This window comes from Oncorhynchus keta, chromosome 23, assembly GCF_023373465.1.
Source record: "Oncorhynchus keta strain PuntledgeMale-10-30-2019 chromosome 23, Oket_V2, whole genome shotgun sequence".
In the NCBI taxonomy this organism is placed as follows: Eukaryota; Metazoa; Chordata; class Actinopteri; order Salmoniformes; family Salmonidae; genus Oncorhynchus; species Oncorhynchus keta.
Window position 1 is genome coordinate 36151541 of NC_068443.1, and position 115429 is coordinate 36266969.

At 42.8% G+C, this 115429-nt stretch overlaps 4 protein-coding genes across 10 annotated transcripts; 2 read left to right on the forward strand and 2 right to left on the reverse strand.

Moving 5' to 3' along the window:
• Nucleotides 1–7026: 7026 nt before the first annotated feature.
• On the reverse strand, nucleotides 7027–94980 carry LOC118402252 (rab effector MyRIP). Of its 6 annotated transcripts, XM_052477112.1 has the most exons (17): nucleotides 60882–61055; nucleotides 60015–60078; nucleotides 55495–55675; nucleotides 42177–42398; nucleotides 34999–35135; nucleotides 23793–23870; nucleotides 18862–18959; nucleotides 18696–18776; nucleotides 18464–18619; nucleotides 18083–18230; nucleotides 15360–15973; nucleotides 13029–15239; nucleotides 12392–12577; nucleotides 10747–10908; nucleotides 10567–10629; nucleotides 10235–10330; nucleotides 7027–8180 (listed from the first exon to the last, which is right to left on the reverse strand). In XM_052477112.1, exons 3-17 carry the CDS (start codon nucleotides 55602–55604, stop codon nucleotides 8157–8159), a joined length of 4386 nt encoding a protein of 1461 aa, XP_052333072.1. In that variant the 5' UTR covers nucleotides 55605–55675; nucleotides 60015–60078; nucleotides 60882–61055; the 3' UTR covers nucleotides 7027–8156. The 6 variants fall into 6 exon arrangements, with proteins under 6 accessions (XP_052333072.1, XP_052333073.1, XP_035656191.1 ...); XM_052477113.1 differs by lacking the exons at nucleotides 60015–60078; nucleotides 60882–61055 and adding an exon at nucleotides 94775–94980; XM_035800298.2 differs by lacking the exon at nucleotides 60015–60078.
• LOC118402254 (uncharacterized) lies at nucleotides 61658–73168 on the forward strand. Its single transcript, XM_035800302.2, has 10 exons — nucleotides 61658–61807; nucleotides 62092–62284; nucleotides 64002–64115; nucleotides 64603–64749; nucleotides 65405–65519; nucleotides 68856–71008; nucleotides 71370–71408; nucleotides 71531–71602; nucleotides 72117–72212; nucleotides 72341–73168. The coding sequence occupies exons 1-6, from the start codon at nucleotides 61692–61694 to the stop codon at nucleotides 68975–68977; spliced, it is 807 nt and encodes a 268-aa protein (XP_035656195.2). The 5' UTR covers nucleotides 61658–61691; the 3' UTR covers nucleotides 68978–71008; nucleotides 71370–71408; nucleotides 71531–71602; nucleotides 72117–72212; nucleotides 72341–73168.
• Nucleotides 94094–102746, forward strand: LOC118402255 (atypical chemokine receptor 4-like). Its single transcript, XM_035800303.2, has 2 exons — nucleotides 94094–94341; nucleotides 98376–102746. The coding sequence occupies exons 1-2, from the start codon at nucleotides 94259–94261 to the stop codon at nucleotides 99499–99501; spliced, it is 1209 nt and encodes a 402-aa protein (XP_035656196.1). The 5' UTR covers nucleotides 94094–94258; the 3' UTR covers nucleotides 99502–102746.
• A 208-nt stretch (nucleotides 102747–102954) lies between these two features.
• Nucleotides 102955–108283, reverse strand: e2f5 (E2F transcription factor 5). Of its 2 annotated transcripts, none has more exons than XM_035800307.2 (8): nucleotides 107881–108283; nucleotides 106754–106863; nucleotides 106424–106585; nucleotides 105804–105912; nucleotides 105239–105548; nucleotides 104786–104965; nucleotides 104511–104549; nucleotides 102955–104349 (listed from the first exon to the last, which is right to left on the reverse strand). In XM_035800307.2, exons 1-8 carry the CDS (start codon nucleotides 108016–108018, stop codon nucleotides 104273–104275), a joined length of 1125 nt encoding a protein of 374 aa, XP_035656200.1. In that variant the 5' UTR covers nucleotides 108019–108283; the 3' UTR covers nucleotides 102955–104272. The 2 variants fall into 2 exon arrangements, with proteins under 2 accessions (XP_035656200.1, XP_035656199.1); XM_035800306.2 differs by having other exon boundaries at nucleotides 102955–104382; nucleotides 107881–108280.
• Nucleotides 108284–115429: the final 7146 nt, after the last annotated feature.

Genomic DNA, 115429 nt, shown 5'->3' on the forward strand with positions numbered 1-115429 from the left:
ACAAAAAACGTTTAACAATGCCAAATAAATAGTCCATCTTCAAAACACTAGCTTCCTGGGGATTGTTTCTTAATTCAGTACACTATCTATAGCCATCTATCATCTATTTAGATGCTATTTATGAACATTGTATAAAAATGACACAGCAGCTAATGGTCATCCTCAATAAATACAAATAGCCTAACAATGAGGAAAAATGTAGTTGGCTCGAGGATAAAAGAAGCAACTATTTATTGTTTTCTGGCTAATAGCCTACACAAATGGCCTGCAATATTCAAGGTAAATTAAATTAAATCCAACTTCAGAGAATCCCCTGGGAAAAAAATTCACCATGGCCTGTCTGTCCAGGTTGCGGGCCGACTGTTTTCAATACCGAGTATTGCCAACCCAGACAGTCTTTCCTGAAACATGGTGCATTGTATGCCTATGTCCACTGTGATGCACACAATTTAAACTTAGTTTTGAATGGTGCGTGCCAAGACATACCAGAGGTAAAGGACTGCTGATATTTACAACCACACAACACAAACGGCGGTTCACCAGAATGAACAAAATCGCAACCCTCTTTTTTTTTTGTCCACTAAACGTGATCATCTGTTTGCGTCTGCCAATGTATTGGCTGTCCAGTATCCAGACGACCTGTACAGTTAATCTCTTTCCGTAACCTGTCGAGGCCGGCAATTAAGGAGAATGAGCGGCTCAATTAAAGATGTTGCAGAGCTGCTCTATTTGAAGCCCAACTCCCGTCGGCCCAGTTTCCCTGATGTTTCCCAAGGTAATAAAGCAGTTTTTTTTACCATGCTGTAACTGTCGCTTCTGCGGAGAGATTGTTTTCTAAACTAAAACTCATGAAGAACTACCTCAGAAGCATTAGGCTCTTGTTCTGATATGCCTTTTGAGCACCTGTGTAAGCTCCACTCATTACACAGGCGTAGCCTTGACCACGGCATATGTCAACCGATATCCTCTTATGTGTTCAATCAGTATTTTATTTTTTATTTGTCAAGACCCGAGTCACTTTTTCAGTCATATTCCTAAAGCCCAAGAAACAAACACTTAGCCTCCTACAGCAGTACATACATATGGAAAGGAAAAAGGTTCATATGAATGACATTTTGAAGGGTTACTAGAAAATACATATCTATGACAGGCGCATGGGCCCCCAGAGCTGCGAGGGTGTCTGGTATGCCAGTGGCAAGACATTGGCACATCATTCTTAGAAAAAAAAGGGTTCCAAAAGGGTTCTGCGGCAGTCCTCATAGTGGACAGAAGTATTTTGGGTTCCAAGTAGAACCTCAAGCTGTGAGGGGAAAATGATTGTTTGTGTGCACAGGCACATTTACTGTAGGTTGTCTGCCTCTGAAACTAGCTGAGGATCAAAGACGTGGGTTTCTTTATTACTGTACATTGATCCACGTGTATTTGACGGGGGGCTTGTACCACGATGAAATAATACACACCATAAACACGTGATAGAAAACCACAGCTACTGTTAGTGTGTATTAATCCATTTGTGGTATAGACTTCCGGGGTGAACACAGTCCTTGGCAGTGTGATATTCAGTGGCGTGTTGCTTAGTCTAGTCAACCGATGCTTATTTATCATGTGGCTACTGTTAATGGTGCAGTAGAAGCACAACCATATCTGTTTCTCATTCATCACCACAGACCAAGTGGGAAATATACAGAATCACAACAACAACAATACTCTCAATGATAACTCCAATGTAGTAACCTGGGTAACCGAGAGTTGACATATTGATGTCTTTTATTTCATCTTGAAAGCTACAGTATTATGCCAAGGCTCACTAGTACACAACAGTATAAGGCCGGCATTCAGTATTAATGAGATACAGTATAGTGAAGAGGTCCTGTGTTTGGCTGTGGGAGGAAGTACAGTATGATCCATCTCTCTCTCTCTCACGCACGCACGCACGCACGCACGCACACACACACACACACACACACACACACACACACACACACACACACACACACACACACACACACACACACACACACACACACACACACACACACACACACACACACACAAAATAGTACAGAAAGAGACGGTCCTATGTACTCAGCAAGGCCACAGACTCACTGTTTTGGGACGTGTGCACATGGAGTTTCCAGCGCTTACAGACAGGCTCCAGTCTCTTATTTTTTTATATATATTTTTCACCTTTGCTTAACCAGGCAAGTCAGTTAAGAACAAATTCTTATTTTCAATGACGGCCTAGGAACAGTGGGTTAACTGCCTGTTCAGGGGCAGAACGACAGATTTGTACCTTGTCAGCTCGGGAATTTGAACTTGCAACCTTCCGGTTACGAGTCCAACGCCCTAACCACTAGGCTACCCTGCCGATTGTACCAGTCAAGTGGATCTGAAGTATTTAATGGTCTAAGTATTTGACTTACAGTTCCGTGATAAAGTATTTGCCCCCTTTCTGATGTTCTGTTCTTTTGCTTACTTTTTATACTGAATGTCATCAGATCTTCAACCAAAATATTAGCTCATGGGAACCTGACTGAACAAATAGCACAACAACGGGATACTTATTTCACAAACAAAGTTATGTAGCACTCAATGCCCCTGTGTGAAAAGTAGTTGCCCCCTTACACTCAATAACTGGTTGTGCCACTTTAGCTGCAATGACTCCGACCAAATGCTTCCTGTAATTGTTGTTCAGTCTCTCACGTCACTGTGGTTGATGTTTGGCCCACTCTTCCATGCAGAACTGCTGTAACTCAGCGACGTGTGGGTTTTCCAGCATGAACTGCTCCTTTCAAGTCCTGCCACAACATCTCAATGGGGATTAGGTCTGCACTTCCACTAAGCCATTCCAAAACATAAAATGTGTGGCTTTTTAGCCATTTTCATGTAGACTTGATTGCGTGTTTTGGATCATTGTCGTTTTTGCATGACCCAGCTGCGCTTCAGCTCGCAGACCGATGGCCTGACATTCTCCCGTAGAAGTATCTGATTACAGAGCAGAATTCATGGTTCCTTCTATTAAAACAAGTCGTCCAGGTCCTGAGGCAGCAAAGCATCTTCAAACCGTCACACCACCACCATGCTTGACCGTTGGTATGAGGTTCTTTCTGTGGAATGCGGTGTTTGGTTTTCGCCAGGCATAATGGGACCCATGCGTTGTGAGATCTTATCATCTGTGCAGCTGCATCAGTACTAAAAAAAAGGACAACCTGGAACCTTACATGTGTGGTTGGGTGTGCTAGTGTATGGTTATAACCAGCTTTGTCTCTGTGTGTGTCTGTCCACTAGGCACAGCCTTGGTGGTCCAGCGGGACCAGGTTCACCCGTGTAGTGTCTTAACACTTAGTACTTATTTATGTAATAAGAAAGACTCGGAATACAAGCAATTGAACTGGAGCTTCACATTTACTCAAACGAGTTAGTACCAGAATAACATAGAACAACACTGTGCATGACCAAGGGTGCTCCATCCTTAAAAGGGACATCAGTAATTAACAAAACATAACAACCTGCACGACAGTGTCAGTCAGTGCCGGTTCACCTTCCAGACCTCTATGCACAGTGACGGAAGCATCGTCTTCGCCTACAAGGAGGTGAATTCCCCTCTGGCAGTCATACATATAGACTGACGTTGGTGTGCTTGTTCTTGTGTTTAGGTTCCTATTGACATCAGTAAGGTCAGAGCAGTGAACCACCCAGTCGAAGTGGGCGTCTCTGACGCGCTTGTGGTGCTTCATGAGACTGAGCAGACACCCAGTGAGTATCAACGTACTTTACTAATCTACTGTCTCTGTGTGTCTCTTCTCCCTGCATCCCTGGTCCTCCATTATGATTAGAACACTATGCCTGACCGCAGTCTGACCACCATTGACCACCTAAGTCATTATGACAGATGTCCGCAGGAGGACCGTCTATGAGTACCACAAAGTGGGCATCCTTAAAAGTCCAAGATCTCCAACTCCACTGCGGTCGAGGTTGCTTCCTCTGCCCAGTAAGTCAAAGTCTGCCAAGCTCTTTACGGTAATATCCATATGGTTATTGTTTGTGCTGGGTTGGAACGAAAATGTTACATTTTTGGGGTACTCCAGGGCTGTATTAATTTGGCACAAAACAGACTGAAACGGGGCGGACTAGTTGAACTTATGCAATAAGAAGCATTTTAGTTTTCCTTTGCAAAACATTTTGCTCCAGTGTGTTCTAATGAATATTGCTCTGGCCTAGGGTTCAGGAGATGCTGTTCTATTGGAAATGCCTTCTTCCTTCGTCTCTCCTTTTGTCTCTTCTGAGATCGGCTTCAACTGCAGCTCGTATAGTGGACTGCAGAGGTAAATAGTGAAGTCCAAGTAAAGGTTGTTGCCATTTGTAGGTAGAGAATACACTGGAATGTTGCTGTGAAGAACCCAAAAGAAAAAAGACCAACATATCTCTCCCATATCAGCTCTGTGTTTTCTCATAGTTGCTGTTCTCTCCTAATCAGGTGCTCCAGTGGCTACGACAGACATCGCCAGGACTGGGTAGACGGAGGCTGCCCTGAAAAGAAGCTTGAACGATTCACTATTCAATTCATTAGTTTTCTTCTGCTTCACTCCGTCTCCGTCTTGATTTCACAGGGGGGGGGGACAGAGCTGAGTTCAGATGGTTCACACCAGCACCACGCCACCTTACATTGTTACTCTCACTCACACTACAACCACTCCAGTTGCTACGACAACCACAGTGAGACAACGGACCGCCACTTTCGTCGCCACGACTACCTCCACCACCACCACTACTACTGCAACCAGACCCAGCACCACGGTCTCCACCGCCCTGCCCTTCACCAGTGCTCCTCCAGTGTGTTAGTAGCACTACATATCTGGCACACTTTCTGACCAAAGGCATTCTCCCCAAAGCGTGCACTAGTTATATTCCTCCTCGTGGATTCACTGTAAAAAGGACTGAATTGCGTGAAAATCACACTTGTGTGAAAATGTGTCCATGCTTGCCAAAGCCAATCCAAAGCTTCTAAACCCATGATGTGGAGTGAAAGAGTGCTCACTCCAGGGAGACGGGTATAGAATGGGAGTTGTGCTGAGGTTTGTGTTTAGCTCTGGCTGCTCAAGGATGTAGTGATGGTGAGGGTATGCATCTATATGTGACTCTGGTGTGAACATTGACTGCAGCCCTCTGACTTGCCATGAAATGATCACTAGGTGTCCAAACAAATCCTTTACCCATCTGTATGTTGTTTTGTTCTTTCAGATCACACAAAGAAGTGGTTGCCAATCTTATTCTACTGAATAATACATATGATCACGATAGGCAGGGCGTGCACTTTTGGGACTGTTCCATCGGTTCCATTAGGCTGGGCAAGCAATTAGCGAGCGCACCGAAAGTACTTGAATGAACGCCAATATTATTTTGACCCAGATCTGAGCGGCAGCCCAGCAAACTGAACATTCCGACAATGTTAGGTAGTAACGTCCCAGCTTGTCCCCCTCCACAACACATATAATTTTATATTATTTATGCTAAACACATTGTGACATTTAGGACCTTCATCAGACAGAACATCAGATATTGTTTATGCCTACATGGAGTAGTTACACATTTTAAGGATGCTTCTCTTACACAGTTGTTTGTGCACAAACCTCCTTTCAGTTCTGTGCTTCCCCCAGAGGCGGCTGGTAGGCTGGCCTGCTATAAAGCTGACATCCCGTCAGAGCTCGCGGAACCCTGCGTACTCCGAGGTGATACGCAGGGCGCTGGAGAAGGGTGGTGTGGTGATCATCGACCCCAAACAAGGGTTCATCATCTCTGACCGAGACCTCAGGGAGAGCTTCATGGACGGCAAGGACAGTTTCAATGACCCCGACCAGAGAATACGCTTCGTGTCAGACCAGTGCTGACTGGAACTAACCGGATCTGACCAGAACTAACCAGACCTGACCATTCAGGGGGCTTTGGGGAGGAACTAGTATTTTATACTGTGGAAGGAGAATGTATGCTTCCGCTACCTCACAGTCCAACCAAGGTGTAAGAAACTGGTACTTTCTACCGTGGAAATGAGATTGTATGCTATCGCTACCTCGCAGTCTAGTGAAGGTGCATGAATAGAGGAACAGACGGAGTTTGTGAGACAATTCAGACACTTGGAGGACAAATTGAAGTTTGTGAGAGAATAAAAACACGCTTTGGCCTTCTTCAGTTCTTCCGTGGAATTTATTCAATGACCTTTTATTCAGCATATGACAACCTCCAGGTTGATTTAAAAAGCAATGAACGATATAAACTAAGAATGTCATCAGCATGATGACCAGGTTTTGTTTTCCTGGTGGTCTACGCTACTATAGTCTGCTGGAGATGGAAATGGCGGTGCCACAGGAGAGTCTCATGCCTATGCAGAGTTGACTGAACTCAACTACAGTGACAGAAAAAGCTGGAACAATGTACTAATGATTCTCTACTGTAAATATGCTTAACCCATTGTCATTTTCATGACATTTGTAACATTGCTAATTTGTGTGAGAATGCTGTGATTGCAGAGGACTGGACACAAAATAAATTAAACGGGACAGATGAATTGACCCTTTCCTCTCCGGTCATTAAGTGATGTTTACTGTAATGCACACCTTAGTGAAGGTAGGATGCTGTCGAGTGTCTATGGAAAACAAAGACAGGAGCACTGCTTGAGCGAAACAAGTAGATGTTAAAGGAAGAACCCATTGGAACATAAACTGTTGTATGTTTGTTTCCATAAAGATGGATTTTATTTCGCCAGAAGCCCTGTGTGCAGATCCCCGGCTCCATCAACACCGGTGGTGCCACTTCCTCCTCTCAAGAACCCAAACCAAAAACCCAAACAAATGTCTTTCCTCATCTCTTTAACCTAAAAGGTTAGGCAAGCTCTGTGTGCGGATGAATCTCAAGATTGATTACTTCAAAGGCTTTAGTTCATGACTTTGTTTCCACACTTGTAATAGTGGAAGACAAGTAGCTAGCCTTCACATTGAAAGGTCTGTCTGTAGCACAATGATAAGCCACAAGTTACTTGAATAATTTTTTTATTGTGCACTATAATTTACAGTGTAAAATCAAACATAAAATGTACAAGGTTAGAAAGAACTAACGACCACAGCCCTTTATTGTGGGACTTTCTGTTTACCTGAAAATACAAAATGACGTATTACGCATATTCAACAGATACTTAACATTAGAAAAATCATTGATGATTAAGGATGTAATTTGGCACTTTTTGCAATAACTAACTCATGTGTAATTGTTCCCATAACAATGATAAACTATTAAACATGTTAAAGGCCCAGTGCAGTCAAAAAAGTGATTTTTCCTGTATTTTATATATGCATTTCCACACTGAGGTTGGGATAATACTGTGAAAATAATGATAATGTGCTTTTAGTGGAAAGGCTGTTTAAAAAGAACACCTGCAATTTCTGCCTGTTTTTGTGGGATGGAGTTTAGGCCTGCCTGGTGGCGTCACCAGGTGGTAAATTAGTTAATAGACCAATAGGAAATGTCAGTTAGTTATTAACAGCTGCCAATAACAGCTAGTTTTCAGTTTTCCCCCCTCCACTCCCACACAGTCCTAGCTAAATTCTTGCTTGAGAAATTGCTATTCGCTAAGAAGATGTTTTGTTTGTTTTAAATTCAAATGGTAAAAAAAAATCACAGTTAGCTACTTAAATGTTTCCCAGAAATGATTTTACATTGAGATAAAAATGGCTACATTTGACCTTTAACTGTTAAAACATGTTAAAACAATCAGTAGTATTAATCACAGCTTTCAGCCAGGAGCAACACAGCTTGTTAGTGTCCGTTCTCTTCATTACCTTATTTGGCTATATGGTTACTGATTGGTTAAAAGGTCCAATAATAAAGAAATTATTGACATGTCACTCAACAACATGATATTTACGACAAATATTCTATACGAAACCAGCTTTGTTTTTAACTTCATCCATTTTTTTTTACATAAAGTATTTACTATTTTTTTTAAATCTCATTATAAAATCTACAGCTCTCGTCTATGTCCACAGTGCCCAAATGAGTGGTAATACTGTCAGTCTGTACTCGGCATTGTCCTGATGGTTGGTTAAAGGCAGGTAGCACTGGTGTGAGGGGAAGCTAGAGGTCATGACAGGGATCAACATGCCTGATCAGTCTGGCTGAGGTTTCTTTATCTGAAAAAAGATAAGGTATGTGGGTCAAAATACAGAACATATACAGTATGAGACCACACACTATTGAATACAAGAACTAATGTGTTTGTAGTACATGTGTGACTATCATGGCATGCAGCATATATATATACTGGTAGTGTGTGTGTGTGTGTGTGTGTGTGTGTGTGTGTGTGTGTGTGTGTGTGTGTGTGTGTGTGTGTGTGTGTGTGTGTGTGTGTGTGTGTGTGTGTGTGTGTGTGTGTGTGTGTGTATATGTGTGTGTGTGTGTGTGTGTGTGTGTGTGTATATACAGTACCAGTCCAAAGTTTGGACACACCTGCTAATTCAAGGGGTTTTTATTTGTACTATTTTCTACATTGTAGATTATGGCATCATGTAGTTACCAAAAAAAGTGTTAAACAAATCGAAATATATTTATATTTGAGATTATTCAAAGTAGCCACAATTTGCCTTGATGACAGATTTGCACACTCTTGGCATTCTGTCAACCAGCTTTATCAGGTAGTCACCTGGAATGCATTTAAATTAACAGGTGTGCCTGGTTAAAAGTTAATTTGTGGAATTTCTTTCCTGTCAAGTTTCTTCAAGTGCAGTTCCAAAAACCATCAAGGGCTATGATGAAACTGTCTCTCATGAGGACCGACACAGGAAAGGAAGACCCAGAGTTACCTCTGCTGCAGAGGACAAGTTCATTAGAGTTAACAGCCTCAGAAATTGCAACCTAAATAAATGCTTCAGAGTTCAAGTAACAGACACATCTCAACATCAACTGTTTAGATGAGACTGCCTGAATCGGGCCTTGGTCGAATTGCACCAAAGAAACCACTTCTAAAGGACAACAATAAGAAGAAGAAAACATGAGCAATGGATATTAGACTGGTGGAAATCTGCCCTTTGGTCTGATGAGTCCAAATTTGAGATTTGTGGTTCCAACCACCGTGTCATTGTGAGATGCAGAGTAGGTGAACGGATGATCTCCGCATGTGTGGTTCCCACCGTGAAGCATGGAGGAAGTGATGTGAGGATGCTTTGTTGGTAACACTGTCAGTAATTTATTTAGAATTCAAGGCACTCTCTCTTCTATTATTCTACAATAGAACAAAAAGTAGTTAAAAAAATGTAAAAATAAAGGAAAACCCTTGAATGAGTAGTTGTTTCTAAACTTTTGACTGGATTATGGTTCATTGTTTACCTAGCTAGCTAGCTAATGTTAGCTAATGTTAGCTGGCTAGCTAACGTTACATGTATGATATTATTATTCGTATCTCAGAGTAATTTGCTTGGCTAGCTATAGCCAATGTTAGCTAGCTAACATTGAACCTGGTTGGTTAGCTACTTGCATATTTGCGCTCTGAATGCTCCAAGAGCGAAACGCTCTGAATTAACGAACGGACAATCTGACAGCACAGTTGCAGTCACCAACGCTCTGGATAACATAACAGCCTAACCAGCTCTGCTCGGGCAAGTAATGTGAAGTGAGCTGTTCTCTCATTTGTGTCTGGAAGTAGTTACCAAGTTAGCTTGGGTGCTTGGCTGCTGTTGTTTCCACAGAATGCTCAGATTAATCCTTAAAGAGATGGGTGGGGGCTAAAGCTTAAGAGGGTGTGAACGATGCTAAATGGGTGTAGACAAAGAGGAGCTCTCCAGTAGTAGTACCAAAACATTCAAAGGCCATTTTCTCAAAAGTGAGTTTACAAGTTTATCAATGATCAAAGCAGAATGACTTTCCCAATGTTCTCAACTGTAATGTATGATATACCATTTTGTAGCTCTGAGTCTCTACTTTAATCCAGTGTAAAAATTTGCTTCATAAGACCGATTTGAGCTGGTTGGTCACATATCTCTAACCCTTCAAGAGTGGAGCAGGTGACGAGACCAACATTTGTGGCTGCAGAGAGTCACGTGACACTTGATAAGTTGTTGTTCGAAAATCACAAGATATGTTTATAATTGCTAGTGAGTGACAAGTAGGGCCAGGAGTTGTTCCTGACCACATGACCTGACCAGGTAAAACTCCTGGTCCTAGTGCTAAGTGACCTGGTCTGGTCCAGTACCTTAGGCAGTTTCTTGGGCTTAGTGAAGCGGTTCTGTGGGACCACGTTGAGACCTGCATTCTTCAGAGCTGTGATCCTGGCTGCAATGTCCGACACCTACAACAAAGTGCGTAACGTTAACATGAATATTCTCTCACTCAGATCAACTTAAAAGGACTTAAAAACACCATTGAATGTATATGTTTGTATGTTTTCAGGCAAATATCCACATTATGGACATCTTTCTAATTCTTTCTTTCAATCATTTTATTTTTTCTAGTTTCATTATGTGACAATCACCAACATTCAAACATACAATAACATACAATTTTCTAGTTCTAATGTCATCATACCCGAGGTAAAACCAGAGGTAAAATCCCCCGCTTTCTCCTTTTTTCCAAAGCAAAAGTCTGCGTCTGAAATGCCACAAAGGGCTCGGGTCAAAAGTCGTGCACTACATGGAGAATAGGGTGCCATTTTGGACACTAACTAGCTAGCTATGAGACACAGAGGGCATCCAGACTTGAACACACCTGGAGGTCAGACTGATGCACCTGGGCGGCAGCTGATGCTACCTGCTCCTCCAGGTAGGACAGCTCCAGGTCAGAGGTGGAATTGTCGATGGCCCGGGCACACTCCTCCAGGTCGTCCAGCTCCGCCTCCAGGCCGTACGCCGTGCCCGCCGCCACATACACCTGAATGGCACAATTAATTTGGTACAGACAGATAGACTGACTGTTGGCATTTCAGTTTTATAACATTAACAGAGGTTAGCATCACAGTGTTCTTGAACCCACAGGGAATGTGAAATATAGTGCCTTTGGAAAATATTCAGAACCCTTGATTTTGTGACGTAACGGCAATCTTCTAAAATTGATTAAATAAATATAAAATCCTTAGCAATCTATACACAGTACCCCATAATGACAAAGACAAAACCATTTTTTTTAAAGAAAGTTTGCTAATTTATAAAAGATTTCAAACAAATACCTTATTTACATAAGTATTCCGACCCTTTGCTATAAGACATGAAATTGAGCTGAGGTGAATCCTGTTTCCATTGGTAGATTCCATTAATTGGACATGATTTGGAAAGGCAAACACCTGTCTATATAAGGTCCCACAGTTGACAGTGCATGTCAACGCAAAAACCAAGCCATGAGGTCAAAGGAATTGTCCGTAGAGCGCCAAGACAGGATTGTGTCGAGGCACAGATCTGGGGAAGGGTACCAAAAAATGTCTGCAGGATTGAAGGTCCCCAAGAACACAGTGGCCTCCATCATTCTTAAATGGAAGAAGTTTGGAACTACCAAGACACTTCCCGAGAGCTGTCCGCCTGGCCAAACTGAGCAATCAGGAGAGAAGGGCCTTGGTCAGGGAGGTGACAAAGACCCCGATGGTCACTCTGACAGAGTTCTAGAGTTCCTCTGTGGAGATGGGAGAACCTTCCAGAAGGACAACCATCTATGTAGCACTCTCAGTCCTTTATGGTAGAGTAAAAGACACATGCCAAAAGCTACCTTAAGACTCTCAGACCATAAGAAACAAGCTTCACGTCTGGAGGAACCCTGGCACCATCCCTATGGTGAAGCATGGGGGTGGCAGCATCATGCTGTAGAGATGTTTTTCAACGACAGAGACTGGGAGACTAGTCTGGATCGAGGTAAAGATGAACGGAGCAAAGTACAGAGAGATTCTTGATCAAAACATGCTCCAGAGCCCGGACTTGAACCTGATCGAACATCTCTGGAGAGACATGAAAATAGCTCTGCAGCAAACGCTCCCCATTCAACCTGACAGTGGTTGAGAGGATCTGTAGAGAAGAATGGGAGAAACTCCCCAAATACAGGTGTGCCAAGCTTGTAGCTTAATACCTAAGACTCAAAGCTGTAATAGCTGCCAAAGGTGATTGAACAAAGTACTGAGTAAAGGGTCAGAATACTTATGTAAATGTAATATTTCAGTTTTTTTATTTGTAATAAATCTGCAAAAATGTATTTATGATTTGTCATTATGGGATATTGTGTGTAGATTGATGACAGGGGAATTATATTTTTTAATACATTAGAATAAGGCTGTATTCTAACAAAATGTGTAACAAAAGTTAAGGGATCGGAATACTTTCCAAAGGCACTGTGTGTTAAAGGTTATACAGACACAAAGACAGACAGGTCTTACATTCTCCTCCAGTCTGCTGAGCTGTTCACCCAGCCTCTTGGTGTCAGTGTTGAGGGGTAGTGAAGGAGTGTAGGGAGGAGAACAAGCGTAGTCATCCCCTTCCACCCCCTGGAGTAGGTCCTCTGTCGCATTCAACACCGTCAGCACCTCAGTGGTGATACTGCGCAGTGACATCGCCGAGTACCTCTGCACACACGCAATTGGATTTACACAAGTTTTATGCAATCCCTAAAAGCCTATGGTCTCTGTGTGGAACACATCCATTCAAAGTGCAGCCAAAGTGTCAAGAGAAAGAAAGAGTGTTTGACTGGTTGACTGCATATGGTGCTACCCCTGTTGCCCAAAGCACGGTCAAGTTTTCAGTTTGTGATCGCACCTGCTGTAGCAAAGCGGAAAGGATCTAGAGTGTGTTTTCTAGGTCCTAATTGATATGACTATCCTAACACAGAGTAATGGGAGGCAGGACAGAGGGGGGGGAAAGAAAGGCAAAGTAGTATGGTATAGAGGAGCAAGCACAGAGTTAGTGTTACAGCTGTTAGTTGCTTTGAGGTTAGAAATGTCGAAAGGGTAGATCCACAGAATTACATCGCATTTTAGGCATCTCTATGGGTAAAGCCAGGTGCTTTTCGTTTCTTACATTCTGGATCTCCTCTGAAGACAGTATCTCCTCCTGAACACAGGGGGCGCTCTCTTCTGGGTCCTTAGTTCGGTTGCTCTCAGTTTCTTTCTCGTCTGTATTCTTCTCAAAATTCTCCCCTTCTCTTTCCCCAAAATCATCCATCTCCTTCTCGCTTGTTTGCTCCTCTACCTCCCCACCTTCATATCCCCCTCTTTCTATTCCCTTGCTTTCTTCTTCCAGGTCTCGGGAAGTCTCGCTCTTTGTCTGGTCTGATACTTGTTCCTTTCTCTCATCTAAATGCTGTGGTCGGATGCTTTTATGGGTCTCTGTTTCAGCCTGCTCATCTTTCTCTCGGGCCTCTTTCTCACCTCGCTCCACGACACACTCTACTGTCTTATCCAAACTGTCCCTTTCTCTTTCCTTCCCTCCAGCCTTCTCTTGAGGTTTGACTCCAGTCTTATCTAAAGTGCCAAACCTGTCTGACAGCTGTTGTAACATTAGCATCTCATTAATTAGATATTCATCTATCTCTTCTTCTTTCTTAAACTTGCTTTCTCCAACCTTTGTTTGGTTCTTATCCTCTTCTCTCCCTTCTCTTTCGGGGTTCGCCACCATCTCTCCATCCATCTCTACCTCCATCCCACCCAGTGTGTGCTCTAGGTTGCTGATTATTTTGTCAAACATCACCTCTCCCTCCACAGTGTCCACACTTTCTGTTGTTTCTCGCTCTCTTTCTCCCACTTCTGCCTCTCCCATCCCTCCTTCCACCTTTCTCTCTGCTTCCCCTGCCCTCTTTCCTTCCTTCCCTCCTTCAAACATCCTCTCCATCATCCTCTGTACCTTCATGACTCCCTCTTCCTCTACCTTTGTGTCCATCTCTTCGCTTTGCAACTCTCCCTCTTTCTCACTTTCATCCTCAAAGTCAAAGAGTCTGACGTCTAGTTCTCCGATGCTATCTCTCCTCTCCTTGTTCATCCTCCTCCCTTCCACCTCCATCCCCCCCAGGTACCAGGGCTTCTCTCTCACCCTCTCCACCTGTACCCTCCTCCTCTCTCCCTCCATCTCTCCCCATCTCTCTCCATGCCACTTTCCCTCCTTCTCTCCACATCTCTCTCTGACCCAGTCCGCCACTCTATTGGACAACTTCATTCGGTCTCCTTTTCTCCCCTCTTCCCTCTCTCCCTCGTTCCTTCCCACTCTATCCAGTTCATCTTCCGTAGAGGAGAATTGGGACGCGCTAACGAGACTGGCCAGATCTCTCAACTTGGAGGTCAGTTCCTCTTTATCTCCCTCCATCTCCCACAGTGCCTCAGCGTCAATCTCCTCCCGCTCTCCACCCCCTTCTCCTCCTCTCTCCTCCCTCCCTTTCTCCATCTCTTCATCATAGAGATCCACTCTATCCAGCTCGTCCTCTGTTGATGATAACAGCGCGTCATTGACCTGTCTAGCCAGTCTGCACCCTTCGTATGTCAGCTCTTCCTTCTCTCCCTCCCTCTCTCCTTCTCTCTGCTCCTCCATCTCTCCATCGCTGACACCCACTCGGTCAAGCTCTTCCTCTGTTGATGAGAAATGTGTGACTTGGCTAGCCAGCATACGCAACTTTACGGTGTGTTCCTCTCTTCCTTCTCTCTCCCTCTTTTTTGTCCTCTCCTCCACCCGCTCTCTCTCCCATTCTCGCTCAACCCTACCCACTCTGTCCAACTCATCTTCAGTGGATGAGAATTCTGTGCCTCTGACCTGACTAGCTAGCTTGATTAGTGTTGACTTCAGCTCTCCTCCTCCATCTCCCTCCCTTTCTTTGATCCTCTTCTCCTCCTCACCCTCTCCCACTCTCCCTCCTTCCATCTCGATTTCTATATGCCATAACCGCTCCTCCTCCTGAGTTCCTTCTCTCCTTCCCTCCCTTCCTCCCTCGTCCTCTCCCGATCTGTGCAGTTCGTCCTCAGATGATGAGAGGTGTGCAAGGCCGACTTGGCTGGCCAGCTCTCTCAGTCTGATGGTCAGTTCCTGCTCAAGATTGATGGTCACTCCCATGGTCCCTCCTCCCTGGCCTTTAGGAGCCCCGCAGCCGGGGGCCTCCCCCTCAGGACCCCGGGGTTCAGGGGTCAGCGACCTGGAGGTCAAGCCTCCATCCAAAGTCAGAGTGTCTGGGGTGACTGCGCCAGATTGGCTGGTCTTTTTCACACTTAGTTTCTTGGCCAGGGCATCCAGTAGCGTGTTGCTATACTCCTGTTAACAGCAGATAGAAGACATAGAAGCTATCAGAGAAATAAAATGGATGTCCAACATGATAAGGGAAATAAGTATGATTGAGGTCATAAGTGAAAGTGACAGACTGTCTCGCTTTACCTCTCCTCTTCCCTCCCCCTGATCCCTCTTAGTCCTCTTCCTCCTTCGCGTCCTCCTGACTTTGCCCCCCTCCTCCAGCTCATCAGCCCCACTGCTCTCAGCCTCCATCCCCTCAGGGTTAAAGTTCACGTCGAAGATGCCCGGGCGGGATGACCGACGTGAAGAGGGGGTGCACCGGTGCTCCACAGGCACCTTTCTCTTCAGGATGGCGAGCAGAGCCTTCTGGGGCTTCGGCCCTTGACCTCGAATCTGATCTTCTCCTACCTCAGATTCCGAGTTGAGGGTGTCCGTGCTGGCGTGGTGGTCCAGCAAGGGTGAGGGGAGGCTGTGCTGCTGGTCGTCAGAGGCCTGAGAATCTGGTGCCTCTGACCCCTGGTTGTTGTTGGCGTTTGTCATTTTCCTGCGTATCTCCAGCAGGGCGGCGCCCCAGGCCCCCTCTCCCCCCTCGGCGTCGTCTGAGCCCATCTCATCGTAGGCGGAGATCACACCGGACTCCTTCTCCAAAACACTGAATACCAGTGACTTCCTCTTGGTCAGCAGGCTGGGCCGAGACAGCTGTGTGCTCTGCTGGGCGATCCAGTTCCCGTCTGGGCTCTTCAGCACTGAGGACGCACCTCCGGACACACACACATCAGGGTAGACAGTTGCCACACACACACACACACACACACACACACACACACACACACACACACACACACACACACACACACACACACACACACACACACACACACACACACACACACACACAGACAGACACACACACACACACACACAGACACAGGCAGACACACACACACACACACACACACACACCCACACACACAGACACACAAACACAGGGGAGGATGCATTTATCCACCAGTCTTTTACTACAGTACATCAACAATAGGTCATTCTGTTTGTTTGTTTTCCCCCTATTGAACTGTACAAAGTTGCATGAATGTACAGTGCCTTGCAAAAGTATTCATCCCCCTTGGCGTTTTTCCTATTTTGTTGCGTTTTTCCTATTTTGTTTATTTCGATTTCATGTAATGGACATACACAAAATAGTCCAAATTGGTGAAGTGAAATGAAAAAAAAAAGAAAAAAAAAGAAAAGTGGTGCGTGCATATGTATTCACCCCCTTTGCTGTGAATCCCGTAAATAAGATCTGGTGCAACCAATTACCTTCAGAAGTCACATAATTACTTCAATAAAGTCCACCTGTGTGCAATCTAAGTGTCACATGATCTGTCACATGATCTCAGTATATATACACCTGTTCTGAAAGGCCCCAGAGTCTGCAACACCACTAAGCAAGCGGCACCACCAAGCAAGCGGCACCATGGAGACCAAGGAGCTCTCCAAACAGGTCAGGGACAAAGTTGTGGAGAAGTACAGATCAGGGTTGAGTTCTAAAAAAAATATCCAAAACTTTGAACACCCCACGGAGCACCATTTAAATTATTTAAAAAAGGAAAGAATAGGGCACCACAACAAACCTGCCAAGAGAGGGCCGCCCACCAAAACTCACGGACCAGGCAAGGAGGGCATTTATCAGAGAGGCAACAAAGAGACCAAAGATAACCCTGAAGGAGCTGCAAAGCTTCACAGCTGAGGCTAGAGTATCTGTCCATAGGACCACTTTAAGCTGTACACTCCACAGAGCTGGGCTTTACGGAAGAGTGGCCAGAAAAAAAGCCATTGCTTAAAGAAAAAAAATAAGCAAACACGTTTGGTGTTAGCTAAAAGGCATGTGGGAGACTCCCCAAACATATGGAAGAAGGTACTCTGGTCAGATGAGACTAAAATTGAGCTTTTTGGTCATCAAGGAAAACGCTATGTCTGGCGCAAAGCCGACACCTCTCATCACTCCGAGAATACCATCCCCACAGTGAAGCATGGTGGTGGCAGCAGCATGCTGTGGGGATGTTTTTCATCGGCAGGGACTGGGAAACTGGTCAGAATTGAAGGAATGATGGATGGTGCTAAATGCAGGGAAATTCTTGAGGGAAACCTGTTTCAGTCTTCTAGAGATTTGAGACTGGGACGGAGGTTCGCCTTCCAGCAGGACAATGACCGTAAGCATACTGCTAAAGCAATACTTGAGTGGTTTAAGGGGAAACACTTAAATGTCTTGGAATGGCCTAGTCAAAGCCTAGACCTCAATCTAATTGAGAATCTGTGGTATGACTTAAAGATTGCTGTAAATCAGCAGAACCCATCCAACTTGAAGCAGCTGGGGCAGTTTTTGCTAGAAGAATGGGTAAAAATCCCAGTTGCTAGATGTGCCAGGCTTATAGGGACATACCCCAAGAGACTTGCAGCTGTAATTGCTGCAAAGGATGGCTCTACAAATTATTGACTTTGTGGGGGTGAATATTTATGCACGCTCAGGTGTTCTGTTTTTTGTCTTATTTCTCCTTTGTTTCACAATTAAAAATATTTTTCATCTTCAAAGTGGTAGGCATGTTGTGTAAGTTAAATGATACAAACCCCCCAAAAATCTATTTTAATTCCAGGTTGTAAAGGCAACAAAATAGGAATAATTCCAAGGCGAGTGAATACTTTTTTGTATCTTGAAACTGTAATTGTCTAGGACATGGAAGACAAGCGAATAAATAATTGAAAAAATAAGTGTAATTTTGAAAATGATTAAGCTATGTGTGTGGAAAGACCATTGTAATGGTGCATGTGAATAATGACTAGCAGAGTTGCGGTGGCCAGCAGGGTCTTACTGGAGTTGTCCAGGCGGTCAACACTCTTCCAGTTGGCCAATCCTGCCGCTCCTCCCTCCTTTTTCAGCCCATGCTGAGAGTCCTGGGAAACCCCAGAGCACTGCATCATAACGTTGTCATCCAGCAGCGAGAAGGCAGAGTGAGACCGCTGAGACAAATACAAATAATGAAATCGTTGAATCTCTAAAGAGAGGTAAATATAATCAACATAGGCCACACTGTATATACTGTATATATAAACATGTTCTGTACTGGTCTTATGTGACAGACTGGGTTTTGAACCTGGGTCGACTGCATGCCGCAGTCAGCCCTCTGAGCTAAAGCCTAGGCAAGGCTACTGATCACGTTAGGTGATCAGTAGCCGTTACACTCCGTACTAACCCATATAGAGGCCTTGGCGCGGGCTGATGTGGTGCGGGAGATCTTGCAGCTGGGGGAGCTTGAAGCCAAGGGCAGGTCACCACTCTGGTTGTCGGGGAGCCAGTCCAGGTCATAGTCTGGCTTCATCTCAGCTAGATTCTTCCTCCGCCGGATGATCTAGCATGAAATAAACTGAGTTGAATTAAATTGTATTGAAATGAATTGAAATTAAATTAAATTAAATTGGACATACTTTCTGCACAATGGTTGTGGCCAGTTCCTCAATCAGCTCTTCTCTGTGGTCTCGCAGATACCTTGCCTCGCTCTGCTTGTCCTAGTCAGAACAACAACGAAGTCAGCCAGACAGTCAATAAGATGTTTACTCTTTTTAGACAACTCCATCCTGCAGAATATGTTACCTGACTGTCGGTGTGTCCCTCTGCCTTGGCGATGGCCTCGTCGATGGCCTCCTCTGCCACCCTCAGTGCCACCGTCAGGGTCTCTGCCATGCTGTGCTCTGAAAAGGGATGGGGACATAACCAAGAGGTTTCTTTAGATTAAAGTATGTCTTGCTATACACTCACCAGCCAGCAGAGGGGGGTAGTCTGTCTTGCTAGTGGTTTGTTTGTCTTTTTGGAATACTTTTTTATTTTATTTTATTTTTGTAATTGTTATTTTTCAGAGGGGGGTTACATGTACAACAAAACAAAACATGAAGGTAACCCCGATTCATTGATCCATTATAGAGATCAGTCCTTTCTGGAGCCCAGATAATTTATTTATAAATCCCATCATTAGATGATTCGGTAGCTGACCTAAGTTGTAAATATGGGAGAAAAAAAGAAGGAATTACCCGGTAATGTGAATGTATTTTTCAAATCTTGGAAAGTTCTCAAACCATTACTGTCCATGATATCAGTAAGGGTTCGGATTCCACATTTGCATTACTAGGGGGATGCAAAAGGCCGCCCTCCAGATCTCAAGGCATTATTGTGAAATATTGGAGTACGGGCATGACATTTTGATTTCCAGTTACATTGTTTTTCAATTTTGCACCAAATAGAATGTGTGAGCAATAGTAGCACCAAATCGTAATTTACATTAAGGGATAGATCAGTGAAGATCACCTCTTCCGGGGCAATCTCTATGTACTCAACCAGGAGGCAGAATAATAATGTCTGGAACAATTTAAGATGGGGCAAAATGCTAGAGCCTGGAAATACAATTGAAAGTTTGGTAAAATATAGTCCTCCTACGTCTTTCCCTCTTTGTAAATGTACAAATTGTATCCAGGATCGTTAACCTTTGCCATATACATTTTTATACCGCACTATGAATTTTATCCCAATAGCCAGAAGGGGGAGCCACGGGATGCATTTAATTACAGAAATTCAGCCATGGCAATATTCATTTTGAATATAGATATTCAGCCAGTGAAAGCAACTGGGATATTATTCCATCTACTGATGTCGGATTGAATTGATTTGAGCGTTCTGTTAAAGTTTTTTTTGGCAATGGTTTAATCTAAAGAAGGAAATATATCTACTCCCAAATATTTAAAATGGGGAACGATTTGGGATTCCATAAGTAGAGATGGAGTCCTCCATCAGGTTCCATAAGTAGAGATGGAGTCCTCCATCGGGTTCCATAAGTAGAGATGGAGTCCTCCATCGGGTTCCATAAGTAGAGATGGAGTCCTCCATCGGGTTCCATAAGTAGAGATGGAGTCCTCCATCGGGTTCCATAAGTAGAGATGGAGTCCTCCATCGGGTTCCATAAGTAGAGATGGAGTCCTCCATCGGGTTCCATGTCAGTGTTAGAGGCGTCACTACAGACCCTGGTTCAATTACAGGCTGTATCACAACCGGCCATGATTGGGAATCCCATAAGACAGTGCACAATTGACCCAGCATCGTCCGGGTTAGGGGTTGGCCTACAGTCTTAGTAAATAAGAATTTGTTCTTATTATTGAAAAAAAATAAAACATGGCTGAGGAATTGGCATATGGTATTTTAATCATATTACTGAAATTGTTGTCAATTCCAATATGTTCCAAGACTGACCATTCTAGTCTATCAAAAGCTTTTTCTGCATCAATAAATAATACAGCCCAAAGAGCTGTTGTTTCTGATGATATAGTCGATGTAAGGTTATCCGAGATTAAAAGCTTTTTAACAAACCCACTTTGGACCGTGTGGATTAATTTAGGTAAATTACATGCTGACCATACCGCCTGCATTGTGTGCCCAAGCGTTGCAAAATACATTTACACATACATGTTATTCAATCAATGCATCCACACTGCTCGCTCACTTCCACGAGTCTGTGTAGCCAGGCGGTAAAGTAGAACTTGCGTCTATTTGTGAGGCTTGATGCACTGCAAGTCCTGCCTCTCCCATCTCCTCATTGTTTTTTTAGGAGTATATAGCCACATGGGTGATTGAAAGATGAACTGAGGTCCACACTCCAGTCCAGTTGGAGGCAGTAATGCACATTAAAGTTGGTTGTCAACTGCCATATAAAGTCCAAAGAAGAAGACTGAAAGAGGAGAGATTACTAACTCATTATCTGTGGATTAATTGTCGGAGTAGAGGACCTTATGCATTTCAGGTAAAATAACAACCTAATGTTTGTATCCCAGGACAAATTAGCTAGCAACAGCAAGCTAGCTAGCTAAATTGCCATGACTGTTTAATGCTTTTCGACCAGTCCCCAAATTAATATAGTTGGTTCAGAGTTCGTTTTGATATTTCAACCTGGGTGTCCTGATCGAGTCTGGTGTGGATGGTGTAGTCAGCATGTGAGCCTTGAGACGCGACGCCAATATTTTATAAAAGTTTAAAATCTGTGATTATCAAAGATAGAGGACTATAGTGAAACACTGGGTGGCATCCTTACCTTTTTTTAGTAAGAGCGAAATTAGTTCCATGTTCACATCTCTCCCAAATTAACATTTAAGAACGGCTGTATTAATAATTTAATAGTGGACCTAATTGATTCCAACATTTTAAATAGACTTCAGTTGGAATACTTTCCCATCCAAGTGATTTGCCTATGTTCATGGTTTCCAATGCCCCTTTGATTCCATTGAGACAGATTTGGGCTCCCAACAAGGTGGCTTCCTTCCTGTTGAGAAGAGTTCTTAAAAGGTGCAATATGCAGAAATCGCTCCCAGAGTCACCTCTTTACTGTTGACTTTGAGACTGGTGTTTTGTGGGTACTATTTAATGCTGCCAGTTGAGGACTTGTGAGGTGTCTGTTTCTCAAACTAGACACACTAATGTGCTTGTCCCCTTGCTCAGTTGTGCACCGGGGCCTCCAACTCTTTCTATTCTGGTTAGAGACAGTTTGGACTGTTCTGTGAAGGGGGTAGTACACAGCTTTGTACGAGATCTTCAGTTTCTTGGCAATTTCTCACATTGAATAGCCTTCATTTCTAAGAACAAGAATAGACTGACGGGTTTCAGAAGAAATTTCTTTGTTTCTGGCCATTTTGAGCCTGTAATCGAACCCCTAAATGCTGATGCTCCAGATACTCAACTAGTCTAAAGGCCAGTTTTATTGCTTCTTTAATCCGAACAACAGTTTTCAGCTGTGCTAACATAATTGCAAAAGGATTTTCTAATTATCAATTGGCCTTTTAATATGATAAACTTGGATTAGCGAACACAACTTGCCATTGGAACACCGGAGTGATGGTTGCTGATAATGGGCCTCTGTACGCCTATGTAGATATTCCATAAAACAATCTGTCGTTTCCAGCTACAATAGTCATTTACAACATTAACAATGTGTACACTGAATTTCTTATCAATTTTCAAAAACAAGGACATTTCTATGTGACCCCAAACGTTTGAACGGTAGTGTATATACATACAAAAACATTCATACATATACACACACATATATACACTTTTTTCAGAATATACCTTTATTATTCCCCGCAAACACACTAACACTGGTCCTTCTGTAGCTCAGTTGGTAGAGCATGGCGCTTGTAACGCCAGGGTAGTGGGTTCGATCCCTGGGACCACCCATACGTAGAATGTATGCACACATGACTGTAAGTCGCTTTGGATAAAAGCGTCTGATAAATGGCATATATTATTATTTTATTATATTATATATATTATTATATTATTATTATATTATTATATTATTTATTATTATATATACTACCACCCTTCCCCCAATTGAAGTAAACTAATAAACAATAACACTTCAGCTTCTACCTTCAGTTTATACATACTATACACATTTTACAGACACAACCTATTTTACAATAGTTATATTTTGTTTGTTTTTAGTCCTTCCTCTATTTCTGATAAAAATTATTATAAATTAAAGATAAAAAATGTTGCTAAAATCATAATTATATTATTGATCGATTGACTTTGACTTTTCAAATCACCCAGTGTTGCTATCTGCAGTGTTAGTTCTAGGTAAATGTTGCAATTCTTCAGCCATTCCTGGACCTGTGACCCAAAACAAACTACATATGGACAGTACCAAAATAAATGATCTAATGACTCTGCCTCCTTGCAGCAAAATCTGCAGAGCTGGGAAGATTGTATCCCCCATATATATAACATTCTATTAGTTGCAAGAATTTTGGACAATAATTTCAAATGAAAAAATCAAAGTTTTGAATCTGGTGTTGTTTTGCGTGTCAATTCAAAAACCATGTGCCATGGAATCGGTACACCGAAAATCTCTTCCCAACTATTTTGCAATTTAAATGGCACCGCTGTCAATTTTTTGGTCCTTAAATAGTTATCACAATTTTCTTTAACCATTTTTGGTCTTTAATGCAGGGCAGACAGACAAGTTCCTTATCTTTTCCCCCTAGACCTGCTATTGTTACTTGCCATACAGTAAACGTCCCACACCTTAATGTGATGTTATATGTTGACAATAATTTGAAAATAAGTAAATGTATAGTTATTTTTCAAAAGAAAAGCCACGAGATAGCCACCATTTATGATGCATGCCACCGGAACCGGAAGTTATTTTATGAACAAAATGATAATAATGATTGGGGTGCTTATATTTGTTAACAAAAGTATGTAATTATGTTAACAGAAGTATGTAATGGAAATAGTTATTTTTGTATATCTCCTTGAGATACCTCAGATAGGTCACAGCCAGGGATCAGCCATTATGGACAACAACCAGGGTTAAGTGCCTTGCTCAAGGGAAGATTTTTTTCACCTAGTAGACTCAGGGATTCAAACCAGCAACCTTTCAGTTACTATCCCAACATTCTAACCACTAGGCTACCTACGGCACCCCTATCTGTTCTTTCAGTAAAGACATGAAATGCTTTTGAAGGGGAAAGCCAGAAGCCTACCTTCACTCTGTCTGTAGAAGGCGTTTTCACTACAGACGCTGCCCTCGTTGCCGATGCTCTCCTCATACGTGCTACCCTCTGCAAAAAGATACAACACACAGGGCATGGGTCATGTTCAGTAGGTCACAATGTAGCAAAAAGGTGTGAACAGGAAAATAAAATGGGTATTGGAAAACTTTGTCTGTTTCAAATAATTGTCTCCTGTTATGTGCGTAAACCTCTACTGGATTGGTGGGTCCCCCGCGGGACGGTTGAGCTAACGTAGGCTAATGTGATTAGCATGAGGTTGTAAGTAACAAGAACATTTCCCAGGATATAGACATATCTGATTTTGCCAGAAAGCTTACAATCTTGTTAATCTAACTGCACTGTCCAATTTACAGTAGCTATTACAGTGAAATAATACCATGCTATTGTTTGAGGAGATAGCACAGTTATGAACAAATTAGGCACATTTGGGCAGTCTTGATACAAAATGTTGAACAGAAATGCAATGGTTCATTGGATCCGTCTAAAGCATTGCACATACACTGCTGCCATCTAGTGTCCAAAATCTAAATTGCGCCTGGGCTGGAATAATACCTTTTGGCCATTCTTTTGCATTTCAAAGATGATGGTTTAAAAGAAAAAAATGTAAACGCATGTTAGTCTGGGACAGTTGTGGGATGCGCTAGCTGCCAAATTAATACAACCACTAGCATCAAAAAACCTTTAAGCAATGAGCCTGACGCAACAGATGAGAATGTTTAGCTTTAAATATTGATCAACTTTTAGGATATTTCTACACCGTATAAGCGTAGCAATTCGCATATGGCAGTAGCTATAAGCGCAAATGTTCCACTAGCAGGAAAACACAGTTCTCAAAAGTGACCACAATTACGATTGTGCATGCATTGCTTTTATTATTATTAATGTGCATTTTTATGGTGAAAATGATCTTCCCCAAACTTGAAACTTACATGTTTCATTTGGCCACTTCAGTTGTGATACACACCTTATCAAAACATATAGGCCTATGGGCTAGGCTACATGAAAAAGGAACTAAAAAAGACATGCGCCGTTTCTTCCCTTAAGCCAGGCATCATTCACAATCACACATCACACTATCCTTGATTTAATCTTGTCTTTACATATACTAAATAATATATGTGTGAAATTTGATTGGATTTAGAATGGACCATTATCATGCACCGGTCTCGAAACAGGGGCAGCGGAAAAATACATGTAATCTATGCACTTACAGTAAATAGTGAATGGTTCATTTTCACGCCAGCCAGGTAGGCTATACTCCTGGTGTATAGAGAAGCAATGTGCAAGTTGAAAAATAAATATTGTAAGCCTATAGAAAGCTGATGGGATCCTCCTCTTTTTAATAGAGGCCATGTTTTCTCACGCAATTGCATGACCTATTGAAATGTTGGGCAACATGGGCTCAAGAAGTCATTGATTAGATTTTCGATTACATTTGCATTAATAGAGTGCTGAGTGGCATCAGAGATTGCAGAAACCTAATTACCATGACTAAATGTGAAGTGGAATTTGACTGCCATCATGACTGGTGACCGTCGGTGTGGCGGTATTACAGTCACCATAACAGCCCAAGTCATGCATTCTCATTCTGCTTTGAGCTCTATTCAGGTCCTCTAAATATGCACATAAAGCTGAGGTTATTTGTTGTTATGTAACTGCATTACTGGGTCTTGTGTGAGGCATTATCAACCTTATCCCTGGAGTGCGTGTGCCCAGTGTTCATGTAGTTCAGATGTGAATTGGGGAAGTGGATATGGTCATTTCCAGTCCTTTTAAAGAGGAAGGCAGTGAATGACATGAACTAGATTTGAGAACAAAGCCTCATTCTGTTTTCTTTGCGACTCTATTGCTAACTGGCTGTGTATTGGGGGTCCACAGGCACGCACAAGAACGCACGCACGCACGCACGCACGCACGCACGCACGCACACACACACACACACACACACACACACACACACACACACACACACACACACACACACACACACACACACACACACACACACACACACACACACACACACACACACAGAGCTTTATGACTATGGCATTAAGTAGAATGTAATCCACACACTAATAATAGTCACACAATTGAGGTATTCACATTGCATTCTACTATTACATTCATATAACACATATACACAGATTTTGGCTTCTGTTCCTAAACTCAGTGTGGCCTACACGTTGCCCGTCTCAGGATGTGTACAGTAATCTGGTGAACTTGTTATATGAAATTAAAGCCTGCAGGCGCTTAGTCCTGTTTCCTTCTCCCTCCACAGTCCTGCTGCACAACACACACACACACACACACACACACACACACACACACACACACACACACACACACACACACACACACACACACACACACACACACACACACACACACAGAGCTTTATGACTATGGCATTAAGTAGAATGTAATCCACACACTAATAATAGTCACACAATTGAGGTATTCACATTGCATTCTACTATTACATTCATATAACACATATACACAGATTTTGGCTTCTGTTCCTAAACTCGGTGTGGCCTACACATTGCCCGTCTCAGGATGTGTACAGTAATCTGGTGAACTTGTTATATGAAATTAAAGCCTGCAGGCGCTTAGTCCTGTTTCCGTCTCCCTCCACAGTCCTGCTGCACAACACACACACACACACACACACACACACACACACACACACACACACACACACACACACACACACACACACACACACACACACACACACACACACACACACACACACACACACACACACACACACACACACACACACACACACACACACAGAGCTTTATGACTATGGCATTAAGTAGAATGTAATCCACACACTAATAATAGTCACACAATTGAGGTATTCACATTGCATTCTACTATTACATTCATATAACACATATACACAGATTTTGGCTTCTGTTCCTAAACTCGGTGTGGCCTACACATTGCCCGTCTCAGGATGTGTACAGTAATCTGGTGAACTTGTTATATGAAATTAAAGCCTGCAGGCGCTTAGTCCTGTTTCCTTCTCCCTCCACAGTCCTGCTGCACAACACACACACACACACACACACACACACACACACACACACACACACACACACACACACACACACACACACACACACACACACACACACACACACACACACACACACACACACACACACACACACACACACACACACACACACACACACACACACACACACACCTCTTGCCCTGAATGCAATCGGACCTCTCTAATTCCCAAACGTTTTGGGACACTGTCCATGGAGAATAAGAGCACCTCCTCACAGCTGCCCACAGCACTGAGGCTAGGAAACACTGTCACCACCGATAAATCCACGATAATCAAGAATTTCAACAAGCATTCCTCTACGGCTGGCCATGCTTTCCACCTGGCTACCCCAACCCCGCAAAACAGCTCTGCACCCCGCACAGCAACTGGCCCAAGCCTCCCCCCGCTTATCCTTCACCCAAATCCAGACAGCTGATGTTCTGAAAGAGCTGACAAATCTGGATCCCTATAAATCAGCTGGGATAGACAATCTGGATCCTCTCTTCCTAAAATTATCCACTGCCATTGTTGCAATTACTAGTCTGTTCAACCTCTATTAAGTATCGTCTGAGATTCCTAAAGATTGGAAAGCAGCCGTGGTCATCCCCCTCTTCAAAGGGGGAGACACTCTAGACCCAAACTGTTACAGACCTATATCCATCCTGTCCTGCCTTTCCAAGGTCTTTTAGATCCAAGTTAACAAACAGATCACCGACCATTTCGAATCCTACCGTACCTTCTCCGATATGCAATCCGGTTTCCGAGCTGATCACAGGTGCACCTCCTAAACGATATGATAACCGCCATCGATAAAAGACAGTACTGTGCAGCCATCTTCATTGACATGGCCAAGGCTTTCGACTCTGTCAATCACCGTATTCTTATCGGCAGACTCAACAGCCTTTGATTCTCTAATGACTGCCTTGCCTAGTTCACCAACTACTTCTAAGATTCTTTGGACACTGTGTTAACAAACCTCCAAAACGAGCTTCATTGCCATACAACACTCCTTCCGTGGCCTCCAATGGCTCTTAAATGCTAGTAAAACTAAATGCATGCTCTTCAACCGATCGCTGCCCGCACCTGCCTGCCCGAAAAGCATCACTACTCTGGACGGTTCTGACTTAGAATATGTGGACAACTATAAATACCTAGGTGTCTGGCTAGACTGTAAACTTTCCTTCCAGACTCACATTAAGCATCTCCAATCCAAAATTAAATCTAGAATCAGCTTCCTATTTCGCAACAAAGCCTCCACTCATTCTGCCAAACATACCCTCGTAAAACTGACTAACCTACCAATGCTTGACTTTGGGGATGTCACTTACAAACTAACTAACTTCACTGGTCATCCCCAAAGCCAACACCGCCTTTGGCCGCCTTTCCTTCCAGGTCTCTGCTGCCAATGACTGGAACGAATTGCAAAAATCACTGAAGTTGGAGACTTATATCTCCATCACTAACTTTAAGCATCAGCTGTCAGAGCAGCTTTCCGATCGCTCCACAATGAAATAGGGTGCAGGCCAGGCAGCAGGCTGTAAGCCAGCCTGCCAGCATAGTGGAGTCTGCCACAGTCAGTGTAGTCAGCTCAGCTATCACCATTGAGACCGTGTCTGTGCCTCGACCTAGGTTGAGCAAAACTAAACATGGCGGTGTTCGCCTTAGCAATCTCACTAGGATAAAGACCACCTCCATTCCTGTCATTATTGAAAGAGATCATGATACCTCACATCTCAAAATAGGGCTACTTAATGTTAGATCCCTTACTTCAAAGGCAATTATAGTCAATGAACTAATCACTGATCATAATCTTGATGTGATTGGCCTGACTGAAACATGGCTTAAGCCTGATGAATTTATTGAGTTAAATGAGGCCTCACCTCCTGGCCACACTAGTGACCATATCCCCTGTGCATCCCACAAAGGCGGAGGTGTTGCTAACATTTACGATAGCAAATTTCAATTTACAAAAAAAAAATACATTTTCGTCTTTTGAGCTTCTAGTCATGAAATCTATGCAGCCTACTCAATCACTTTTTATAGCTACTGTTTACAGGCCTCCTGGGCCATATACAGCATTCCTCATTGAGTTCCCTGAATTCCTATCTGACCTTGTAGTCATAGCAGATAATATTCTAATCTTTGGTGACTTTAATATTCACATGGAAAAGTCCACAGACCCACTCCAAAAGGCATTCGGAGCCATCATCGACTCAGTGGGTTTTGTCCAACATGTCTCTGGACCCACTCACTGTCACAGTCATACTCTGGACCTAGTTTTGTCCCATGGAATAAATGTTGTGGATCTTAATGTTTTTCCTCATAATCCTGGCCTATCGGACCACCATTTTGTTATGTTTGCAATCTCAACAAATAATCTGCTCAGACCCCAACCAAGGAACATCAAAAGTCGTGCTATAAATTCACAGACAACACAAAGATTCCTTGATGTCCTTCCAGATTCCCTCTGTCTACCCAAGGACTCCAGAGGACAAAAATCAGTTAACCACCTAACTGAGGAACTCAATTTAACCTTGCGCAATACCCTAGATGCAGTTGCACCCCTAAAAACTAAAAACATTTCTCATAAGAAACTAGCTTTCCAGAAAATTGGAACGGAAATGGCGCCACACCAGACTGGAAGTCTTCAGACTAGCTTGGAAAGACAGTACCGTGCAGTACCGGAGAGCCCTTACTGCTGCTCGATCATCCTATTTTTCTAACTTAATTGAGGAAAATAAGAACAATCCAAAATTCCTTTTTGATACTGTCGCAAAGCTAACTAAAAAGCAGCATTCCCCAAGAGAGGATGGCTTTCACTTTAGCAGTGATAAATTCATGAACTTCTTTGAGGAAAAGATTATGATTATTAGAAAGCAAATTACGGACTCCTCTTTAAATCTATCTAAATCTAAATCTTCCTTCAAAGCTCAGTTGTCCTGAGTCTGCACAACTCTGCCAGGACCTAGGATCAAGAGAGACGCTCAAGTGTTTAGTACTATATCTCTTGACACAATGATGAAAATAATCATGGCCTCTAAACCTTCAAGCTGCATACTGGACCCTATTCCAACTAAACTACTGAAAGAGCTGCTTCCTGTGCTTGGCCCTCCTATGTTGAACATAATAAACGTCTCTCTATCCACCGGATGTGTACCAAACTCACTAAACGTGGCAGTAAAAAAACCTCTCTTGAACAAGCCAAACCTTGACCCAGAAAATATAACAAACTATCGGCCTATATCGAATCTTTCATTCCTCTCAAACATTTTAGAAAAGGCTGTTGCGCAGCAACTCACTGCCTTCCTGAAGACAAACAATGTATACGAAATGCTTCAGTCTGGTTTTAGAACCCATCATAGCACTGAGACTGCACTTGTGAAGGTGGTAAATGACATTTTAATGGCATCAGACCGAGGCTCTGCATCTGTCCTCGTGCTCCTAGACCTTAGTGCTGCTTTTGATACCATCGATCACCAGATTCTTTTGGAGAGATTGGAAACCCAAATTGGTCTACACGGACAAGTTCTGGCCTGGTTTAGATCTTATCTGTCGGAAAGATATCAGTTTGTCTCTGTGAATGGTTTGTCCTCTGACAAATCAACTGTACATTTCGGTGTTCCTCAAGGTTCCGTTTTATGACCACTATTGTTTTCACTATATATTTTACCTCTTGGGGATGTCATTCGGAAACATAATGTTAACTTTCACTGCTATGCGGATGACACACAGCTGTACATTTCAATGAAACATGGTGAAGCCCCAAAATTGCCCTTGCTAGAAGCATGTGTTTCAGACATAAGGAAGTGGATGGCTGCAAACTTTCTACTTTCAAATTCGGACAAAACAGATATGCTTGTTCTAGGTCCCAAGAAACAAAGAGATATTCTGTTGAATCTGACAATTAATCTTAATGGTTGTACAGTCGTCTCAAATAAAACTGTGAAGGACCTCGGCGTTACTCTGGACCCTGATCTCTCTTTTGAAGAACATATCAAGACCATTTCAAGGACAGCTTTTTTCCATCTACGTAACATTGCAAAAATCAGAAACTTTCTGTCCAAAAATGATGCAGAAAAATTAATCCATGCTTTTGTCACTTCTAGGTTTGACTACTGCAATGCTCTACTTTCCGGCTACCCGGATAAAGCACTAAATAAACTTCAGTTAGTGCTAAATACGGCTGCTAGAACCCTGACTAGAACCAAAACATTTGATCATATTACTCCAGTGCTAGCCTCCCTACACTGGCTTCCTGTCAAAGCAAGGGCTGATTTCAAGGTTTTACTGCTAACCTACAAAGCATTACATGGGCTTGCTCCTACCTATCTCTCTGATTTGGTCCTGCCGTACATACCTACACGTACCCTACGGTCACAAGACTCAGGCCTCCTAATTGTCCCTAGAATTTCTAAGCAAACAGCTGGAGGCAGGCTTTCTCCTATAGAGCTCCATTTTTAGGGAACGGTCTGCCTACCCATGTCAGAGACGCAAACTCGGTCTCAACCTTTAAGTCTTTACTGAAGACTCATCTCTTCAGTGGGTCATATGATTGAGTGTAGTCTGGCCCAGGAGTGGGAAGGTGAACGGAAAGGCTCTGGAGCAACGAACCGCCCTTGCTGTCTCTCTGCCTGGCCTGTTCCCCTTTTCCACTGGGATTCTCTGCCTCTAACCCTATTATAGGGGCTGAGTCACTGGCTTTACTGGGGCTCTCTCATGCCGTCCCTGGAAGGGGTGCGTCACCTGAGTGGGTTGATTCACTGATGTGGTCATCCTGTCTGGGTTGGCGCCCCCCCCTTGTGTTGTGCCATGGCGGAGATCTTTGTGGGCTATACTCGGCCTTGTCTCAGGATGGTAGGTTGGTGGTTGAAGATATCCCTCTAGTGGTGTGGGGGGTGTCCTCGGATGGGGCCACAGTGTCTCCTGACCCCTCCTGTCTCAGCCTCCAGTATTTATGCTGCAGTAGTTTATGTGTCGGGGGGCTAGGGTCAGTTTGTTATATCTGGAGTACTTCACCTGTCCTATTCGGTGTCCTGTGTGAATTTAAGTGTGCTTTCTCTAATTCTCTCTTTCTCTCTTTCTTTCTCTCTCTCGGAGGACCTGAGCCCTAGGACCATGCCCCAGGACTACCTGACATGATGACTCCTTGCTGTCCCCAGTCCACCTGGCCGTGCTGCTGCTCCAGTTTCTACTGTTCTGCCTTATTATTATTCGACCATGCTGGTCATTTATGAACATTTGAACATCTTGGCCATGTTCTGTTATAATCTCCACCCGGCACAGCCAGAAGAGGACTGGCCACCCCACATAGCCCGGTTCCTCTCTAGGTTTCGGCCTTTTCTAGGGAGTTTTTCCTAGCCACCGTGCTTCTACACCTGCATTGCTTGCTGTTTGGGGTTTTAGGCTGGGTTTCTGTACATCACTTTGAGATATCAGCTGATGTACAAAGGGCTATATAAAATAAATTTGATTTGATTTGATCTGTACACAGCCCATCTGTAAATAGCCCATCCAACTACCTACCTCATCCCCATATTTGTTTTGTTTTTCTGATCTTATGCACACCAGTATTTCTACTTGCACATCCTCATCTGCACATCTATCACTCTAGTGTTAATTGCTAAATTGTAATTACTTTGCCACTATGGCCTATTTATTGCCTTGCCTCCCTCCTTACTTCATTTGCACACACTGTATACATATTTTTCTATTGCGTTATCGACTGTACGTTTGTTTATGTGTAACTCTGTGTTGTTGTTTTTGTCGCACTGCTTTGCTTTATCTTGGCCAGGTCGCAGTTGTAAACGAGAACTTGTTCTCAACTGGCCTACCTGGTTAAATAAAGGTAAAATTAAATTAAAATAAATAATCAAATGAAAATGGATGGCCCTCCCTTCAGCAATATATGTAGTATTTTACCTAAATCCTCCCTGAACGCTTAAAATGTGTCCTTTAAGCATGATATGACATTAGAGGTATTTTGAAAGTTGTGGGTTTGCAGACCACTGTGGAAAAGAGTAGGGGTGTAGGAAAAGCATTGCATGACTCTCATTGTATTTGCCGGTCAGAGAAAAAATGCCCTTTTATAAACATTTCATGCAATTCCAATTAATTTGACATATTAGCATCATATTTTTTATGCCACACAGATTACCAAAATTACAGGCTATGAATGGACAGACAGATAGGCCTATGCGTTAATCTTATTATATTTCTCTAATGCCAAATCGGTGTGTTTTGTTTCCAACAAAACTGTCCCTGTTTGCAAATAATTAGGAATCTGAGCATGTTACTTTCAAAAGTTAGGCCTACCCTTCCACCCTAGAAAGAGTAGGCCTACCAACGTAGAAAAATGTAAGCTTTAACTGCTGGCTACTCTTCTTCCATGGCTTAACTCAATGAGAGGTTCCATTTTTTCTCCTCCAAAATCTTACGCTAACAAGCGGTAGGCCTGTGCTTCTTGGCCATTTTCTTCAATAAAAGGTAGACATACCCCCTCAATTTGAGTCTTGGTTTTAATGTAACTGTCATACCCAAATCTTTTTCACCTGTCCTTGTGATTGTCTCCACTCCCCTCCAGGTGTTGCCCATCTTCCCCATTATCCCCTGTGCATTTATACCTGTGTTCTCTGTTTGTCTGTTTCCAGTTCGTCTTGTTTGTCAAGACAACCAGAGTTTTTGTATCAGCTCCTGCTTTTCCCGTCTCTCTTTTCTCGTCCTCCTGGATTTGATCCTTGCCTGTCCTGACCCTGAGCCCGCCCGCCTGACCACTCTACCTGCCCTTGAGCCTGCCTGCTGTCCTGTACCTTTGCCCCACCTCTGGATTGCCGACCACTGCCTGACCTGACCCTGAGCCTGCCTGCCGTCCTGTACCTTTGCCCCTGATGCTGTAATAAACATTGTTACTTCGACATGGACTGCATCTGGGTCTTACCTTTATTCGGATAGTAACAAACCTTCACTGACAAGGAGGTAGGTTATTTAAAGAGTGCATGGTGGGTGGAGGAATTGACCAACAAATATATGGATATAGCAGCCTATAGCCTAATTTAATCTGTAAAACAGGAAGGCATGCCTCTTATTTCTTAAATAGGAAGAAATAGGCTCCAACACAAAGTCTTGTTGTTGTTGGTAAAGTCTAATTCAAATGAAGACGGTTGCCTACTCGAATTTGCCTACTTTCAGCAACATTAGCTGTCCGTTTCTGATTGATTGTGCTGTGGCTGCTGCGTCAAGTTTTAGCAGCACAACGTTCCTTGAATCTGGCTTATTGAGAGGTCAATAACTCTGATAAATACATCATGGGTAGAAAAAAATATTGTTTTTAATAAAATCAATTATTGTATTAGAAAGCTATCAAAGTTGGCCTTCTCATCTTTGCACTCTTCCTTCTCAAACGGAACAGAACATAAAGTATAGGCTAGTCCACGTGTAATATTTTTTTGACTAGGCCTAATTTTTGGGGATTAAGCCTTTCACTCCTCCTGAACTGCCACTGTAGGCTTACACGGCGCAGCCATTGGATGGCAGCACACAAAATGGGTTTTGATCAGCAAGAGCAGAGCAGCCCGGGGCTCAGGGTTGGAATATCCATTGCAGTGTGTAATGCAGTTGTATTTACACCATCCACCAGCAGCTTTCTTAGAAATATATCATTTTGCTCTGTGCTTTGCTTCCCAGAGCATACACTTCGTAGCCCATAGCCTAGGCTATGGATCATTTGACTTGAGACAACACTAAATAGCCTATAGGCACATTTGATATTAAGCGGAGAATCAGATATGAGGGACGGCATCGGGCACATATCTATTTAATATCTCGCAATTAATTCTAAAACACTAAGAAATATTGGCATTTTATCAATTACAAATTACATGACCCTCCCCTGGACTAGATTATAAAAAGACTACACCTTCCCCTTGACTGAAATTGAAAAAGCATGACCCTCCCCATTTTCCTCCATGTAACCATTCTGTAAATGTTGATCCATCCCTAAGATGCTGGAAGATTTGACACAAGCAGAGAGTCTCTGCACTCGTACGGTCGATGCAAACGTTCGATTAAAGTAGTGGCAGCAGTAAAAAAAAAAACTGTCCAGTCCAGTACCTGTGAGTTCTCCCAGCGTCCCATGCTCCGCCAGGTGTTTTCTGTATAGTGTCTTCAGCACCTTGGCACTACCAAACCTCTTGAAGCGACACTTCACATTGTTGTAGTACCACTCCAGGGACTGGGTCTTCAGAAGCCTGGCACGATGACAACAGAGAGGAGAGAGAAAGGAGGACTGATTAGATGTGGTGATATTACAGTGCTTCAGGAAAATATTCACACCCCTTGATGTTTTCCCTGATGTTGTGTTACAGCCTGAATTTTAAATGGATTAAATTGAGATATTTTGGGGGGTCACTGACTTACACACAATACACCATAATGTCAAAGTGGAATTATGTATTTAGAACATTTTACAAATAAATGAAAAACTGAAATGTCTTGAGTCAATATGTTTTCAACCCCTTTGTTATGGCAAGCCTAAATTAGTCCAGGAGTACAAGTGTGCTTAACAAGTCACATAATAAGTTGCATGGACTCTGTGTGCAATAAAAATGTTTTACATGATTTTTGAACGACTTCCTCATCTCTGTACACCACACAAACAATTATCTGTAAGGTCCCTCAGTCAAGCAATGAATTTCAAACACAGATTCTATTCAGGGACTATTTTTTTGGGGGGGTTGTAACTTTTAGGACGATTCCATTCCATTCCATTGTTCTGGGTAAGGGCTAAGGCATTCTGTGACCTCTACTGTCATAAGTTTGTAGGGTGTGTATGGGCTTTGCGTGTGTGACCACATATACTGTACCTCTGAATCAAGGGGACCATGGCCAACACACACACACACACAGATCCCTTGTCCTCATCTCACTATGTTGAACATCTGCCAACTTATTCTAGGTAGGAAATCTCTGATTGTAGACATATTTATTTCCCTTGAATCGATTGTCTATTTCTTCCCCAAAGGACACTGGGTTAGGGTTAACCCTAACCCTATTTCCCTAACCCTAAACATAACCCAAACCTTAAACCTTAAACCTAACCTTAACACCTAACTCTAAACCTAATCCTAACCCTAATTGTAACCCTAACCCCTAAACCTAACCCCTAACCTTAAAATAGCCTTTGTCTTTTTGGGGACTTGAGAAATGTCACCAACGAGGGAGAATTTTCCTTTGTTTTACTCTCCTTTTTGGGATTTCAGGTCCTCATGAGGATAGAAGAACAAGATCACACACAGACCCACACACACACCTTGTCTGCCAGGGAAATCATCTTAATTCTAGCTGCGTATGTAGGTAAACAGTCCACAGGTCTAAATCCTACAGTGGAACAGCTGGTCCAGATTTTACATGCCTTCTGTCTCCTCCTGTACAATCACAGTTAATGACCTGCCAATGACCTGCTCAAATCCAATTATTAGTCACATACACATGTTTAACAGATGTCGTGAAATGCTTGTGCTTCTAGCCCCGACAGTGCAGTAATATGTAACAAGTAATATCTAACAATTACACAACATATACCCAATACACACAAATCTAGTAAAGGAATGGAATTAAGAATGCTAATTCCGGAACACTGTCAACCAATGACACACTGACTGATATACAAATAATAATGAGTATTTATTTATGATGCAAGGTTCTTTGTCGATCAGTCAGTCAGCAGTCAGTCGTCAGTCGGCTCTATTGTCTCTTGAACCCTCTCAGCCAAAAGCCTGCTTTTCTCTGTATACTCTCAGCCAGAGGTCTTCACGGATTCAGTTGTACCCGAATACCCGAGAGGGTCCGGATTCTGAATTGAAAATAATGTCACAGGTCTGGGTCGGATCTGATATGATTGTCACGGGTCTCGTTATGTGTCATTTTAAATGACTTGTCTGTCATAGAGCCTCCTTGTGGGGCAAAAGTTAGGAGATATCTAATCAATGGAAGATGTAATGAAGATGACGGAGTTAAAAGTTAAATGATGACTAAATGATAGTCTACAATGACCAAGAGCCAACAGACTGCTGCTTTATATTCTGAATGGAGTTGTTATTTGTAACTATGAGAAAGTGCATGCACTACAGCCTTTTCTGCTGCTTCCCTCATTCGGATCGGACCGGGTCTGGATCTGAACAGGCCTACACGGAATGGGTCTAGTGTTCCTCGGGTACTTTCGGAACGGATCTCTCTATAAAAAATAATTGAAAAATTATGCATATCGGGTCCGGCTGGGAAAGCCCCAGGTCCACTTTCGGAACAGATCCAACTTATTTGACATGTGAAGACCTCTACTCTCAGCTAAATTAGGCTACCCTTCACCTGTTGCTTCCTGAACCCAGTCAGCCAATGACACACAGTCTCTTGAACACTCTCAGCCAATAGGCTGCTTTCCACTGCACACTCACACAATCAGTCTTCACCTGCTGCCTCATATAGACTCTTAGTCAATGAACTACGAACCCCTGTACACTCTCAGACAATCAGACTTCACATATTACTCCCAGCCAACCGTTGCCAAGGTTGACTCACTTACAAAGGTCCCGTTTACACCTGGTAACATGCGAACTTTGTTCTGATTGTGCCCACATTTCTAAACAGGTGTAGACAATCAAATGACAGGTTGTGATCAGATTGAGATCAGATCTTCCTGCCCACCTCCGGAGGTAGTCAGATACACACTTGTTCTGGATAGCTTACAAGTGTATATGAATCTGGACAGTGAATTCTATAAATCACCATTAGACTGGCGCTAGTGTCAAACGCACATTCGTTGGCAATTTCGACTTGTAAAAGCCAGCAATCCGCTATTTTACAACATTTGCACCAGAGTTGGTAATGTATCTGTCTAACATCAGCTCCATTGCGCTGAGGTGGGAGGGGTGGAAATATTTGAGCATGCGCCAATATGACAATTTCAGTCAGCACAACTAGACTGACCAAAAGCTGGTTTCAGTGGTGACACAATTGTTGAAGGCATTGATTTTGCCAATGGAGGCACACACAAGTAGCCTTATCAGTAGCCTACATCACCAATGTTTTATGAAAATTTCACGAACAGCAAAACAGTCAACAGATATTCCCCTTTTTAATTTATATTGGACATACAGTATATACATGTACACACTGTATATTTGTCCAGATTCTGTGAAAAGTTTGGACTCATTTGCGCGATGCCCATTGCATGAAGGATGTCAGTGACTGTAGGAACCCTGTTTAGGAGCATCAATTAATTTTATTAAAAAGACTGATATTGTTTTTTTGTTTATTATCTTCAACTTTACTCTGAGGGACGTAACTGTCAAATCGCGGGGATTTCGATTGCTGTCCATGCTGCTGAATCCGCTTGTAGGCTGTTCATTTACCTGGCAAAGTCACTATTGGCCATATCAACGGCGATGATAGTCATATCAAAGCTCCATAGTCTATGCTGTCTTATTATTATATGCCCATGGGGCGCAATTATGGTTCCTGTAGCCTAACTCTATTTAGACATACTGTAGCTTATTTAAAACAAGTCGTTTTTTTTGTTTTATTAGAATTTTATTCAAATTATTCACTCTCTTTTTAGGTCTAATCAATGGTGACTTATCTTGCTAATTGGCGATGTTTGGCCCATGGCTCATGATGCGTTTTATAGTTGGCCTACATAAGTGTGAATGTTATGTTTAACAATATATTTCCATATTAAAGCCATGCAATTACTTAGAACAATGTGGACTGTTCAATGTATTAAAAAAATATGGGATAGCCTTACATTTGGCATTTTGTTTATGTAGGCTATTTAACAAACTAGGCTATAATGGACTAACATTGGAGCTGATAACAGAAGACTGTAAATAACCAACTTGAATCAACCACATATTTAGCCAGGGTAGGACCAGGACATCTATTCACAATGCGGACACAGAGGACAGATAAGAGGCACATTTTGGTACTATGTATAGACACATGTCTGAAAATGTGGGCACAATCAGAATGTGGACAAGATCAAGACACAGAACCCATGTTAGCGCCAGGTATAAACAAGGCCAGAGAGATGCCGGACAAGTCATGCAGGGCAGCTAGCATAGCCTACACAGTTCTTCTGCATCCTGCCTCGTTGAACAGACTCACTAAGACATGAAAGCACCACCTGTAGTGCAGCTGCTAGTCTCTCATGACAGTCAAAATCAACTTACTGGGCAGACCATGCAATAATTCATTCTGGGTGCCAAAATGATGCACCTGCATTAATTTGATTACTCTGTTGTCGCATATATTTTTCCTGTGCAGCAGGACATTTTAATTGTAATGTATTTTAGATTTTAAAAGGCTTCTAAAGTTCGTAATTTTCACTTTTAAATGTCAAAGCATTTACCAACCCCTACAAAAATGTCCATGAATTATAATCCACATAATAATTCACATTTCCTGTTGTTGAAGTAATATTTTCCTGCTGTGAGAAACTGGTCAAATTAACATATGTAGAGGCATTGAGTTCTGGAGGAGCACCAACCCACTTCAGCCACAGTTGATGCATTTAATACAGTTGGTCCACAGAGAATCAGAAGTGTTCGACATCTTCAGAGTGCAGTAGCCAATTGTGAGGATGAGATTTTAAAATGGATTAAATCGAGATTGTTTGCCATAAGCCTACACACAATTCCCCATAATTTCAAAGTAGAATCATGTTTTTAGAAATGTACATTTTAAGCATTCAACCCCTTTGTTCAGGAGTACAAATGTGCTTAACTAGTCACATAATAAGTTGCATGGACCCACTCTGTGTCCAATAATAACTCATCTCTGTACCCCACACATACAATTATCTGTAAGGTCCCTCAATCACGCAGTGAATTTCAGACACAGATTCAACCACAAAGACCAGGGAGTTTTTCCAATGCCTCACAAATAAAGGAGACATTGAAAATCTCTTTGCGCTTGGTGAATTTATTAATTACACTTTGGATGGTGTATCAATACACCCAGTCACTACAAAGATACAGGCGTCCTTCCTAACTCATTTGCCGGAGAGGAAGGAAATCGTTCAGGGATTTCACCATGAGGCCAATGGTGACTTTAAAACAGTTACAGAGTTTAATGGCTTTGATAGGAGAAAACTGAGGATGGATCAACAACATTGCAGTTACTCCACAAAACTAACCTAAATGACAGAGTGAAAAGAAAAGCCTGTATAGAATAAAAATATTCCAAAACATGCATCCTGTTTGCAACAAGGCACTAAAGTAATACTGCAAAAAATGTGGCAAAGCCATTCACTTTTTGTCTTGAATACAAAGTGTTATGTTTGGGGCAAATACAATACAATACATTACTGAGTACCACTCTCCATATTTTCAAGCGTAGTCGTGGCTGCATCACGTTATGTGTATGCTTGTAATCCTAAGAACTGGGGAGTTTTTCAGGATAAAAAAGAAACGGAATGGAGCTAAGCACAGGCTAAATCCTAGAGGAAAATCTGGTTCAGTCTGCTTTCCACCAGACACTGGGAGATTAATTCACCTTAATTCACCTTTCAATAACCAAATCTACACTTTAATTTCTTATCAAGATGACAGTGAATGTTCCCGAGTTACAGTGTTTACTTAAATCTACTTGAAAATCTATGGCATGACCTGAAAATGGTTGTCTAGCAATGACCAACAACTAATTTGACAAAGCTTGAAGAATTTTGATAAGAATAATGGACAAATGTTGCACAATCCAGGTGTGGAAGCTCTTAGAGACTTACCCGGAAAAACTCGCTGCCAAAGGTGCTTCTACAAAGTATTGATTCGGGTATGTGAATACTTATGTATTTTATTTTCAATCAATTTGCTAAAATTACAACAACAACAAAAATGTACTTTGTTATTATGGGGTATGGTGTGTAGCTGGGTAAAATAATGTATTTTTGAATTCAGGCTGTAACACAACAAAATGTGGAATAAGTCAAGGGGTATGAATACTTTCTGATGATATCTATGAGTGTCTGATACACAGTGTGAATACGAGCCTATATCATAAGCTTTTTTTATTACAAAAGAGACCAACCATTGGCTTAGTATTTACAATTTCTAGATGAGCGTGTCTTAAGATATTTACGGTATGCAAAGCAGTATGGCTCATGAATAATAAATTAGGTTAATGAGTGCTTCAACACAACACAGAGGTTGTGGTCCCTGTGGAATAATGTGATTTAACCTAACCATTACTGGACAACCCAGGGTAAGTTCAATTAACTGGTCAACATTAATATGCACATAGTAGCTTGCCCATGAACAGTACTGCATGACCACAATATGTCTTGAACAGAACGAAATATCAAATCAATGGGGAGAAGTGTGGTTTTAGTTAAAACCTTTACCAAAGATCAGTGTTACCTAAAGCAAACAAACTGCAACACTTCTAGTCAGAGAGACTTATAGGGTCATAACTATATGACCCTATTTTGCGTTTGCTTAAAATATGTGTCTCCAGGCCTACACGGGTGATAAACTTAGTAAATGTGTGTCTCTAGGCCTACACGGGTGATAAACTTAGTAAATGTGTGTCTCTAGGCCTACACGGGTGATAAACTTAGTAAATATGTGTCTCCAGGCCTACACGGGTGATAAAGCTAGTAAACTTGTAAATGTGTGTCTCTAGGCCTACACGGGTGATAAACTTAGTAAATGTGTGGCTCTAGGCCTACACGGGTGATACACTTAGTAAATGTGTGTCTCTATTAGTAAATGTGTGTCTCTAGGCCTACACGGGGGATGAACTTAGTAAATGTGTGAGTGGTAGTTGCCATGTTGAGGTGCGACAGTGTGTGTGCATGTACAGTATGTTGCATAATGAATATAAACTTGACACAGGCGGTGTACAGGTGTCATAGACAGTGACGTCTGAGAGAGGAGACTGTGGAGATTACATGTGTTTATGACAGTGTGGCTACCTGACATCTCCAGTACTAAATACATGTTAGTCACTGAGGTCGAAAGGCTCAACACAATCTCACACAGCCGATGAAGACTGTCACTGTCATTCACCATTGGCAAATAGGCTAACTACAAAATGCACACACACATAGACACACCCACACACATAGACACACCCACACACATTGATACACCCAAACACATAGACACACCCACACACATGGACAATTCTATGACAGTCTTCTATTTCATCTCCAATCCACCATCCTATGACACCTCCTCCCACTTTCATCCCCGCTTATACCTGTACACAGAATCACACATTCCTCCATCCCTACTGACCTCCCTTTCTGACACGCAGAGCAGACCCAGGCTTTGTCCTTCTTGCTGTAGGAGCGGCAGGTCTTGCAGACATTGTACTTGCAGTCCAGACATGGGCGCTTGGGGTTGACCAGGAAGGTGAATGGAGAGCAGCAGCGGATGCAGCAGCGCTCGTTGAAGCGATGCTGCCGGGAGAGGAGGGAGCAGCGACTTCCCTCCTCATCCAGCTCCTGCTTCAGCTCACTGAGGGAGGATGATGGAGGGGGGTTTACGGGGAAGAGAGGATGAGGGGAGAGAGGATGAGTGAGAGGGGGAGGGTGATTTCCACCAACTGAAGTTATCTATTAGGATTTGGGGGGGGGGGAATAATAGTGTAAAATTATCAGCTGTACAGGAAGACTTGTGTAAGGGCCAAATTGTAGAGGAGGAACTTCTTGATGCAATTAAAGCATTTTTTTCCAGGGAAAACTCCAGGGCTGGATGGCATACCAGTTGAAGTATATTAAACCTTTTATAGTCTACTCAATGATACATTATTAGCATGTTTTAACCACTCCTATACAAGTTGTCAATGATCAGGTACTCAGCAAGGTTCCGTTTTGGGACCACTATTGTTTTCACTATATATTTGACCTCTTCGTGATGTCATTCGGAAACATAATGTTAACTTTCACTGCTGTGCAGATGACACACAGCTGTACATTTCAATGAAACATGGTGAAGCCCCAAAATTGCCCTCACTGGAAGCCTGTGTTTCAGACATAAGGAAGTGGATGGCTGCAAATGTTTTACTTTTAAACTTGGACAAAACAGAGATGCTTGTTCTAGGTCCCAAGAAACAAAGAGATATTCTGTTAAATCTGACAATTATTCTTGATGGTTGTACAGTCGTCTCAAATAAAACTGTGAAGGACCTCGGCGTTACTCTGGACCCTGATCTCTCTTTTGACGAACATATCAAGTCTGATTCAAGTACAGCTTTTTTTCCATCTACGTAACAGTGCAAAAATCAGAAACTTTCTGTCCAAAAATGATGCAGAAAAATGTATCCATGCTTTTGTCACTTCTAGGTTAGACCACTGCAATGATCTACTTTCCGGCTACCCAGATAAAGCACTAAATAAACTTCAGTTAGTGCTATACACGGCTGCTAGAATCTTGACTAGAACCCAAAAAATGTATCATATTACTCCAGTACTAGCCTCTCTACACTGGCTTCCTGTTAAGGCAAGGGCAGATTTCAAGATTCTACTGCTAACCTACAAAGCATTTGGTCCTGCCGTACATACCTACACGTACGCTATGCTCACAAGACGCAGGCCTCCTAATTGTCGTTAGAATTTCTGGAGACTGCTGGAGGCAGGCCTTTCTCCTATAGAGCTCAATTTTTATGGAATGGTCTGCCTACCCATGTGAGAGACGCAGACTTGGTCTCATCCTTTAAGTCTTTATCGAAGACTCATCTGTTCAATATGTCCTATGATTGAGTGTAGTCTTGCCCAGGAGTGTGAGGGTGTACAGAAAGGCACTGGAGCAACAAACCGCCCTTGCCGTCTCTGCCTGGCCGGTTCCCCTTTCTCCACTGGGAATCTCTGCCTCTAACCCTATTATGGAGGCTGAGTCACTGGCTTACTGGTGCTCTTCCATGCCGCCCCTAGGAGGAAGGTTCCCTCTTGCCCCTCTCTCTCTCTCTCTCTCTTTTCAACTCTCTAGAGACAACAGGAGCGGTAGAGATCCGCTGAATGTGATCGGCTACGAAAAGCCAACTGACATTTACTCCTGAGGAGCTGACCTGTTGCACCCTCGACAACTACTGTGATTATTATTATTAGACCCTGTTGGTCATCTATGAACATTTGAACATCTTGGCCATGTTCTGTTATAATCTCCACCCGGCACAGCCAGAGGAGGACTGGCCACCCCTCATAGCCTGGTTCCTCTCTAGGTTTCTTCCTAGGTTTTGGCCTTTCTTGGGAGTTGTTCCTAGCCACCGTGCTTCTACACCTGCATTGCTTGCTTTTTGGGGTTTTAGGCTGGTTTTCTGTACAGCACTTTGAGATATCAGCTTATGTAAGAAGGGCTTTATAAATACATTTGATTTGATTTGTTATGAGAAGTTCTGATTTCACTATGACTGAAAAAGAAACCAGGTAGTAAGTACAAAGATGCAGTCTATCTAAAAAACTGGAGGCCCCTTACACTTCAGTGCTGTGATGCAAAAATCCTAGCAAAGGTGTTGTTGGATATTATTCATCCTGATTAGACAGGTATTTTAAATGAACGATACATTTGAGATAAGACAAGTACTTAAAAAAATAGAACACTTTAATCTAGGAAACCAGATCTGGTATTCATGTGTCACGCCCTGACCCTAGAGAGCCTTTTTATGTCTCTATTTTGGTTTGGTCAGGATGTGATTTGGGTGGGCATTCTACGTTCTGATTTTCTATGTTTTCTATTTCTTTGTGGTATGGTTCTCAATCAGAGACAGCTGTCTATCGTTGTGTCTGATTGGGAATCATACTTAGGCAGCCTTTTCCCCTGTTGGTTTTGTGGGAGGTTATCTTTGTTAGGGGCACGATAGCCCTGTTAAGCTTCACGGCCGGTTTCTATTGTTTAATGTTTTTGTTGGCGACATTTATCTTAAATATAAAGAAATGTACGCTCACCACACTGCGCTTTGGTCTACTTCCCATGACGATCGTGACAGAACTTCCCACCTCCAAAGGACCAAGCAGTGTGGTAAAGAGGACTCCTGGACATGGGAGGAGATCCTGGACGGTAAGGGACCCTGGAGGCAGGCTGGGGAATATCGCCGTCCAAAGGAGGAGAAAAAGGCAGCGCAGGAGGAGCGGCGGCGATATGAGGAGGCAAGTCATAGTAGCAGGCACGAGAGGCAGCCCCAAGGGGCACACAGGGAGATTGGCGGAGTCAGGGGTAAGACCTGAGCCAACTCCCCGTGCTTACAGTAAAGAGCATGATACTGGCCAGGCACCGCGTTATGCGGTAAAGCGCACGGTGTCTCCAGTGCGCTCTCATAGCCTGGTGCGCTATATGCCAGCTCTCCGCAGTTGTCGTTCTAGAGTTGGCATTCAGCCAGGAGGGATTTTGCCGGCTCAGCGCTCCTGGTCTCCAGTGCATCTCTTCGGCCCAGGTTATCCTGCGCCAGCTCTACGCACGGTATACCCAGTTCGCCAGGAGAACCCAGTGCAGCCTGTTCCAGCTCCCCGCACGTGCCGGGCTAAAGTGGGCATTCAGCCAAGAGGAGAGGTGCAAGTGTCAAGCACCTGATGTCCAGTGCTCCCCCACAGCCCGGTTCGACCTGGGCCTGCGCTCTGAAGGTGCGCTCTGAAGGTGCCGGGCTAAAGTGGGCATTCAGCCGGGAAGAGTGGTGCCAGGAATATGCACCAGATCTCCAGTGCTGCCCCACAGCCCGGTGCCTCCTCCAAGGACCAGGCCTCCAGTAGGTCTCCGCAGCCTGGTCCATCCTGTGCCTCCTCCAAGGACCAGGCCTCCAGCGACGGTCCCCAGTCCAGAGCCTCCAGCGACGGTCCCCAGTCCGGAGCCTCCAGCGACGGTCCCCAGTCCGGAGCCTGATTGGGAATCATACTTAGGCAGCCTTTTTAGGCAGCCTTTTCCCTGTTGGTTTTGTGGGAGGTTCTTTGTTAGGGGCACGATAGCCCTGTTAAGCTTCACGGTCGTTTTGTATTGTTTAATGTTTTTGTTGGCGAATGAAAAGAAATGTACGCTCACCACGCTGCGCTTTGGTCTACTTCCCATGACGATCGTGACAACATGGAAGATTTTGAAAAGGTATGATAAAGTAATTTTGATAAAGTATGACTAGAATTGATATATACAGTAAATGCTTGGACTATTTTAATTTTGGTGAATGTCTTATACAATAGGTTAAAGTTATGTATAGAACTCCAGGTGTAAAATAATAAAAATTGGCTACTTCTCAGAAAGTATTAAACTGTCAAAGGGAGTAAAACAAGGTTGTACCCTGTCTGCATATCTATTTATTGTGCTTAATATGTAATATGTAATATGGTATACTTATAATTTTAATAGCTAACATTTTGCAAAGAAATACAACACTTACATTAGCGTGTAGTTTACCAATAAAATGGTCTGATGATGAAATGGACATACATGGTATTCATATCCCTACAGAAATAAAGGAACTACCTTACTCTGCCTATCTTAATCGGTGCACGGTCAAAATGGAAGTAAGCATATGCCAATTAAAACACCTGGTTTTTTTTAGCAATCGATTGAATTATTAGGACATGTAAACACCTTAATTGGTGTTCCAGAGGTGTACTTGATCTGTGCATGTGCTAGCACCAGCCAAGTGAGCCTCCCTCTATAGTGTGTGTGAAGTGTGTCTGGAACAACTGAATGTATGCATCTTAGAAGTAGTTTTCACATACAAACTTTATGTTCGAAGTCAGAATCAAATATGCTTCCCAAAAATAACGTTCTCCGTGGTAGAACTTATATTTTGATTGGCGATTTGATTTTTCTGCCATCAGATAGCCTCATTTCAGAAGTGTCCACGTAAACAGTATTATTAGGGAATCACTCTTCTTGCAAAGCATGTAAACATTTTAATTGAACTATTATATTAATCAGACTATCCACAATAATCACATTATTGTGTGCATGTAACCATAATCATTGATGAGGGACTAGTATGATGAACTGTAAAAATTTAATAAAATCAAACCCAACTACCTTACCGTGAAATGCTTACTTATACAAGCCCTTAACCAACAATGAAGTTCAAAAAAGAGTTAAGAATATTTTTACCAAATAAACTAAAGTAAAAAAGAATAAAAAATTAACACAAAAAAATAACGACGCTATATACAGGGGGTACTGGTACCGAGTCAATGTGCGGGGGAACAGGTTAGTCGAGATATTTTTTACATGTAGGTCGTGGTAAAGTGACTAATCATAGATAATAAACAACGGGTAGCAGCAGTGTAAAAACAAATGGGGGGGTCTGGGAGGCCATTTGATTAATTCTTCAGCAGTCTTATGGCTTGGGGTTAGAAGTTGTTAAGGAGCCTTCTGGTCCCAGATTTGGCGCTCTGGTACTGCTTGCCGTGCGGTAGCAGTAAGAACCGTTTATGATTTGGGTGACTGAATTTTTTGGGCCTTCCTCTGACACTGCCTCATAAGTCCTGGATGGCAGGAAGCTAGCCACAGTGATGTACTAGGCCGTATGCACTACCCTCTGTAGCGCCATACGGTCAGATGCTGAGCAGTTACCATACCAGGCGGTGATGCAACCGTTCAGGATGCTCTCAATGGTGCAGCTGTAGAACGTTTTTAGGATTTGGGGACCCAGGCCAAATTATTTCAGTCTCCTGAGGGGGAAAAGGTGTCGTCATGCCCTCTTCACGACTGTCTTGGTGTGACCATGATAGTTCGTTGGTGATGCGGACACCAAGGAAGTTGAAACTCTCGACCCGCTCCACTACAGCCCCATCGATGTCAATGGGGGCCTTTTAGGCCCGCCTTTCCCTGTGGTCCATGATCAGCTCCTTTGTCTTGCTCACATTGAGGGAGAGGTTGTTGTCCTAACACCACACTGCCAGGCCTCTGACCTCCTCCCTATAGCCTGTTTCATTGTTGTCGGTAATCTGTTGTGTCGTCAGCAAACGTAATGATGGTGTTGTAGTCATGTTTTGCCATGCAGTCGTGGGTGAACAGGGAGTACAGGAGGGGACTAAGCACGCACCCCTGAGGGGCCACAGTGTTGAGGATCAGCATGGCAGACGTGTTGTTAACTATCCTTACAACCTGTGGAGGCCAATCAGGAAGTTCAGAAACCAGTTGCAGAGGGAGGTGTTTAGTCCCAGGGTCTTTAGCTAAGTGATGAGCTTTGTGGCACTATGGTATTGAACGCTGAGCTGTAGTCAATGAACAGTATTCTGGCATTGGTGTTCCAGGTGGGAATGGGCAGTGTGGAGTGCAATTGAGATTGCATCATCTGTGGATCTGTTGGGACGGTATGCGAATTTGAGTGGATCTAGGGTATCCAGGATAATGCTGTTGATGTGAGCCATGACCAGCCTTTAAATGTACTTCATGGCTACCAACGTGATTGCTACGGGGCAGTAAATATTGAGGCATAATGTTGTATAATGATGAAACAATATATTTTTTTATAGAACGTTTCTTTGGGACCATCCCAATGACTGATACACAGGAATGTTCTTGCAACGTTCTCATGAAACGTGTCTAGAACATTAATATCTTATCATTTGAGAACATGGCAACCATGTTCTGTGTATTTTTGGTGGGACGTTGAATGAATATTCTCCTAACCCTCAGAAAACTGGACACGTGAATGTCCTTGCAGCATTCCCATGAAACGTGTCTAAAACATTCATATTTTAATTGGGACATGGCAACCATGTTCTGTGTATGTTTGATGGAACATTGATGGAATATTCTCCGAACTCTCAGAAAACTGGACACATGAATGTTCTTGCAACATTCCCATGAAACGTGTCTAGAACATTCATATCTTATATTCTGAGAAGATGGCAACCATGTTGGCACTCTTTTACCAGGTACTGCAGGAATGTGAAAATAAAAGAGAGCCGCACACTCTAGGAGCTCAGATGCAAAAATGTAATTACCAACGTTTCGACAGCCAAGCTGTCTTCATCAGGGTATGAACTGCAGGAATGTGAGAATAGAATGGCAACACCTCAGTGGTATTGGGTAACATAAAACTCAGCAAAAAAATAAACGTCACCCTGTCTTTCAAAGATAATTCGTAAAAGGGTTTGAACACTGTTCCCCATGATTGTTCAATGAACCATAAACAATTAATGAACATACACCTGTGGAACGGTCGTTAAGACACTAACAGCTTACAGACAGTAGGCAATTAAGGTCACAGTTATGAAAACTCAGGACACTAAAAGAGGCCTTTCTACTGACTCTGAAAAACACCAAAAGAAAGATGCCCAGGGTCCCTGCTCATCTGCAAGGAGGCATGATGATTGAAGATGTGGCCAGGGCAAAAATTGCAATGTCCGTACAGTGAGATGCCTAAGACAGCGCTACGGTACGGAGAGCTGATCGTCCTTGCAGTGGCAGACTACGTGTAAAAACACCTGCACAGGATCGGTACATCCAAACATCACACCTGAGGGACAGGATGGCAACAACAACTGCCGGAGTTACACCAGGAATGCACAATCCCTTCATCAATGCTCAGACTGTCTGCAATAGGCTGAAAGAGGCTGACCTGAGGGCTTGTAGGCCTGTTGTAAGGCAGGTCCTCACCAGATATCACCGGCAACAATGTCGCCTATGGGCATAATCCCACCGTCAGTGTTCTGCCATGGCCAGCAAAGAGTCCGGATCTCAATCCCATTGAGCACGTCTGGGACCTGTTGGATCGGAGGGTGAGGGCTAGGGCCATTCCCCCCAGAAATGTCCAGGAACTTGCAGGTGCCTTGGTGGAAGAGTGGGGTAACATCTCACAGCAAGACCTGGCAAATCTGGTGCGGTCCATGAGGAGGAGATGCACTGCAGTACTTGATGCAGCTGGTTCTTTTGATTTTGCCCCCCTCCCCCCCTTTGTTCAGGGACACATTATTCAATTTCTGTTAGTTACATGTCTGTGGAACTTGTTCAGTTTATGTCTCAGTTGTTGAATGTTGTTATGTTCATACAAATATATACACAAGTTTGCTGAAAATAAACGCAGTTGACAGTGAGAGGACATTTCTTTTTTTGCTGAGTTTATATAGTTTCTCCCTCTTAACTCAGATCTCTGAGACCACACTGAGTGTGATGTGTCTTTCAGTGCCTCCGGGCTCTCACTCATCCCTATATGATATTGTGTGATGCTCCTGCATGTCAAAGGAGAAATTGAAAAGCAGGATGCATAGAGCAAGCACTTGGAGACAGATGGGTAGAGCGAGAGAGAGAAAGCCTTAGCCAAGGTACACTGGCTGTATGGAATGGGAGTTTAGCCTCTCGATGCAATAACAACCGAAAAGGGCGGTGTGTGTGTGTGTGTGTGTGTGTGTGTGTGTGTGTGTGTGTGTGTGTGTGTGTGTGTGTGTGTGTGTGTGTGTGTGTGTGTGTGTGTGTGTGTGTGTGTGTGTGTGTGTGTGTGTGTGTGTGTGTGTGTGTGTGTGTGTGCAGTTAACAAATTACAGCTCAATGTCATTAAGCCATTGTGTCATTAATAGACAGTAACTAAAGTACCAGTCAAAAGTTTGGACACACCTACTCATTCCATGGGTTTTCTTTAGTTTTTACTATTTTCTACATTGTAGAATAATAGAGAAGACATCAAAACTATGAAATAACACATATGGAATCATGTAGTCACCAAAGTAGCCACCCTTTGCCTTGATGACAGCTCTTGGCATTCTCTCAACCAGCTTCATGAGGTAGTCACCTGGAATGCATTTCAATTAACAGCTGTGCCTTGTTAAAAGTTTTGGCCAATATGATTTCCTTCTTAATGCATTTGAGCCAATCAGTTGTGTTGTGACAAGGTAGGGGGTATACAGAAGATAGCCCTATTTGGTAAAAGACCATGTCCATATTATAGCAAGAACAGCTCAAATAAACAAAGAGAAACAACAGTCCATCATTACTTTTTTACCTTTATTTAACTAGGCAAGTCAGTTAAGAACAAATTCTTATTTTTAATGACGGCTTAGGAACAGTGGGTTAACCTGCCTTGTTCAGGGGCAGAACGACATATTTTTACCTTATCAGCTCAGGGATTGGATCTTGCAGCCTTTCGGTAACTAGTTCAACACTCTAACCACTAGGCTACTTGCATGATGGTCCGTTAATCAGGGAAATTTCAAGAACTTTGAAAGTATCTTCAAGTGCAGACGCAAAAACCATCAAGTGCTTTGTGAAACTGGCTGTCATGAGGACCGCCACAGGAAAAGAAGACCCAGAGTTATCTCTGCTGCAGAGGATAAATTCATTAGAGTTAACTGCAGCTCAGATTGTAGCCCTAATAAATGCTTCATAGAGTTCAAGTAACAGACACATCTCAACATCAACTGTTCAGAGGAGACTACATGAATCAGGCCTTCATGGTCATTTTTTTTCTGCAAAGAAACCACTTCTAAAGGACACCAATAAAAAGAAGAGACTTGCTTGGGCCAAGAAACAATGGACATTAGACTGGTGGAAATCTGTCCTTTGGATCTGATGAGTCCAAATATGAGATTTTTAGTTCCAACTGCCATGTCTTTGTGAGACGCAGAGAACGGATGATCTGTGCATGTGTGGTTCCCACCGTGAAGCATGGAGAAGGAGGTGTGATGGAGTGTGGGTGCTTTGCTGGTGACACTGTCTGTGATTTATTTAGAATTCAAGTCACACTTAACCAGCATGGCTACCACAGCATTTTGCAGCGATACGCCATCCCATCTGGTTTGCGCTTATTTATTTTATTTTATTTCACCTTTATTTTAACCAGGTAGGCCAGTTGAGAACTAGTTTTAATTTACAACTGCGACCTGGCCAAGATAAAGCAAAGCAGTGTGACAAAAACAACAACAGAGTTACACATGGGATCAACAACCATACAGTCAATAACACAATAGAAAAATATATATACAGTTAGTGCAAATGTAGTAAGATTAGGGAGGTAAGGCAATAAATAGGCCATAGTGGCGAAATAATTAAAATGTAGTATTAACACTGGAGTGATAGCTGTGCAGATGATGATATGCAAGTAGAGATACTGGGGTGCAAAAGAGCAAAATAATAACAATATGGGGATGAGTTAATTGGGTGGGCTATTTACAGATGGCTTGTGTACAGGTGCATTGATCAGTAGCTGCTCTGACCGCTGATGCTTAAAGTTAGTGTGGGAGATATAATCAGCTTAGTGGGAGTATCATTTGTTTTTCAAATGGACAATTACCCAAAACACACCTCCAGGTTGCATAAGGGCTATTTAACCAATAATTGATGGAGTGCTGCATCAGATGACCTGGCATCCACAATCATCCGACCTCAACCAAATTGAGATGGTTTGGGATGAGTTGGACCACAGAGTGGAGGAAAATCAGCCAACAAGTGCTCAGCATGTGGGAACTTCTTCAAGACTGTTGGAAAAGCATTCCTCATGAATCTGGTCGTGAGAATGCCAGGTGTATAAGTGTACAAAGCTATCATTAAGGCAAAGGGTGGCTACTTTGAAGGTTTCTAAAATATAAAATACATTTTGAATTGTTTAACACTTGTTTGGTTACTACATGATTCCATATGTGTTATTTCCTAGTTTTGATGTCTTCACTATTATTCTACGATGTAGATAATAGTAAATATAAATAAACACCCTTGAATGAGTAGGTGTGTCCAACCGTTTGACTTGTACTGTAACGATCGTCTGTGGAAGAAGGTGTGGACCAAAGCGCAGCGTGGTAAATGTTCATACTTTTAATTCAACTGAATCAACTCAATAACAAAAATAACACAGAGAATGAACGGAAACCGGAACAGTCCTGTCAGGTGCAGAAACACAAAACAGAAGATAACTACCCACAAAAACCCTGTGGGAAAAAGTTAAGTATGGTTCCCAATCAGAGACAACAATAGACAGCTGTCCCTGATTGAGAACCATACCCTGCCAAAACAAAGAAATACAAAAACATAGAAAAGGGAACATAGAATGCCCACCCAAATCACACCCTGACCAAACCAAAATAGAGACATAAAAAGCTCTAAGGTCAGGGCGTGACTGGTACTGTATATCACCAACATTTGATTAAAACAGGATCACAGGATCTGACGCTAACTAAACCATCCAGTGTCTTATTACATTTACATTTAAGTCATTTAGCAGACGCTCTTATCCAGAGCGACTTACAAATTGGTGCATACACCTTATGACATCCAGTGGAACAGCCACTTACAATAGTGCATCTAAATCTTATCTCTGAAACTACCTCTAAATCAAGGAGGACATTCTGAATAATAATCAATCTGATGATGAATACAGCTGAAATTCAATCAAGCCACACTTCAGAAAACCAGCAGTGCGTTATGCTGTGTAGAAACTGCACCATCAAGCTCGCCCAATCTCCCCAGCCTGACTGTACAAATCCAGACATAAATGGAAAACAACAAGATTAGTTGATGGTAAGCGCCTGCCCTGTTTACGAGAATCAAACACAGCAGCAGCAGCGAAACTCACTTCCTAATCACTGGGGAAGTGAAGGGTCAAACGTCTGGTTGGAAGATAGAGCGGTGAAGACCGCCAACAAGAGTATGCTGGTTATGCGAAGGTTGTACAGCTGTGATATAAACTAAGTGAAGCCTTGGTCTTTACAAACGGGTCATCCTCTGGTCAGTTGCCACTATCTTGAGATCAGTCAAGGAGGAATGAAAAAAAGGTTCAGCTTAAGCTAAGCCTAGTTAGAGTCTCCAAGGACTGAGCACACACTCCTTATGCGGTTTCTACATTCCAGGTTGTAAGGGCCAGCACATCTCTACTACTCTTAGTCAAGTGGATCAAGCATCCGTGGTAGCTACATCTCCATAATGTTGACACGTACCTTATTGCACTGAATGTTGCAATAGATCACGAGTGAATGCTGGCCAGACACCAAAGATTCAGTCCCAAACAATCTAATAATCTTGGCCAAATCCCCATGTTTCAGTTACCACTAAATCGACAACAGCCTCGTGAACCAGCCTGGTTGCGTGATAGCTCACCACTTTAACACAGCTCTCAGACTGGTTCTGGGAGGCTAGATCAACTCTGTGCCCATTAGGACAGAATAACTCACTGTGGTTTTCAACAGGGAAAGAGATACAATCTCACCCTGTACATAAGCATGCATTAGAGAGAGAGAGCGAACGAGAGAGAGAGAGAGAGAGAGAGAGAGAGAGAGAGAGAGAGAGAGAGAGAGAGAGAGAGAGAGAGAGAGAGAGAACTGTCCCTGAAGGTTCTGGAGATCATGATAGAGAGATAGAACAGAAGTTGTGACATTCTAATGTTATTTTAACCCTCTGAAGGCTCACTCAGCAGGGCTAAGGAAAGGTGAGACTGCTTCTCACTGCTCACTACCTCACCAAGCATAACTCAGTACATGAATGCATTTAATTCATTGCGATTGTGGGTATTCAGAACCAACCAAGGACACCTTTTAGTTTCATTCAGTTATAGTATCCAATTATCACACTGTGGTGTTGACGCTTGTATCTAAGGACCTTCAATAGCTGTCATTTGAATTCATACACCCCTACCTAGTTATGCAAATCTGAAAGGACTGGTAATGACTGGATGGGTATAAGCAATATAGTACTGTACAGTAATGACTCTATTTCCCCCTTGATAGGCCATATTGATTATCCCCATCCAATCCTCTCAGATCTCCCCAGGTCCCTTGGGGGTTTGAGATTGGGTGTATACCAGTTTCCATGGTGATTTAGGCAGGAGGTGAGTCATAGTCAAACAGGAAAGGGCAGGCTCTTCCTGTCTCTTGTTTTGGAGACACAGTGGGCCAGAGGCAGGATGGGAAATCTCCTGTGATATCCAATGCCTGGACTCCAGCCACCCATGTCATAGACTGTTCTCTCTGCTACCGCACGGCAAACAACAAGTCTGGAAACAACAGGAGCCTAAAGAGCTTTTACCCCCAAGACATAAGACTGCTAAATAGTTAGTTAAATAGTTAACCAATAGTTATCCGGACTATCTGCATTGACCCTTTTTGCACTAACTCTTTTGACTCATTACATACGCTGCTGTTACTGTTAATGATCTATCTTGTTTCCCAGTCACGTTATCCCTACCTACAGTATATGTACATACCTAACGTTCCAGTCAAAAGTTTGGACAAACCTACTCATTCAAGGGTTTTTCTTTATTTGTACTATTTTCTACATTGTAGAATAAGAGTGAAGACATAAAAACTATGAAATAACACATATGGAATCACGTGGTAACCAAAAAAAGTGTTAAACAAATCAAAATATATGTTATATTTGAGATTCTTCAAAATTGCCACCCTTTGCCTTGATGACAGATTTGCACTCTCTATTATTCTAGTTTTTTTTCTCTCTGCGTTGTTGGGAAGGACCAGTAAATCAGCATTTCACCGTTAGTCTACACCTGTTGTTTACGAAGCATGTGACAAATACAGTGTGATTTTATTTGACCTAGATGGAAATCTGTGATCCTCCATAACCCATAGCAAGTCCCAACAAGTTGATTACTATATTGAAAGCCTTCAATGGCACTACCCATGCTAAAACAGGCTTTGTGGCAAGTGTGCCCTCCATCCAACTCTATGATCCAAAGGTCCAAACTTACCTGAGGCGCTCGTCCTCTTTCTTCCGGAGCTTCATGTCCCGCTGCACCACTTGTAGAACGTGCTCTGCCTCATCGTCCGTCAGTCCCGACATGTCCAGCTTCCGCCTCATGGCTGACTCAGGTACCACTGTCAATCCAACCCCCTGCCCCAATCTGTTGTCTCCACTGAGCTCAGGACAGACTGTAAGTGGATGACAGACATTGGGAAAAGGTCAAAGGGGGACGTTTCTCTTAGATTATGATATAAGGACAGTTTGGGTTGTTTCTTCTAATGGTTAAGGTTTGGATTTGAGTGGGTTAAGCTTGTCTTAAGTGTGTGCCTAACGTAGATCAACACAGCACAACAGAGAACTATGCTCAGTGTCGTCTCCTCCTTTAGCAAAAGTCATTTTCAGTGAGCACACTTAGATAAAAGGGTTATTTGCTGAGGAATAGGGTTCCACCAAGAACTGTTTTCGTCTGAAGAACCCTTTTTGATAAACAACGGTTCATTGAAAGACAAAGGGTTCTACCTAAAACCTTTAACATTCTATGTTTCTTTATTTTATATAGTGCCTGAGCATTAGTGTTGACCTAAGTATTTCAACTTTAAAATCAGGAGTTTTAATAATCTGATAGATATAAATAGATGTGTGAGGATGCTTTAAAATTTATATGGAAATATTGTGAATTGGTAGAATAGGTGAATTGAAGGGAGTATGAGTGAACCAGCAGTGTCCCCATGGGGACAAACCGAATAACCATATATGGTTCTACTTTGCACCTTTTTTCAAAGACTGTATCACACACCTCACTGCTGTATCTATCACTAACAACTAGCTACATCAAGATTCAACAAAAACAAATATACAGTTGAAGTGAATGTGAAATGTCAGAATAATAGTAGAGAGAACTATTTATTTCAGCTTTTATTTCTTTCATCACATTCCCAGTGGGTCAGAAGTTTACATACACTCAATTAGTATTTGGTAGCATTGTCTTTAAATTGTTTAACTTGGGTCAAACGTTTTGTGTAGCCTTCCACAAGCCTCCCACAATAAGTTGGGTGAATTTTGGCCCAATCCTCCTGACAGAGCTGGTTTAACTGAGTCAGGTTTGCAGGCCTCTTTGCTCGCACACGCTTTTTCAGTTCTGCCCAGACATTTTCTATAGGATTGAGGTCAGGGCTTTGTAATGTCCACTGTAATACATTGACTTTGTTGCCATTTTGCCACAACTTTGAAAGTATGCTTTGGGTCATTGTCCATTTGGAAGACCCATTTGCAACCAAGCTTTAACTTCCTGACTGATGCCTTGAGATGTTGCTTCAATATATCCACATCAGTTTTCCTCCTCATGATGCCATCTATTTTGTGAAGTGCATCAGTCCCTCCTGCAGCAAAGCAACACCACAACATGATGCTGCCACCCCCCATGCTTCACGGTTGGGATGGTATTCTTCGGCTTGCAAGCCTCCCCCAAACATAACGATGGTCATTATGGCCAAACAGTTCTATTTCTGTTTCATCAGACCAGAGGACATTTCTCCAAAAAGTACAATCTTTGTCCCCATGTGCAGATGCAAACCGTAGTCTGGCTTTTTTATGGCGGTTTTGGAGCAGTGGCTTCTTCCTTGCTGAGCAGCCTTTCAGGGTATGTTGATATAGGACTTGTTTACTGTGGATATAGATACTTTTGTACTTGTTACCTCCAGCATCTTCATAAGGTCCTTTGCTGCTGTTCTGGGATTGATCTGCACTGTTTGCACCAAAGTACGTTCATCTCTAGGAAACAGAATGCGTCTCCTTCCTGAGCGGTATGATGGCTGCGTGGTTCCATGGTGTTTATACTTGTGTGTACTATTGTTTGTACAGATGAACGTGGTACGTTCAGGCGTTTGGAAATTGCTCCCAAGGATGAACCAGATTTGTGGAGGTCTACAATTTTTTTCTGAGGTCTTGGCTGATTTCTTTTGATTTTCCCATGATGTCAAGCAAAGAGGCACTGAGTTTGAAGGTAGGCCTTGAAATATATCCACGGGTACACCTCCAATTGACTCCAATGATGTCAATTTGCCTATCAGAAGCTTCTAAAGCCATGACATCATTTTCTGGAATTTTCCAAGCTGTTTAAAGGCACAGTCAACTTAGTGTATGTAAACATCTGACCCACTGGAATTGTGATACAGTGAATTATAAGTGAAATAATCTGTCTGTAAACAATTGTAGGAAAAAATGACTTGTGTCATGCGCAAAGTAGATGTCCTAACTGACTTGCCAAAACTATAGTTTGTTAACAAGACATTTGTGGAGTAGTTGAAAAGCAAGTTTTAATGACTCCAACCTAAGTGTATGTAAACTTCCGACTTCAATTGTACAAATTAAACCTTTTTTACTTCATAGGTCTAATGAAATGCTGTGTCTGTGTTGATTTCACAATATAGAGCATGCACCAGGAAGGAATACATGGTGGCTCTGCAGTCTTTTGTCAGTGTGTGAGTTTTCTGGTATGCAGGTCGGGCAGAAAGACCTTCCTATTCAATCCTTACATAGCATCATTTTTCTTCCTGTGTACAAACAATGCAGTAGGAGAACCATAAGCATTCCCGAAATGCACACTTCTTTACAAAATGTTATAAAAATGATCTGCTTTTACAGAAGACTGAATTGTAATTAGTCCCTTTTCACTCAGCAATGAGATGCCTTTATTTGAGTGAATTAATATAACCTAATCATTCATTCATTGAAATATTACTGTAGGCTCTGACTCTCTCTTAAATCAAGATACCATTGTCTAGATTGGTTCCAAGTCCTTCATTTCCTCGACGACAAAAGACAAATCATGGTTGGTATTTTGTGTGTACGGGAAACACAAAGCTAAATATTTCAGATGAACAATGATGAATGAAAAGCTCAACTAACGCTCTGTGCTGAAAAACAAGACTGAACACAAGATTACAAGTGTGACTGATTGAAGGAAAACCTTGGTGGGCTACACTGTGCTAGACACTTGTACTCTCAGATTGAACAACACCTTGAGCTGTCTGACTCTTCAGGAGCAGCCAAACACCCCCCCCCAGACCTGGGTTCAATACAATTTGAAAACCTTCAAATACTTTTAGCATTTGCTTCAGCCTCCCTGAAGTGCCAGATTGGTGGGGTTTGCACTTTTTCAACTGTTGTATTGGATCCATTGCACCGGGCAAGGTCAATCAAGCCTAGATAAAGTATTTGGAATGATGAAAATAGTATTTGAACCCAGGTATGACACGTATCACTGGCTTGTTAATAACTCCTGATTAAGGTACTAACTACAGCAGGTGATTAGGACTGCTCTCAGCACAGCAGCACCCTAAACCCCCATGGTGAGAGAACACACATTTCAATCTGCTAAGCTACAACAATCAAGCCGTTTTGTAAGGAGAATTAGTACTCATGACCTGAATTACATTTCCCAAGTGTTTCCTTTTCTCTCATTCTGACTCACAGAGCAACATTTCAAACAACGTTTAACTGTATATGGTCTAGACCAGACCCGATTGGACCCGAGTGACAAAAAAAAAGAACATCAGCCAAGTTGCCATTCTGGTAAACAATTAGGTTTATATGTTGGCTAGGCCTTCTATAAATGAATAGATTCACCTTATTAGTGTAAAATAAATATGCTATAGGCTATGCAGAGCTGTGGTCGGGTCCATTCGGGTCTATTAGCTGTAGTTGACTCGAGACCCGATGACAATCAAACACACCCGACCCGGACCCGAGGGAAAAGTTTTAATGTGTGTGTGTGTGTGTGTGTGTGTGTGTGTGTGTGTGTGTGTGTGTGTGTGTGTGTGTGTGTGTGTGTTTGTGTGTGTGTGTGCTTGCGTGTGTGTGCTTGTGTGTGTGTGTGCTTGTGTGTGTGTGTGTGTGTGTGTGTGTGTGTGTGTGTGCTTGCGTGTGTGTGTGTGTGTGTGTGCTTGTGTGTGTGTGTGCTTGTGTGTGTGTGTGTGTGTGTGTGTGTGTGTGTGTGTGTGTGTGTGTGTGTGTGTGTGTGTGTGTGTGTGTGTGTGTGTGTGTGTGTGTGTGTGTGTGTGTGTGTGTGTGTGTGTGTGTGTGTGTGTGTGTAGGCAGTCCAAAAGCTGATGTCTCACTCCAACTCTGACATAATAGCGTATGATTACTGATTTACAATCTGTTGAGCTGATGTGAGGAGCAACACAGGAGTCCATTTTCCTGGAGTTAACATGAAACATTGCCTGCATCCGTACAATCATGTTAATCCATTCAGTATCTCTTTTGGAGGGGGAGAGAGAGATAGAGAGAGAGCTTGAATGTACATTTGTGAATAATTCGTTATTATACCAGCACTACCTTGTGATGATAGTGATGAACAGTGAAATAAAATTCATATTAATGATTTGGCTATTACTTTTAGGATATTCTGCTTCATCAGTATAGTATTACCATAACTTTGACGGGGTGTAATAATAACATCTTAATTTGTCACTTAAAACGTAGCTTATATCGAAACATTAAAATATAGACAAATAAGTAACTCACCGGGTCTGTGCCCTAGGCTTCTTCTTCTCAGTTCCACACCAGTACAGTAAGCAAATCCCGGTCTCTGGCCAGCGCGCATTAACACGATTTATAAAAACCAGAAACACTCTAGCCTACATGATCATATCCGTGTAAGTCAAGTCCATTTCATTCTCATTTCATGTTAGACTCTTCAGAATTTCGACTGACTTTTTAGGCAACTCATGCATAAAGCTAGTAACCTATGTTTCAGTCTCTGTACAGTACGGAAAGGGCGGCATCTGGACTACTAACAAGCGCAATTGAAGTTGCAAACACCTGCTAGCGAAAGAGCCTATCAGACCGCGACATGTAAACCGTTATTTTACTGTTTGGAATGAACGCAGCACAGTAGGCTAAACTGTAAATTCATTTGTACAGCCCTTCAGTAATATCACAAAGCCTATGCCACAGTAGTTACATTCATCGACGACAAAAGTGAATATAATTGAGCAATACATTTTCCATTAAATGTTTTTAACTGAATGAGAATAAAGTCATCATATTCTAAGCTTCCATCATCTATTTCTAAGGAGCAACTACAGCTGGATTTGAGGGTAACTTTTCATGGAACAAAGTTTAATACTCCATAATCACATCGGCCTACTAAACCTGAAATGCAATGAAATAATACACTTGTAAATACAAGTTTGTTCGTGGGCACATTTGATCACATTTTAATATAAGTCATGATCAACCGAATGCTCACTGGAGTTTTTATCCTGGCATCCCTTTCCCATTCAGATAGCCTTGCTCCTCACACCCTTACTGAACCCAACCTTAAAACAATGGATTCTATACACGCATCAGCCCAGCATGAAAAAATAGAGAGAAAAACAGGTACTCAACTGCAAGAGATGGTGAAATAAATACAAACTAATAACCAGGAAACTCCACAGCCTGTGACTATATCCCAGAAAAGAAAAGCAAGCTCCTGCTGGAACAGTGAACAGTCACACAGTGAGGTTTCCTGGGGTAAGGAGGCTTTTTGTAGCCTGGTCCCAGATCTGTTTGTGCTGTCTTGCCAACGTGAATGGTCATTCGTGTGACACAGATCTGAGTCCAGGCTTTTTGAGGGAGCCAGTAAAGTGATTCTTTGGAGAATGAAGCTGGACTAATGATTGCTTCATGTGAAACCCAGTCACATGAGGATCCAGTCAGCTGGGGCTGCTGCCAGGGCTTTGGTGTGGTGTGGTGTGGTGTGGGAGCGCAAAGTTCACTGGGGGCCTCTGCTGCTCCATGGTATGTCTCTAATCTCTGATGCTTGTAGTAGACTCGGTATCAGAGCGCAGAATCACACCGTAATGCGCAGAATTAGCCTAGTGGTTAGAGCGTTGAGCCAGTAACCGAAAGGCTGCAAGATTGAATCCCCGAGCTGACAATGTAAAAATCTGTCGTTCTGCCTCTGAACAAGGCAGTTAAAACCCACTATTCCTAGGCCGTCATTGAAAATAAGAATTTGTTCTTAACTGACCTGCCTGGTTAAATGAAGTAAAAAATATATACTGCACGAAGTAGTACACTATACCGGTAGTTGAATTGAAAGAGAGAGGGAGAGCAAAGTGGGTGTGTTGCATGCATGCATGAGTGTGCGTTGTGCACCCGTGTGATAAAAGTACAAAAGGGAGTTCAGTGTGTAGCAGGTTCTAGTGTATCAGCATGAAGCAAACTATGTGGCTGCTGGGTGTCCTGTGTCTGCAGGTCTGTCTGCTCTCCACCACAGCCTTTTCTGACCAGACAGATGAACAGCAGCCTTACAAACCAACCAAGCCATGGTAAGCCATCCAATCCTCTGTTCTTTACTGGTCAGAATGAACTGTGTTTTTCTACCCACAGAGTTAAATAGAACACAAATATAAATGTGTCTCCATGGGTCTAACAACCTTTGGGGTCGGGGAACATTGTGAGTCAGTGAGGGTTTGTCCAAATAAAGTAATCAGTATGGTACATGTTTTAGGCAAATCGTGTCTTCAGATCACATCAATGATATTACTGTGTGCATGTGCGGCTTCAACTATGTGGGCTGACACACATCATATGTTTTCACTCAATTATCCAGGACCTCTGCCATTCAGGACCTCCACACCAGGCGGTGTCAGAAGAAGGCCCTAAACATTGTCAAAGACTCCAGCCACCCGAGTCACAGACTGTTCTATCTGCTGTCGCATGGCAAGCGGTACCGATGCTCCAAGTCTGGAACCAACAGGGCCTTGAACAGCTTCTACCCCCAAGCCATAAGACCGCTAAATACGGTAAAACTTCAATTAGTAGCTCGGGCGTTTATCACTGAACACCAACGGCGCTTATTAGACTCTATGTCCTTAATACACACAGCTTTTGCTCAATAAAATGTTGAAAAGACTACCGCACTGTTTACTGTGACCAGTATGACCTGTATAAACATTATAATACCAAATCCATCGCAGATCAGACTTGCAAAGACTAGGCTGCCTATCATACGCCCCCGATTTCGTGCTTCAGCACCATTCTCTCACCAGTTTGACCTTGTTGAGCTTTGTATCCCCCGTAGTTCCAATCACACCAGATAGAATTCACTATTCAACGTTTGTTCAGGTCCCCAGGACATCGTGAGATGACTTCAATACTGTCCACTTGGGGCAACTCAACCGTCAAAGTTAATTATGATTGACAGTCAATTTTTTTTCTTCTGTTTTAACAGCCTTACCTACTTTCTCTTCGCCCACAGACATTCATCTACCCCTGGACAAATGTTGAATACTGAAGTGAGACCGTGAGATCGTGTTGCTATTTGAGCTAACCATGTCAAACCACACTTCTGTTTCATCCATGGCAAGGATGTGGCTCTCCTTTCTCTTTGTTTGCGCAATCTTTGCGTCTACTCGCTGTAGTTCACTCCTAAACAAGAGAATTAGACCCGGCGTTTATTTGAAACAGGCGCTCATTTGCTGATACTGTATGTGTGTCGATGCCCGGTTATTAAAAGGAACAGGCAGCTATTTGAGACTGTGTTTATCTGAAGTTTTACGGTAGTTAGTTAAGTAGTTAACCAATAGCTACCCGGACCATCTGCATTGACTCTTTTTCTGCTCCTCACATATGCTGCTGCTACTGTTTTTATATCTATCCTGTTGCATTGTCACTTTATTCCTAGTTATACGTACATCATTACCTCAATTACCTCGTACCCCTGCACATCAACTCGGTACTGGTACCTTGTGTATATGGCCAAGTTATCGTTACTCATTGTGTATTTGTTATTGCTTTTGTTATTAAGTGTTATTACTTTTCTATTATTTCTCTATTTTCTTTCTCTCTGCGTTGTTGGGAAGGGCCTATAAGTAAGCATTTCACTGTTAGTCTACACCTGTTCTTGCCAAAGCATGTGAATAATAATATTTGATTTGAATTGAATTATAGTAATTATAGTCATGGAGAATGGAAATGTACGAATAGATGAATTGCTATCATATTCATATTTCTGTGAGGCTTATGTTCAGAAGGTTTGTTTACTTCCGATGTTCGTTTCTCAATAACTAATTCCTGTTAACAATGAGGATGCGATTGTTGTATTGGGTAATATCCTGCTGATGTTGTATGGTGTCAAAGATAATACCAACTCCTTCTCTTATCTGAGGGTACAGTTCCAGTGCTAGAGAAGTTACATTGCGCCATTGGGGTTGTCGAAGCAATTGTCATGGTAACATGGTGCTGTCCTCTCTCTACCAAGAACCCATGTCATGTTATTCATCCACACATACAAGAGAGCTTTAGTCCACTTTAGTGAAAAGACGTGTTATATAATAGGTGAACTCCACTAACATCACTAAGGTATGAAAATATATGCAGTCAACGGGAAGGCTCATGTCCAATCGTACTGTGAGCACCACCTCAGATGAGAAACAATTAACCCACAACTTCAGAAAATGAATTTGATAAGAACCACTGCACTTGTCTCCACTGTCTGATTCCTCTCTCATCTGGCCTCAGAGTTCAAGGACTAAGAGGCAGACCGAGGCTGAAGGCCAATGCAAGAACGTTTGTCTCTCTCTCATAGGAGAGATGAGTGGACTCTCCGGAATGCCTGGGCCTCCTACCGGTTGGGTAAGACTCGATGATCCGATTGGATGAGTTTATTAAGCCACATTCACAGGGTCGCAGATGTAATTGCAGGGTACAGTGAAATTCTTAAGCTCAGAGCTCCAACAGTGAAGGTCAAAAAGAGAAGGGGATTAGAAAATATTAAATAATAATATATACATATTTACAACTGTAACGATGATAAATGTCCATTAGGGGTTGAGGGCAGGGTATATGTCCATGTGTGTGGGGGGAGCAGGTAACTGCCTAGTGGTGGCTATTCAGCAGCCTGATGTTCTGTGGGTAAAAGCTATTGGTCAGTCTGACAGTTTTTGATATGATGCTCATATACTACCCGCATCTGAGGGATGGAAGCAGGGAGAAAAGGTCGTGGCATGGGTGGCTTTGGTCCTTGACAACCAAACAAAGATTTGAAGAATCAAAGTGGTTGAGTGGTCAAGAACCACTGTTCTTGTTTCAACTGTCTGAACCCTCTCTCCTCCATCCTCAGAGTTTAAGGATTAAGAGGCAGAAGAAATTCAGGAGTGCATGCAAGAAAAACCTGGAAATGTGTCGCTCCCGCCTAGGAGCCTTGACACCCATGAGTCATCCTGGGGGCAGTTGGGTAAAACACCACCAAACACCAACCAAAGAGGTTGTAAGTAAAGCAGATGCTGAGAAAAGTGACATTTTCTTATGGTATGACAATATGTATCACGTTTCAGGTAAGACCCAGATGCAGACCATGTTGAATTAACAACAGTTTATTAATCTAACAGGGGCAGGCAAAAGACAGGTCAAGGCAGGCAGGGGTCAGCAATCCAGATAGACGGGGCAAAGGTACAGGACGGCAGGCAGGCTCAGGGTAGGCAGGTAGGCTCAAGGTAGTCAGAGGTCAGAAATCCATATTGGTGGGGCAAAGGTACAGGAAGGCAAGCAGGCAGGCTCAAGGCAGGCACAAAAGGTCAAAACCAGGAAAACAAGAAAACAGGAACAATCAAGAGCCAGGAACAGAGGGAAAACCTCTGGTGGGCTAGACGAAACAAAACAACCTGGCAACAGACTAACAGAGAACACAGGTATAAAAACACAGGGGATAATGGGGAAGATGGGCAGCACCTGGATGGGAGTGGAGACAATCACAAAGACATGTGAAACAGATCAGGGTGTGACAATATGTAATAACTCTCAACAGAGAGACTTACCCCTATTACCTCCTATACCTCTATCGCAGGTGAGAAACTAACTAATTAACACATTTGACAGAGCCAATGTTGTTTCCAATCACTGATTGTTCTCTCCTCTCACGTCAGAGTTCATCGATTAAGAGTCGGGAGAAAGTCAAGAGCCAAAGTCAGCCAGTAAAAGCCATGAATCTGTCACTCCCGCTTAGGAGAGGAGCGCTCCTTCCATTCACCTCCCCATTGGGTAAGAGACAGCTAAACAGATATGAAGAACTGAAGAGGTTGTTAGTAAAGCAGAGGCTGAAAAAAGGGAGTTGGGAGTTGGCTTGGTCACCTGACAGATTCAAATAAACATTTTGTTATCTTCTCTTATGATATAACAGTATGCAGGGTAGAGTGGGGTAAGTTGAGCCACCCCTTATTTCTGGGAAACCATACACAAAAATGTGACCAAATATTTAGGAAGAGGTTATCGTTTCAAGGAGTCTGTGAAGGAAGGAACCACATGAAAAAGTGGTGAGCAAGTTAGGTCTAAAAAAACTGATTTTCACCAAGTCAAATAATTGTATTGTGTTATAGGTTTCATGATGCTTGTATCTAAACCAAAGTAGATTTTTTTTTTAAAGATTGTTTTGTACATCAGTTGGGGTCTCTATACGCTCCAATATGAGGTTCTAAACCAAGCATTAAAGTGCATCCTTGTAGGTGTGTGGGCTAATATAGTCAAAATGTTTGCATTGGGGTAAGTTGAGCCGAATGGCCACCATATCCCATCCCAGTGGTGGAAAAAGTACCCAATTGTCATACTTCAGTAAAAATAAAGACACGTCAATAGAAAATTACTCAAGTAAAAGTGAGTCACCCAGTAAAATACTTCTTGTCTAAAATACTTTATTTTTTAAATATACTTAAGTATCAAAACTAAATGTAATCGCTCAAATGTACTTAAGTATCAAGAGTAAAAGTAATATTAAGCAAACCAGATAGCACAATTTTCTTGTTTTTAATTCTTTATAGATAGCCAGGGGCACACTCCAACACTAAGACATCATTTACAAATGGAGCATTTGTATGAAGCCCCCCTTTAGGTTCAAATTATGCAAATTGGCATCATTTGAGTCAATTGGAGGTGTATCTGCGGATGTATTTCAAGGCCTACCTTCAAACTCAGTGCCTCTTTGCTTGACATCATGGGAAAATTAAAAGAAATCATCCAAGACCTCAGAAAAATTGTAGACCTCCACAAGTCTGGTTCATCCTTGGGAGCAATTTCCAAACGCCTGAAGGTACCACGTTCATCTGTACAAACAATAGTACGCAAGTATAAACACCACATGGGATCACGCAGCCGTCATACCGCTCAGGAAGGAGACGCGTTCTGTCTCCTAGACACAAACGTACTTTGGTGCGAAAAGTGCAAATCAATCCCAGAACAACAGCAAAGGACCGTGTGACGATGCTGGAGGAAACAGGTACAAAAGCATCGATATCCACAGTAAGACGAGTCCTATATCGACATAACCTGAAAGACCACTCAAAGAAAAGGAAAAAGCCACTGCTCCAAAACTGCCATTTAAAAAGTCAGACTACGGTTTGCATCTGCACATGGGGACAAATATCGTATTTTTTGGAGAAATATCGTCTGGTCTGATGAACCAAAAATAGAACTGTTTGGCCATAATGACCATCGTTATGTTTGGGGGGAAAAGGGGGAGGCTTGCAAGCCGAAAAATATCAATCCCAACAGTGAAGCGCGGGGGTTGCAGCATCATGTTGTGGGGGTGCTTTGCTACAGGAGGGACTGGTGCACTTCACAAAATAGATGGCTTCATGAGGAAGAAAAATGATGTGGATATATTGAAGCAACATCTCCAGACATCGGTCAAGGAGGTTAAAGCTTGGTCGCAAATCGGTCATCCAAATGGACAACGACCCCAAGTACACTTCCAAAGTTGTGGCAAAATGGCTTAAGGACAACAAAGTCAAGGTATTGGAGTGGCCATCACAAAGCCCTGACCTCAATCCTATGGAAAATGTGTGGGCAGAACTGAAAAAACGTGTACGAGCAAGGAGGCCTACAAACCTTACTCAGTTACACCAGCTCTGTCAGGAGGAATGGGCCAAAATTCACCCAACTTATTGTGGGAAGCTTGTGGAAGGCTACCCAAATTATTTGACCCAAGTTTAAGAATTTAAAGGCAATGCTACCAAATACTAATTGAGTGTATGTAAACTTCTGGCCCACTGGGAAGGTGATGAAATAAATAAATGCTGAAGTAATTAATTATCTCTACTATTATTCTGACATTTCGCATCCTTAAAATAAAGTGGTGATCCTAACTGACCTAAAACAGGGAATATTTACTAGGATTAAATGTCAGGAATTGTGAAAAACTGAGTTTAAATGTATTTAGCTAAGGTGCATGTCAACTTCCAACTTCAACTGTACCTGTGTGAAAGAGAGGCTATGATAGAGAAGCAGAGGAACACAAGATATTATCTGATGACATGGAGTCTGAGCTTGATAAACATATCAAGAATCTCGCGGACAGGTTTCATGGGCTTAGTTACCTCAAATGCAGAGACGTTGCCTACAAATTGGCACATCAAAACAACATTCAAAAGTTTGGGGTCACTTAGAAATGTCCTTGTTTTTAAAATAAAAAAGCACATTTGTTGTCCATTAAGATAACATCAAATTGATCAGAAATACAGTGTCGACATTGTTAATGTTGTGAATGACTGTTGTAGCTGGAAACGGCAGATTTTTTATGGAATATCTAGATAGATGTACAGAGTCCCATTATCAGCAACCATCATTCCTGTGTTCCAATGGCACGTTGTGTTAGCGAATCCAAGTTTATAATTTTATAAGGCTAATTGATCATTAGAAAACCCTTTTGGAATTATGTTAGCATAGCTGAAAGTGGTTGTGCTGATTAAAGAAGTAAGAAAACTGGCCTTCTTTAGACTAGTTGAGAATCTGCAGCATCAGCATTTGTGGGTTCTATTACAGGCTCAAAATGGCTAGAAACAAAGCTATTTCTTCTGAAACTTGTCAGTCTATTCTTGTTCTGACAAATGAAGGCTATTCCATTCGAGGAATTGCTAAGAAACTGAAGATGTTTTCAAAACTAGAATGTTGACATGAATTCTGATTATTTACAGGGATACACAACATCCTGAGATATGTAGATATTTTTGTTAGAAAGAATACTATATTTCCCTTGATGTAGTGATGCTGAATATTACATATCTCAACATACCCCACTCTCCCTTAATCACAATCAACAGGAATGCGTATCCCCTTTCCTGCATCATAGACCTCGTCCTCCTCCACTCCACCTTAGCTGAGAAACAAACAAATGAAGACATTACATTTACATTTAAGTCATTTAGCAGACGCTCTTATCCAGAGCGACTTACAAATTGGTGCATACACCTTATGACAACCAGTGGAACAGCCACTTGCATCTAAATCTTGTTGGGGGGGGGGGGAGAAGGATTACCTACCCTTACTTACCCTATCCAAGCCATTGGGCTTGTTTCCATATCTGATCGTTCTCTCATCTCGTCTTAGTGGTCCAGGACTTAAAGGCAGGAGAGGCAGAAGAAAGCCAAGAACAAGAACAAACAAGAACATACCACAAAGTGGGTGGTGTCGCAATTGGCTTGGGTTCCATCTTGAAGGCAGCCCAATAGCTGCTGAAGACATAATCATCTATTCGCTACTGGATTATCAATACCAATAATAACTACAGTGTATGTTGGTATTTTATTTCTCTGTATACATTTAGACTGCAAAACTATGTAAAAAGGTCTTTGCAAATGAAATTGACTGTTGTTATTATTGTATTACTATAATCATTAGTAGTAGTTGTCATGGTCGCCTCTGTATGTTACAAAATCACATATTAAACCAAACCAACAGCCAGGGAAGCCAAGATCAACTCCCTCTTGTCTGACAAGCTGTTCCAATAAGAAAGTATATTACTCAATCTAATGGAGGCTCCTCAGATGAGGAAGGAGGGGACCATCCTCCTCAGTGAATTTCATAAAAATAAAATTGGTGAAACATTTAAAAAGTGATACTTGTTTTTTAGGTACAACTATACTAAATATATTCACATCACCAAATAATTGATTAAAACACACTGTTTAGAAATGAAGGTCTACAGTAGCCAATAGCACTCTGTAGGGTTGCACCATGGTGTTGCTGGAGGACAACTAGTTTCCTCCTCTGGATACGTTGACTTCGATACAAAACCTAGGAGGCTCATGGTTCTTAACCCTTCGCATAGACTTCCACATTAATTATGAGAACTTTCGGAGGGAAATCCTCCAACCTATCAGAGCTCTTGTAGCATGAACTGACATGTTGTCCACCCAAACAAAGGATCAGAGAATTAATCTAGTACTGAAAGCATAAGCTACAGCTAGCTAACACTGCAGTGCATAAAATGTGTTGAGTAGTTGACTCAGAAAGAGAAAGACAATAGTTCAACAGTTTTGAACAAATCATTTTCTTCAAAAATTAAGAAGCAAAAGAGGGAGCGAGAGAGAGCTGGCTAAACTTCATAGTGTTTTTTTCCACTTACTTAGCTAGCGAATGCAGCTAGTTAGTTTAGCCTACTCAAACACCCGGCTCAAACAGAAAGGAATGCTATGTTAGCTAGCTGGCTATGGCTATCCAACACTGGATCTCTTCCAAGTCAAGGTAAGCTTTTTTTTTTTTTCATGCTGTTTGTATATGGCTGCTATGAAATGGAACTGTGTTTGCGTGTGATCAGGGTGTATTCATTCCACCGATTCTGTTGAAAAACTTTTCTTAAATGGAAACAAATGGAACGAAGCGTGGATAAACATACCTGAAACTATACAATAGAAACTCTTGTTTGCAACTGTTAGACAAATGATTACACCCTAGATCAGCTAGATGCAGCCAAGAGTGTGCAAGGCGGTATTGAATGTGTCTGTCACCTTGATTACAATTTTTTTTTATCTCGCCCTGTGCACCTACGTTGTAAGCTTTAATTCATAGGCTAGGTTGTAGCAACCTCATGATGGGTACAGGGTAAATTAAAGTATCATGTAGTAGCCTATACCTATCGATGTTACATTGAACTGGGTGAATGGAACATGAATGAGCCATCCAATATGCTGTAATATAAATAAGGCCATGCTCATAAAAAATATATAATCCTTCCTCATTTTAAATGGCACCCACCGCCACTGACTCACAGTTTGCTGTAACATGGAATCCTCCCAAAGCCCCCTTTCCTAATACAGTCCATACCTCCTCCCTCTTGTTCATACACAGTTAAAAAATTGCCCTGTCTCTCTCTGTGTGTGTGTGTGTGTGTGTGTGTGTGTGTGTGTGTGTGTGTGTGTGTGTGTGTGTGTGTGTGTGTGTGTGTGTGTGTGTGTGTGTGTGTGTGTGTGTGTGTGTGTGTGTGTGTGTGTGTGTGTGTGTGTGTGTGTGTGTGTGTGTGTGTGTGTGTGTGTGTGTGTGTTATTGTTGGAATTCCTCAGTGTTCCCTCTCTACATCTGGTAATCATTAGCCATGTCAGTATATAAAGAGGATGTTGTGCGTAGTCAGGATCCAGTGTATCAGCATGGAGCAGGCTGTGTGGCTGCTGTGTGTCCTGTTTCTGCAGGTCTGTCTGCTCTCCACCACGGCCCTCCCTGGACAAGACAGACGGACAGCAGCTTTTCAAACCAACCAAGCCATGGTGAGACATTCCTCTGGATTCTACTAGGTTTATTCCCTGTCCTATAATCTATGATTCCAACCCTATTCCTGGAGAGCTACCCTCCTGTAGATTTTCACTCCAACCCCAGTTGTAACTAATTAGCCTGATTCTAATTATTAGAATCAAGTGCGCTAGAGGGGGAGGTTTTCGGGGGTGACTGTGGGGGGGGGGGGATCTTGGATGGTAGAAGGGCGGTTTTCATGGGGGGACCTACAGGACCGTAACTCTCCAGGAACAGAGTTGGGGAGCCCTGCTCGAGACTGACACACAGTTAGAATATGCACATTGGTATAGGAGTCACTCTGGCACTATCACGATCATTCTGCACCACTCTCAACAGGGAGGCTCTTCCCCATTCCTCCCAGGACCTCCACCTCAGGTAAGAAACTATTTTATCACATATTACCACATTACATTTCCACATCATTTCTACTTAACAATTTCTACTTTACTTGCTTTGAACCATGATTGATTCTAATTGTGTCATCATTTGGACATCAGGTAGACATGAAGCCACTGGTTGTGCAGCTCAGAGCAAAGGGACATGAGGAGGGGTTCCCCGACCGAAACAGGGTAGGGGCATGCAGCAGCCAGCGTCCAGGGAGTTGTTCAGTGTTGTCAGTCCTGAAGAATGCTGTTGGACCTCCACCGCCACCCGAGGTTAGAGAGAGAGAGAAACAGAGAGAGAGACGCTGTAGTGTTGAAACATGTGAAGGATATGTAGACTTACACTCGATTTTAAGTAAGGTGCTACATCTCCGTCGAGGGAATAAGTAACCTTAAATGTATCAAAACTACACTCTTAGAAAAAAGGGTTCCAAAAGGGTTCCACCTGCATAAAAAAAAAAGTTATTGAAAACGTTCTCCAAAGGGGACAGCCGAAGAACCCTTTAAGGTTCTAGATAGCACTTTTTTTCTTAAGAGGGTATAAACTGGCTGATAGAGTGGACAGCCCATATCATAACAATGCTATTGTACTGTCATACTGCAAGGCTGATATTAAATCTCTTGAATTCATTTAATATTATATGCAGTTCTCAAGGAAACCCACTCTTAATCCTTTCCACTCTTAATCCTTTCACCTCAGAGTTCCAGGACTAAGAGGCATGAGAGTACTAAGGGCAGACGCAAAAGACCCTATCATCCTGGAGCCTTGGCTGCATTTTCCGAACTAGCTGTTCCTGTAAGTGACGTGTACCCGACAACCGTCCATATAATGGAACGCTAGAGGTTTACATGATAGTATATGTATCTGATTGTTTTAATCCTTTGCTGCCATACGTACAAAAAAAAATGTATCTGTGCATTCAGCCTTACAGATCCTCAGCATAGAAGAAGACGGTACTGAGACACAGGACAGGCCATGGAGAGAAACCAACCGCTGAAACTTGCTTTATTTTGGGTCATAAGTGAAATAAGCATGAAAAAAACATGTCGTATCGACAGTAAAACACTCAGTCCTGCTTTATTTGAAGTGCATCTTGAGAAAGCTTTTTTAAAAATGGTCATATAGGCTTCATAAGCACTGCATAAATAGGTCACAAATAATCTAACTCATTTCATGCTCGATAAAATATTTCCAAATATGATTTCTAAATCTGAACAAATAAATGCATGGTTATGTCACACAGTTATACCACATTATGAATCTTTATAGAACAAGATATAAGGTTATAGATGATATGTGAAGCATCTATGTGGGGCTTTATGAAGCCTTCATAAGATGCATTTCAAATAAAGCGGGACTAAGCTTTCATTGACTTTTTTTCCCCAGTTTTCTAGCAATGCAATTATAAATAAAACTCTACCGCGCTCTGGACTGGACTAAGCCATTCACTCATTTCTGAATGTTCTGTAAGACAAATCACATTGGGGTCACCAAACTTGTAGGTGATGTTATGTTCTTGGAATCGACTCTGTATTTGAATGTTATTCCCAGCCTTAAATCACAGTTAAAACAAAGGAAACAAAAATGTCAAGACACGCATTCAATGTATTTGCTTCAGTAGTCAATCTTTTCACAATTTCTCGATATTCTCTGTCAAATGCTCAATGTTACTGCATATTTTACCATAGCAAACCTTTCAACAGTTGTATATGTCTGTTCTACTGAATAAAAATGTTAGGACATGAACACAATCCAGTTTATTCCTACTGTTGTTATTACTAGAGATTTGACTCAATCCAGAAGACATTAAAACCCCAGATGTTTTGATTTTTGAAAAGGTCATCATGACGTTTGCAATGTCTCCACAAGTTCCAATCAACAGTTGAAACTTAGATGGATTTAGGGAGGCAGTGAGAGAATATACACATGTTGAAAACAGAGTTAGAAGACCAGCTGTCTGCAACTTTTAACAGAGTAGCTAGTAGTCAGTTAGCCACTGGTAGTCTGCACAGCGCAATATCAACCCAGAGTACATCGGACAGCTTTTTCTCTACCACATCTCCGGATTCCTATCTCAAGATCTGAGCTGATGTAATCATAGGAGGTGGTTTCAACAGGCTCTTCTGTTGCGACATCGCCAGAGGCCCATCTGCTATCCCCGGCCCGCTAGCTGTCTGAATCGCCGTGTCTCCAGCTCGCCTAGCATAGTAGCGACTACTGAATCGACATCCTGGCTCATCTATTGCTACTCTTTGGACCCTATTATCACTTGGCTACACATGCCTCTCCCTAATGTCAATATGCTTTGTCTATTGCTGTTTTGGTTAGTGATTATTCTCTTATTTCACTGTAGAGCCCCCAGCCCTGCCCAACATGCCTTAGATAGCCCTTTTGTTCATCCCCCCCACACATGCGGTGACCTCACCTGGCTTAACTGGTGCCTCTAGAGACAAAACCTCTCCCATTGTCACTCATCATCCGACCATACCTTTGTCTGTACATTGCCTTGAATCTATTCTTCCATGCCCAGAAATCTGCTCCTTTTACTCTCTGTTCAGAACGCACTAGATGACCAGTTCTAATAGCCTTTAGCCGTACCCTTATCCTACTCCTCTGTTCCGCTGGTGATGTGGAGGTTAACCCAGGCCCTGCAGCTCCCTGCACCACTCCCATTCCCCAGGCGCTCTCATTTGTTGACGTCTATAACTGTAAAAGCCTTGGTTTCATGCATGTTGACATTAGATGCCTCCTCCCTAAGTTTGATTTATTCACTGCTTTAGCACACTCCGCCAACCTTAATGTCCGAGCCATGTCTGAATCCTGGCTTAGGAAGACCACCAAAAATCCAGAAATTTCCATCCTCAACTACAACATTTTCCGACAAGATAGAACTGCCAAAGGGGACGGAGTTGCAATCTATTGCAGAGATAGGCTGCAGAGTTCTGTCTACTATCCCGATCTGTGCCCAAACAATTCAAGCTTCTACTTTTAAAAATCCATCTTTCCAGAAATAAGTCTATCACTGTTGCCGCTTGTTATAGACCCCATCAGCCCCCAGCTGTGCCCTTGACACCATATGTGAACTGATATCCCCCCATCTATCTTCAGATTTCGCACTGTTAGGTCACCTAAACTGGGAAATGCTTAACACCCTGGCCGTCCTACAATCTAATCTAAATGCCCTCAATCTCACACAAATGATCAAGGAACCTACCAGGTACAATCCTAAATCCGTAATCATGGGCACCCTCTTAGATATCATCCTGACCAACTTGCCCTCTAAATACACCTCTGCTGTCTTCAACCAGGATCTCAGCGATCACTGCCTCATTGCCTGCGTCCGTAATGGTTCTGCGGTCAAACGACCACCCCTCATCACTGTCAAACACTCCCGAAAACACTTCAATGAGCAGGCCTTTCTAATCGACCTGGCCCGGGTATCCTGGAAAGTTATTGACCTCATCCCGTCAGTAGAGGATGCCTGGTTGCACTTTAAAAGGTTTTTCCTCACCATCTTAAATAAGTATGCCCCATTCAAAAAATGTAGAACTAAGAACAGATACAGCCCTTGGTTCACCCCAGACTTGACTGCCCTTGACCAGCACAAAACCATCCTGTGGTGTTCTGCATTAGCATCGAATAGCCCCCGCGATATGCAACTTTTCAGGGAAGTCAAGAGGCAATATATTAAGTCAATTAGGAAAGCTAAGGCTAGATTTTTCAAACAGAAATTTGCATCCTGTAGCACTAATTCCAAAAAGTTTTGGGACACTGTAAAGTCCATGGAGAATAAGAGCACCTCCTCCCAGTTGCCCACTGCACTGAGGCTAGGAAACACTATCACCACCGATAAATCTACGATAATCAATCATTTCAATAAGCATTTTTCTACGGCTGGCCATGCGTTCCACCTAGCTACCCCTACACCGGCCAACAGTTCTGCACCCCCTGCAGCAACTTTCCCAAGCCCCCAAGACACTCTAGACCCAAACTGTTATAGACCTATATCCATCCTGCCTGCCTTTCTAAAATCTTTGAAAGCCAAGTTATCAAACAGATCACCAAACATTTTGAATCCCACCGTACCTTCTCCACTGTGCAATCTGGTTTCTGAGCTGGTCATGGGTGCACCTCAGCCACGCTCAAGGTCCTAAACGATATCATAACCGCCATCAATAGAAGACACACTGTGCAGCCGTTTTCATCGACCTGGCCAAGGCTTTCGACTCTTGTCAATCACTGCATTCTTATTGGCAGTTGAAAATGAGAACTTGTTCTCAACTGGCCTTCCTGGTTAAATAAACATTACATTTTTAAAAAACATCAAAAGTTATTGATAAGACTGAACTAGATCAATGATAATTCAATAATCACTATTATGTTGCATCTTTAACCAGTAGCCTAACATACATAAGGGAACATTTTGACATTTGCTGTATGGTTAGTGAGAAAGTCCATATTGCAAATGTACGGTCCCTTACTAGATGTCCGAAAACTTTTGTAAAATTCGCGGACGGCGTCGAGCCGGGAAGTCATCAAATGAACTTTGTCGGACATTCGGTTTCCGTTTGATAAAATAATCCAATTTTGGTCATTTTTCCGCTGTCCCGGAAAATCCCACAAGAGGGCATAAGCAATCATATTGTTATTGGACAAAACATCACGAATAACGACGGAGCCTTATCTCGAAAACTGAAAATATTTCGAAGCCGAAACTTGGTGAGCGTAGGTTTGGCATAATGGGCAGTTGGCCCCAAACAAGATGGCGTCTAGACCTCAACGGTTTTTGAGTTATGGCCATTTCTCTGGGATTAAAGGTCCAAAATGAAAATAGAGAAATTATTTTTCCACTTCACATCAAAGTCAAGGAGCCTCCGGTGTCAATAAAAAAACGGACCAGCCATTTCTCTATCGTCATTTAAGAGAAATCGTACAATGACAGATTGGTTCTGTTCAAAGATAGGTGTTTTTTTTCAACGTTTACAGATCCAGTTGCAGGGTGTTCATACGAATCTTTTTAAAGTGTGCTGCAGAGCTCTGCGAGATTTCTGTGATTTTCTATGATTTTCTGAAATAACACACACTCACTACACCCTCTGTAAATAACTCAGTTCTTAACGTAAAGACTTAAAACTCAGGATTCTGTAAAGGCATACCCCAATCAGGATATGAGTTTATTTATAGCTTCCTGTGCCAACCGGAAGTGCCTTAAATGGTGTCACAGTGGCAGTTTCCAAGGGTTAAAAAGGTCAGGTCTTTTCAAAACTTCATTTGTGTGATTAGGCAACCCCCATAAACTGTAAGTCAGTCATTTCTCCCAACAGATGTCAAAGAAAAGCTCTCTCTCACACACACACACACACACACACACACACACACACACACACACACAGAAACACACACACAGCAAGGATGGAGTGACAAAGTGCGGTGCTTAAAGACACACAAAGCCTACAATGGCATTTCCATATTCTCTAGGCCGTGCCGAGTTCAACGAGATGGCCCGCTTGACCGTAGCTCGCTCGGTCTAAGCACAGCGACCATTAGAAAAGTAGGCCCAAAATGAAGCCTGCCCCACAACGTCATTTGCTTTTGGGTGACAGTGAGAGAACCATTAGGGTGAGAAGCACAATTTGACCTCAGGTACGTTCCTAAGGTCCTCCCGATCTGTGCAAGCCTAACCTTGACCGTGTAGCATTAACCCTTAACAGTAAAACAGGGTTTTTTGATCTCACAGAATACAATGACTTCTCTCCCCATAGGAATACATTGCCTGCACCCCTAAATTCAACCTGAAGCCTATATGGGTTATGAATGCGTATGAACCTTTCTTCGGTAACAGTCCATCAGGCCAGTATGAGGTCTACCTGTGTTGATTCTAAGCTTCCTGGACCAACCGGAAGTGGTTCAAATCACCCTAAAAGTGTATATCCATACCCTGCCTGCAGTTTGATAGACATAGTGCATTCAACCCTGTGTAAATCAATCAATTCTTAATGTAAAGACTTAAAACTCAGGATTCTGTAAAAGCATACCCCAATGAGGATATGTGTTGACTTATAGCTTCCTGTGCATACCGGAAGTGCCATAATTGGTGTCTCAGGGGCTGTTTCGAAGGGTTAAAAAAGTCAGATCTGTCCAAAACTTCATATGTGTGATTAGGCAACCCCCATGCACTGTAAATCAGTCATTTTTCCCATAAAATGTCTAAGGAAAACTAAATCACACAGACACACAACTTGGAAGGAGGGACCCATTGGGGTGCGTAGAGACAGACAGTACCTGCAATAGTTAGCTTTGTTCGAGCTAAAAAAGAACCGTCAGACCTAGAGTTCCGAAACTTTAGAAACCTGTTCTAGATCTCAGGTCGATAGTGCGTGGTGAGTTAGGTGGCTCTAGAAGGTTCTCGGACCGAGAAACAGCCTCGTACATTTGCAATGACTTCAATTCATTTGGACCATTACGAAAATGACGACATTTAGAAAAGTCTCAGAGACACAAGACTAGGTGCATTGAAACCGGCTCGGCCCATAGAGACGGACCCCAACGTTTCTGTCCGATAGCTCATTCAAGTACCCCATAGTAAGGCATGGAAAAAAAGTGGATTTTCAGCACCAATTAGGGTTTTACTCGGGCACCGAAGGACCTATCAAGCCGAAACTCGGGATTCGGGGTTGCCTCACATAGGCCTACACATAATGTCTGAACTGGACCCGCAGCTAGAACGTAACTATGTGTTTTACGTTTTTATTATGTTTTAAACTGAAGGCGCTGTGAATTGTGGGCCTGCTCTGACATATGTGATAGTTGGCTTCTAAATGAGTTGGAAAAAGTGGGTTTGGTGTCAATTGGTATCAGTTTGGTGTCAGAATGACATCTAATTGACTGATGGACACTGACTTGCTAGTTGACTTTTGTACATCTGCAATATGTTTAAACGGAGAGGGACCATCACCAAAATGGCATTCTGAAATCAACACAAAAAATGGCATCACCATAGTCTCCAGACTGTGCCGAGTTCAACGAGACGCCCCGCTTGACCGTAGCTCGCTCTGAGTGCATTGACCTTGAAAAAAAGAAGAACCAAAATGAAGCCTGGCCCTCAATGTCATTTGCTTTTGGGTGACAGTGAGAGAACCGTTAGGGTGAGAAGCACAATTCGACCTCGGGTACGTTCCTAAGGTCCTCCCGATCCGTGCAAGCCTAACCTTGACCATGTGGCATTAATCCTTAACAGTTAAAAGAAGGTGCTTACTTCAAACAGTTTGCATTGACTTCTCTCCCCATAGGAATACATTGCCTGCACCTCTAAATTCAACCTGAAGCCTATGTGGGTTATGAATGCCTTATGAACCTGTCTTCTATGACAGTCCATCAGATCACTATGAGGTCTAACTGTGCCAATTCTAAGCTTCCTGAAGCAACCGGAAGTGGTTGAAATCACCCTAAAAGTGTTGATCCATACACTGCCTGCAGTTTGATAGACATAGTGCATTCAACCCTTTGTAGATCAGTCAATTCTTAGCTTAAAGACTTAAAACTCGGGATTCTGTAAGTGGCTATGTCAATTAAGACATGTGTTTACTTATAGCTTCCTGTGCCAACCGGAAGTGCATTTAATTGGGTCACACTGTCTGTTTTGAAGGGTTAAAAAAGTCACATATTTTTAAAATTTCATACGTGTGACTAGGTAACCCTCCTGAACTGTAAATCAGTAATTTCTCCCAACAGATGTCAAAGAAAATCTCTCTCACACACACACACACACACACACACACACACACACACACACACACACACACACACACACACACACACACACACACACACACACACACACACACACACACACACACACACACACACACACACACACACACACACACACACACACACACACACACACACAGCAAGGATGGAGTGAAAAAGTGTGGTCCTTAAAGACACAGAGAGCAGGCAATGGCATTACCATAATCTCTAGGCCGTGCTGAGTTCAACGAGATATCCCGCTTGACCGTAGCTTGCTCGGTCTGAGCGCAGCGACCATGAGAAAAGTAGGCCCAAAATGAAGCCTGCCCCACAACGTCATTTGCTTTTGGGTGACAGTGAGAGAACCGTTAGGGTGAGAAGCACAATTCGACCTCAGGTATGTTCCTAAGGTCCTTCCGATCCGTGCAAGTCTAACCTTGACCGTGTGGCATTAACCCTTAACTGTTAAAAGAAGGTGTTTACATCAAAAAGTTTGCATTGACTTCTCTCCCCATAGGAATACATTGCCTCCACCCCTAAATTCAACCTGAAGCCTATATGGGTTATGAATGCCGTATGAACCTGTCTTCGGTAACAGTCCATCAGGCCAGTATGAGGTCTACCTGTGTTGATTCTAAGCTTCCTGGACCAACCGGAAGTGGTTAAAATCGCCCTAAAAATGTATATCCATACCCAGCCTGCAGTTTGATAGACATAGTGCATTCAACCCTGTGTAAATCAGTCAATTCTTAACGTAAAGACTTAACACTCAGGATTCTGTAAAAGCATACCCGAATGAGGATATGTGTTGACTTATAGCTTCCTGTGCCAACCGGAAGTGTCATAATTGGTGTCTCAGGGGCTGTTTCGAGGGATTAAAAAATTCAGATCTTTCCAAAACTTCATATATGTGATTAGGCAACCCCCATGAACTGTAAATCAGTCATTTTTCCCACAAAATTTTAAAGGAAAACTAAATCACACACACACAGCTTGGAAGGAGGGACCCATTGGGGTGCGTAGAGACAGACACGGCCTGCATTAGCTAACCTTGTTGGAACTTTTAAAGAACCGTCAGACCCAGAGTTCCGAAACTTTAGAATCCTGTTCTAGACCTAAGGTCGATAGTGCGTGGTGAGTTACATGGCTCTAGAAGGTTCTCGGACCGAGAAACAGCCTCGTACATTTGACTAGGTGCATTGCGACCGTCTCGGCCCATATAGGCAGACCCCAACGTTTCTGTCCGATAGCTCATTCAAGGACCCCGTAGCAAGTCATGGAAAAAAGTGGATTTTCAGCACCAATTAGGGTTTTGCTCGGACACCAAATGACCTATCGAGCCGAAACTTGGGATTCGGGGCCGCATCAGCTAGGCCTACACATAACATAAGAAATGGACCCGCAGCTAGAATGTAACTACGTGTTTTATGGTTTTTTAATGGTTTGAACCGAAGGCGTTGTGAATTTTGGGCCAGCTCTGAAGTATGTGATAGTTGGCTACTAAATGAGTTGGAAAAAGTGGGTTTGGTGTCAGTTTGTATCAGTTTGGTGTCAGAATGATATCTAATTGACTGATGGACGGTGACTTGCTGGTGACTCTTGTCCATTTGCAATATGTTTAAACAGTGAGGTACCATTACCAAAGTGACATTCTGAAATCAACCCTAACGAGTGATTGAGATGAACCACAATCACTGCCCAGCCATCCCGAGTTCATCGGGCAAGTCAATTTCGCATTCCTGCAGGATTTTTATAGCATGACAAATTCATCACCATATTGCAAATGCACAGTGACTTTGCAAAAGTGAGAAAACATAAACAAATGGACATAATGAAATCAACACAACGAGCGATGGAGAAGACCCACTATCAATGCCCGGCCATTCCGAGTTCATCTGGCCAGTCAATTTTGCATTTCTGCAGGATTTTTGAGCATGTCAAATTTGTTATGGTAAATGCCCATTGAACCATATTGCAAATGCACGTGCACTTGCAATATGATTCAACAGTGAAAAAACATCACCAAATGGACATGATGAAGTCAACACAACGAGCGATGGAAAGGAGCAACTATCGTGTGGCCATCCTGTGTTCATCAGGCCAGTAAATTTAGAATTTCTGCAGGATTTTTGAGCACGACAAATTCGTGATGGTAAATGCCCATTGAACCATATTGCAAATGCACAGTGACTTTGCAAAAGTGAGAAAACATAAACAAATGGACATGATGAAATCAACACAACGAGTGATGGAAAGGTACAACTATCACTGCCCGGCCATCCTGTGTTCATCAGGCCAGTCAATTTTGCATTTCTGCAGGATTTTTGAGCATGTCAAATTTCTTATGGTATTTGGCCCCCAAAAAAGGGACTTTTGACTTTGACTTTTGACTTCCTATGAAATCATATTGCAAATGGACAAATCATATTCCTTATGCACAAGTAAAAAAATGATGATAATAACATTTTACAAAAGCATATTCATACAGTTCTTACACATGATTAATTGACATAAAATCGAAACAATTTTGAAAAACGGTCCAGAAAGCACTTTTTTACGAGGGTGATAATTTTTTTTTTTAAAGTTCACATTTTTGACTTTTGACTTCCTATGAAATCATATTGCAAATGGACAAAACATATTCCTTATGCGCATGTAAAATATGTGTAATTGACAAAAGAAATCGAAAGAATTTCGAAAAACGGTCCAGAAAGCACTTTTTTAAGGGGTGATAAGTTTTTGACAAAAAAAACATTTTTTCAAAATTTTGCTTTTGGATGTTGACTTGGGTTACATTTCCAATATGAAAAACCAAGGTGGATTCGCACTCGCCACCATATGGCATTTGCAATACACTTTGCATGAATCAACGCCGAATTGGGTGGTATTGGACATCGTGTATATGGTTTGTCCGATGCCAATGACTTCCCATTCATTTTTGTCCAATTCAGGGGGTTATTCCCTTAAAAATGAACAACTCTCGCAAATAAATCACAAAGACTTCTGATTGTCTCTAATTAACACATCCTCTATATAAAATTTCAGCCAACCCAAGCTGCCTGCACGCCCAACACTCACCAGTCTAGTCAATAACTCAACACTCTCTCCCCAACACAATTTCCTTCCCATCTTTTTTTATGTCTCAAAGAAACTTTTATAAAAACACACATAAACTTACATACTAACACACAGAAACAGTACACCCTCCACATAATTCCTATCACAGGACTAGTAGTACTGTAGAGCTCTTTTTACTTGCACACAATAGAGCTGGGTTACCCTGTCCCGTCCCTAGGGGTCCACGGCCCTGCAGCTCCCCAACTCAACACAAACCCCACTCAGCTTTAGGATCTTAGTGAAACATTCACTATTGGTTTCAGGTGTGTTTGGCCAAGGCCAGAATGCCAACCAGCAGTAGGGCAGACCCCGAGGGCCAGAACTGAGCAGCCCAGCAGCTAGAGTTTGCTTAAATAGGTAGGTATCTTCCCTGACATGGGCATGTTTTCATTGCAGACTCCTTTTGTTGTACTGTATTCCATATAAGGCATCCAAACCGTATGTTGCCAGTATACCCTTAATCTTGTAATAAATCAAATCAAGTGATATATAATTGAACATTTCTGCCATCCATTGTGACATTGTGGGAGGATAACCAACCTTCCAATTAATGGCAATGCATTTCTTAACCGATGTAAATGCTAGGTTACACAGTTTCTTCTGATATCCGTCTCCAGAATCAACATTTCCAAGCAAACAAAACCAGGGAGAATCTGTAGACATGCTGAGATAAAATGACATACTCTTAGCCAGAATTCAGCCAGCCTTCACAAGACCATAACATATGCAAATATGTCCCTTTTTGTGTTATACACCTCCAGCAGAGGTTTCTGGGTGCATGATATTCAGTTTCATTGGCATATAGTATGTTCTATAGATGGTTTTAAACTGCAGTAATTTATATCTGAGATTATATGAACATGACTGGGCATTCTGTATCCATTCATCATCTATATCCATTCATCATCATCAATAGCGTCTCCCAGAACTTCATCACATTTTTGTTTAAAGTTTTGCTAAAGTTAGTAAGCTAGTTAACGTTAGCCAACTTTTGGCTAGCTCTGCTAGCTAATGGTACAATGGTATATCATTAAATTTACTTCTGTTGAAATGGGACAAAACAGCTGTTAGATACTGCTACCTGACAGATACTGTAGCTAGAGGCTAGCTAGAGCTGAACTGGCTGTGGACGGTAGCTACTAGCTAGCTAACATTCACTAGAAACGTTCTTTTACAATGTAAAAAGTCACGTTCGAGAGAATGGATTTTAACAAGGCTAATCTGAAAACAAGACTCCCTAAATTCTATCAGCATATCGATTGTGCTACCAGGGCTGGTAAAACCCTGGATCATTGTTATTCTAACTTCCGAGATGCATATAAGGCCCTCCCCCGCCCTCCTTTCGGAAAAGCTGACCACGACTCCATTTTGTTGTTCCTAGCCTATAGACAGAGACTAAAACAGGAAGCTCCCGCTCTCAGGTCTGTTCAACACTGGTCCGACCAATCTGATTCCACGCTTCAAGATTGCTTCGATCACGTGGATTGGGATATGTTCCACATTGCGTACAACAACAACATTGACAAATAAGCAGATTCGGTGAGCGAGTTCATTAGCAAGTGCATCAGCGATGTCATACCCACAGCAACTATTAAAACATTCCCAAACCAGAAACTGTGGATTGATGGCAGCATTCGCGCGAAACTGAAAGTGCGAACCACTGCTTTTAACCTCTTAAGACTAGCCCTCAATACTGCCCCCTTTGGAGGAAGTGCGTGCCCATAGTAAACTGAAAATATTTTTTCCCAAAATTGCTAATATATGCATATAATAATTATTATTGAATAGAAAACACTCTAAAGTTTCTAAAACCGTTTAAATTATGTCTGTATGTAAAGCAGAACTCTCAGGGCAGCCTTTCTCCCAAACTCTCTCTTGTGAAGAGAAAAGTTGGGTCAACTTTGACATCATCGCCCCCACCCTTCCCAGGCAGCTACTGATCAGCGCGATGTCTGCTTTCAAATGGCGCGTTCATTGTGAGAATCCCACGAGCCCTCAACGTTTGGCAGGCGAAAATGCTTGTGTCACTCTGAAAAACATGCACTCTATTGCGCGCGGCCGATTTGGAGAACGTTCTTTTCCATGGTCCAGCAATTGAAGCCGGTTTGTCTGTTCGCGCTGATCTTTGTTCTACATGTTAAAAACATCATAAAGCTCGATTTTGCACATAGTTTGACCAGTTTAGTCGACATAAAATATGTAAATTGGAAGTTTTGATGCGCAAGAGTGCTGGACCAGAAGTCATTTTGGATGCATTTCAGCTGAAGCTGTTAGCATATGCTAATACAGAGACACACAACATGAAACCAAACAATGTATTGGGTAAGTATGACTCCTTCTACGTCTTCTGATCGAAGAACATCAAAGGTAAGGGAGTATTTGTGGTTATTTTGGGTTTCTGTGGACTCCAAACGTAGAGGAGACATACTGCTAATATCTGAGCACCGTCTCATTGTATAGCCCAGTGGATGATTTCTGTAACGTTAAAAATAAATGTAATACAGCGGTTGCATTAAGAAGAAGTGTATCTTTGTCACTATATGTAGAAAATGTATATTTAGTCATGTTTATTGCTTGTTATCTGACGTTATCTGTCGGAGCTATCATCATTTCTCCGGACATTTGAGTAGCATTTTTTGAAATGTCGTCATTGTAAACAGAGATTTATGGATATAAATGGCATATTATTGAAAAAAAATGAAATGTACTGTGTAACATGTAATATTACTGTCATCTGATGAAGATTTTCAAAAGGTTAGTGAATTATTTATTTTTTAATCCTACTTTTAAATTTAATATTTTCTGGGACAAAATGGCTGCCGCTTGTCTTTTGTTTCTGTGGTGATCTAATATAAATATGTGCTATGTTTTCACCGTAAAACATTTTAGAAATCTGACTTGCTGTGTAGATGAACAAGGTGTTTATCTTTCATTTGAGCTATTGGACTTGTTAATGTGTGGAGGTTAAATATTTCAAAGAATATTTTTTTGCATTTTGCGTTATGGTAATGAGCTTGAGCCGTAGTCACGATACCGGATCCGGTATGGGTCGCCGCAAGAAGTTAACCATGCAAGGTGACCGGGAACATGACCGAATACAAACAGTGTAGCTATTCCCTCCGCAAGGCAATCAAACAAGCTAAGCTTCAGTATAGAGACAAAGTAGAGTCGCAATTCAACAGCTCAGACACAAGAGGTATGTGGCAGGGTCGACAGTCAATCACGGATTACAAAAAGAAAACCAGCCCCATCGCGGACCACGATGTCTTGCTCCCAGACAGACTAAACAACCTCTTTGCTCGCTTTGAGGACAATATGTAACGGTTTTCTTCCGCTGAAGGAGAGGAGGACGAAAATGCAGTGTGGTTAGAGTTCAACATGTTTAATAAAGACCATACACGAGAACACTACAAAATACAAAGCAACAAATGTGAAAACCGAAACGGTCCTATCTGGTGCAATGACACAAAGACAGAAGACAATCACCCACAAAATACCGAAAGAACATGGCTGCCTAAATATGGTTCCCAATCAGAGACAACGACAGACAGCTGCCTCTAATTGAGAACCAATCTAGGCAACCATAGACATACAAAACTACCTAGAAAGGAAACAGCCCCATAAACATACAAAAAACCCTAGACCAGACACAACACATAAATCCCTGGATACATGGAAATTCCATCTCTATGGAAAAAATATATTGTTGTACGTGTCCCAAAAACCTATCATCCATCTGCTTCAAATGATTACAGACCTGTCACTCTTGACTTTCTCTTGATTAATTATCTTGAAGATCATCAAGGCAGAGATAATCAACACCACCAGACACCTTCTTGACCCCCTCCAATTTGCATACCGGTCAGAGAGAGGGACAGATGATGCCATCCTTTCACTCTTACATTTGGTGTACATGCATTTGGAGGGCAGAAAACCCATGTGCGTATCATGTTCGCAGATTTATCCTCTGCGTTTCACACAATCAATCCGTTGATCCTTGCGGACAGACTGGGGGGACACTTCGGACTTGATGCTTATCACATGGATCACCAACTTCCTAACTGATACGTCTCAGCAGGTATGAGTTGGCAACACACTCTCTGAGGTGCGCAATACTTCAGTTGGAACCCCACCGGGCAGTGTTCTTTCACCAGTACTATACATATGTATACAGATAGCTGCCGGAGCCGGTTAGCCAGGGTGCCACCTGGTCAGTCTTATCGAAGGGGATGAGACGGAGTACGGACCGTCTCTGAATGATTTTCATGCCTGGTGTGAGTCATCCCATCTAAAATTAAATGCGTCAAAAACAAAGGACAATGATGATTGACTTTCGAAGGAACAATACCATGCACACACCATCACAGATAAAAGGTGATCCCATTGAAATAGTGGAGGAGTACAAATACCCTGGGCTAGTCATTGACAGCAAGCTGCCCTAGATCAGGTTACTCACTCCATTTTTAATAAAGACCAACTGAGACTGTATTTCCTACGCAATCTGCACTTTTTTAATGTTAATCAAACCATCATGGTTTTCTTTTAGAAATCATTAATTGAGAACATTCTGTCCTACTGCTTGACCTGCTGGTTTGGGAATATCAAGGTTGCACAGAAAAATAGGTTGGACAAGATAGTCAGGACTTGCGGAAAAATCACGAGGCAGCCACAGCAAGAACTGTCATCTTGCTACCTGGGCAGAACTCTCCATAAGGCAAATAAAATAGTGGTTGACTCTTCCCATCCACTCCACCCTGAACTCCAGCTCCTTCCCTCTGGTCGCAGGTACAGACTACCTAAGGTTAAAGAAAATAGGGCCAAGAACTCTTTTATTCCAAATACAATTCTGCAACTTAACAACATTTTGGACTAATTAAACTTAGCACTTGCACTATGAAACTGCACTTACTATTTGCTTGTAAATATCCTTTGCTATTTATTTTTATATATGATATGTTTTATGACTGCTGCATGATGAATTGCTTCTCTGAAGACATTAAAGTTCTCTGAATCTTTCCTGTTTCAGCATGACAATACCCCCATGCACAAGGTGAGGTCCATAAAGGAATGTTGAGATAGGTGTGGAAGAACTTGACTGTCTTGCACAGAGCCCTAACCTCAACCCCATAGAACACCTTTGGGATGAATTGGAACGCTGACTTCGTTCCTAATCGCTCAACATCAGTTCCCGGCCTCACTAACACTTTTGTGGCTGAATGAAAGTAAGTCCCAGCAGCAATGTTCTAACAGCTAGTGGAAAGCCTTCCTAGAAGAGTGGAGGCTGTTATAGCAGCAAAGGGAGGACCAACTCCATTTTAATTCATTCCCATGATTTTGGAATGAGACGAGAAGGTTTCCACATACATTTGGTCATGTAGTGTACATCATGCGATGCAGTGAGATGGTGGGTGTGTGTTGGCCGGTATATTTCTTCTCATTGGCTACATCTGCTGGCCAGTGGAGAGTGTGGCACCTGAATATAATTAGCTTGGCAGTTGGGTGGTGGCTGTTTTAGCCTGGCCTTTGCCCGATCTGCTTTGGTAGGGATGGTATCAAGCGCATGAAGCAAGACGGTGGATGGTGGTTGGAAGAGCGCGCTTGTTTGAAATGTAAAAGCATCTCAGTAGCTTTTGATAAAGAAGAACATCAAGACGAAGCAGCTGCTTTATAAGTGGGATGCACTGCTGAGCGCTACATCCCGAGGGGTTCGTGCTGATGGTACAGAGATTGTGACAGCCGGTTGGTTAAATGGCGTCCCTTGAGAAGGCAAGAACAAGATGTTTGTCAGGAGAAGTGCTGTATTATCATAAGGAGACGTGTACTTGGGAATACGGAGGAGGAATGGAGGGGAAAAGAGAGGCAGAGGAGGTCTAAGAGAGAGAGAGGGAGGAAGAGGGTGAGCTTGAGTCGGTTAAAAATGGCGGGGAGAAATAGATTTGGTTTGTTAAAGAAGAATGGTAGAAGGTGTAAGCAGAGTGAGTTGAAGACAGGAGGAGAAATGGAAGTGAATGAGGTCGAAGTATCATAGGTGGTAGGTATGGTGAAGTTCTCGGAGCCCAAAGCGTTTTTGGGAAAAAGTGGACCCTTGCCTTTTGGCTGATCCATTTGTGGTTTCAGGGTGGGTGAAAACAGAGTTGGATGCTGTGGAATCGGTGAAGGTAACCAGAAGCTGTCTTGTGATAATTTTTTGTGTTTCTGCTGGTCAGAAGGAGAAGGCGCTCCGCGTTAAACAAATGTGGGCGAGAAATGTGAATTGTTTTTGCTCTCATGAAAAGGGCACCATTTAAAGGAGTGATTACTGGGGCAGCAGTCAATGTAAAAGTTGACCAACTGAAGGGCGAAGATTCCCGGTGTTTGTGATGCTCGTCGATTGGTGCGAAGCAGACAGGGTGGCATGAGTGGTGAAACAGAACAGAGTCATTGTCTGTTCTTTTGAGTTTTGATGTTGAATCTCTGCCTGACAAAGTGATGTTAGGATATATAAGTTGTTATGTTCTGTTAATTACTGATGTCCCCTTTAAGGCCTTGGTCATGTGCGGTGTTGTTCTATGTTATTCTGGTACTAACTCTTTTGAGTAAATGTGAAGCTCCAGTTCAATTGCTTGTATTCAGAGTCTTTCTTATTACATAAATAAGTACTAAGTGTTAAGACACTACATAAGTTATCCTAATACATTACGTTGTTACAGGTGTCAAGCTTATGGGCATGTGGCAGCAGTGTGTACGAAGGAGGTTCTTAGGTGTGAGAAGTGTGCAGAAGGGCATGAGACAAAGGAATGAGTAGAATTGTGGAGTAATGGTATGTGTTAATTGTAAGGGTGCCCATAGGGCTGGGGATCAGAAATGTCCCGTTGAGAGAGAGGCAGGTTGAGGTTTCCGGGGTTAGAGTAGTGCAGCAGATGTTAATATGCTGAACCAGTGAAGAAAATAGAGGAAGATGGGTCAAGGGGGAAGGATCCTGAGAGGAGTGGTGTGAGTAGTATAGTATATATGTACTAGTAGAGAGAGATGGGTCAACACGTGATATATGTTTCAGTTAGATTGGATGTTTTGCATTTAAAGCAATGGTTATCAACTGTACTTCAGGGATGGAATGTAAAATCACGGAAAATTTAGATTGTGGTGGCAGCTGCAAAGAGTTATTTGGGTGTGTGAGACTTGACCCAGAACAATTAAATGGTGTGTTAAGTGGTGGTGCCCCATCCTTTCAGGTTGTTGGCCTAAGGTAGGACTAAATAGATTTAAATAGTGGAGTAAGATGATGTTATTTTTTATTATTTAGATACACACTACCGTTCAAAAGTTTTGGGGTCACTTAGAAATGTCCTTGTTTTCTAAAGAAAAGCACATTTCTTGTCAATTAAAATAACATGAAATGGATCAGAAATACAGTGTAGACATTGTTAACGTTGTAAATGACTATTGTAGCTGGAAACGGCTGATTTTTTATGAAATATCCACATAGGTGTACAGAGGCCCATTATCAGCAACCATCACTCCTGTGTTCCAATGGCACATTGTGTTAGCTAATCCAAGTTTATCACTTTAAAAAGCTAATTGATCATTAGAAAACCCTTTTGCAATTATGTTAGCACAGCTGAAAGCAGTTGTTCTGATTAAAGAAGCAATAAAACTGTCCTTCTTTACACTAGTTGAGTATCTGGAGCATCAGCATTTGTGGGTTCGATTACAGGCTCAAAATGGGCAGAAACAAATAACTCTTCAGAAACTCGTCAGTCTATTCTTGTTCTGAGAAATGAAGGCTATTCAATGCGGGAAATTGCCAAGAAACTGAAGATCTCGTACAACGCTGTGTACTACTCCCTTCACAGAACAGCACAAACTGGCTCTAACCAGAATAGAAAGAGGAGTGGGAGGCCCCGGTGCACAACTGAGCAAGAGGACAAGTACATTATAGTGTCTGAACCCGATCGAACATCACTGGATAGAGCTAAAAAATAGTTGTGCAGCAACGCTCCCCATCCAACCGATCCAAGAATGGGAGAAACTCCCCAAATACAGGTGTGCCAAGCTTGTAGCTTCATACCCAAGAAAACTTGAGGCTGTAATCGCTGCCAAGGGGACTTCAACAAAGTACTGACCACCATTGGACTCTGGAGCAGTGGAAACGCATTCTCTGGAGTGATGAGTCAAGCGTCACCATCTGGCAGTCCGACGGATGAATATGGGTTTGGTGGATGCCAGGAGAACGCTACCTGCCCCAATGCATAGTGCCAACGGTAAAGTTTGGTGGATGAGGAATAATGGAAAAATGGTCTGGGGCTGTTTTTCATGGTTCGGACTAGTTCCAGTGAAGGGAAATCATAATGCTACAGCATACAATGACATTCTAGACAATTCCATGATTCCAACTTTGTGGCAATAGTTTGTGGAAGGCCCTTTCCAGTTTCAGCATGACAATGCGCCCGTGCACAAAGCGAGGTCCATACTGAAATGGTTTTTGTCGATCGATGTGGAAGAACTTGACTGGCCTGCACAGAGCCCTGACCGCAACCCCATCAAACAATTTTGGGAAGAATTGAAACACTGACTGCGAGCCAGGCCTAATTGCCCAAAATCAGTGCCCGACCTCACTGATGCTCTTGTGGCTGAATGGAAGCAAGTCCCCTCAGCAATGTTCCAACATCTAGTTGAAAGCCTTCCCAGAAGAGTGGAGGCTGTTACTGCAGTAAAGGGAGGATCAACTCCATATTCATGGCCATGATTTTGGAATGAGATGTTTGATGAGCAGGTGTCCACATACTGTTTGTCATGTAGTGTATGCGGTATCAACCGTAAAACCTTAATTGACTTCGTTTTTTTCCGTTTTTCCAGCAATGCAATTATAAATATAATTTCCCACACTGTGGACTGGACTAGGAAAGCAATTCACTCATTTCTGATTGTTCTGTTAAGACAAATCACATTGGGGTCACCAAACTTGTAGGTGATGTTATGTTCCTGGAATCAACTCTGTATTTTAATGTTATTCAAAGCCTTAAATCACAGTTAAAACAAAGGAAACAAACATTTCAAGACACACAATGTATTTGCTTCAGTAGTCAATCTTTTCACAACTTCTCTTTATTCTTTGTCAAATGCTCAATGTTACTGCTTATTTTACCATAGCAAACCTTTCAACAGTTTTTATATGTCTGTTCTACTAAATAGAGATGTATATACAGGACAGAAACACAATCCAACTTATTCCTACTGTGGTTATTATGAGAGATTTGACTCAATCCAGAAAGCATCACAACCCCAGATGTTTTGATTTTTGATAAGGTCATCATGGACGTTTGCAATGTCTCCACAAGTTCCAATCAACAGTTGTAGATTTAGGGAGGCAGTGAGAGAATATACATATGTTGAAAACAGAGTTAGAAGACCAGCTGTCTGCGACTTTTAACAGAGCAGTGAATCACCTCAGTGCTGTCTTTGGGCGGTGCCGCATTAGACTGGAATCCAAGCAGTGAATTAGTTCAGATCCCAGACTAGTGCAATGTAGACACTTGGCCAAAGAGCAGATCCTTAGCAGATAAATATTTACAGAACAACATACTTCAGCCAGACCTTGATGGAAATGTACAGAAAGATGGACTCCCACAGATAAGAGATTTGATCCAATATCAACAAACACATGTACTGAATTTTGAGTCCTGAACTCTTTGATCCTCCCCCATATCCATCCTTAAAAATGCAATTCTAGCTCAAAACTTGGCCAAATCATAAACTCAGCAAAAAAAGAAACGTCCTCTCACTATCAACTGCATTTATTTTCAGCAAACTTAACGTGTAAAGATTTGTATGAACATAACAAGATTCAACAAATGAGACATAAACTGAACAAGTTCCACAGACATGTGACTAACAGACATGGAATAATGTGTCCCTGAACAAAGGGGGGTCAAAATCAAAAGTAACAGTCAGTATCTGGTGTGGCCACCAGCTACATCAAGTACTGCAGTGCCAGTTATTTGTGTTAGATGTTACCCCACTCTTCCACCAAGGCACCTGCAAGTTCCCGGACATTTCTGGGGTGAATGGCCCTAGCCCTCACCCTCCGATCCAACAGGTTCCAGATGTGCTCAATGAGATTGAGATCCGGGTTATTCGCTGGCCATGGCAGAACACTGACATTCCTGTCTTGCAGGAGATCATGCACAGAACGAGCAGTATGGCTGGTGGCATTGTCATGCTGGAGGGTCATGTCAGGATGAGCCTGCAGGAAGGGTACTACATGAGGGAGGAGGATGTCTTTCCTGTAACGCACAGCGTTGAGATTGCCTGCAATGACAACAAGCTCAGTCCGATGATGCTGTGACACACCTACCCAGACAATGACGGACCCTCCACCTCCAAATCGATCCGCTCCAGAATACAGGCCTCGGTGTAACGCTCATTCCTTCGACGATAAATGCGAACCTGACCATCACCCCCGGTGAGACAAAACCGCGACTCATCAGTGAAGAGCACTTTTTGCCAGTCCTGTCTGGTCCAGCGACAGTGGTTTTATGCCCATAGGCAACGTTGTTGCCGGTGATGTCTAGTGAGGACCTGCCTTACAACAGGCCTACAAGCCCTCAGTCCAGCCTCTCCCAGCCTATTGCGGACAGTCTGACCACTGATGGAGGGATTGTGTGTTCCTGGTGTAACTCGGACAGTTGTTGCCATCCTGTATCTGTCCCACAGGTGTGATGTTCGGATGTACCAATCCTGTGCAGGTGTTGTTACATGTGGTCTGCCACTGCGAGGATGATCAGCTGTTCGTCCTGTCTCCCTGTAGCGCTGTCTTAGGCGTCTCACAGTACGGACATTGCAATTTATTGCCCTGGCCACATCTTTAGTCCTCATACCTCCTTGCAACATGCCTAAGGCACGTTCACACAGATGAGCAGGGACCCTGGGCATCTTTCTTTTGGTGTTTTTCAGAGTCAGTAGAAAGGCCTCTTTAGTGTCCTAAGTTTTCATAACTGTGACCTTAATTGCCTACCGTCTGTAAGCTGTTAGGGTCTTAACGACCGTTCCACAGGTGCATGTTGATGAATTGTTCATGGTTTATTGAACAAGCATTGGAAACAGTGTTTAAACCCTTTACAATGAAGATCTGTGAAGTTATTTGGATTTTAACTAATTGTCTTTGAAAGACAGGGTCCTGAAAAAGGGCTGTTTCTTTTTTTGAGCTTACATACATCAATAATGACAATATTGTAATATTATGGCATTGTACTGCTTAACTCTATTCCGTTATTATTCCATTGCACTTTACAATGCTATACAACTGTGGTTTATTTTCTGTGAATTGTTTTTCTGTGCCCTTACTCACAGGAGAGAAATATTTTGTTTTCTCCAAACAAGACAAAAACTTTGACAACTTTTCACAAAGTAAAAAATTGTGCTTGTGTAGCCTACAACTTAGTGTGAAAGCTTTGACATCCCTGTCAGCAAGCACATAGATTTACAAACACATTCACACTTTGGTTAGTTGCTGGTTATTTCTCTCTTGTTTTTCACTGCACTAACATCTGATTTGCGTTTTCGCTGTCATCGCTTCATGTATGAAATCACTTTTTGAAAGAGCTCCTGCTGTGATATCTAATTAAATTAATCAGGTCTTTCATTTTGCGGTGTGGTTCACCATCACTCAACTTCATCTTCTCCAGAGCAGTTTAATTATCCGAACACAAATGCATGACGGCAGATGTTGAGAGAGTTTGTGGCAGCAACAATAAGTTAGGTCTTTGCTTACCTCTACTTTTGTTTTGGTAGCACTAATTACAAGCCTGTAAGCCCCATATGATTTTTAGACGCAGTTATATTAGTAGGAATGCTGTACTCTGTTATGATTGAGCAAATTAGGTGTGTTTTTCTCGCTCTCTCCCTCCCCTCTCATTCTCATTCTGTCATTCTCTCTCTCTCTCTCTCTCTCTCTCTCCCTCAATCTCAAAAAATAACACCCTCCTTGTGATGTGCTTATGAGTCAGAGTTCCCAAAAGCACAGCGGAGGATACGGACCAGTAGCTACAGCTCACTGCAGTAGAGGAGACGAGCAGATGCGGTAAGACTTACTTATTTGTGGATAAAGTATTCCTGGTGGTGACATTGTGAAGCTGGTTAGTAGTTGATATGTTCCTTAGCGAGCAAAAACATTTGACTATAGATTGGCTGAAGATATGATTGGATGTGGAGAGACAGGTATACAGCATAAAGAAACAAAGACACCCTATGTATGTCATATACTTTCCCCAAATGTGTAGTGTAAATCCAGGTGAATGTTTTTCAGCTTGATTTATGTATTTAATTTCCCGAAATGCTATATCCACCAATTTGTATTTGTTCATCAGAAATGACTTTGATTTTTTTATGAATAGATTTTTGTACAAAAAGCTATGTACCCATTGTTTCAGCTGGAATGGAATGTTTGTATCCTGGATATTTGTACTGTGATATGTTTTTGTCTCACCTAGCTATCTTAAGATGAATGCACTTACTGTAAATCGCTCTGGATAAAAGCCACTGCTAAATCAGTGTTTCCCAACCCTGGTCCTCGAGTACACCAAACAGTACACAGTTTTGTTGTAGCCCCTGACAAACCCACCTCATTCAACTCATTGAGGGCTTGATGATTAATTGGCAAGTTGAATCAGGTGTGCTTGTCCAGTGTTACAGAGTGCTTGAGGACCTGGGTTGGGAAACACGGTGCTAAATGACAAAAATGTCAAATATAAATGTTTTACATGCAGACCTCATACTACTGTATTGATAAAATCGTATATTTTATATATATCGATGTCACAAATGTATCATTTGCTAATTCCTTTGTTGTAAATGTAGTTATTTGTTACATTTGACTGTGTAAAAACCAAGCAGTACAACTCATTTCTCTGAGAGTGGGGTGAATATATAGCATTTAGCAGAGAAACATGATTATTTGTCTCTCTGAAATGAAACCACCAAGTGATAGATTTTAAACAAAAACAGCCTCCTGCTACGATTAGGTAGCGGACAAAACACACCAATCTGTTAAAAGCTAACATTTCTGAAAATGTATATATATAGCGTTTTGGTGAGAAACTCTTTATTTTTAGTGTCTGTTATTATTGGTCCATCACTGGTGAGAATATCTGGGATGGGCATAACACACACATACCCTACTGGATGAAACACATATTACACCTGTTACCTATAACATTACATTTAATTTGTGGTTCTTTTAACTCCTCTATGGTAACTATGCGCCTAATGCACATAGCCATGAGACACAGGAGTTTAATCCCACCTTTCTGCCTGTGTGAGTAAGAAGTTAGATCACATTCACACATTTTACAGAACCCAATGATTTTGTAACCTCATGAGGTAAAAGACGCAACGGAAAGAGCTGGGATGGATTGAGCAAATGGAATTTCGATAGCGTTTCCACCTGGACCCGTGGAATGTGTGTGTGTGTGTATTCGTTCATCTTCCTCTGACTGGACTGGGTCAGAGTGAGATCAGAGTGAGATCCCATAGAGATCACACAGGGTTTAAAGCAAGAAGAGGAAAAAGCAAAGTAATTGTGAAGTGACTGTGGCCCAAACTTTGTCTCTGGTCTCCATATAATCACTCTCTGCCTGTTGTATAATTCTTGCTTTTTATGCCTTGCATTTTATTTTACTGTATCTGTTTTACTGTAAAATCCATTGAGATGTTCAAATGTAAATGCACTTTCAATTAAATAATAAAATAAAAAAATAAGTGCACTATTGAGACCAGCTAACTTGGTGAAGCATCCCAGTTATCAGAAAGGATCTCACTTGAAAAGACTAGTTGATTCATGCTCTACTCTGCATCTCAAAACCACATTTTGTTTCGACACCCACCCTTGGGTGTGACAAACCGTTGTCCCCACACACAATGACTCGGGGAAATAGAGGTGTTAACATTCCTTTCTTTTTCCTTTCCATTTCAATGTATACTGAACAAATATATAAACACAACAAGTATTGTTCCTATGTGTCATGACCTGAAATTAAAGATCCCAGAAATGTTCTATATGTACAAAGATCTTATTTCTCTAAATTGTTGTGCACAAATTTGTTTACATCCCTGTTAGTGAGCATTTCTCCTTTGCCAAATGAATCCATCCACCTGAAAGGTGTAGCATATCAAGAAGTTGATTAAACAGCATGGTCATTACACAGGTGCACCTTGTGCTGGGGACAATGAAAGGCCACTCTAAAATCTGCAGTTTTGTCACAAAACACAATGCCACAGATGTCACAAGTTTAAAAATGTATTTTTTACCCCCAATTTCGTGGTATCCAATTGTTTAGTAGCTACTATCTTGTCTCATCGCTACAACTCCAGTATGGGCTCGGGAGAGACGAAGGTTGAAAGTCATGCGTCCTCCGACACACAACCTAACCAAGCCGCACTGCTTCTTAACACAGCGCGCATCCAACCCGGAAGCCAGCCGCACCAATGTGTCGGAGGAAACACCATGCACCTGGCAACCTGGGTTAGCGCGCACTGTGCCCGGCCCGCCACAGGAGTCGCTGGTGCGCGATGAGACAAGGATATCCCTACCGGCCAACCCCTCCCTAACCCGGACGACGCTAGGCCAATTGAGCGTCGCCCCACGGACCTCCCGGTCACGGCTGGTTATGACAGAGCCTGGGTGGCCACCCTCGAGGTCCTCGATGTCGCAAGTTTTGAGGGAGTGTGCACTTGGCATGCTGACTGCAGGAATGTGCACCAGAGCTGTTGCCAGATAACTAAATGTTAATTTCTCTACCGCCTCGAATGTCGTTTTAGAAAATTTGGCAGTACATCAAACCGGCCTCAGGACCTCCATATTTGGCTTCTTCACCTACAAAATCATCTGAGACCAGTCACCCGGACAGCTTATGAAACTGTGGGTTGGCACAACCAAATGATTTTCGCACAAACTGTCAGAAGCTCATCTGCATGCTCGTCATCCTCACCAAGGTCTTGACCTTACTGCAGTTCGGTGTCATAACCAATGTCAGTGGGCAAATACTCACCTTCGATGGCCACTGGCACACTGGAGAAGTGTGGTCTTCACTGATGAATCTCGGTTTCAACTGTAAATTGGGCTCCCGAGTGGTGTAGCGGTCTAAGGCACTGCATCTCAGTGTTAGAGGCATCACTACAGGCCCTGGTTCGATTCCAGGCTGTATCACAACAGGCCATGATTTGGAATCCCATAGGGCGACGCACAATTGGTCCAGCGTTGTCCGGGTTAGGGTTTGGCTGGAGTAGGCCGTCATTGTAAATAAGAATTTGTTCTTAACTGACTTGCCTAGTTAAAAAATGTAAATACCGGGAAGATGTCGTGTGGGCGAGAGGTTTGCCGTTGTGAACAGAGTGCCCCATGGTGGAGGTGGGGTTATGGTATGGACAGGCATAAACTACGGACAACAAACAGAATTGCAATTTATGGTTGGAAATTTGAATGCACAGAGATACCGTGGCGAGATCCTGAGGCCCATTGTCGTGCCATTCGTCCGCCGCCATCACCTCATATATCAGCAAGATAATGCACGGCCCCATGTTGAAAGGATCTGTACACAGTTGCTGGAAGCTGAAAATGTCCCTCTTCCTCCAAGGCCTTTATACTCACCAGACATGTCACCCATTGAGCATGTTTGGGATGCTCTGGATCGATGTGTACGACAGCGCGTTCCAGTTCCCGCCAATATCCAGCAACTTCGCCCAGCCATTGAAGAGGAGTGGGACAGCATTTCACAGGCCAAAATCAGGCTGATCAACTCTATGCGAAGGAGATGTGTTGCGCAGCATGAGGCAAATGGTGGTCACACCAAATACGGACTGGTTTTCTGATCCACGCCCCAACTTTTTTTTAAAGGTATCTGTAACCAAAAGATGCATAGCTGTATTCCCAGTAAATGAGCTGTAACTCACTAAAATCTTTGAAATTGTTGCATGTTGCGTTTATATTTTTGTTCAATGTAATTTCATTTGATCTGAATTTGCTGCACAGACCGGGTTGAACAAGGTGAATTCCATTAAAGACCCTCTGTACTACTGACTTCCAGTGCTCCATCATAATCTTCCTGCTTTGTCCTACAGATACAGATATTCCTCCAGTATGGATCTGACCGAAGAGGATGACTATGATTACCACAACAACCTCACCCTGAACTACAGCTACGAGGACTACCACACCGTGTGTGAGAAGGCTGACGTGCGCTCCTTCGCTGGCCTCTTCCTCCCTGTGGTGTACACAGTCTGTGTGGTGGTGGGGCTAGCCGGGAACTCCCTGGTGCTAGCTGTGTACGCCTACCACAAATGTCTGAGAAGAACCATGACGGAAGCCTTCCTAGCCCACTTGGCCGTAGCCGACCTCCTCCTCCTCCTCACCCTGCCCTTCTGGGCTGCAGACGCGGCGCTGGGCTGGGAGCTGGGCCTGCCTCTCTGTAAGCTGGTCTCGGCTTGCTATGCCATCAACTTCACCTGCTGCATGCTGCTGCTAGCCTGTGTTAGCATGGACCGCTACCTAGCATCTGTTAGAGCGGAGGGCAGGAACCAGGGAAGGCTGGGCAGGGTCTTCACCCGGGCGCACTGTGGGAAGGTCTGCCTAGGGGTGTGGGCTGTGGCTTTTCTCCTGGGTCTTCCCGATCTTCTGTTCTCCACAGTAAGGGAGACCTCCAGGAGGAGGGTCTGCATGGCCATCTACCCGCCCAGTCTGGCCCGGGAGGTCAAGGCCTGCCTGGAGGTGGTTGAGGTCCTACTGGGTTTCCTGATTCCTCTCCTGGTTATAATGTGGTGCTACGCCGGCGTGGGGCGTGTGCTGAGGCGGCTGCCCGAGGAGAGCAGGAGCAGGAGGCGGAGAGCTATCCGGGTGTTGCTGGTCGTGGTGGGGTTGTTCGTGGTCACCCAGTTGCCCTATAACGCGGTGAAGATGTGGCGGGCGATGGACTCGGTCTACACACTGGTGACCCACTGTGGTGTGAGTAAGGCCCTGGACCGGGCGGCACAGGTCACTGAGAGCCTGGCTCTGACCCACTGCTGTCTCAACCCACTACTCTATGTCTTCCTAGGGTCCTCCTTCAGACAATATGCGCTGAAAACAGCCAAGGCGTTTGGAGAAAGGACGAAGAGGAGAAGGGGGGAGCAGAGAGAGGATGAAGGAATGGAGATGTCCTTCAACTCTCACAAACCTGCCTCTCAGGAGACCAGCACCTTCTCCATATGAAAGAGAAGAGAGGGGGGGAGAGAGAGAGAGAGAGAGAGAGAGAGAAAGAGAGAATCTCTTTGGCTAACACCTTTGTATCACATGAGATTCTAGCACTTTTATAGAATGAGGACCTCCTCAACCCACCAAATACCCGCCTCCCCTCAAGAAAGCCAGTCTGGAAAGATCTACCCAATGATGACTTCAACAGACATCTGACCTGGACACAATGGGAGTTACCGGACCTGACAAATAATCACCTCATCCCCACCCCCACGCAACAGCCCCCTGGTTTCAACCTCCCCGGGAAGGAGGGATTCACCCTCAATAGGTTCAGGACTGGCACGGCCCATACCTCACCAACCTCCACCAATGGGGCATGAAAGAAAGCCCACTATATGCCTGTGGGGTGGTGCAAACCCTGCACCACATTCTTGAAGTCTGTCCAATCTACAAACTCAGCGGAGGCCTCCTCACCCTTAACACAGCGGGACTGGAAGCAATCACTTGGCTAAAATATCTGATTCATAATCTTGCTTCAGTGTATTAAGAAGCTATCAGTGCTGTATAACCAGATGCTTTAGTATCATTGATACTATATATCTGCTGCTATGGAATTATTGAGCCCAACCAGGGGAAGGGTAAGGGCTAGCCTGGTCCCAGATATGTTTGTAAATGTGCTGTCGTGCCAGCTCCTATGGTCATTGTCAAGGGGAAGTGACAAAACAGCACAAACAGATGGGATTAGGCTAAGGAGACGCATTCCAGTTATCAGAAAGGGTCTAGCATAAAAAAACGAGTAGATTCATGCTCTACCCTGCATCTTGAAACCACATTTTTGTTTTGACACCAGCCCTTGTCCTCAGACATGTGGTTGACAATGACCTCGGGGATAGGGAAGTGTTTACATTCCTGTCTTTTTCTATCAAAACAACGACAAGTTCCAGATGTTAATTAAAGCGAAATTATAGGGTTGCACAGAACGCAAACACACACACCCTCTCGATTGGCCTAGCATGTTGGGGAGTTCACACTTGTCAGTGGGGCCAGGGTACATTGTAATCGTGTGAGATAAGAACATGTCTATTTGAAGTTGTAAGTTTACTCGTACTAATAGCAGTCCTCTGGGATGGGTGGTGCCGCTAATTACAATCTCATTAACTCATTCCTCAAAATGTCAGCCACAATTTACCAAAACAGGTCAATCTTCACCTCTCTAAGAAAACAGCTGCATTATGTGGGTGGGTCAGCCTGACCTCAGAGCCATACAAGACATATCATATGTATTTTTGACCACCTCCAGGACGTGATAACTACAAATGGTCTAGTTACTTTAGACAGAAACAAAACTAGGGAGGTTGGTCAGGGAGGATGGGTGGGTGTAATCTGCGACCGTCTAGCAATCCAAAAGGTTGCATGTTTTTCAGTCGCGTCAGTGACAACTGTAGCATCTTAGCTAACCCTTCCCCTAACCCTTATTCTAAATGTGACCCATTTCACCTAACCTGCTACAGAAATATAACATTTACATAAGTATTCACACCCATGAGTCAATACTTTGTAGAAGTGATTACAGCTGTGAGTCTTTCTGGGTAAGTCTCTAAGAGCTTTCTTTGCACACCTGGATTGTGCAACAATTGCTCATTATTCTTTTACAAAATTCTTCAAGCTCTGTCAAATTTCTTGTTGATCATTGAATGACAACTATTTTCAGGTCTGCCATATATTTTCAAAGTAGATTTAAATCAAAACTGTAACTCAGCCACTCAGGAACATCCACGGTCTTCTTGGTAAGCAACTCCAGTGTATATTTGGCCTTGTGATTTAGGTTATTGTCCTGCTGAAAGGTGAATTAATCTCTTAGTGTCTGGTGGAAAGTAGACTGAACCAGGATTTTGCCTGTGCCTAGCTCCATTCCGTTGATTTTTTATCCTGCGGCGACATAGGCGGATGAAATGAACTGATGAACTGAGACGCAGCCCACGAAAAAAAAAACATATCTCTATCTTAAACTGACAGATTTTGATGGGGATTTTATGTTTCTTAGATTGACGCACCGGTGCCAGAACAAAAGTACTCTATTGGGGTGTTATTTTCTAAAGTACTATTCTTGGGATCAGAGGAATCTCTAAAGATGTCAGCCCTGGGAACAATGTCAATCCCTCAGTCTCAAAACTAAAGACACTAAAGACCAGCATCACCCGAAGACCCAAAGACATTGTTCGTAATATTCAGTTTGTAACATGTTTCATTTGCCTTAAGAGTGTGGTAGGAAAAATCAAACTATTATTTCACCTGCTAAAGACCAGTGAGCCTTTCAAAAGACCAGAGGCATCTGCTCTGTATATTACACACATTTTTTACATGATCAGTCAATGCTCTTAACAAAACCCTCTGTTGTGGACAAAATGTTGAGTAACATCCCCACTCTTTCCACCCTAAGGAAATCAAGAAATCTGTTAGGTACATTTATTATTCAGCTCCTTGTCTGCTACCACCTCAGAAATTCACCCCATTGCGAGTGAGCAGTAAGATTGCGACCGGCTATTAAACACTTGTTAGTTGTTAAAGGTCCAGAACAGTTATTCGGATTCACATGTAAAATAGCCTTTTGAGTGACTAAAATATCCCCTATACTTGGCATAGAAATGCTCAAAATTAGAGAAAAACTACTCTTTCTACCAGAAATGTTGAAAATACAGGCTGAGTGGGCAGGGATCTTACTTACTGAAATTCCTATGTCAAGAAACTTGGATGCAGTGAGCAGTGTTGCAGTAAAATCATCTCATGCTAATTTGGTGATACACAAAGCAACTCAAACATTGCAATTGCATCAATAATGTCAAATCTTTTACATCTGCCATTCGGCATGTCTCTTGTGATGAGGTTCACAGCAGCAGCGACAGATGTGTTGACATGACAACTGTGTCAGAGTTTTGAAAGACTTCTCCTGTTTTATTCCATGCAGGCTGAAGACCTAGCTAGCCAGTAACTAGTCTAAACGTTTAATTGTATTTGCTGACACCCTAATCAAATGTTCATACTTCAATCTGGTTTCATCCAAATATCCAATTTTGTGAAAAACATGATTTTGACTGTTCATGACCCTTAACCTGCTCTTAGTTTTTTTTTAAATTCAAAGTGATCTATCAAAGTGTTGATGTTTTGGTTGCAATCTGGTACCATCTGAGCTTGTTGTTGAAATGCCTTGTTTTTACACTTTTTCTGTACAATGTTAACAAATAAACACCATCCTTACTCAGAAAGTGTATAGTAAGCAAGGACAGCTGAATGATGTCATACTAGTCTATGGACCAGATAGTAATTCATTTACTCAAAATGTATACTTAAGTTGGTGTTTATTATTACCATCAGTAAAATGGTTATGGTAGGGTAACATTCCTGTTATTGACAGGTAATCAAATATACAATCTACTGCATAAGAACTCCTTTCAACAGTACATGACCATTAGCCCACAGCAATGGAATGTGTTTAATATAAAACTTTGGTCCAACAAAATGTGCAAATATACAAAATATAACAAAAACACAAAACAATATTCCTTTGATTAGGACAAGAAACTAGAAGTATACAAAAGCGCTTCACACAAGGCACCATTCTGGTCTATAAAAATTCAGACCAAATGTCATACGGCAGGTCAAATTATCATAAGGCAGTTGAACAGCTCCAAGTCCTGCAAAAATAACTACAACCAAGAATAATTTTCTTTCATTGAAGTAAAAAAAAAACTCTATTATACATCTATTCAAATATAACTAGTTAAGGGAAATAACATATTTAAGCCTAAAATATTAGCAGTCACATTCATTTACAAAGCAAAACAGTAACATCCATACAGTTAGGCCTCGAGTTAAATAAGACTGAGTAAGATCGAGTTCAGAAAAGACGCTTCACATTGCATGGTGGACTTGAGGAAGACATCGAGTCAGTGAGAATCAATACTACCTGACGTAATTACAGACAATCACACTGGATCAACAAGCATCTCCACGACCGGAAATGTCAATAACTGTGTCCATGTCAGCAACGAACACCATCACATGACTATTTGAGGTGTTAAATATCAAAAGGATCTACAGAAAAAGAAAAACCCTGGCGTCAACGCAACGCGATTCAGTTGTGGAAAATACTTTGGTCGTCCAAAGAAAGACGATGCAGAGATGCATCTAAATAAGTACATTGGATAGCCAACAACAACCCCACATCATGGCTGCATCCACTCAGGCACTTCGCTAACTGTAATATTCCTCTAGAATGTAGCAGAGGTTTTCCTTCACCTGACTCAAGTATGGCTTTATTATTGTCTGGACTCTCGATGTATTCCCCTCACACATGAATGAGAAACTTCCTTCAGGACCCCCATTTGAGCACTGTGACTCCTGGTATAAACAAAGGGCGACCAATTACGGTCATACAGCGGATAAAATCCTCATCATCCTCTGGCAGATAGGTTCGCTGCTACATTCTTCATAATTCACATTTGGACAGATACTAATGGCTGGTAGAGCCATAGCTAGAGATGACTGACGTCTGGGAATAAGAGGTCATAATAGGTCGCTGATATCTAGGGACTCAGAAAATGTCAGTGTTTAGGGTTGATGCCAAAGGGATATTATTAAGAGTACAACCATTGGCAGAATAGGCAGTGCACTAATAACTCAATGTAGGCTTAAATTAGGAAATTTAAACATGACAGAAGAACCTCTGCTACGCTAGGGAAAAGTAAAGAAACACCCCGCTGTTTGTACGAACATGATGCCCTCTTGTCCCTCAGTAATTGAGGATCTGGACGTCGAACAGATCACAGACTCCCTCATTGTCATCCAGGTTGAAGTTGTAGTCCACCCCTGCATTGGGAGACAGTCGCAGCAGAGGGAACACTGTAACACAAAATAGAGAGGAGAAAACTCAAATCTCACACTGTTAAACTTGTATATCTTGATGGTCTTTGGAGAGAGAATATTGAGAGCAGCTAGATAGGATCTTTACTCTCAGCCCTAATGTTTACCATCAGAAGACATCAGCTCATCTATTAGGTCAGCCACACCTGAAGAACACAGAAAACATTTCTGTAAGTACGCCACACAGGGAGTAAAGCCATGTTAATACAAGCCCCCATCCAAATCAGTTGGCCACCCTCCCAGTTCCAGACCTCCCTCAGCTGCTCTCCTGAAGGAGAGACCTCCCCTCTCCCTCACATTCTCTCTCCCCCTTCAGCTAGTCTCCTGTGTCGGTTAGTTTCAGCAGGCTGCACACTTCCCCCTCTCACCCCCCCTCACTCACCCTCTCTCTCTTCCTTCATGTGGTCTCCTGTGTTGGTTAATTTCAGAAGGCTGCCCACATCCAGCATGGACTGGAGCTCCTGGCCCAAGTGTCCTCCCAGAACCCCTTGCTGCTGGACACCTGTTGGCATGCCGACCAACTGCTGCATTGCTAGACCAGTAGTCGCCTGAGGGTGGCATTCTACAGGAGGGGAAGGGGGACAAAACAGTAGCATGGCATTAGTCTGGAGCATGACGGGATTTGATGCTGCAAGTACTTCCCATTGCTCTTACTCCCTCATCTGTACAGTTGTTGATTTCAGATATTACAATAACAATCTTTTTTTTTTTAAGTCACTAAAATCCTTAGCCTGTAGCAATCAGAAGGGAATCTAAGATATCACCACCAGTAATTGGTAGGATATCTTCACAACTGATGTGAGCCCTGAGTGAATGGCCTAGAAGTCCTCCTTACCCATGTGTATGTCTGGTGGGGTGGAGGAGGGTGTAAGATCCTCATCGTGCCTCCGCAGTGGCGCCATCTTGTGTTCAGAGATGTGGTGTGTCACAGGGCTGGGGAAATGGGCTGAGTCAGAGGGCAGGGGGAACCTCTGCAGGTCCGCAGGGGTGGTGGGTGGGGTAGGCATAGAAGAAAGGTCCTCTGGGGGGGGCACAGAGAACACAACGGGTCTGGAGGAACCAGACTCTTTGTTGATGAGCATCACCTGGATCGGCGCAGACGTGCTCCTTAGATTCACCTGGTACCTCTTCTGGCCTCTCTGACCCTAGGAGACCATGGGGACAGTTTGTAGACCAAATAGCCTTTTCATAAAATGGTGTCGACCCAAAACAAACTGTTCTGGTTCGGATAGTTTTTTCCCACATCATCCTTTCCAGTACCGTTCAACCAACTCTGGTGTATGCGTAAACAGTCCAGCCCAGTATGGCTTAGCTTGGTTCGACTTAGCTCAGTAGTGTGAAATAAGTATAAAGCGCTCAACTTTGTTCCAATATCCACCCTAGCATACCACATGACATACCGTTTCAGGCACCGGTACCTCCAGCTGTGTTCCTGAGGGAGCGACCACCGCCAGGAGAGTGTCTCCGCTGAACGCATCACAGATGTCCTCGTGGGTCACATACATATACGTGGGCGGTGTTAAGGAAAGAAATGGGGAGAGAGACTGAAGTGGCGCTGGAAAGACTGACGTGATAATCAGTGTAAACTGGAAAAACTAGACCAAGAGCATTAAACAACAAAGAGCTTAAAACTGAACTGACATGCTAATTACACTCGTGTATGTAATCCCATCCTTACATTTAACGGATTTCCTCCGTTGAGTTCATCGTTAAAAGTAGGGGGGCCTTTCAGGGACATAATCACTGTCGGCATAGATGAGGTAGAACACAGGTGTAAGAGAAACAGACAAGACCCATCTCATATTTCATATTTCTCATATTTCACCAAAATTCAGCCCAGTCTTAAGACTGAATCCTTTTTCTCAAATTCTCACTAACGTCCCACCAATAAAGGCATGATTCACGCTAAACTTCGAGCTACACGAGTTTCTCGAGTGACTTACGGTCAGTAACACATGCAACCTAATGGGGCAGTGCCCCACCACCCCCACAGTGCGAGGGAGTTCATGTTGAAGGATATCTGCTGGCGATGCGGTCATCGTTCATGTGTTTGATGCTCTGCTCCAGCCAGGCCTTCTGGCTGTCAAGCTCCTTCTCCTGCTCCTCCAGCTCACACAGCTGAGCTGTTAGCACCTCCACCTGCTCCAGCACCTCTGCTGTCTGGCAGCCCAGGTTCTCCCCTCTGGGACAGGATGAGAGAAGGGGTTTGAATGGAAGAATGTGTGTGTAGGGCATTTGGATGTGCAGTGATTTTTCACATTCCTTTCCCTGATGTGTTGCATGGAAATTAACACCATCCAGAGTGACTGACTTCAATCACCCTGACCCTGCAGACAACTGCCCAACTCACCTCCACTGAATTATGTTCTTGGTTTTCTTCTCGATGAGGCCCACTCCCTCCAGCACGTTGGTGATGTCATAGATCCTCCTCTTCTGTCTCACAGCCAAGCTGTCTGCAGCCTGTCAATGGACACAACAGATGTGTTTAAATATTAGACAATACTGACAGACACCTGAAGAGACCATTACTGAGAAAACTAATCTTGAGAAAAACTGTACAGTCACAATACATTGGGGATGAAAACCCATGCAAAGATGTGGAAATGATGAAGCTGCTTTCTATTGTGTAGAATTAAACTACTGAGTACTGTGTATATACGCGCCTACCCCCCCAGGCTCAGAATTGGCACAAACCAACCAAAACTTGGCACATGAAGACTAAGTAGACTTCATACAATGGAAGAAGAGGGAGGGAGCCTGCCTGCCTACTGAGTAAACAGCCTGCTGTGGCGCGCAAGTAGAGGGGGAAATGGCCAAACTCCTTATCAGCAAAGGAGTTGAAAACAGCCAGTTCAAACAGCCAGGTTGTCCAGGTGGGTAGTAAGTTAGGTGGAAGTAGTCTACTCTGCATTAATCAATCAATCATTACAATCACTGTAAAAGGAAGGAAACCTTGTCAGGAAACAGACACTGATGGGGGTGGGGTTAGTAGGGATGGCCAGGTGCCCCAGTTGTGATCATCTTGGTCTCATTAACAGTTTAAGTAACTTGTTGCATAACATGCATGTCCAGAAAACAATATTTCATAGCTATGGACCAATGACAACAGGTAGCTTAGCTATGGAGCCAACAAGCTAGCTTTGCTAGGTATCTGCCTTTAAGTGGGGAGATATAAAGTAAGGCATTTGATAGAAATGAAAACTGGCAGAATGAAAGTTTGCCAGCACCTAACTAGCTAGGTAGCAAACTTGGTTGAAGACAAAAATGTGACAACTTTCTTCACTGTGAAATGACCGTGAGATGTTATAACACATTGACAATCTGATATTTGGTCAGAAGAATGACTGGTGAAACAAGACCTTGCTTTGGCTTTGTTCAATTTAACACCAATTTCTCTGGCTGGATGATGGGGGAAAAACACCGACATAAGATTGCATAAATAGTGAAAAATATGAGAAGCAAGCTTCGACAACTGACCACTTTCAGGTCAAGTACGCCGTCCTTCGCCTCTTGGAGTAAAGTCACGAACTTGATTGTGAGGAGCCCCAAACTTTTCTCATGTCGACTCGATGCGGCTCCGCCGTTCGGCAGGCTCGAGCGCACAGACTCAGCCATTGTCTCGAGGTCCTGGGTGAGAAATGTTTCTGTGAGCTAGCTAGGTTGTTGAACTCACTTCTTGGGTGGTGAGGTGATGGTTGAGAGAAACGGGAATTTTCTCCATTCAGTTTATTTACCTCAGTCAGGACGACGGCAAATACTGTTTGAGGTTTTTAAAACGAACGGAAGTGACGTTAGATTACAATTGCCATGGCAACTGCCCTTACCCCATGCAGAGATATTGGCAAAAACAGTCCGGTATGAAGATAGGCAGAAACTGCTTCGATAATAGAAATCCCCGATCACACTTGTAGATGATGTCATAGCGACGTTGGCTAGCTAAACTCATGCGCAGAAACACCTCTCTCTCTCAAAAGTTTTAGAACATCCACTCATTCAAGGGTTTTTACTTTACTACTACTTTACTATGTTCTACATTGTAGAATAGTGAAGACATCAAAACTATGAAATAACACACATGGAATCATCTAGTAATCAAAAGTGTTAAATAGACACACTTTGAAGACAGCTTGACAGCTTTTCACAATCTTGGCATTCTCTCAACCAGCTTCACCTGGAATGCCAGCAGTCTTGAAGGAGTTCCCACATATGCTGAGCACTTGTTGGCTGCTTTTCCTTTACTCTGTGGTCCGACTTTTCCCAAACCATCTCAATTTGGCTGAGATCTGGGGATTGTGGAGGCCAGGACATCTGATGAAATTTCATTACTCTCCTTGGTCAAATAGCCCTTACACAGCCTGGAGGTGTGTTGGGTCATTGTCCTGTTGAAAAACAAATGATAGTCCCACTGGGATGGCGTATTGCTGCAGAATGCGGTGGTAGCCATGCTAGTTAAGTGTGCCTTGAATAAAATAAAATAAAATCACAGACTGTGTCAACACCTCCTCCTCCATGCTTCACGGTGGGAACCACACATGCAGAGATCATCCGTTCACCTACTCTGCGTATCACAAAGATACGGTTGGAACCAAAAATCTCGAAGGACAGATTTCCACTGATCTAATGTCGATTGCTTGTGTTTCTTTGCCCAAGCAAGTCTCTTCTTCTTATTGGTCCTTTAGTAGTGGTTTCTTTGCAGCAATTCAACCATGAAGGCCTGATTCACAGTCTCCTCTGAACAGTTGATGTTGAGATGTGTCTATTACTTGAACTCAGTGAGCATTTATTGGGCTGCAATCTGAGGTGCAGTTAACTCTAATGAACTTATCCTCCACAGAGGTAACTCTTTGTCTTCCTTTCCTGTGGTGGTGAAATGTTCTGTATTGACAGACCTTCATGTCTTTAAATAATGATGGACTGTCATTTCTCTTTGCTTTTTGAGCTGCTCTTGCCATAATATGGACTTGATATTTTACCAAATAGGACTATCTTCTGTACACCACCCCTACCTTGTCACAACACAACTGATTGCCTCAAACGCATTAAGTACAAATTAAGTACAAATGTACTTTTAACAAGGCACACCTGTTAATTGAAATGCATTCCAGGTGACTACCTCATGAAGCTGGTTGAAAGAAATCCAAGAGTGTGCAAAGCTGTCATCAAGGCAAAGAGTGGCTACTTTGAAGAATCTTAAATATAAAATATATTTTGATTTGTTTAACACTTTTTTGGGTACTACATGATTCCATATGTTATTTCATAGTTTTGATGTCTTCAATATTATTCTACAATATAGAAAATAGTAAATAAATAAAAACCCTTGAATGAGTAGGTGTGTCAACTTTTGACTGGTACTGTACATGTCAGTACATACACACAAGTAGATCACATGGGGGAGAGGCTTTGTGCCATGAGGTGTTGATTTATTTGTTTTTTGAAACCAGGTTTGCGGTTCACTTGAACTTTTAAAGATGGAAAGGAGTTCCATGCATTCATAGCTCTGTAAAATATTCTGTTTCCTTACATTTGGACCTGGGAAATTTGAAAAGACCCCTGGTGGCATGTTTGGTGGGGTAAGTGTGTGTGTCAATGTTGTGTGTAAGTTGACTATGCAAACAATTTAGAATTCCCATAAATATTTTTTATAAAAACAATTATTGACAGTCACATGGAAAATAGGAAAAATAAAGAAAAACCCTGGAATGAGTAATCAAACTTTTGACTGGTACTATATGGCATACTGGTACTAAATGGCATCAGTTTTACGGGCCCCAACCAAAAGTGCTTTTTTCACATTATTTGTAACTTATTTTGTACATAATGTTTCTGCAACCGTATCTTACGGCGAAAAAGAGCTTCTGGATATCAGGACCACTCACATCGGATTAGACAAAGATTTTTTCTTCAACAAGCAGGACGCACAAGACATTCTCCGAACCCCCGACAAGGCCAACATCCCAGTTATTGGCAAGAGGAAGAGACGCAGGTACAGGGGACACAGAGCGGGGTGCCTCGTAAGGATTCGCAGAAGGTGAGTGGGAAAGCTGTCGTTACTGTCAATATTACTCGCCAACGTGCAATCATTGGACAAGAAATTAGACGAGGTATGATCATGAATATCCTACCAATGGGACATCAAAAACTGTACTATCGTATGTTCACGGAATCGTGGCTGAATAATGACATGGATATTCAGTTAGCGGGATATACGCTGCACCGGCAAGATAAAACAGCACACTCCGGTAAGACGAGGGGAGGCGTTCTGTGCATATTTGTAAACAACAGCTGGTGCACAAAATCTAAGGAAGTCTAGATTTTGCTCACCTGAAGTAGAGTATCTTGTGATAAAATTCAGACCACACTATTTGCCTAGAGAGTTCTTAGCTATACCTTTCGTGGCTGTTTATTTACCACCACAGAAGGATGCTGGCACTAAGACTGCACTCAGTCAGCTGTATAAGGAAATAAGCAAACAGGAAACCACTCACCCAGAGGCGGCGCTCCTAGTGGCCGCAGACTTTAATGCAGGGAAACTTAAAATCAATCAAATTTCTATCAACATGTTAAATGTGTAACCAGAGGGAAAGAAATTCTAGATCATCTGTACTCTACACACAGAGAAGCGTACAAAGCTCTCCCTCGCCCACCATTTGGTAAATCCGACCAATTATATCCTCCTGATTCCTGCTTACAAGCTAAAAATTAAAGCAGGAAGCACCAGTGACTCGGTCTATAAAAAAGTGGTCAGGTGAAGCAGATGCAAAACTACAGGACTGTTTTGCTATCACAGACTGGAACATGTTCCGGGATTCTTCCGATGGCATTGAGGAGTACACCACATCAGTCACTGGCTTTATCAATAAGTGCATCGAGGACATCGTCCCTACAGTGACTAAGTACATACCCCAACCAGAAGCCATAGATTACAGCCAAAATTCGCACTGAGCTAAAGGGTAGAGCTGCCGCTTTCAAGGTGCAGGACTCTAACCCGGAAGCTTATAAGAAATCCTGCTATGCCCTCCGATTAACCATCAAACAGGCAAAGCATCAATACAGGGTTAAGATTGATTCATACTACACCGGCTCTGACGCTCGTCTTATGTGGCAGGGCTTGCAAACTATTACAGACTACAAAGAGAAGCACAGCCACGAGCTGCCCAGTGACACAAGCCTACCAGACGAGCTAAATCACTTCTATGCTCGCTTGGAGGAAAACAACACTGAGGCATGCATGAGAGCATCAGCTGCTCCGGACGACTGTGTGATCCCACTCTCTGTAGCCGACGTGAGTAAGACCTTTAAACAGGTCAACTTTCACAAGGCTACAGGGCCAAACGGATTACCAGGATCTGTGCTCCGGGCATGTGCTGACCAACTGGCAGGTGTCTTCACTGACATTTTCAACATGTCCCTGATTGAGTCTGTAATACCAACATGTTTCAAACAGACACCATAGTCCCTGTGCCCAAGAACACGAAGGAAACCTGCCTAAATGACTAAAGACCCATAGTGCTTTGAAAGGCTGGTAATGGCTCACATCAACAACATTATCTCAGAAACCCTAGATCCACTCCAGTTTGCATACCGCCCAAACAGATCCACAGATGATGCAATCTCTATTGCACTCCACACATCCCTTTCCCACCTGGACAAATGGAACACCTACATGAGAATGCTACTCATTGAATATAACTCAGTGTTCAAGACCATAGTGCTCTCAAAGCTCATCACTAAGCTAAGGATCCTGGGACTAAACACCTCCCTCTGCAACTGGATCCTGGACTTCCTGACGGGCCGCCCCCAAGCGGTGAGGGTAGGTAGCAACATCTGCCACATTGATCCTCAACACTGGAGCCCCTCAGGGGTGCATGCTCAATCCCCTCCTTTACTCCCTGTTCACCCACGACTGCATTGCCAGGCACAACTCCAACACCATCATTACGTTTGCAGACAACACAACAGTGATCACTGACAGCGATGAGACGGCCTATAGGGAGTCGGTCAGAGACCTGGCCGGGTGGTGCCAGAATAACAAACTATCCCTCAATGTAACCAAGACTAAGGAGATGATTGTGGACTACAGGAAAAGGAGGACCAAGCACGCCCCCATTCTCATCGACGGGGCTGTAGTGGAGCAGGTTGAGAGCTTCAAGTTCCTTGGTGTTTACATCACCAACAAACTAGAATGGTCCAAGCACACCAAGACAGTTGATTTGATTGTATGTATTTACTTGTTTATACCTGTGTTTTCTTAGAATTGTTTGATGTAGGGATGTAAGTTGTTGATAATTTTGTACAATGAAAAAAAAGTGTATATATAACTAAATAAATAATAATCATGCGCAGAAACACGTCATTTTTGAATGGTCGCACCAAACTGAGCGTGTGCAGGGCGTCAAATCAAAGGCACTCCTTCAATATTTTTTTTATTTAACCTTTATTTAACTAGATATAAAGTTGTTGACGAAAAGTGTCCGTTTGTCACTTTTACAAGGTTTTTAAAAAAGTTTAACCTTTATTTAACTAGCAAGTCAGTTAAGAATAAATTCTTATTTACAATGACAGCCTAGGAACAGTGGGTTAACTGTGTTGTTCGGGGATTTGATCTAGCAATATTCAACCACTTAAGACATTGGCTCAAATCTAGGTTGTGGCTTTAGTTTTCTAGAAAATTAACAACTAATGAATAATTATTCCCCATAGCTAGCTACCTTGACTTCTCAAATCCCAAACCCAGCCTGGTCTGTTTCGCGCGTTCCAGAAGTCTCGCAATGTTGCACCTCTGGGTTTAGAAACCAGGGAATAACGACTGCCACGTCACATAGAGGATTTCAAATTGATGGCCGACCATGGTATCAAATATATTCTACTCTTATGTTCACATCGATCTGTGGCGGTACTGCAAGCATTGTTTTCAGAAAACAGTATTCCCCCATTATAGTGAATTGGGAAATGGCTTTGTTCGTGGTCAATATTCATGGATATAATTTTTTTTTTATCAGAACACAATCATGGTATCAATAATTGATTCTAGTACACCAAATGTATGTCCTTGAACGGATTACTTAAAAATCACATACAGACAAAGTTCTAAGGACAATTTAGTTGCTAATGGTAGCCTGCAGTACCCCGGTAGGCCTTCAATTTAACATACTCCATGAGAGGGGGCAGCAAACCAAACCAAACCAAACTTTATTTAATTTGTCACATTCACCGAATACAACAGATGTAGTAGACCTTACCGTGAAATGCTTACTTACAAGCCCTTAACCAACTATTTATTTCAATAAAGAGTGAAGAAAATATTTACCAAATAAACTAAAGTAAAACATTTTTTAAAGTAACAATAACGAGGCTATATACCTGTACCAAGTCAATTTGCAGGGGTACAGTTTAGTTGAGGTAATTTGTACATGAAGGCAGGGGTAAAGTGACTATGCATATGTAATAAACAGCGAGTAGCAGCACTGTAAAAACAAATGTAAATATTCCGGGTGACCATTTGTTTCATTGTTCAGCAGTCTTATGGCTTGGGGGTAGAAGCTGTTAAGAAGCATTTTGGTACTAGACTTGACGCTCCGGTAACTCTTGCCGTGTGGTAGCAGAGAGAACAGTCTATGACTCGGGTGACTGGACTCGGACAATGTTTTGGCCTTTCCTCTGACACCGCCTAGTATCTAGGTCCTGGATGGCAGGAAGCTTGGCCCCATTGAGGTACTAGGCCGTGCGACCTACCCTCTGTAGCGCCTTACGGTCAGATGCAGAGCAGTTGCCATACCAGGTGGCGATGCAACCAGTCAGGATGCTCTCGATGGTGCAGCTGTAGAACCTTTTGAGGATCTGGGGAACCATGCCAAATCTTTTCAGTCTCCTGAGGGGGAAAAGGTGTTGTCGTGCCCTCTTCACGACTATCTTGGTGTGTTTGGACCATGATAGTTTGTTGGTGATATGGACACCAAGGAACTTGCAACTCTCAACCTGCTCCACTACAGCCCCGTCAATGTTAATGGGGGACTGTTCGGCCCGTCTTTTCCTGTAGTCCACGATCAACTGCTTTGTCTTGCTCACATTGAGGGAGAGCTTGTTGTCCTGACACCACACTGCCAGGTCTCTGACCTCCTCCTAAAAGGCTGTCTCATCGTTGTCGGTAAATCAGGCCTACCACTGTTGTGTCGTCAGCAAACTTAAATTATGGTGTTGGAGTCGTGTTTGGTCATGCAGTCATGGGTGAACAGGGAGTACAGGAGAGGACTAAGCATGCACCCCTGAGGGGCTCCAGTGTTGAGGATCAGCGTGGCAGATGTGTTGTTGCTTACCGTTACCACCTGGGGGCAGCCCATCAAGAAATCCAGGATCCAGTTGCAGAGGGAGGTGTTTAATCCCAAGGTCCTTAGCTTAGTGATGAGTTTTGTGGGCACTATGGTGTTGTAGTCAATGAACAGCATTCTCACATAGGTGTTCCTTTTGTCCAGGTGGGAAAGGGCAGTGTGGAGTGCGATTGAGATTGCGTTATTGGAGTGGATCTAGGGTATCTGGGAGGATGCTGTTGATGTGAGCCATGACCAGCCTTTAAAAGCATTTCATGGCTACCGATGTGAGCGCTACGGGTGGTAATCATTTAGGCAGGTTACCTTTGCTTCCTTGGGCACAGGGACTATGGTGGTGTGCTTGATCTGGTATTACAGACTCGGTCAGGGAGAGAGTCAGTCAACTGGCAAATGTCTTCAATGTCAGTGGGTCTGTGTGCATGCTTTGAGTACACGTCCTGGTAATCCGTCTGGCCCCGTGGCTTTGTGAATGTTGACCTGTTTAAAAGGTCTTACTCACATCGGACATGGAGAGCGTGATCACACAGTCGTCCGGAACAGCTGGTGCTCTCAAGCATGCTTCAGTGTTGCTTGCCTCAAATCGAGCATAAAAGGCATTTTGCTAGTCTGGTATGCTCATGTCACTGGGTAGCTCGCAGCTGGGTTTCGCTTTGTAGTCTGTAAAAGTTTTCAAGCCCTGCCACATCCGACGAGTGTCA

What these genes read in the sequence shown, in the direction of transcription:
- LOC118402252 (XM_035800295.2), bottom strand. Translation starts at nt 60,093, where the DNA reads ATGCGCGCTGGCCAGAGACCGGGATTTGCTTACTGTACTGGTGTGGAA. An exon ending in GCGCCAAGGCCTCTATATGG is followed by an intron (nt 18,231 to 18,463) that starts GTTAGTACGGAG and finishes TATTTGTCTCAG; the next exon opens with CGGTCTCACTCTGCCTTCTC. An exon ending in TGACCGCCTGGACAACTCCA is followed by an intron (nt 15,974 to 18,082) that starts GTAAGACCCTGC and finishes GTGTGTCCGGAG; the next exon opens with GTGCGTCCTCAGTGCTGAAG.
- LOC118402254 (XM_035800302.2), top strand. Translation starts at nt 61,692, where the DNA reads ATGAAGCAAACTATGTGGCTGCTGGGTGTCCTGTGTCTGCAGGTCTGT. An exon ending in CTGGGCCTCCTACCGGTTGG is followed by an intron (nt 64,116 to 64,602) that starts GTAAGACTCGAT and finishes CTCCATCCTCAG; the next exon opens with AGTTTAAGGATTAAGAGGCA. An exon ending in AAACACCAACCAAAGAGGTT is followed by an intron (nt 64,750 to 65,404) that starts GTAAGTAAAGCA and finishes CTCTCACGTCAG; the next exon opens with AGTTCATCGATTAAGAGTCG.
- LOC118402255 (XM_035800303.2), top strand. Translation starts at nt 94,259, where the DNA reads ATGAGTCAGAGTTCCCAAAAGCACAGCGGAGGATACGGACCAGTAGCT. An exon ending in AGAGGAGACGAGCAGATGCG is followed by an intron (nt 94,342 to 98,375) that starts GTAAGACTTACT and finishes TTTGTCCTACAG; the next exon opens with ATACAGATATTCCTCCAGTA.
- e2f5 (XM_035800306.2), bottom strand. Translation starts at nt 108,018, where the DNA reads ATGGCTGAGTCTGTGCGCTCGAGCCTGCCGAACGGCGGAGCCGCATCG. An exon ending in AAGAACATAATTCAGTGGAG is followed by an intron (nt 106,586 to 106,753) that starts GTGAGTTGGGCA and finishes ATCCTGTCCCAG; the next exon opens with AGGGGAGAACCTGGGCTGCC. An exon ending in TGAGCTGATGTCTTCTGATG is followed by an intron (nt 104,383 to 104,510) that starts GTAAACATTAGG and finishes TTTGTGTTACAG; the next exon opens with TGTTCCCTCTGCTGCGACTG.